The sequence below is a fragment of the Lampetra planeri genome, chromosome 4, assembly GCF_965212315.1.
Source record: "Lampetra planeri chromosome 4, kcLamPlan1.2.h2, whole genome shotgun sequence".
In the NCBI taxonomy this organism is placed as follows: domain Eukaryota; kingdom Metazoa; phylum Chordata; class Hyperoartia; order Petromyzontiformes; family Petromyzontidae; genus Lampetra; species Lampetra planeri.
The window spans coordinates 3273239-3395134 of NC_136110.1; the positions used below are offsets into that span (position 1 = coordinate 3273239).

Consider the following 121896-nt stretch of genomic DNA (forward strand, 5'->3'; position numbering starts at 1 on the left):
TAGCCTGAAGATTTTCAAGTGTTTGTGACTATTATTTATGCACTTGCATTTCGGTGTACATGGTTCCCGCACACCTGCGTTTTTCATCCATGCACCTGAAAAACATGTAAGGGGCCGTCCATAAATGACGTCACGCGATTTTGTACTATTTTTGACCCCCCCCCCCCCCTAGTCACACGGCGTCACAAAAAGTCAGACACCCCCTCAAATATGACGTCACAAAGCTCTGCCCCCCCCAATTTGTTTTTAAACATGCTTCAAATCGCTTTAAACTATTGTCATTGTAGTGCGTATTTAATGTGGCGCTGCACTCTGATGTTGTAGGATAAACATTTCTTAAAAAGTCTATTTAATTTAGTAGAACGTGTTGTCTATATTTATTTAAAGTTGTGCATTTTGATGTGACATCACATTTCTTACCCCCCCCCCCCTCGTCACACATCGTCACAAATGTCTGACCCCCCACCCCCCCTAGGTGTGCGTGACGTCATTTATGGACGGCACCTAAGGGATTACTTTGGAGTCACAGGAGTGTGGCAAATTGTAATTGATAAGAATACGCATCTGACCCCGCAATAAAAAAAAACACTCCCTTTTTAAAAATAAAATCTCAATCTAGTTCTGGTCAATGCAAGTCAAGAACCTTAAATTTAAATGGGGCAAATGACAGCAAATATGCGTGGAGTGGAATATCTAATTTCCATTATGGAGCACTTGAAAATGGAATTTGAATGCCACTGGTTAGTTGTAATCTTTGTTACAATATTTCTGAAATGTGTGTTTCTGGCCCCAATGGAATAGAGCTAAAATAAAGCGACCTTGCCATTAGCTCGTTTGACATGCCCTATGCGTGTAAATGCCTTTGGAAAGAAATGATATGATCTCGACAACTTTCGAGTTAATTCTACGTGTCTACTTTTAAAGGCGTGGAAACTGTTCAAAGTGCACGTCGTGATTAAATATTACGTTCGTAGATTTGTTTTGATGTTGTTTTTCTCTTTTTCCAACGAATCCTGAAAGATTAATTTTTTGAGCGTTTCATTTCTCTTAATATTGGTCAAACGTTGGCAGGGTTAGCAGTGAAATTGTAAGAATGCTGTTGGTAATTTTCACCTCTGACCTTTCAAGCGAGTGACTGCAGATTTTTAACACCGTTTATGATGTTTGGGTCGTTTTTGAGTATCACATTTCATGCGTGCCCTCAATTAATGTTTTTGGACTTTCGTAACCTTGTTGGAATGCGCAGAAGAGTTTTCCATTTTGCAGAGAGACTTTCTACGGCTTTTGATGCACACATTTTGCTCTCATTTCAGTTGACGCGATCCAGCTCCACTGCCAAGCGTTGCCTCACCACAGTTGGAGTATGCTTTCACGTTGCATGCTTCGTGAACGGTACATTATTATTCCCCCACCCTACCCCCAACGCCGCTCAGCCATCGGGGGCTCAGCTTGCAGACCACCAAGGCTCGGAGGACCACGTGGTCCTCAGCGTTAGAACTCCACCCACCTCCTCGCGCGCGCTCTCGCAACCTCATGCTAATGATGATGCGAGCCTTAACAATGAGACGGAGAGACGGGACTGGGGCGGGTGATGGGGATCCGTCTGTTGGTGTGAGATTTGACCCGCCGCCACCGCCGCCGCCGCCGCGGTGTGAATGGGCTTTGTGCCACCGGTTCGTGGCCAGGGGTGGGAAGGGTCGGTGGTGGCACAGCGTTCTCACCCTCTCCGTGCCCTAAATCACTGCCCGTCGGTGACTCTGAGAGGCTTCATGGTCAGGGGCCACCCCCCCCCATCCCCCAAACCCCCGCCCATCCTCGCCCTTCAACGCCCATGATCAGGGTTCGGTAAATTCAGAGATCCCAGTGGATTGTAAATTAACGGGACTTGAGTTTTCGCAATTTAAATTTGGTGAGGCTGCTCTCTGTACCGCTGAGGATTCCCACCATTGTCCCCACCAGAGGCCATTTGAATTAAGGTCGGCGATGACCGCAACTGCTTATTGCTTCACCGTGGGTTTTGATTGTGAAATGGTTCTGAATATGTCATTGTTTGTATAAATTAATAACGACGTTAAGAAAAATAATCTCATGCTATTTGTTTGATCTATTTGGGAAAAAAATGTATATAAATGTGTTTGCGCTCCATTGATTTAAGTTAATATTTAAATTCCATCGCGAAAAGCTGTATTCATGTGCCAGATACTTTAAGACTTGACAATCTGAAATCCAGCCGTTGAAATGATATCGAAGAATGATTTATATCACTGTTAAAGCATAATCATGATTGCTTCTGATGGTGCGGCGTCTTGGAGCGCTTTGTATCTCATGATTGTTGCAACCTATGATTAGAAAGTAAAAAAATATACAAATCCCACATTTTTTTTTGGAGTTGCAGAGGTTTTTCTTTTCATCATGAATAACTTATATCATCAAAGCTGCACATATGTGTACATAACTGGAACCTAATACGTACCCAATATGGAGATGAATTGCTCCGCAAAAGAGAATACGACTTTATTTGACACTGTGCTCAATCTTCTTCCCATGAGCCTGTGCAAACGTGCGTGCATGTGTATGTGTGCACAAGCCCGCCTCTGTATACGGCTATCACCCAGTGAAGATTATTCAAACTGGTCCAGGGCATCCCCAAGATCGACTCAGCCTCAACTGATTACCTGGCGCAGTGTGTAAACATCGCCACTGGGGAGAAAAAGGCGGCCACGCGTGGTGCTGACCACCCACTCCCTCGTGTACCGTGCCAGCCTCTTTGTAGATGCTTTCTAACAGCACTTGTCCCAACAGTATGTTAAGGCTATACCGGTGATCTTTGTCTGTTTCTGTGTGTACACACGTACACGTGCTTGCATGACTACGTGTGGGCGTGCCGTTGAATACGCAATCGGAACATTTCCTCTTACTTTTAGTTTTTGATGCATCTCATGAAAGACGACGGGTTCTGCGTGTGAGCCATCAGTGTTAACACTTAGCAGCTGAGTTGAGCATCTCAGCGCGACGCTGCCCCCTGCATTCACTCGGCAGTCGGGGGTCGCCGGCGTTTTCGAGATTATAAACTCGTCGATCAGTCAAGAGGGCAACAAATCAAATTGTCAGGAGCATTCCATTTTGATAACAAGCAATTCGAGATCATTATGGATTTGCGTTATTCCCGAAGTACATTAAACGTCTTTGATTTAGTCCCCTGCGGTCTAACGGCACAGTCACCGCATTCATTATAATGAATGCGGTGGATCAGGACGCTGGGTGTTGCCGTTGTAAATTTACCATCGACGTAAGTTCGGGGTTAAAAATGAGGCTGTCGGGTGAATTTATGAACCGTAAATACATTTTGCAATAAGTCCACAGTATAAAGCTTCTCCATGGACATTTTACAGGTCAGAGCGCAGCTGTAAATAGTGGTAACTTTAAACCGCGGCTGAAATCCGCATTGTGTAACTCACTCAGATTGTTAAGTCGGAGATAATTTACAATACGAGCGGCTTTGTAAAATAGAGACCCCAGTTTTGTACCCGCAACAAAAATAAAATAGCCCTCCCCAAAATATTTACACGGCATTCGGTTGCTTATATTTTGAGGAGCGCTGCTGCTGCTGCTGCTTTGGGGATGGGGGGAGAGATCCAAGCATCTCCCTCGTGGGTTAAAAAAATTCGGCTGGAGAAGAAAGCAGGAGGGCTTGACTGATGGGGCTTGCGAGGTTTATCTGTGATAGCGGCCCTCGTTCAAGAATCAGCGGCTACGAGCTCAGGGGCAGTTGCCTCAATTAGTCGACCCATGCACCATTGACCTGGCGTGCTCACCCACGGAGAGGTGCTGTCCTAGTTTGGGGCAAATATTCCACCACTGTTGAGTCATCGATACCCGGCAGGCAGAACGTTGCAATTCGAACCACGATAATAACTTCATCATCGACACCGTGGCTTGCCGTACTGTCAATTATCGCACCGTCAGATCGTCTCCGCAATGCTTTGCAACGCTCCGCCAAACCGCACCGATCAGAAGTCGAACCCATCTTCTTGGTTCTTTCGGTAAAGTTTACGTAGAAGAGAAGTAATAAAATAATAAAAATAAAACATAATAAAATAATTCTCATGATGTTTCGGCCACAACGCAAGGAGCCGTCCTCAGGTGAAGAATCGAAATTTAAGTCGAACCCAATCGTGAACTTTCGAGTGGCAGTGTGAGGGTCGGGCTGGCAATTCAGTGTCAGGGGCGAGCGTTGTGCGTTTAGTGGCGCGGTGCGGGGACAAAAATTGAGACGGGGGTGGGGGAGGAGTTGTGTCGAGGTGATGGTAGGAACGTCGGGTTGCTCGGTCAATGGCCAGGGTCAACGGCGGCGTGGTGTATTCCGCAAATATGGCCGACTGCGAGGGCGGGCACAAGCCGGCGTGAGTTGGTTAAACGTTGAGTTTTATAAGGACTCAACGGGGTGACCAGCCCCTCCCCACCCAGCCCCACCCCTCCCACCCCCAACCCAGCCCCACCCTCTCCACTCAGCCCCTCCCCACCCTCCCCTCTTCACCCAGCCCCACCCCTCCCATTTTTGGAAACACGACGGACGGACAGACACAATAATCCCCTATGGGCTCGTGGAACCAGGTGGTTCCTACCAGTATAAAGAGTGTACGCACACACACATGAAACGGAGAGAAACGTAGAATCCTTTAGTACAATAACAAGGGCAAAAATAATTCCGAAATAGTTAAACAGGAACACAACCTCATTTTCTCAATAAGACCAATTTATTATCAAACGTGGTTTAACACAACACGGCATTTTCCAGGAACGTAACTGCCGCGTTTGGCGAGGTCTGCCTGTATATGTACACGGTCCTGTAAGTTAGTTTGAGAATATATAATATATAGTCGAGGAGATTTAAACATTGTGTCACTGTTATTTGTGCCCTTTCAAAATAGACTGGGTCTTAGTTTCATGCTGTTGACGGTTGACGTATAAATTATACATGGAATGTTGACATCTTAGTCCAAGCATAGAATACTTTTTTTTTTAAATCCCCAGATGTTGGAAGATGGTCACTTGGGAAACTGAAATACTCCATTAAAGGCCATGGTCGAATGCACACTTGTAGCCAAGGATTTTCAAACCTGTACCCCAGCAATATACCAAGTGGAAATATTTCCCGCACAACATGGAGCAATGTTTTATGATCGTCTATGCACAGTGCTTAAATCCACAGCACAACAAAGGTGGGCAGATAATAAATAAATGCACGAGTTTACCCTTTGCCGCGGAGTCAGATTAATGTGTTATTTCTGGAGGTGAATTTCCAAGGTCCGTTGTGCCAAGCACAACCGTGAGATTGAGTCGCGTGTTATGAGCAGTCGTGGTGTGCATGCAAGGCCAGGATGCAGCTCAGCTGGGCAATGCAGCATCATAGCTCGCGGCTACCTTTGTTTTGTTAGGTGAGGACCAAATGAGACTTTGAGTTTCAATTGGTAAGCATAACCGGGGTTTCATAAGGGGCCGTCCATAAATGACGTCACGCACCTGGGGGGGGGGGAGGGGGGTTGAGAAATGTGACGTCACATAAAAATGCGCAACTTTAAATAAATATAGACAACACGTTCTACTTAATTAAATAGACTTTTTAATAAATATTTTCTCCTACAACATCAGAGTGAAGCGCCACATTAAATACGCACTACAATGACAATAGTTTAAAGCGATTTGAAGCATGTTTTATTTTCAAAATGGAAATATGGTTTTGGGGGGGGGGGGAGCAGAGCTTTGTGACGTCATATTTGAGGGGGGGGTCTGACTATTTGTGACGCCGTGTGACGAGGGGGGGGTCAAAAATCGTCCAAAACGCGTGATGTCATTTATGGACGGCCCCTAAGTGACCATAAAGCCCATGGCGTTATATATGGGACCAGGGAAGCTACCTATAACAGAGCATGGGCTCAAATCCTAGAAAGGGGTCAATTCAAGCCATCGGCGCCCATCAGCGCCACATAAGAAGGCTGCTTTGCTTGATCAGAAAGCCATTGGGGGTTGCCCCATGGGAATATTGATCCATGTGTAGTGACGTGGAATGAGTCACTGGAGCGCATGCCGCTGGGAGATTGGTAGACAATTGCATTGGGGCTAACAGCCCGTTCTACCAGTTGCACCTGTGGGCAAGGCACGGGGCCATCTGGGGGATCCAGAGGGGTGAGGGGGCTGGGCCACGCTGGGCAGGATAAAAGGCGAGCTCCGACTCACAGTTGGGGCCGCTGCGATCTGGAATGGAACTCGTGGTGCCGTCATCGTGATCTTCACCATCTTCAAGCTGTGGGTCTGGCGGCGTGTTGGCTGCCCCCTAAGGCTGTGAAGGAATGAGTAAAAGAGAATACTTCCTCCATGGTGTCTGTGACTTAACACACTATGGATGTGGAATTTCCATGACCAATGCTCACTTGATTAAGGGTATACTTTGACTTGACATTAACAATGTGTATGCGTGTACACTGCATATAGATTTAGCATTTTGTTTAGTGTTAATGTTTTTTTTAAAATCTACAACCCTTTATCAATTCACTGGTGGATGAAGACATTCCCAATGTCATATCAGTAATGGGGGCTGCTTGACCATACTTCCCCACTGGTCATTGTGGGTTGCTAAGGAAGGAGGCAAAGTCCAGAACTTTTTCAGACCTCGCTTGCCACTGTTGCTTGCTGTGGCCTGGAATCGAACGCAGGTCACCGAGTTCAAACCCCCTGTGTCGCCGCAATATGAACATGGAGAAATTCAATATATATAAGAGCGCTAAACGACTGGAAGGAAAAAGTTGAGTTCTAGTAAATGGGATGGGGCCCTCTTGGAATATAAGCAAAGTTCAGGAAAACATGCTTTTATTCAATCGCAGCCGTAATTATTATACCAGGATGAATAATACATTGGCTGTATTCGGTAGGCTTTGCAAACGACTTTGCGTTGACACTTTTTGTATGTTCCCAGTTGCAAATCCCCACGCAATGCCACTTGCATGGGGCAACGGTGTATTTCACTGCGTTTGAAACACATTCTGGGGAGTTCATTGATTGCACCGCTGTTGAGCAAAAGCGAGAGTTTGGGGCAGGGCGCATCTCTGGATGGGATAACAATCCACAAAAAAACGTTTGTTGACAATACTAATGAAAGAATAACAGCCCGGGAACTCGACATGAGAGGGGGCATTAGAGGAGGTGATAACCAACCAAAGGAGAGAACGAGTGACGAGAATGAGGGTACGTGTGCGAGTGTGAAATGCATTCCAGCTGCATGGGATGGCATCAGGAGTGTTTATTTTGTTCACAATTGAACGCTATATTAAAGGTAGCCGGTCATGGCAATGGCACATAGCATATGTTTTATTGTATGCCAAAAGCGTGCGTAATTAATTGCATGTTACATGTGCACAGAAACGAGTCAGTTTTCCAGGTAAAACAAAAGAGCAGTGTTCATGGTCTCTCCTGTGAGCTGTAAACCTTTAAAGGCTCCCAATTTTTTTTGTTATAGCTTGCTGTGGTTGACCAGCCTTGGGGAGCATTTCAGATAATGACGCACCCCCCCCCCTTCGCACGATTGACTATTATATATATATTTGAGCATTTTTTTCTTTTTCGTTATAAAATTCTGGGCGAGGGTAATTTTTGCCCCGCGTTTGTTTGAAGTGGCACGGAGAGTCTGGATGGTGACCAGAGGCATGGTGGTTGGTGGTGGTGGTGGTTACGGCGGTACATCAACAGCAGCAGCAGCAGCGCCGCTTGTGAACACAGTGAGTCAGCCTCGCGCTCGTCTGCACGGCGCGTGTTCGTACTCACGATGCAGAGACGGAGCGTGAGGTTGGGGGGGCATGGGGGGGGGGGAGAGAGACGTGAGCGAGTGGCGGTACGCACACTCGCTCCTCACCGACACATTCTGTGCGTCTTCTTGGTTCTTTCGGTAAAGTCACGTAGAAGCGAAATAATAAAATAAAATAAATAATAAAAAAATTAAACCTAATAAAATACAATTCTCACGACGTTCTGTGCGCTTCTTAACAACAACGAAACCCCGGCACCGTCTCCACCTCGTCTCTCAATCTTTAAATGATCCCTTCTCAAAACCCCGACTCGACGCGCGCTTTGGCGTTGAGTGACATCGTTGTCTCTTGGCTCCCCGAAGCCCCCTTTCGCTTTGTGTGTTGCACTCCAAACCCCGTGAACTCTCAACAAGAGCGCTCTGTGGGGGTACATTTTTTTTGTTCCTGCTGGGGGGAGGAGAGCGAGTTGAAAACAGCGAGAGGAACCCACCCTTCCAAGCCTCCACCGACCGCTCCTCCCTCCTCCTCCTCCTCCCCCCACGGGGAGCCGGCGAGGTGCCACAGCTGCCGCTCAAAAAAAAAGTTCTCGTGCCCCTGACGGATGGCGCTGCGTGCGCGTTTGTGTGGCGGCGGCGGCGGCGGCAGGGCGCAGCTTGAGAGCTGAAGAGCCCTTTACCTTGCTTGCAAGGGGGTCGGGGGGCTCCTTGTTGAGACAACACAGAGCCGCCTTGTTTCCCCGATGTCGCTCGTCAAATACGCGGGGGGGGGGGGGCGGATAAAAAGGAGAGCAAAGCACGGACGGCCCCGCTTGCAAAGGGAGTCGTCGTCGTTGTCGTCGGTCGGAAATTGCGGTGTGGGAGTCGAGATTTTGGGCACTTGCATCGTTCTTGTTCGAAAGGACATTGCAGCAACAAGGGTGTAGATCTTTTTTTGGCGGGGAGGGGGGGAGTGGGTTGTCATTTTGGTGGTTTACATTTTGTGGAGGTATGTATTGTTGGGTGCATCCAATACAGTCAGATTGGATGTGGCTGAAGTTTGGAGTGATATACAATATTGAAACGTATTTACCCTGATATTTATGGAATACGATTCTGCAGTGAGCTATTTAGCTATCATCATCATCAACCTTGATCTATCCACCGTGGGATGAAGGCGTTCCCAAGCCGTCACCATCTCTGAGTGGAGATTCGGCAGGACAGTTCACTTGTTGGGATGATGGCTGGTGGTCGAGACATCGGATGGAGTGGCAGACAAAGGAGGGAAATACACCCAAGAGGACATCCACAGCAGGATTCAAGCATCAAGTCAAGCCCAAGTGCAGCGGCTAAGATGTATTTATTGCATCACGAGATTATTGGTTTTATGCTCTGCATTAAATTACCGTGTTGTTTTAATTATTTCAAATTTTTCACTGAAAGGTATGTTCAAATGCGTAATACATGTTTACGAATTGGATCATAATCCTTGAAGACCAGAGATGTGGATATTGACATTGACATTAATCAATGCAACTGATAAGTAAATCTTTATGTAGTGTATACAGTCACATGTAATCTTCTTGAACTGGCACATTTCCAATTTAGGCAAACAAATATTAGACACACAATATGATTGTTATCTCAAAGATAACTCGCAGTGCTCTGTCAATCGACTGTTGGATGAAGGCAACCTTCCCCACACCGTGTTGGTCATGGGTGTTGTTTGACCATACTTCACCACCATGCTCAGCATGGGTTGGGAAAGAGGGTCGTTCAGTACAAATTCAGACAACACTTGCCACTGACGTTAATCACGTCCCCGAATCAAACTCGGGTCAACACGTGTGCGCGAACTAAACAGAACTTTTTTTTTTTTACCAGGTAAGGCCCACTGAGCTATACGACTCTTACAGACGCGACTTGGCCACAAATGATAGCTCAACGAAGTGGCTTATCATCACGTGGACATTTATAGCGGCCAAATACTCTAACCACTGCTCCACCTCATGATATCATGAAGTCTTCAATATTTTTCCACGCGTGTTGTGTATTTTTCCTGCAAGTGTTGATGACGAAGGTGAGGCTGATGATGATGCAGCTGCTTACGATGATCACGATGATGACTATGCTGCCGATGACGACAATTATGATGATGTCGCATATGCGTTTCTGTGGCGGAGCACATTCACATTTACCTTACAAGCAGATTCTGCATCGGCGCAGGTTAACATTTGCGTGGTGAGTTTATTTTGTTCAAACCGGATCTCAAGCTGTAAGGATAGTCTCATTTGCAAGCGTCACCCGGGTAAACTAAATGACAAAAGCTAAACAAATTGACGAAGCCAATAGAATGCAGCCGTAATGCAACTGCATCACATGAGAAATGAAAAATATTGCAACAAGCATAAATCAATGTTAACATTATGAATTCCCTTCAGCGTAGTACAATAAAAAAATAAGTTACGGAGACATTTAATCGAAACACACAGCAACGTCAAATGTTGGTGGGAATCATTGTACTTGGCATTGTGTTCTATACTGGTGCCTTTTCCCATACATGCCCTCTGTGTGTAGCTGAATCGTTTGTTCAAGAACATACTTTTGGGGGGGAAAAAGTTACAGAAACATGAAGCAGATTTAAGCTCCCACTATTGCACTAGTATATAAACATACGAGGATATACATATATATATATATCAAATGCAGATGAGTTACCCAGCTGATGTTTGTGATGGAAGGCACAGGCAGTGAAGGAGTGGGCAGTGCCTGCGTTGGAGGCTTTCACTCCTGGTGCTCAGAAAGAAAGAATGGGGCAGAGGGCAGCGGTCATTGTCTGCAGTAGGATGGAGTGACTTCCAGTGATATTCGAGGAATCTCCCAAATGAAGACCAGTTTCTTGAATTATTAACCCTTTTGTTCCACGGGTCCATTGTGAAGTCAATCAGTGGACCCCAAGCAGAGGGTGACCTGGGGGTCTTCAAGAATTGACTTCTCGTCTTGGTTCTTTCGGTCACGTAGAAGGAAAATAATAAAATAATAAAAATAAAACATAATAAAATAATTTTCACGACGTTTCGGCCACAACGCAAGCAGCCGTCTTCAGGTGGAGGACAGATCTGTCAAGTAGACAGAGTCTGAATCCACCTGAAGACGGCTGCTTGCGTTGTGGCCGAAAAGTCGTGAGAATTATTTTATTATGTTTTATTTTAATTATTTTATTATTTTCCTTCTACGTGACTTTACCGAAAGAACCAAGACGATGAATCCCTGCAGTCACGAAAGCTTTAAATTGGAATTGACTTCTGTTGCAAGAACGCTGTGCGATCCGTTGGCAGTGCAGTCCACTTTGTGCCCAATTTTCTAAAATATCCTGGACGTTCCTTCGAATAGCGTATTCACTTTTGTAAACGTGTGTGTGTGTAAGAGAGAGTCCTTTATTGAGTTCGTTTGCAATCCGAACCTTTAGCATAACATTTATATAGCCATAACAAAGATGGCAAACTACATTATTTCCGTGAATTTATTCTACGGATGGTAAGTCGCTCTGGAAAAGTAAGAGACACCGCAAACGTGGGCCCGATGTCAATACACTTATACAGTACACGTTTGTTCATAAACACACACCCAACGGTTATAAGATTCACCCTGAACTTTTGTTTAAAAGTATAGCGGAAAAAGCATGTCTTATAATGGGGCGATTATGGTAATTCTCAATTAGGGGCATGGTCCAGAAGATGCATAAAAAAGAAAAAATTCAAATGGAAGAAATGACCTTTTCACATACTGTATGGTATAATATACAAAGCACGCGCGCCAATTTTGGTCCAATTTTATCCAATGCAGTTATGACGAGAAAATATTTGTTGCCCCCCTCTAGCCTCTCTCTTCAACAATCGCAACCTTCTCCTCCCAAAATGAAATAAATAAATAAACCCCAGCGCGGCGTGTCGATGTGCAGGGCAGCGTCAATGGCTTCGGGCAGCGCGATATTGAGATAGCATCGGCTGAGGTCAAATATCAGAAATTTCAATTCGACCTAAGCCCTCTCCTTAAGCCGCGCGCCCCTCACCGTCTCATGTCCCGGCGTCCTGCCTGGTGCTGGGCCCATCTGCGTCGGTGGTCAGAAGACGTTTGTCTTTCTAGGGTTGGGATTAAGCGGCTGCAGTGGGCAGTGGGAGGGCAAGGAGGAGGGGGGGGGTTGGGGTGCATGTGTTTTTTTTCTTCGAGGGCTAGTGTAAACAGCCTTGCCTGGTTGAAGATAACGGATGTTTGGATTCTCTGATCTGGGACTTGTATTCCTGCACATGTGGTGGTGGGGTGTGCGCGTGTGAAAGGCGCTGCTGGCGAGAGCTGATGGGGGTGGGGGGGGGAATGGTTTTATTTTTATTAAAAAATGTCATCGGAAAGTATCCTGGCGCCACTCATTCTCTCACCATGGGTGGTGAAAGAATCCTGATTTGAGTCGGCGTGTCTCGTGTGAGTGCATTTGCAAGTTGTCTCCGTCGTAGCCGCCATCATAACGTATTATTTGAAAACGGCCTCCACGTGTCATTGCAATTCAAAATTCACCCAAGACATCTTAACCACGTGAAGCAAATGCCCACTATCTTCAAACACAACAACAGCGACAACCAATGAATGTACAAAAAATCGTACAAACAACTTCAATATAATGAAATACATATTCAGTATCTTATCTGATTCCTCGTACATTGCACATAACCAAATTATTCATGAGCTAATTTGAAAACACTTTGTCTCCAGGTGTCTGCTCTTGGATTCATACACGCTCGTCAATGCAGGGATACGCTCAGGCACACCGCTCCATAACTTCTGCTCCATCATAGCAAAGGCACCATGTTCCACAGATCTCGCCTGGTACACAGGAGGTCATGGGTTCGATCCTGACCCTGACGCCTGCTGTATATTAGGAGTTTACGTGTCTCTCTCCCCGTGGTCGCGTGGATTTTTCTCGGGGGTCCTCCGGGTTTTCCCTCCACACCTAGAAACACGCTTTTTAGAGTTATTTGAATCCTGTACATTTCCACGTGACGACAAGCCACTTTGTTGAGCTATCATTTGTGGCCAGATCGCTTCTGAAACAGCTATACGGCTCAGTGGGCCTTATCTGGTGAAACACAAAAGAGTTGTGATGTTCGCACGAGGTACCCCAATAAGTCGAGCAATGCGTTACGGCTCCAAAAGCTGCCGTCTGCCATCGTTCCCTATCGTCAGCAGGACGAGTGGCACTGTCCAAATAGTAGAAAACATGGTTAAAGGAAGCTATCGGGCCGCACGCCGCGGAGCGTACGGCGATCCCGTTTGTTTACGGCCCTCGAGACTGTCGTCCAGACTTTCCTGACAAGTGGCAGCAAGTGCGCCTTGTCGCCTGCCTGTGTACCCCGCCGCATCGTGGAGAGTGCCTGTCTGTCCGCGTTGGCTACAAGCGAGTGTGTGCTTGCGCATGCGTTTTACATCCTCCGCCACCACACGGCTGAGTAATTAGTGGGGGGCGGAGGACTAATCTGGTTTGTCCGGCAAAGCTGAGCCCGGCCGAACCCCCGACGGCTCTTGGGAATCTGGGTTGTCGTTTGCCACGAGGCGTTCGACACCCGTCCGTAGCTCGTCACTGCCGGCGACAGCCAGGCTGGCCCGACAATTAAAAGTCTCCAGTGTGGAAGGAGGCCGGGTGGCTCAGAGATCATCAGAGCGTTGAGCTGCTGAGCGATCGTGGGTTTTGAAATCTGGGCAGGCCACCCGTGATTCACCAATGTTCGCAAGTGTAGCGAGTTAATGGTCTCAGGCTGGCTGTACCAAAAAACCCCCCAAAGCATTCAATTTCATTGTGCACTCAATATCACAAATGGAAATTAAAACTATCGGTTTGACTGCGATGCCATGGACATTATTTGCAGCAGGGCGGCTGAAAAAGCACTGCCCCTTGCTTCGGGACAAAGGGTCACTTGAAAATATTTCAGAAGCAGTTCTGCGATGTCTCCTTCCGCGGACCATGTTCTATCACGGGGAGTTGCACTTCTTTGCGTGCGAGAGTTCCGAGCGGAGTATCTCTCTCGTGGCACGGCGCCGATTGGCAGAGTTGGGAAAACATCATGGGATCAGTTGAGGAGTTTCCGACGCTTCAGCCGGTGAAATTAACGTGGGCGTTGTTTTGTGCATTTCTACGCATAAAAAAAAAACTTCAATCACGTACTTTTCGCAGCTGGCGGGATAACCCATTAGCCACTGAGATGCCGAGAAGAGACATTCTAAATGACAATGCAGTACTGTAGACTCAAACGAGGTGCTTTAGACAACAATGCATGTTTTGCATGTGAAGATGACATCGCCGTTCCTGCATTGATAACGCACGCAACCCGTGATAAGACACCTACTCAGAAAAGAGGACAAATTGGACCACTCCATTTTGGGCAATAGCAGGACAAGTTAAGTTTCACGTTCATTAGCGTTATTATATGTACGTTGAACTTCTTTCGCACCGTACGTAGCCAACTGTGCTAAGCGGAGTTGCGGGGGAAGGACAACACACGATTGACGAGTCCCAGTAAGCATGAAGCGAGAGCAAATGTTGGAAATAAAACATCACTTAACTCATGGCAGCAGTGGCAACAGCATGCACGTGATGGCTCCGCTTTACTGCTGATGCCTAAAACAAAACACCACGTGTTACGCTCTCTGGAGCTGGCAGTTATCCTAGACCTAATCACCATAAGCCTTGATTAAACCGCTGCTAGATGAAGGCTTCCTCAAGCCGTCGCCATCTCCCTGCGATGTGATAATCCACCGAGCACTTGCATGCCAGCGGATTTCATCGCTCCATCTCCGCGGCGGACGACTGTTGGGCATATATTCTCCCCTTGGCTGCCACTCATTTATTCTTGACTTTCAGCACACCCAGCATGGGCACTGTGCAGGAATGCAGGATTTGTGATGTGAGCTGGACGTGCAAAGCATTCTGGGATTTCCTGTTATGATTTTGCACCTCTTTGCAGCAAGGGTACTTATTGTCGCAGAAGGTTGTGACGACGCTTGTCGCAAGGATTACTCCCTGCCAAAAGTGGCGTCTTAACCTTCGAACCGAGTTACTGTTTTTGCATTTCAAGGTCATCTTGCGCAGCAGGGAGAGAACACTGCGCTGAGAGTTGAGTAACCGAAATTTCGCAGCTCTGGTTTATTATTGCCCACTGCTATTAAAAATGTGGTCGCCGTTGCAAATTTAACTTTCTTTTGTTTCTGTTGCCAAATTGCAGCTTCAACAGTAATGCGCGAAATGTGCTGATGCAAAAACAAAAATAATAATACGTGTGCGGATAACGTGGCAAAGTCAGAGTCTTCTGCTAAACACTCTGCTTGTCCAGCTTATTTGGCATTAAACAAATTAGAATGTGGTGATGCTGCGTTGGCAGTGGCTTTTGAAAATTGTGTTGAGCTGTTTGTTTATTTTGCATTAAATCATCGGTGCCCTTCACTGTGAGATATTCGTTGGCCTTTGGCGAAATCACCCTGAACGCCCCCGGTCTCTATACTCTTTGGTTCTTTCGGAGTATGGATTCCTGCAGTCACGAAAGCTTCAAATCAAGATTGGCTCTCAGAAACTGAGCTTCCTTGAGCGTGGCCAGTGCTTGCATGGAATACTGCCTGCCAATACCCAAGGCGTCGTAGGTTCGGACTGTGAGGTGGCCAGAGGATCGCAGGGCAGCAGTAGATGCTTAAATCAGTGTTACCCTCCTCGCCGATGTGGGTGTTCTCCGGGCACTCGGGTTTCTACCCGCAAGCCAAACGCTCATTAGCGTGGACTTGGACAAGCAATAGCCACGCAGCAACCTCCCGAAGAAAGAGTCTTGAGCCCAAGCGAGGCTTTTCAGGGTAAATATAGAGCACACTCTTTTACGCAATCTGTCTTTAAAAAAGAAAAAAAAAACACGTACATTACTTTATGTATGTAGGTTACGAAAATAAAATTAAAATGTGAAGCGGCCAATTCAAACAAATACTGTAACATATTTGTCTGAATTCCATCGGTTGAAAAAAAAATCGTTCCTCTTCATTTTATATTTATGAATAATATTGAATCCTTATTTATTTTTCTCTCTCCCATTGCTTATTTTGTCGAGTATCGCCCAATTGTGTTGTTCTTGTTGTAAATTCTCGCCCGATTTCACACAGACTGAGAGGTTCGGTCAGTTTCTCCCCCCTCCGCAACGTCCGATCACGAGTGCCGCTCGTGCAAGCAAGGACAGCACAAGCGCGCAGCGATCGGCGTGCGTGGCGGTACAGGTGCGGGCGTTTCAATTTCACGGCCGCGCCTCTTTTCCTTTTTAAATCCTTTATATTAAGTTCACTTGCTTGCTTGCTTGCGCGCTTACGACCGTGCAAATCTTTCGGTCGTTTTTTAACCCACTTCCCGTGATCCAATCGAGCTGACATTTTGCACACAGACTCGTTGTGCGTGACAATGTATTTTCGTGAAAAAAAATCCAAAATTTTACACCTTTTAGGAATTTTTTAAAATTATATTTAATTACCAATTGATTAATGGTGGCAGACAATCATTTGACCCATAGGGGGCAGCCATCTCAAGCCAAAGGACGAGAGGACTCTAGCCGCCCGTTTCAAAAACCAATGTGGGCTGGGTTGTGGCCCATTGAACACGCATATAAAGGATTTATAGTGAAAAACTTTGTTTTTACGGGTTAAATTTTTCCTTGTCGTGCGGCGGAGGACACAATGAGGAGGAGGGGGGAGGCTGTCCGGTGCCCTCTCGCACGCTCGCTTGAGAGTTTTTTGGTTTGGCCATGTTTGTTTGTTGTAGTACAGAGTTAGACTGATGGCCTTAATGTAAGTTGTCTTGTGGTTGTTGTTGTTGTTTGACTTGCATCCCACTGGGATATTTGCACAGGGTTGGTGTACGGTGCTTTTTCTGCAATATTTTGCTGTCTTTTCTTGGATTTTCTATTTGCACATAGTCACATAGTCACTTTAAGATGTTTTCTTGTTCATGTTTGTTTTGTTTGTTGCGGCTGCACCCGATTCAAGAGCCGAATGGCTCACAGGGCTATACCTAATAAATTAACTTTGAACTTTGAGTCGGAGACGTCACGTGGCTCCCAGACACCGAGCCGCGTCTGAATGGTCCCCGCACGCCGCTCGAGAAGGCGAGACGCGTCGCCTTTGCTGACGTGCGCCTCACGTTGCCCCACGGACAGTTTTATTAGACGTCGCCAGGAACAAAAACAACATTTAAACTGGCTTGTTGCTCTTCTTCTTGGTTCTTTCGGTAAAGTCACGTAGAATGGAAATTATAAAATAATAAAAATAAAACATAATAAAATAATTCTCACGACGTTTCGGCCACAACGCAAGCAGGTGAAGACCAGGTCTGTCGGGGAAACAGCGTCTGTCTCCCCGACAGACCTGGTCTTCACCTGACAGACGCTGTCTCCCCGACAGACCTGGTCTTCACCTGAGGACGGCTGCTTGCGTTGTGGCCGAAACGTCGTGAGAATTATTTTATCATGTTTTATTTTAATTATTGTATTATTTCCATTCTACGTGACTTTACCGAAAGAACCAAGAAGATGAATCCCTGCAGTCACGAAAGCTTTAAATCGAAATTTGGCTTGTTGCTTTCAAATTGTCATTCGTGGACGCAGACGAGATGGTTGGTCCTCATTAACGAGACGTGGGTTCTGCTCGGTCTCTATTTGGAATATCCTGCGAAAGTGACAGCGAGGGTAGAGGCGATGGCGATTGTACATTTGAGTGGTTTTTTTTTTGGGGGGGGGGGTCACATTTCGCAACTAAATCGTGGAGGAAAAATCCCATTTGCACGGTCGCTTAGACGCCAAAAAAAGTGTCGTCCTCTTAGCATGATACACTGATATCGGGAGGCTGCGCATGCGCACTAATTTCCCCATGTACAGCAAATGCCACGTTATGTGCAAGAGCGGAGTAGCAGTGTCTTCAAGGTCAGAGCTGAAACGGAGCGCGCGGAGGATGCACCTGAAACGCTGCGCGACTGAGAGTCGAGTAATTTGACCGAAGCTATCGGATACGGAGCGCTAATTAGCCAACGCAAACATAGGAGTTTAAGGTGTAATGCCTTACTCCATTACGCAACCTGACCTTTGATTAAAATAATAATCTATCACGCTTGGTGCACATACGAGCGCGTGTCCGAGCGCACACGCGAATATGCACAACCACCCCGCTCCTTTCCAGCGTCAATGCCAAACGTGTTTGGCAGCACGGTGCCCTGGATGTCGAGAGACACGTTGTAGGGTTTGTGCAACCGCAGATGTGGGGAGAGGTGCAATAGAATCGTAAGAAAACTTAAATAACTGTATTGGTACCGAGGCTCCCGCAAAGCCATGCGGGAGGGTGGGCGCGTCGCTACAGTTCTCTGCGGTGAGCACAAAACCCTTAAAAACGACGGCGCTATGCCCCTGCTAATACATTTAACGCTGAACCGCTTGCGCGTTCCCAGATTGAGCGTTTACCCTGCCACTTGCAGTCGTCTCGGAACGGGAAAGGGTTACATTGTATTAGCTACGGTGAGTTAGGAGATTGAGCTGCTGCTGCTGTATAGCGGTTAGCACACTGGACTGGAAATTACAGAGGTCGCCGGTTCGATTTAATGTTCTGGCACGGCAGGTGAAACGATGCTGTAAGTATTTTAAACTCCCCCGGTTTTGTTCACCCATGTGTGTTGAACTTCTTTCGCACCGTACGCAGCCGATCGTGCTAATCGGAGGTGCGTGGGAATGACAACAAACTGAACACAAGGCAGTTCTAAAGAGATGAATTCGCCAAAGTTAAGTAGATCGGCTGGTCCGGTGTGGTGGGCCAAAGTGTGTGGGAACACCCACCTCTTATTCAATGGCGGACCAGCTTGGAACGTAGACAAAATTACCCTCTTCTAGAGGGGCTCTATAGGGCTCCGTCTAGTGGAGGCTCTGCCACCCTTATGGCAAGTTATGAGATGCGTAATGCTATTGTCGACTGGGATGGAGGTTGACGGAGGGAGATCGGGGCGTGACATCGCAATTTGCCTGCAGAAATCGACACTAGCGACTCACTTGCGCGCGTTTAATCGCACCGTAAATTTTCCTCTAATTCGGGACGCAAATATGAACTCGATGTTTACATCACGAGAGACCGTTGTGTGTGTTTTTTTTAATTTGCGTCGCATTTCCACGTATCGTTACCCACGTGATGCGGGCCGCGGTCAGGTGCCTGTACGGACGATGCAATTTCACCCCCTCCACCCACCCAGTTTGACAGACAGAAAAAAAATGAAGAAAACAAGGCTGGATTTCAACCTTCAATTTTCGGAAGATTTCAATTTTCACGGTGGCGCAACCACATTAGGACAAAAGTCAACCTGGCGGCGAGACACCGGCGTCTGCCTTGCAGGACGGAACCGTGAGCGTCGGACGACAGATGCAGCGTTCAGCACTTTTGTGCGTCATGTTCACGACGCCGCTCATTAAATGTGGGGGAGGCGGAGGGGGGGGGAGGAGAAGGAGGTAGCGGGGGGAGGGGATGACAGGAGGGGGGGGTCGAGCAATTTCCACTCCGTCTCTTAGCGCGCGGTTCGCGCAACGTTGAAGCGTTTCTCTGCGTGCCTTGAAGAGGCCGTCTAAGCATTGTGCGCGGTAAATAAAAAAAAAAGACTATATTTTTTCGTACAGTTTTAAAGTTTTGAATGGAATGTTCAACTCTTGCACTGTGCGGACTTTTCGCACCCCCCCCCCAAAAACCCACCCACCGCCAACTCCACTCTAATAAACTCAACCGGCTTTTATTTTCTTCCAGTGTTTTGTTGTGAATCAAAATAGTCGTTATTGGGGGCGTCGCGTAAGCGGGCGTTTTGTGTTTGCAGTTGAACAATATTTTAGAGACGTCAAGTGTGGCATTTAAAAATGTACCTCATATTGCAATAAATATCACGGAAAGCAGTAACTTCCCTTTACGGTTATTTTTGCACTTTCAACAGCTGTATATTTTAAACTTGCTGATATAGCATTGAGAAAAAATTTCTAAATGAGGCCAAGTGGTTTTAGGGTCACCCCAGCCCCCCCCCAAAAAAATAGTCGACCAATGATTTAGGTTACGGTTGATTGTACGTCTGAGGGAAAAAATATGGTCAATAAATGCGTGCTACGACTCAAAAAATTGCCCCAAAAATACCTTGCTTCTCAAAGAACGCAATGGATATGGAAGGGCCAATCACGGGCAGATTGTTGCTTACTATCTTCCTCCAGAATAAAATATACCTCTCCATAATAATATTTTTCTACAGTATATGATGAGCGCAATTATGGTGCTCGGTGGAGTCTGCTCTGTGCTTTCTTTGTCACCGATACCAGATGCCGCTGCCAATTTGGCGCCGCGGTGGCGAGATGTGAACTACCTCGCCTCGTATGCAGGAAGTCGTGGGGTTGATCCCGACCCTGAAGCCTGTATATTTGGAGTTTGCGTGTCTCTCCCTCGTGGTCGCGTGGATTCTTCTCCGCTTTAGAGTATTTGGCTGCGAGAAAATGTCGACATGAACGGGCCACTTCGTTGGGCGATCCCTTTGTCGTCAGGTCGCTTCTAAAAAAGAGCGATATGGCTCAGTGGGCCTTACCTGCTATGGGAAATGTGTGGTCTCCATCGCATTTCCATTCCAATGGCAGTAATAATCATTTACCAAACTCCATTTGCAACATTTGGAAAATGTATCGTGGACTTTACTCAAACATGGAACCTTGAATAACTGCACATCACAGACATTGCGTTTTCATTTTGGTTGTTGGTTAGAGCGACTCCCAAAGGTTGCTTGGACTCACTCTGGCACTTCGTGTTTCTAAAGACGCCCGTCGCTAGAGCCGTGAGATGTTAGCAAACGGCGATGTTGCCGATGGGATATTAAAAAAAAGTTAAATCGGTCAAATCGTTTCGCTCCATTATTTGTTTATGAAGTAATACGCATGTTGGAGAAATCGAGACGCTTAGTGGACAAATGCCAAGGGAAGCAACTGGCGCTTTTCATTTTGTCCCATAAAAAATTGTTGTTTTAATATTGGATTTTAATAAAAATGTGAGGTTGTATATGTCCTTGTGTGCTTCCATGTGAGCATTTACAACCACACGAAAATTTCCACAACTGCCACCACTGAGTACACTTGTGGAAATCTCACAAACGGCTCCGTTATTTAGCGAGTGGCCATGCCAAACGTGGCATAATATCGGCAACGAAACGAGAGAGAGGGCCCCTACTTGTCCTGCCGTGTTGCACCGCCATCGTCAGATGCCCTCTCACCCATGGCAGTGACCTGCAGGGACCAGGTTTAGAGGGCCTAACCCTGCAGTGGCATGTCAAATGTTTACTTTAGGCAGTTGAACTTAACAAAATGTCTAGCTTTGGTAATTATTTCCGTCCTGAAATTCATAATATGCACGCGCACTGATACCATTAGTGGGTTTCGAATACAATTAAAGTTCTGGTTATTTTTATTAAAAAACAAGTTGTTTATATGATCAATAGAGCAGATAATGGTTGGATATCCACCATTATGTATACGGTCAATGGTTAGAGAAACCTATGCTGGACCCAACTTGCTCATATCGTTGGCTGGCCTGTAAATATTCTGATATTTTGTTCTCAATAATCGACGCGACCAATTTATATGTGTAGCCAAAGGAAGGAGTATACCCTGGAGGACATCTATCGCAGAGATGGAGCAATGAAATCAGCTCGCGTGCAGGAGCTAGATGGAGTGTTGCATCCCAACACCGTGATAGATGGCGACAGCTTGAGGAGGCCTTCATACAGCAGTGCGTAGGTCATGGCTGATGATTGCTATAGAATCATGAGCACAGACAAATTTGAATGTGTGCTTAAAACATGCCTACTAGCTGCAAATATGATACATCTGTAGGGACAGTACGTGCGATGTAAGGACAGTGCAGCTCCTCGTGGCCGTGGTTACTAATTGAAGTGACGGGCACTGACAGGGTCGCGTTAATGATAAGCACAGGGCATAATTGGTCGTAAATAACACTGGTCAACAAAAAAAAACATTTTTTCTGGCCTGGACTTTTGCAGCTGTTTTAGACTAATTTCAGGGTGCTGATTCCAAATCTGATCTCAGATTTGCTCTATCACATCATTTGTATGCTATCGGCATACCCCATTTTCATTTATTTTACCCGAAATTAACTCTGTCACTTATGATTGCAAGTTGTTGCGAGTCAGTGACTGCTTTAGTGTTAAAATATGGTGCTGTATTTATAGGAAAGTGTGTTTATAATATCATTTTATGTAGATATCCACATTTTTTAAATATTTTTCTGCAGTTTTTATTGAAAATGCAATATTTGATATCTCAAAAACCTGATGTGATAGACAGATTTGGAATCAGCACCCCAAAATTACCTTCAAACCGTTGGAATACCTTATGCCAGAAAAGTGTGTTGACCAGTGTAATCATTGATCTAGGGACAGACAGGCCCAGATGAGGTGAGAGAGTGTTCGGGGGAAAGGGGCCTTGTCCGGGTCGAGGGGTGGATAAAAGTCGGCGTGGAACAGGGTTTTGGGCTGCTGCTGCTGCTGCTCCTGTGGGGGGAACCAATGAGCTGTCATCGCCGCCATCGTCATCTTGGAGCGGGTCATCTTCATCATCTTGTCGTCTTGGAAGGCTCGAGTTACATATTGTCTCCGTGACGACTACGCGTCCGCTGCTGTGTAGCCAGCCAGCTACGTGGAAAGCGCCGCGTAGAGTCACAGAAGTTACCCAGCTCTATATAGGCAACTCGCGGTTACTCGTTAAATTATCAGTGGCGTCCGCGGACTTTATTCACAATAAATATACTTATAACTGAACAAGACGGTGTCTCTGAGCGCTACATTACACACGTTAGCATGCTTTATAGTTTGTCGACGGATATCTAATGACAGTTATAATCATAACATGTCTGTGAAATCAATGAATAAATCACAGCAGCACGCGACACAAGGAGTGTCTGCTGAAGAAAAACGATACCATTTAGTTTCTCGGCTTATATAGATAATTTTGGTTTGAAAAAACAAGATGTTTTCTCCCTCGTCTTAATATATATCCAGGGCATGTACATAGAGATTGGTTGCGTGGACGAGCGCTATGATTCATATTCTTCCCGTGCGTTTCATATCCACTAATTTAATCTTTTCCCAGTCGTGTAATTCGACAGACAGCACTGTCGAATGAATCCCCCCTCCCGACCCCCCACAGTCTACCGATGTGTCCAAACGTGAAATATTTCACACATGCATTTCGGCCAATTTTATTATTATTTTCTGTGCGTGTGCCAATTACGGCGCCGAAGCAGGTAATAAAGAGGCCGTGTTTTCCCAACACGGGGAGATCGTTTCACGATTTCGGGGACCACGCATTGCTGTGGGGGGTGGGGGAGGGGGTGCAACGACTTCTCTTGCGAGTGATTATAATGAGCCTTCATCGCGGAGGGAGGCTGTGCCTGCTGGGGTTTGTTGTGGGACCCCGTGCTAATCATCGCTAACAGACCTCCCCCCCCCGCCGCCCCACACGCGCACACACACAATGCCCTGGCGCACAAGCGGGCGGCAGTCAATTCAGGAAGTCAATCTCCCACCTTTTAGAACCCTTCACACTTGGGCGATGTCTGTGGGCACTGGAATTAATTGGATCGCGTGCGATTCGCTCAGTCATTGCTTCAGCATCATCATCATCGCCAGCTTTAAGGCGACGTAACAGCTCTCCGTTCGTTCTCGTGCAGCGCTGTAGCTCTTCATCATGGGACCTCCCTTGCCAATATCAAAATATAAGAATAAGTTCTACCCTTTCTGGCAATAAAACAGCTTTTAAATGTGTTAACCGGTCCCATGATGTAGCTGCTCAACCTGAGCTCTCAATATCCTAATAGTGGCGTTGTCTTTGTGCTGTTCGCCTTTTGGCGTCCTCTGGTCTAACACCGTTTGAGACGAGGCTCGAAAGAAAGCCGTCTCTGGTGTGGACCAATCAGTTTCAAAGGCAGAGCATGTTTTTTGTTTGCATGTTCACCACAGGCATATGTGGTTAATGCAGACGTGATTCGTTTCTTTTTTGGCATGACGTCCGATGGTGTCTCCCTGGGAGCTTCAGCTCCCGAAGCAGGAGCTCCCAGCGCGTGGGAAACGTCGGACATGGCGCTGAACAACACGCGAAAGCACAACGGAGAGCCGGACGGCACAACCGCGACAACCGTACAGCGACTTCACATTTGCATCGAGATAATGGCACGAAACAGCCAGCAGGAACAGCGCGATGTTCTATTCAAAGGTCATTGACCCAGCGCAGAGATGTGTTATGAGCTGGTGATGTGTTTTATGATGAGCGCTGCCAAATTAACTGTGTTAACAGTCCGAGCGATGTACTCAGGCGAGCAATTTGCGTTTGACGAGCAGCTTGTCGCCAGTGGCAGTGTGGGTCACCACCACCGAAGGTGTCTCTGTGCGGAGTGAACTCGGCGTCAAGCAGAGCTGAAGATTTGTGGAGGATTTTTTGTTGTTGTTGTAACGTACGGCTTCCACCTTCACAAATCGTGCACTCTTCATACGGTTAAGGGAACAAAAAACGACGTACAGTAGTCGTTAAGGGAAGTGTGTGCCAAGATTAATATTGGAAACGTTTTTTTTTATATATTTTTTTCTCTTTGGTGTTTTGTGATTAATTATAATTATAGCACGGTTGTGGAAACCACGTGATTTCTTTTTTTTTTAAATCTCATGGTAGACGCGGTGTGGAAAATAAAGGTCGGAAGCTCAATGCGTGCTCTTGAGAAGCCCTGCTGAAGGGCTGTCAGCCGAAACATTGACAGCCATTATGATATTTTTTTTCTCGTTTCACTCGCCTTTCCAACGTACCGTCCGCGTGCTATAACGGCGGTGTTGGCTGCCAAGTTGCCTTTCTTCTTCGTTGCGTCGCTCCTTCGCACGCACTGCGCCGCACCGCTGTGGGCATCCTGGCGCGCAGCGATCGTAGACGGGCGGCTCCACGGACGGAGCCGGTTTCGTTCGCGTGGTTACGCAGTCAACGTACGCGGGGGGTGAATAAAATAGCGCGGCCCCGTGGTCTCAGCGGCGCCAACGTTTTAAGGATTTTGGCCAGGTCGGTCCGCTCGTCGGTTCCTCTCGAGTGACAGTTCACGTCTCCCCCACCAGCCCGCCACGTGCGAGTCAAGCTCGCGAGCGGCAGTGGGCAAATTGGGCCACCAGCGCCCGATTGGGACGGAGGAGACGGCGGTGTGGTTCGTAACACAACACCCCACTCACTAGTTTACCGAGGCGCCATTGGCTCGACCCGCCACTGCCGTTGCGAGCTGAGCCAAATTTTATATTGGGGAGGGGGTCGGATGGAAGCTTGGCGTCGTGACTAAATTAAGGTAGAAATAAACACAAGTAAGTGGAATACATATTAAAGAATAAATAAAACAGGGAAGCTACTGTGACTCGGTTAATCATTTCGCTGTGCTCTCGGTCCACAGGGGGTGGGGGGACTCGTGGAAAGTTGGACCCGCAATAAATTTCGCCATTAACGAGAGACTTGCCTTTATTACAGCAGCCCCATAAAGCTGTCACTAAATCAAGCCGACTCCCTGCTGCCCCATCTACTCGTCGTCTGCTGCACTCTCTCTCGCTCCCCTCCCTCTCTGTCTCTCCACTCAGAGCTCCTGGAGGTTCTTTATTCTCCACATCTCTTTCCGTGAGCCAATGGTCAATGTCAGCCGTCCACTCCTGGCTTTTGTTTACACGAAGTGAGTAATGCTTCCTACAACAAGTTGGATTCATTATTACGCTTTGCAGTCTCGTCACATAAGACTGCACATTCATTTTGTGTTGTTGCTATGACAGTGCTGAAAATTAAACGGACTTGCTCAGAGCGGTGGCGCAGTGGTTAGCGCGCTGCGTTGCGAACACGGTGCCCTAAAGATTGATTCACGGCAGCGGCGAACATCAGTGGCGAGTGACGTCTTAATCTTGGCTCACGTCAACCACGCACGCACCCACCCCCCCTCCTCGCCGTTTGAACCAACACGCACTGATCAGTGGCATGAAGAATGGTCAAACAGACCTGGCACAACTGACACCACGGGTGCGTTACGACCAGCGGCAGATAGGCCAAAAAAAGGCCATGTAGTTATTAATGACACTGCATTATGGTACACGTCCAGCATAGGAAAAAAAAACACAACAGCAGCAGCTGATTTATTTGTTGAGGTCCGAGTGCAGCTAATTAAACGCGTTCATGTGCAACCGCAGATTAATTACAGTATACGAAGTTTAATGTAAACATTACGAGGCGTGTGAGTGCGCTACTCTCACGGGCCTGGTGATAGTCACGATGATTTGAACCACCCCGGAGCCTTGCACGGCTTATAACGTCTTCACCATAATGCAGGCGAGCCCCACTGGAAGAAAGAAAAAAGAGCCCTCTTCAGTTTAAGTGGGAATAACGTACTCTGGAAGTACAACGTTGAATTTTTTTTCTCCCTTCAAAATAGCGAGGCAATTAAAATTCCGCAGATGTCGAATTTCTCGGCAAAGTTTCGTGAATAATGCGTTGTATCTGCAGCAGCTAAAAATAATGGCAATTTGAAATGGGTCGAAGCACAGGTAGCGTTCACCTTACATTATTATCGCCAGCAGCGCAATCTCTTTGCACCGTGCACGGAGTATGCGAACGTGTCATTGTATCGCACAAATGTTCCGAACTGCAAAAAGAAACGGTTCGGTGAACTTTACACAACGCTCGTGTTCCTATAATAATTCGTGCGATCCAAACAGTCGCTGCAACACAAAAAAAAACGCACGCACGCACGCGCGCGGCGAGGGTTCAAGTACCGTGTGTCGTGGCTGTGATGCTTGGCGTGCGCCGTGCAGCGGTATTGGATTTTTGTGTTTTATTTGTTCAGGGTTTGAGCCATAACCGGGGGGCACTCTCCTCCCCTGCAGTCGGTACAATGGTCACACACCAGTGTGGCTGAGTAATGCCCCTCATTAAGCTGTAAAATACTTATTGTCCGCAAATGCTCACACTAAGTGGACTAAGTGACATCGGAGGCCCAAACACTCTCTCCTCGATCGCCCTTTCTCCCGTGCCCGCTTTTGTACCTTTCCCCAATTCGTCTCTTTAGAATCGTTCATTTTTTCCGCTCTCTCTTTCTCCCTCTCCTGGTTCCCAACTTCCTAAATCATTCATGTACCCGCGTCTCCCTTTCCCCTCTACTCCCACCCCCCCACACACTCCGTCCGTCTCTGCCGCCCAGCCCGCCCTTGTCTCTCTCTCTCTTATTCGCCCCCCCCCCTCCACCTTTCTCTTTCAGCCTCTCCACCTCACCCCTTGCCCCTCGCTTCTCCCCCTTCTCTCTCTCTCACTCTCTCTCTCTCCGAAGCGCCCACCATTTCCCCCATTCAGCGCGCACAAGGGAGGATTAACAAAAAAATCCGTGTGAGAAAAAAAAACCGATTGGCGATTTAGAGACCGAGCGGAGCGCGTGAAAAAGCCGCGCAGAGCGAGATATTCCGAAAGGAACTTCGGCATTCATCGTGGACGTCTTTAGTTTGGGGGAAGATTAAACCTCGAAGCGAAGCGACAGCCTCCGCCAATCGCTGATGGTATTGCAACGCGGGGGGGGGGTGAAGAGGCAGCCTCAACGTTTATGACAAAGGAGGATAGACGCGGATAGGTTCGCAGACGTCTGCATATGAGACCGCGGGCATTATATTAGCTGCGCCAAAAAAAACACACACACACTCCGAGCGCCGACAGTTATTATTGGACAATTTAAATGAAACTTTAATGACGTTGATGCGGCGGGGGTGATATAATGTCACCGTGGGACAAAGGATAACTGTTCGCGTGTTTGAAAGTGCGCAGAGTAATGAGCACTCCGGCGTTCATTGCTCACACATCAACCGAGGAATTGCCGACTGGGGATCGCATCTCTCCGAGCGAGGGACGGATGGCGCGATTGATTTTGCCAGTGAGCACCGCAACGCCGGCTGGTAGGCAAGCCCCAGTGGTTCAGAATCAGAGTGGTTTTTTTCTTACACTCTGGAGGAATCCGATGAGCTATGAAGCTCTTTTTCACACATGTCCAGTCGGTTACTCGTCGAGCGAGCAAGGAGACACGGAGAGACAGGGAGCGGCACCAGTCAAGTTTCAAGATTATTTCGTAAAAAATTAACCCGTAAAAACAAAGTTTTTCACTATAAATCCTTTATATGCGTGGCGGCTAGAGTCCTCTCGTCCTCTGGCTTGAGATGGCTGCCACCTACGGGTCAGATGATTGCCTGCCACCATTAAGCAATTGGTAATTAAATATAATTTATTTTTTCCTAAAAAGTGTAAAATTTTGGAAAAAAAATTCACGAAAATAAATTGTCACGCACAACGAGTCTGTGTGCAAAATGTCAGCTCGATTGGATCACGGGAAGTGGGTTAAAAAACGACCGAAATATTTGCACGGTCGTAAGCGTGCAGGCAAGCAAGTGAACTTAATATAAAGGATTTTTTAAAAACCCAGAATACGCTGTTCATTCGTCTCGTTTGCGAGAGTGACCCCCGGACACCAGTCTCTGCCTGCAAGTTGAAGGCGATGATTTGACACGTATCATCCAAATTGAGTAATTTGCGGGTCATATTTGAATTTGCGACAACATCGAAAACCCTGACGCCTGCACACAATTACTTCGCCTACTCTTGCCGATGACGTAATGGGGGTTTTTAACGCCCCCCCCCCTAGCCCCCCGTGAAGCTGACGGTGCTTATAACTGTGCTAGCTATTGCTCCTGCAATAATAATGCCAATAAACCAGGGCGGCCGCTGGAGTCGAACCGTGACCTTAATTCGACAACATGTTTCGGCTGCACCGTGCGCACTTGCATCTACAACACACGCAGCGCGTAGGCCTCGCTGAGTGTTCCCCCTACACACACACACCCCCACCCACCCCCCACCACGTTGGCTGCAGGTAAAGCCGATCGTAGATTGGTCAGAGGAAATGACTCTGAGCGGACGCTTGTCAAGAGGTGCCCGCTCACGATTGATTATCCGGCGATGATTCATCCACAACGTCGCGCTCGGTAGCCCAGCCGATGGGGCTCCGCGCTGCGCGTCCCGTCACATGGGTGGGCACGTTTTTTTTGCGCGTGTGCAGGCCTGGCATGTGCGCGTGAAAATACGGGAGGGGGGGGGGCGAGCCATTTATGAGCACCCCACTAAAATAAGAGGGAGAAGGGCATTTTGTAGTCTTATCGCAAAGGATCGATGTCTCTGCCACCAATCGTAAATCCACAAATTACGCTCTCTGAAACCCCCTTCTGGTACACGGTGTCCAGCGTGGCTGGTGCGACCTGCTTACAACGTTCAGTGATGCGCAAACTGAGGTCATTAGCATTAACAGGGTAATAAAACAAAATCAGTGGGGTGTCTATAAATGGATCACAGCGTTTCGTGATGAAAAAAAACCCTCTTCCTTTTACGGTACTCCGACCAGCTTTATGTACACACAATATAACATACGACGTCACAGTATTGCCACGCACATCAAATATAATATGTTAAACATTACCACTATAAAGCAAAACAAATGCGGGAGGGAGGGGGGGGGCAAGCACGATAATGAAATGCAGTCGGATCACGGTTTAACAAAAAATATAAAAGCGCACAGTGGTCGGAGGGCAGGCACGGGGACAGGGAGATGCGCGGTTTGTCTAAGTATGGGGTGCTGCTTTTAATTACGTCTTGTTGTAACAAAACGCCCCACTGCATCGCCCACAGCCAGAAGTCATCAGTCATTCATTACCACAACACAAAAAAAACACACACACAACTGGGGAAGGGCCTCCCTCATTGAATCCGCGCGGGCCGCAATTGGTCCGACTCGAGGTGATGTCGACAGTGGGCCGTGATTCGAGTCCGAGGCAGCAGCCAACCAGAGGGAATCGTGCCGATTGCGGGGGCGGGGATGGAGGCGGGTGCAAGCATGGGGGGGATTTTAGGCACGCCAAGTGATGGGTCCCTGCAGACTGCCGCGCAGGCGACGTGCGCGCACGTAGTGAGCGCACGTATCGCGGTCTTCGTCCACAGCGGCTCTCGCTCGCTCGATCGCTCTCTCTGCCCGGCGGGTGGAGGAGGAGGTGGTGGTGGTGGTGGTTGGTGGACGGGAGTTCGTTTTGCCGCACGCTCTTTTGTTTTTGTGCCAGCCGTGAATGAAGCGGGATCGCTGGAGAAGTTGACGAGCGTCAAGCCGGATCAGAATCTGCTGGACGCAATTTTTTTTTGCTCGATTTCGACTTCGACAGCGGGAACAGTTTGTTGCGGGGCTTGCAGCGAAAAAAGGAAAACCGGTGACATTTCGAAAGGGCGAAAAAGTTCGGCAGCTCCTCCGTCATTCCACCGTTGAAAAGTGAGCAGAAAACGCATCTCATCATCGAGGATCTTGCGTGGAAGTTGAGCAATTCTGGTAACGAACCGTCGCAGAGGACACAGGACAACTTTGGTTGTCGGGTACTTATCGGTGCATCGTATACACACACACATAGGCAAACACTCACTTGCTCACGCGCGCACGCACGTACACGTGTGTCCATTGTAGAGCACGGGAAGAACCCTTGAAGCCAGGGGCGCACCGACCTCAGAGGTTAAGCCCTGCTGGCCACCCGCTAGCTTCCCCCACCCACCTCTCCTCGTGGCTGAAAAGGCTGCTGCAAATTCCTAGCCCGAGCCAGCAAACACCCTGCGATTAACTGACCTTTTGTGTGGCTTCGAAGAGAGAAGTCCTGATTGGAGAAACCTGCCCTCGGGGTTAAGGACTGGACAATTCAAGACCTCTAATCTCAGGCTCGCCATCTCCTCCAACGCAGGGATTATTTGAGCCGGGGGTCACCTGGGCTTTCTCTTCCGCTGCGGCTGCAAAGTTGCCTTCCTCTGGGTTCTTCTGCGAGCAGTCAAGAAACTTCCAGGTAACAACACGACTGGAGCGAGTTTTTTCCTCCAGTGTTTTTTTCCTCTTCTTCTTCCCCTTGAGCTGTGCGCGACGGCGTAAATTTAGACGTTTAAACATGCCATAACATCGCGTGATTGCAGTTACAAACGTACGTTCCGTTGACGTCCGAAAAACAAAAATAGTTTGATGGAAATTTAAGAGCTGGGTGACCCCATCGCTGACTTTTACAAGTATGTTGGAATTTTCTTTTGGTGGGAAATGAGTGAAAGATTTTAAATCGTTTATTTACGACGTTTTTTTGTGTGTATTTGTATTCAATAAAATGCATCTTCTTCTGCCAGAGAAGTTTACACTTTTTACAGACACATCTTGCGAATTTGTCAGCAATCTGCCCAACCGTGGCTGTTGTTCTTTGTCAGAAAAAAGAGGGCACCATTCCTAAATGGATTACTGTTTTTATTTTTGTAAAAGCTTTCAAACGTATAACTACAAATTGAGTTCCCCCCCCACCTTCCCAAAAAATGCTGCAGTCATTGTTTTTTTTTGTGGTTCAACGTTGACGTCAACTGCACAGGCACAAGGTTGCAATGAGGACGGAACCCGTGTGGCTGCTGACTGGCCAGCCAAAAAAATGAAAATTGGGCGTCGGTTTTAATTGGTTTTGGGAAGGGTGGGATTTCTGCACGAGTGAGCGGGGCTGTTTGTGTGGAGGTAATGAGGCGGTGTGGCTACGCCGGGGCTGCTGCTGTTGTCCCGTCAGAGCTGGGCACGTTTTGTTTTCTCGGTCTCGTCTTGACTCATCTTTCACTCTTTCACTCTCTCTCTCTCGCTCCCTCGCTCTCCGTTTCGCGTCGCAAAACCGTCAGTGTAATGGACAGAGGTTACGCTAATGCATCGCGAGCTCAGGTATGTCGACGTATGGCCGGGATAACCCTGTAAGTGCTTATTAGGTGGCAGGAAATGATGGGTGTCAAATTTTGAGCTGAGAAATGGCCCATTTGGGTTAAGTAAAGTGTTCGTGTCAAAGCAACGCCCCGGGATCTCGCAACGCAGACGAGAACATTACTTCGTCGCTCACAATATATAGCGGTGAATAAATCATTTAATAGAGCCTCGCTGGCATGACGTAAGCTGGCACATGAATATTTAATCGATGTCAAGAAAACCCAAGGGGATGATGCACCTGAAGAGAACGAGCCAGGAAGAAGGGGGCACCCACAGTTAAACTATTTTGGACGCTCCACGGATTCTTTCTCTGCCTTTGTCTGTGAGACGCATAGCTACGTGCGTGCATGAATCATGTTTTCTGCTGGCTTGTGCGAGAATGTGTTATGCGAGATTCTCGGACGATTAGGCAGAGGCGAAATGTGTGCACAAAGCCAGAAAAGTAGATTCTCTTCGACTTCAAATTTAAGAAATTCTGTGATGCCGAACTGCAGTGTTTTCTCTCTATGGCTCTCATCTGTACGTACTAGGTAAATGTTTTTTCTCAAACATGATTCCACATAAATGTAAACGTAAATTGAGACCTAACAATACGTAAAAAAATAATCCGAATGACTTTTTTAACGGGAATATATAGATAAAAAAAATAAAACGCTAAGCCAGGCTTTTAAAGCATATATAGAGATTATATACCTGAATCTTTGGTGATCCACGAGGATGAGGACTTTTATATAAATTTCAGATCCAAATATATAAAAGCATGAGAATAAAAACTTCAAAATATACTATACTTGCACGTGTGTTTGGCGTGTGGCAGCAATTCAGCCAAAAACACATCGACGTCAGTCTCGCCTCTCCTCCGTTTGAATTGTAACTGGATCAATTTGTTTTGGGAACAGTGCTTGTGTATAGGAGGAGCACAATTGTTTTTGGGCTCGCTTGGATGAGGCTAATTTAGAGGAGGGGGAGGGGGGAGTTAATTTCCTTCAAAGAGCCGAGCTTTGCACGCATCCACGAGGTAGGTCACGTTGGCCCTACGCGGAGACACGGTCACCTGGGAGTCCCCACGTACGAAGCTTGGCCGCCGACTGAAATTGTGGCCCCTCTCGTGCACGCATGCACATGGGCGGCACGTGAAATGAATGGATGGGGGGTGGGGTGGGGTGGGTAGCTGAGATCTGGCAGGAGACGACCATCTATCAGCCGAGCCGGGTGAAAGGCTGTCACTTGCCCACGCTGGACAGATGGTCGGTCAGGTTCCAGCATACCCCGTGCCCCTATTAACCTTTATTGTTACAGCCAGATATGGAGGACAGTGGTGGGGGCAGGGGGGTGGGAGAGATTGTGGATGTGGAATATGGTGAGCAGGCGAGGAGACACCGGTGCAGCAGTGGATCGGGTAGAGCGAGAGAGACGGACATGGGAAAACGAGAAGGACACACACACACACAAAGAAAAAGTGGCATACGAGAGAGAGAGACGCGCACATGAACGCACGCACATGCACATAAGAATAGAGAGACAGAGAGACAGACAAAGGAGGAGACACACACACAAGATAGAGCCACGGACACGATGGAAGAGAGAGAGAGAGACACGCAAGGAGAGAGATAGAGAAAGATAGGCGCGTGCAGACATTCGGGGAGACAGACACACACACGCGAGGGGAAAGAGAGACGTCTACAAAGACATGGGGAGAGACAGGCACACAAAGAGAGATGCACACGAGAGAGAGAGACGCGGAGACGAGGAGAGAGCGACACACACACACACACACAAGTATAGAGAGACACACACACACGGGGAGACAGACACGCAGGCTCGCACGCACGAGGAAAGCGAGTCAAGACGCGAGCGGAGACAGAGACGGAGCATGACAGAGACGGAGAGTCTGCACCACTCCCACCCGTGACCCTTCGCTTCCCTCGAATCTCATTGTCGTGGCCCAGCGTGGCCAAGGCAGAGTTGCCATTGTCTTTCCAGAAGGCGGCTTTGCATCCCAAAGAGGGGCGCATGAGAAGGACCGCGCTTCGCCTTTGTGGCAGCGCCGATCACAAAGCGCGGCTTTGCGGTGGTATTCATGGGTGGTTGTCTCTCCGACAGTACAGCGCCAGCACTTTGAAATGCTGAGCGGTGTGGGGGAGTGATTACGTACTTTCTTTCAACCTCCGAAACGGGTTGAAAGTAAAACAAAAAAAATCGTGATTTCACGTTTCTTCTTCATGTGAGTGCGACTTAAAGGGAAAAGGAACGCGGTGGAGATTGTACAGAGGCATAATACAAGATGGCTTTTCGGGGGTTTGAAGCCCACGAAAATTTGAGCTGTTCTGCCCGGTTAGGGTTTGGCTCAAAGTGAATTTAAATGATGGGTCACTTAAAGTCCTGTCGTTTTTCAAGGCAACGATGCCTTGGCAATTCTAATATTAACGAAGCACTTAAGGGCAGACTTTGTTTGTGTCTTTAGCGGTGGCAACGAAAGACCAAGCTACCGGGATTCGGCAATTCATCTGAGCGGACACCAAAGTACGTGGATCCAAATTTGATAGACAGTCTCCTGTGTCGAGAGATGTGATTCCCGAGCCTTGCTCAGCGCATGGGTTTAGGGGATCACAGCCACGGCAGGTTTGGTGAGACCAACTTCTGCGAGGTCACCAGAAAGGGGGTGGCTGGGCAAACTTGGTCTGGCGGTGCCTAGGTTTACCAATGATGCCGTTAAAGCATCATTGGTGAACCTCAGCGTAAACTCCGGTCATTCTCGCAGTGGCTTTTTGGCTCACCATCGACCAAAGACGTCACCGCATCGCGCGCTTTCAGATGCGCCTATGCTGCCGCCTGGAACGATCTTCCTTCCGACATTAGGAAGCCACCGGAGCTTTGCACTTTGAAATCTAGATTGAAAACTATTTTGTTTTAGAACAGCTTTCTGTGTTTAGTCTGTTGTCCTGCCCCCGCACCTCCGATTATCACGGATGGCTACGTACGGTGCGAAAGAAGTTCAACATACATACGTGCAACCGACGAGAAATTGACTAAATGTACTGCAGAGCGGAGCCCGAGATCAGGCAGACGTGGCAGAGAGGGGAAGAGAGCGGCAGAAGGCGGTTAGATTAAATCAAAATATTTTTAGAGGGCACGATTGGACGAGGTTGCTGGAGACAGCGAAGGAATGGAGGGATATGGAGGAGGCCCAGCGGTGGGAAGTTAAAACAAGCTGATGACATCAAAGACAACAAGGGTCAAGTCTCTGGTGCGCGTTTGAGGTCTCGATGTGAGCGCTTGCGCTGACTGACACCGGCTGGCCCGAGACAGCTCGTGCAGATATGGGCGGAGTGAGAACGCTACGGGGCCCTTTGGCGATTGCAAGCTGGAAAAAAAACCACGCGCAACTTCCAACGAATGTGGGGTTTTTCAGCCAATTAAGCTTAGCGGCGAGCAATTAGGATTAGCGATGGTCAAAGATTTTGACGAAAAATGTTCTTCCACCGCAATCGGACGTGATCGCGCGGCGTATTGAGGTCTCGCCGCAAGGGCATCGGTGTTTTTTGTTGTTGTTAAATGACACGAAAGCATTAAACGAAAAATACACGATTGCTTAACGGTGATACGTTTTAGACGGTAGTGTTAGGGAATACAAGCGTCATGCTATAATGAGGGCCGGGGGGCGGGGGGTGTCGGTGCTTGCCAGGAGTATGTGACCTCTGGAGCGTGGCTTGTCGCAGTTTTATTTCCTGCTCAAGTGAGATCGGAGGGTGTTGGATCGAGCACAAAGCGGCGAGTGTGGAGGGGTGAATACAATTTCACTACCACCTCGACCCCCCTCGCTCGCCCTCCAAAAAACAACCTGGCAATCTGTGTCGGCCACGGTAGCGAGGAGACCTGGAGCACACGAATTCACAGTCGTGACGCCTCAACACTCACAGTACGTCTTCTTGGTTATTTCGGTAAAGTCATGTAGAAGGGAAGTAATAAAATAAAAAAAAACATTATAAAATAATTCTCACGACGTTTCGGCCACAACCAGGTCTGTCGGGGAGACCTGGTCTTCACCTGAGGACGGTTGCTTGCGTTGTGGCCGAAACGTCTTGAGAATTATTTTATTATGTTTAATTATTTTATAATTGTATTACTTCCCTTCTACGTGACTTTACCGAAAGAACCAAGAAGACGAATCCCTGCAGTCACGAAAGCTTTAAATAGAAACTCACAGTACGACCGAGAGCCCATCTGTACAGGACAAACCGTAGAAAGACCTATGCCAGAGAGCTGTACGTGTACGTGTGTTGTACTTCTTTCGCACCGTACGTAGCCAGGCGTGCACACACACGCAGAGAGACCCCACGCAGTCGAATGTGAGGACCCTCACTGATCGCCTTCCAAACGGGCGTGCGCTGCTCTGTGAACGATCCCAGAACTGGCTGTCTTTCAAAGAGGCGACGACTGGCACAGACATTGACGCTTACCAAGATGAGTCCGCTGTGGCTCCAGGTGCTTGGTCAAATTCGATGATTAATTATCCATCCTCCGATTAGCACGGTTGGCCACGTACGGTGCAAAAGAAGCTCAACATACATATATACATACATCATGATTTACGCGACATTAATAGTTTGTATGTTAATTATAATGCATTCTGTAGTCAATTTCGTCTGATACTTTCCTGTGTAAGATCAAAAACATGAACTTAGTTGTTTTTTACGAGTTAAATAATGAAATTCACGCACTATCTGCAGCTAATGAGAAAACCCACCAGCCTGTAAAAAAACATGTGCGCAGACTGGAAACAATTGGAATAATAATGGCATATCGATCCCAAGGTGTTTCAAAGAGAAAACGCACAATGCCTGTGATAGTCACCAAGCTCAAAAGGAGAGGAAAATCTGACATTCTTTTTGTAATTCGACAGCAGTCGAGACAATAGCACCCTCTACCCCCGCTTCATTATAGACAACAGGCATAGCAAGCTTTGCCTTTATTAGACATCAGCACGACAGTTGGCCATCGTGGCCCACTACTGCCGTGAGTTACATGATGTCGAATCGACACCACATGTCGAATGTCAACAAGGCGCAGCAGAGTCCTATTTGGAAGTGAGCAGGCCCTCGTTGGGCAGAGCCTGGCGCGTCAACTCGTGTGCCCTTGTTTAGAGAGCACCTATCTCTTGGCGCTCTTCCACATTTTCGCTCTTCTCCGCGCGCTCTCTCTCTGCATGACGATAATGTCTGGGGACTTGCGGTCAAGGCCACGTACATCGTGCATGGAAAAAAAATAAGCTACAATATTTTAATCGCACCGCCCCATGGCAAAAATAGCAATGGGAAACAGATGAGGGAAGAGCACGTGTAACAAAAAAAACATGTTGAAACGTAGGGTGTGATTTATTTGTATGTGTTGTCAGTAATTATAACAATACTTTATCTAATTGACGATCACTTTGTCATTCCACTGGTCGATTGAGAACACCACTCGCGCAGCTGCTCATGGGGATTGTTTGACTATGCTTCACTTTTCCCGTCAGTGCGGGTCGGTTGATGTTGAGGGGTGCTCGGCAATCGGTTTAGCTATTATTCGACGCTGATGTTAGCTGCGTCTGGGGATGACACGGCCACTCAGCTGCTGCTGCTCTACTGCTTCCCTGGTTTTTCGAACGTAGAGAATTACGCGTAAAGTTTGCAAACATTATTCTGGAGGCATTTGTTGTCATTGATTTTTGTTCTTAACAACATACCTTTGTGCATTAACCGACGATTCATTATTTGAAATCATCTGATGCTATCAGAACACCCACGTGCAAAATTGACTCGTGACGAGAATTGTATTAAAGGCACACCTTAGAAGTTAATAGGTGTATTTCGAACATGTGGCATCGGCTTGGGGAGTCCTTCAACCAGCGGTGGATTAATGATGGCTGACGATGATTGTTTAACCCTACCCTTGAACAAAACCCCTGTCCCCATCTCTACCCCCATCAAACAGCCATTAATCACCCTGTCGCTACTCCAGCCCCTTAGCCCTCACACCTACCTGACAAGGGACAGGAGGGCGGCTGCCCGGCAATGGATTATTGAATCTATTTGTGTGGAGCTTTGGAGTGAATCATCCCCTGGTACGCGTGATTGGATTTTCTCCGGATGATTTGCTTTTCGTTCCACACGAAGCCAAAATACTCATCAATGGAATGAGCCAAACGTCCCCACTGTAGCAACACCCTTCTGAAAAGATAGCCTAGAGACTCCGCGAGGCTCATCTGAATAAACAAACAGCAAATTTGCGTGTTCTTCGTAACCACCGAATCAACGCTGCACCTCTTTCCCTGAATAGAAGAATCACTTCTACAGCCACGGCTATAACCAAACCTCTCCCCGACCCAACCCTGTGTGACCAGCGTGTTCTTCATGCGGCAATCGGTCGATGTCTCAGAAGGCTCCGAGATCAAAACAAATCACAGAGCCTCTCGGAGTTCGGGTGGCATTAGGGGTGTAAAACTCATTCTCGATCCACGATTTGATTAAAGAATTTGTCCTAGCGTGTAGTTTTATTTTAACCGTCGCATTTGCATTGTTTCCCATGGTGGTGTTTGTGTCTCGTTCGTCCAGTCTTTTGTTATTGCGATTGATGCGGCAGCCTAAATTTCCATTTGCTGATAATGTAACTCAATGGGGAACAGAACGAGAAACAACACAAACACAAAGGACGCTGTCAAAAAAACGGGACGGAAAATGACCCATGGGTAAATCGACGATACGGCGTCGTCATTTTACGCACTCGTATCTGAAGAGGGCATCTTGTTGACGTGCTACGGGGCCGTAAGATAACTCTGTGGACGGGATTTGAAGGCAGGATGTAAAGTAGGGCAGGGTGAGTCTTACGGGTTATGCTTCTAGCCGCACCGAGCGTGAGCTCCGACAAGCCAGTGCTGCCACGCGCACACTGACGGCGTCTTGCGCGCTATGTCAGCGTGGTGTATAGAGAGTACTGTGTTTCTAGACTGTATGCGCGCAGTCCATTTTTCACTCCTCCGCTTTTCACCTGAGCTCTGTGTGTGTGTGATTGTGTCGGTGCGTTTGTGTGTGTGCGCGCGAGTGTGTCTGCGTGAGAGGGGAGCGGTGGTGTAGCGGTTAGCGCTACGAACCTGGCGTCTCGAGTTCGATCCCCGCTCACGGCTACCAACACCAGTGAGGATTATCAGAACTGGCCCTGGGCCTCCCCTAGGTCGACTCAGCCTCAAACAAGTACCGATTGCGATGTGTAAACATCGCCACTGGGGAGACAAAGGCGGCCGGGTGTGATGCTGGCAACCCACCCCCTTGTGTGCCGTGCCGGCCTTTCATAGGTGCTACTCGCTAACAGCACTTGCCCCAACAGTCTTACGTGTGAGAGTGGACATGAAGTGTTTGTACGAGTAGTGTGTACTGTGTGTATATGTGAGACGGTGTCTGGATTACTGTGCTGTGGGGGAGCGGTAAGTGCCGCCGTTAGCGCCCTGCGCGACGAACCCGGTCCTCCCGAGTTCGATTCCCACTAACGGCCAACAAAAGTGAACCGGCGTTGGGTCGCCCCTCGGTCCACTCAGCCTCAAATGAGTAGCTGGTGCGGTGTGTAAACATCGCCACTGGGGAGACAAAGGCGACCGGGCGTGGTTGCTGGCCGCCCACCCCCTCGTGTGCCTTTATAGGTGCTCGCTAACAGCACTTGCGCCAAACGTCTGTTAAAGGCTATATGCGGTATGAAAGTATGAATAATAGAGTATTTGAATTGTATAAGGGTATCTGTGTGTGTGTGTCTCTTGTTGAACGTGTCCCTACCGTCACCAAGATAGAGATCCCCCGTGTAGCCTTCAGCAGACTGTGGGGGCAAGTGCTGTTAGAGAGCACCTATCAATGTCCAGCCACGTGGCTACGAACACGGCCGTAGCGGCATCGGTGGCGAGCGACGTCTGAAGCGGTTCTGAGCCTCTCCTAGGTCGACTCGGCCTTAAACGAGTACCCGGTGCGGTGTGTAAACACGAGTACTTGGGAGACGAAGGTGGCCGGGCGTGAGTGCCCGTATGGGTCTGTGCAAAGTCTGTAGTTTTTCGTGTGTGGGTGGGGGAATGGGATAAGAATGACGCTTGGGATTTGACTGTTATGAGCAGTCCGGTATGTGTAAAAACAAAGCACTGTGCCGTGTCTGTAAGTAATGAAGGGGGCTTAGAGGACCCAAGAACATCTAAAGTCCAATTTTCACGCCTATCCCTCCGCAAATTGGGCATTTCCTTCAGGAAACGGCTGATGTTCCTGAGCGCATAACTCAAACGAGAAACATTAACCGCGGTGTCCAAAGGTGATGCAACCCACAATCATGATCATAATGCCCTTCATCTAATCTCCAGGGAAAGGCTCATTGAGTCTCAAGACTATATTTCAAGAGTTCCCTTCTTGTCCCCTTCTTGTTCCCTTCTTGTGAGGAAACCGGATTGCAAAAGATACCCACGACCATATAAGGGAATAAGACTCAAAGCTCCATGAAGATAGGTTCAAGACTCTATGGCTACACTACATTTCTAACCCACGCCTACAACTTTGTGGTATTCGCAAGTAGTCAATGAGTCAATAACTTTAAACAGGCTCAGAACTGCTTAGCTTCCGAGATCTGCAGAGGTCAAAGCTCGCGTTAAGGGAGGTTTGGCTCATAGACCACGGCGATGAAGGTTAAAGGTGCAGCCCTGCAAGTACGTGCTCGCTCCACTGCTGGGTATAGCATCTCTACGAGAGGGAGAGTTCTACGGGGTAAATTGACCTTCTTCGCCGACCAGACGTTTTTGAAGAGGAATAAGTACCCACACTTTACCCCATCATATGCTGGGTAAACAATGGCGGGCGGTGGTGGTGATTTGTATGTATGTAGGTTGCACTTCTTTCGCACCGTACGTAACCCGCCGTGCTAATTGGTTGTCTGCAGGAGAGATCGAACCTCTGGATTTGCAAGTCCAGTGCGATAACCGTTACGCCGCTGTGGCAGCGTCCCGATGATGGCGGTGGTGAGCCGTGGCTCTAATCGCTTCCCTCTCTCCTGTGCGCAGTCGGTGGAGGCGTCAGCGGCCGTGCCGGGAGCTCCCGTGGGATGCGCTGACTCGATGCCGCCCAAGATGTCTGTGTTGGGGCCGGGTTCGCTGCTGCTGGGAGCGATGCTGGCCCTGGTCGTGTCCGCGCGCCCGTCCCCCGTGGAGCAGAGGGGGCCCACGGACGCCAGCACCGACCGGCCGGACGGTAAGGGCGGGAGACGCGGAGATAGTGTTGCGTGAGAAGGACGGACGGGTGGAATTGGGGAGCACGTGACGTGTGCTTTTTTTTAAAAACACATATGCCAAGCACAGGCTCAAAGGCCCAACATTTTTGTTTTTTATTTTTTCCATGTAAGTGCCACTGAGCTATGTTTGTCTTCTTTAGAAGCGACCTTCCCACAAGTGATATCTCAACGAAGTGGCTCATCACCTGGAAAATTAAAGCAGCCGAATACTCTAAACGCATCTTTATAAATGTGGACGGAAAAACCGGAGGTCCCGGAGAAAAAAATCGACGCGATCACAGGGAGAGCACGTTAACTCCAAATACGCAGTAGGCATCGGGGTCGGGATCGAATCCACGACCTCCTGCATACCAGGCGAGGTAGTTAACAGACTGCATGGCAGAATACTGTGAGAAACTCTGTCCCTCTTCTTGTACAGCTGAGAAGCCACCGAGCAAAGAGCCGTTCAGAACAGCGTGTTGCCCGTGCAGTTCATCTGAAAGCGTGAAAACACAACTGCGTACGCTCGGTGCTATGACGAGCAAATAATACTCCGTGTACCTACCTATGCACTGTACATGTAAAGCGCCTGTTGTGGTGTAAAACTTCGCAAAGACAACTCCGACATAGCGATAATTTACTGCAGACTCGGGGACTTGCTGCACAATATCTATTGGGTTACTTTTTATATTATTATTGTTATTGTTAATACTACGCTTGTTTAGCCAGGAACGCCTCGCCGAGTTTCAATCCTCTACTTTAGGAGCATCTTGACAACTTTTTTGCAGTCGTGGCTGACGGTGGCATGCTCTACTTCGAATTGTGTGGCAGGATATTTTAACATCTGCTGTGAAGGAAACGGCACGTGTATATGTGTCGTGGCTAACGCACCCGCGGCATTAACCAGGGGCAGCCTGCCGGATTCTAACCGCAAACCTCTGCGAGAAGTGGCGAACGCACTCCCGCTGGGGGCCGTGTCACCTCCGCAGCTTTGATTTTAAAAAGGCGCCAAGAAGTTTTTTTTTTATATATAACGTACCACTTTGACATCGTCATATTTGCTAAAAAGTGCCGGGTGAGAATAACACCCGCAAGTTTTAAAGTGTCTCAGGACATGCAAAACTCTCGTAAAACTGCAATTCATTGAATCGCAGTCGACAAATGAACGTTTTATTTCCCTCCAAAAAAGTTGCACATGGCACTGTTGGGTTTTAACAAAAAGCTGCATTTTTTTCGCCCCCTCCTCCACACTCCTCTTTGCCCCCATTGTCGCTTCAATTTTCTGGCGTGTGTGGCCACTCTCTTGAGAAGCGGATGGGCCCATCTTGCGCTTACTCTTTGGCCGCAGCCGCCTGTAAAGCCGCCGTATAAAGCGTATCGGCTTCGGAGCTCTGAGCGTGGCATTGTGAGCACTGCTTCCGTTGGGGAGATCACCCGACGGATTAAGCCATAGACTGCACATCGCTCGAGTATCCTTGGAGACCGGCGAAGCACATTTGCAAGAAACTTTACCAACTTGAAAAGAGAAATAGAGAGAGAGAGAGACGGTACGTTTTTTTAAACGAAGTTAGAATTTTGCGGCATGGTGGCCGATATTTTGATACGCGAACGGGTTAAGCTGGAGGTGTTCCCAGAAGTTTCAAGTGCAACGATTTTCAGCTTCCGCTGAGATCTCGTGCAGGCAAGTGATGTGAGCCTTTTTTTTTAAAAAGCACAGTGGCTGCGAGGCAAAAACAGCAAGCAACTTTACAATATGATTGGCGGTCCAGCGTGAATGGTGGCAGAATGAAATGGTTTCTCTCCAATGCGTTTTCTTCTTGGCTTGTACCGCCTGTTGTTCGGCACGATGTCCGACGTTTCGCTCCACGTGCCGGGAGCTTCTCCGGGCGCTGAATTTGGAACATGCCGAACGACACGCGGTACATACCCTAAAAAACCACATCGCGGAGCTATGCAGCACAGTCGCATAACCGTACACGGCCAGCACGATGAAACGGTGTTCAGCAGGCGGCCGTGTTGTTGGCGATCCCCTGAACTGGCCTTCGCATCCGCCTCTTACGCACATGAAATATGGTGCGTGGGTGGACGTGTGTGCGGACGTGTGTGCGGACGTGCGCGCCATAGCCGCTCGCCGTTTGTGCACGAGCGTGCGTGCGTGCCTGCAAGCGCACTAATACAGGTATTCACATCCAAGTCTGTGCCCCATGTGTGAAATGGTCGAGAGTAAACACGGCTTCCTGGCAAGGTCCTGATTGATCGCACCGGGCAGGGAACTATTTATTTTGTGTGTTGGTCTCTCTTTCTGCTGCTGCTTTGTACCTCAACAAGTCTCGATTTTAGGGGCAAAAAAAAAAGAATAATCTTCCTTGCGCTCTTGTTTATTTTTCCGACCCTGCGCGTTTCAGACTTTACAAAACTTAAATTGACATACGTACAACTATTTTTGGAGCTTCCCAAAGAGTTTAAGGATTTTATTTTTCGTCTCCGGGTTGGCTGTCTAGCCGAGGAAAGTGGGATGTTTTTTGTTGCTATCTCAACACAGGTGCGACTTACGAAAGTGCGTGCGAGCGAGCGAGCGCTGAGGACCTCGTGCGAGCGTGAATGGCCGCGTAGAGGGCCTGCGCATACGGGGACGATGCTCGTTTCCTGCTGGCCCACAGGATGTTAATTAATCACAGCTGTAAAATAATCCGCGAGAGGCAAATAACCTTCATGCATTAAAGAGCTTGGCACCCGACGTGCTGGTAATGTGCATTAGCGATCTGCCGCAGAGCAGACAGATTTATATCTGCAGTTAATTTAATAAGACTCGAAAAAAATAATCTGATTATTTTAATCATGCCCTGCAAAAATACGTGCTTATTTATTTGTTCGTGAGGCATACTGTACATGTGTATATACGGTGAATTCGTTCAGTTTTGTACCCATACAGGTATTTACGTGGAAAGTTCATGCACATACGTGGTCAGTTCTTTATGCACGGGGTGACAGAATGTAACACGGAGGCTGATAATGTCAATATTCGCAGCATGAGCATCAATTGGGCTTTTGTAGTTTGTGAATTTTCTTACGTAGCTGGTTAGCGCGATACACAATGCCACCCATCTCACCGCTGCATCTGATTCTCTTGCAGCTCGCTTGCAATTTATTTGCCATGGAATCGCCAACATACGTATTTCATGCCCACATCTTTGAACCGGTAGTTTATGCTCACACGCGCGCGTGTAATATATGTGCGAATTTTTTTTCCATTTTCAAACAACAACGGCAACGACCCCGGGATTGCAAGTTGCGTTGGATAAGCACAAACTGCCGACTTTCGCGGACGGCTGCTGGTCCAAAACTTCCGCTTGGTCGGTATCTGTACGGACATCTGTCTCTTCTCAGGGTTGCTCCATTGGAGAGTGGATTTGGTGCAGTGGCTCGAGGGGTGAGTGGGGGAGGGGAGGGAGGAGGAGGTGGTTGGGGGGGGGAGGGTGCTGTCGATTAGAGGTCAGGGGTTAGAGGGTAGGATCGCTAAAGGGGATGGAATTTTGGCATGTGACCTGCTTAAACTGTGACACCTATGATCCAATGGGACACCTCAGCCACTGCTCGCTGCTCACGGATACTGGAAGTGCAGATATTTGCTGCTCTGCCACGTTTTAGGTTTTAAAACCCTGGAACCTCTTCAGGTTCAAGGCTGCAATTGTGCAGTGCGTTTAAAGTACCGCCGTCACAGCTCGGTTATAATATACATCGAGGCAATTGTAGGCACATGTATTTCCAATGCATTCCTTTTGTAATGGAGATATATGTTTAAAATTGTGTTCTACTTTGTATTTAATTATGTTGGCATGGTCGTGCACCCCTAACACTCGTGCCTCACAACAAGAAGGGTTTGAACCCTGCGGTGGGTGTCTTTCTGGGTGGAGTTGGATCGTTTCCCCCTGCTCTGCATAGGTTCTCTCTGGGTTTTCTGGTTTCGTCCCAAAGCTTTACAACAAAAGTCAAGCCGAACCGCTATTGGCCAAACATCCCAATGTAGAAAAATTACCTGCAAATGAACCAATTGAAAACGAGTAATGGCACTTACCTTGGTAAACAAGTATAATAATAACAATTAAAGGCATGTTTTTTGTTACGAAGTCATCTTTGTGCCATCAAAAAAAATTACGTTACCTAATGTAAACACATGTTGGAGATGTCCAATTATTTTTTATAAAAACACAAGTGAGCTTACGCAGGATGAATCGCAAGTGTGGGATGATGGCCGGTGGGGTGAGACTGGTGATGGAATGGAAGCCAAGGGGAGAGAAGATGCCCAAGGGAACGTCCGCCACGGAGATGGAACGATGAGAATAAATTAAAATGCAGAAGCGACGTTGGTTTGTGGGATCACGAAGCTGTTGCCGGACGATAAATTGCATGGGAAGGCCTTCATTCAGCAGTGGATAGATAATGGCAGGATAATAATGATACATATTTTTTTTTATCCTAACACGTTCGGTGCTTGCTGTCATGAACGGGGTGGGGCGGCGGGGGGGGGGTATAAAACACTTCATGGAATTTATGGCCAATCTGTTGTGAACAGTGATTCCCCTCCGCGCATTTGCCTCCCATTAGCTTCTCCCATATGGCAGCCAGGCCCGGTACTGTGTGCGCTCGGAGGCAAGGTTTTTGTGAATGGGCTCTTGTGGACACCTATTTACATTAAGCCCCCCCCCCCGCCACCCCCGGCTTGTTTAGGAAAACCGCGGAAAGCCTCGCTGGATTCATGACAGGGGATGATGGAATATTTGAACGCTGTCTGTCGAAATCCTCGGCGAGCTTTGGTCTGCACCAGCAACCCTGCTGCTGCTGCTGCTATCCTTCATGGAGCGCTCCTAAGACGCCGTGACTTCACCCAATATTGCCACAATAGTTAATGACAATGCAGCTCTGTGTGGTGGATACGTAATCATCCCCGGCAGATGCATATGTTGTTAAAATGTACACTCTCTCACACACACACACACGCGCGTATGTATGCATGTATAGCAGTGTGTATGTTGGACTAGTGGGGAGAGGTAGTGTAGCGGTTAGCGCTACGCTGCGCTATGAACCTGGCGACCTGGGTTCGATTCCCGCTCACGGCCAACACCCAGTGACGATTATCTGAACCGGTCCTGGGCTTCCCCTAGGTCGACTCAGCCTCAAATGAGTACCTGGTGCGCGGTGTGTAAACATCGCCACTGGGGAGACAAAGGCGGTCCGGCGTGGTGCTGGCCACCCACCCCCTCGTGTGCCGTTCTGGCCTTCATAGGTGCTCGCTAACAGCACTTGCCCCTACAGTCTGTTACAGGCTATACGGGGGATCTTTGATGTTGAACTCCTTCCGCACCGTAAGGGAGCCAACCCTGCTAATCGGAGCAGTAGGTTTAATAAAATACTTGGGAAGGAGGAGCAGTGGTTCACGCACTGTGCTGTGAACTTGGCGACCTAAGTTGGAGTCTCAGCCATGGGTAACATCATTAGTAAGTGATACATGAAGCGGTCCTGGGCTCTCCATTCACTCGTATGCCCTGGCGAGTGTGAAGTATCACCAAGCACAACTTCTAAGATCAACCCCAGTGCGAGGAGTCCTTCGTCCAACAGTGCATTTGGCACACGAAATAATAATAATGATGAGTAGTATTATCCTCCGCTATTTCCGCTGATCACATTGCTACACTGATCCACTTTGGGTTAAACAAAACAACAACTTCTTGCGCAGGAAGCGTTGATGAATATAACGTCAATACTACTTCTCCGAATCCGCAATGGAATCCTTCTCGCATTCTCCTTCCACCCCTCGTACTGTTGCCTATCCCCATAGTCAAATTAAAGAATAAGACGAGAGTGCTGATTTCACTGCTCCTTCTGCTTTTCCTCCACCCCCCCACTCTCACCCCCCACTCTCACCCCCCCCACTCTCTCACCCCCACTCTTACCCCCCCCCACTCTCACCCCCCCCCCACTCTCTCACCCCCACTCTTACCCCCCCCCACTCTCACCCCCCCCCCACTCTCTCACCCCCACTCTTACCCCCCCCCACTCTCACCCCCACTCTCACCCCCCCCCCCCCCACTCACCCACCCCCACTCTCACCCCCACTCTCACCCCCCCACTCTCACCCCCACTCTCACCCCCCCACTCTCACCCCCCCCCCCCCCACTTTCACCCCCCCCCCACTCTCACCCCCTCGCCCCCACCATGGCCACCGACCATTTACTCCCAGTCCGCACAGCCGCGATGTGTATGTCTGGAGTTGATTGGCCGATTGCCCGTGGTTCCTTCCTCCTCGTTCTCGAATCCTTTTAATAACCCCCCGCCGACCGAGGGCCCCCTTGGCTGTCAGCTGCCGTGCGTAGCCGCAGCTGATCAGCAGCCACCGCGAGCGATGACGACGACGCTGATGCTTTTTCGCAGTGGGCGTGGGGTTGGTGTGCGGGAGGTGGTGGGGTGTTAATTTTCTTTCTGCCTTAATTAACGGCGCATTTATTTGGGTTCCAGCCGGCGCATGTGGCATACATTGAAGAGCGTTAGTCAACGCCTTGCAACAACATGTTTAATTCCTTTCGTGTTTTTTTTTCCCCTCTCGGCATCTCGTTTTTCACGCTACGGAAAGAAAAAAAAGCTCCTCGGTGATTTACAGTGAGTGCTCGCCATCTCAAGGTGTATGGCATCGTGGGAGCAGCAGCAACAACAACAGCAACAACACAAGCGATAACCTTGTGGAAACAAATCTAAGCCAAAATGCAGGCTTCCTCTCTCACGGAGCTTGGAGCGTTGTTGTCTACAGCTGTCGACGTGTCTCAATTTTTAATTTTCTAATTTAAAACAAAAATCGGTGACTCAACTCCAATTGGAAAATTTACCCCCCACCCAAAGGAGTTAAGATGGAGTGGTGGCGCAGCGGTTAGCGCCATGAGTCCGCCAATTAGGATTCCTAGCCGCGACTAATACACCCCTATTCATCAACTCGTACCAACCAGCGTAGTGAATTCGTCAAACAACACCGTGACCGCGATGATGTAGGGAGGCCATCATCCAGCAGTGGATTGACAAAAGACTGCGGTTTATATTGTGCAGGTTTATTTTGTAAACTTGCGTGCTTGTGCCAGAAGTGCGGTTGAGGAACCGTCAATACTTTGCCCGGGTTGTTGACATTCAGAATAAAATTGCTCATAAAACCAAATGTTACGGAGGAAAACCGCTGCAGCAAGTGCCAGCACGCCTTGTACATCATGATGACGGCACTTTTTTTTTGCATGTATTCCACAAACACGGCCCACGTGCACAACATACATAAGGGCCCGTGATGTCGGCAAAAGCACAAGCATTTTAGTTTTCACTAAACATTATCGTCGTGTTGTGCCTGGCCCCGTGTACACACTTGTTGTTATTATTTTTCTTCTTCTTATGGGCATTCTAAACAGCTGCAGAAGTCTGCTTTTGAATAAAACGAATAGCTGCATTTTTTGGCGTGCGGTCAACAACAGCGTCAGAGGAAGCTCAGTGTCGGGCCGGCTTCCATTCAGCGCCTAACAATACGTGGTGTGCAGATTGCTTTTTTTTCATGTCCACCCATTAGTTGGCATGCTAAATCATGATAGTGCACGTTTTCTACGGTCCGATGGAACATTAACTCGTTTGAAGAAAAAAAAAAGCCATTTAACAATTGCCATTAATTAAAATAACACTTGCGTGCCGTTATAACCGGCGCTTGTTGCTGTAGTATTGTTTGTACAGATGTAGCGCAATGTTCTTTGCGTTAGAAAGTGCCAAACATAATTAACATGGGCGGATTAAACGCGACAATATGCGGCAAGCAGTGGGGGCACACTTTGCTTTTGAGCCACTCTAAATAGGAGCGTTTTGCATGCATGATGTCATCTGTGGTCGGACTGCATATGATTAGCCGTCCTTTTTTTAGTGCGGCTCTTCAGATCTTCCGCAGATTATGAAACCAAGTACAATCGCACTGCCGTGATCTAACTGATCGATTCTAACACAAATCCGCATGAAGTAATGGTCGACCAAATAGATTGTTTTTTCTTTTGTTTAAACGTGGTCGTGCAATTTAACGTGGATCCATATTTTGGTTCACGTATGTAAAAAATCTAATAAAATAAAGGAAAACAACTAAATTAAATCACGACGTTTCGGGCGCAACACAAGTGCCCGCATACACCAGCGAACTCTCGCTGGTGTATGCCCCCCCCCAGGTATATAATCCCTCGTCACAACCATCCCTTCGGCATACATAGTTCTCTCGCTGTGGTTGTCCCCACCTGATGACGGACGCTTGTGTTGCGCCCGAAACGTCGTGATTTAATTGAGTTGTTTTCACTTATTTTATTAGATTTTTTTACCTACGTGACTTTACCGAAAGAACCAAAGAGTGTGAATCCTTGCAGTCACGAACACTTCAAATCTAGAATTAACGTGGATCTTTACGGTGTGCCGAGATGCGGCACAAGCACGCGACTTAGAAAAAAAACCCAGCGGCAGCTCCTTCTGGCAAACGCTTGAACATTCGAGCGAATTTTCTCAAGACAAGTGTGCCCTCTGTAAGGAGCACCGGAGACGCGAGTGGGGGGGGGGGAAATGTCACGAGGGCAGGTGCCATCCACCGCACAACGCGCGGGGCCCCGTGGCGTGGCATCACAGGCAACGGTGCCGGCCTCGTGTGGAAATGTGGCGACCATCTGTGCAGGTCCGCGCATATCTTCCCATATTTTACCCCGCCCCCCGACCCCCACCTTGAGCTACGTTGGGTGCTGACAGGCCGATGTAAATACCTGACAAATGCGTCTGGTCTTGTTTAATTTAATGGGACGTCCCATCTGTGTAACGCGACCGACCAGATTTTTTATCTCGCTGAGCCACACCGTGACGCGCTCGGAAGTGACGCGCCACCCTGATGCCACAGGCCTCCTGCCCACGCGGTGCTTTTGATTGCTTGTGTTTTAATCGGACTCGTTCGTTATTCCGCATTATATTTATATCCTAAAGGAAGTCGTGAAGGCCTTTATGAGGGGTTTTTTATGGTACACAAGCTACAGACATTTCCTGCGCAATATATTTTTTTATGCGTAATTAACTTATCGTGTGTGTGTAATGTGCACTTATTTATTTTGATGTGCGCTCCTTAAAACCGTATTTTACTTGAACGCCTTCAAATAAAAACTATGGCTGAAATATATATATTTTTTCCGTGCAAATCAAGCTGCTGCTCACACAATGAAAATTACATACCTTTGTTAATCGACAGCTCCTTACTGCACATTTTTTGGCTTTGCGTGCCCATTTTAAAGATAATTAACGTGGATCACACACAGATTTGCACAACGCCCTCACTTCCGAGGCAGCGAGGTGACCAGGAAATAACAGTACAGCAAATAGGCAAGTGAACCATTTGCGTGGACATTTGAATGTTATTTTCCACAGATGTATTTGGGTTTTATCTGGGTATTCCACTTGTCCTTCCGCACACAAAACACGGTGGAATTCGTCAAACTTGCCAATGTAGGAATTGGTCACGTCTCAGGAAAATGAGTGTTTGTACTTCACGTGGGGCATTCCTGTTGAGATGAATGACATTAAAATGCAGATATCTTTTAGTTTACTATTATTCCTTTTTTGGCTTTGTGCACACATTCTATCGACAAGGACATATTCTCATTTTCATTGTAAATGAGATCATGGTGTAGACACTTAATATGCATGTTCCTTTGTAAACAGCACACAATATTCTCCAACTTGCATTTCCCGCACGCGATATCCTGCGCAAAACACTCAGATGCGATTAATACTGAGATCGTTAATTTTTTTAAAGCATTTCGACGGTTGTCACGTTAACTCTGTTAATGGTGGCAACAGTCATTCATTTCCCGTAAACAGACGCTGCTCGTCGCATGCATTTCAAGAGTCCATATACAACCTATAAGTGAATATTGATACAAAGTTGTTCCCAAGGCATGCAAGAGTGGCCGGGGATAGATCTGCGAGCAGCAAATAGCTCTGTCCACTTAACCGAGAATTGCCCACAAATGCATTGATCGGCTTTTTTTACAAAACGCATCGCCGCCGCTTGCAGGCAATGTCTGGGATGATGGAGAGCCCCCTGCTTGAACCATGTGCTGCGCATTATGGCTTTTTAGCTCTTAAAATATACAGTTGTGTGTGTGTGCATAATCATAATAATAATAAACGCCGGTCTAAGCCTTGACACGACACAATTTAGCCTGAAGGCAGTGAAAAGGAGTCGCGATATTTAGCCCCCCCGTTTTACAAACGTCATCATGGGAGTGGGCAGCTGAGCTCCCGGTCCTGATGATAACCCCCAACCCTCAACCACGAGCACACGAAATGTAATGTCGTGCCCTTCCATCCATCCATCCACCCATCACGACGCCACCAAACTCGCCGCGCGGTCCCATGGGCGGCAGCACAACGAACGCACACGAGGCCACGCTTTGCTTTCTCGGGTTTAGGTCGTTGAGACGTGCATAGGACCGACTAAAACCCGTGCGCTAGAACATCGAGAATTCGCCCAATTCGAGAGCGTGCGGATCTCGCGCTGACTGACGTCTGCTCGTCGCCTGCCGATCCTTCATCTATGCTGGCGAGACTCGTCCGCTAATTCATATTTACAATCCAGACATTCGCCAGCCGGTGCGCCAATTAAACACGCAAATCCGAAATTGGTACTGTAATTGCCCGGAGCATTTCGTTCGGATCAAGGACAACATTTTTTTTTAAGCAAGCGAAATTGACTTCCTTTGTGTTGCAGACAGCCCTAACTACAGTAATAGGCCTTCTGATAATACCCTAAATGAGATGGTAATCTGCGCAGCTAGACGGAGGCTGATAACAATAGCAGCACCACTTGGCCGGGGAAAACAACAGAAGGAGGGAGGAGTTGAGAGTGGTGCTTGTATTTGCCAGCGGGGAGCGGTGGTGCAGCGGTCAGCGCTACGCTGCACTCCGAATCTGGCCATCCCGAGTTCAATTCCCGCTCACGGCCACCAACATCAGTGACGATGATCTCGACCGTTCCTGGGCTTCCCCGAGCTCGAATCGGCCTCAAATGAGTACCTGGTGCCGTGGTGTGTAAACATCGGCACTGGGGAGACAAAGACGGCCGGGCGTGGTGTTGGGCACCCCCACCGTGTGCCGTGGCGGCCTTGATAGGTGCTCGCTAACAGCACATTTATTTGGACATTCCGCATACATGATGTGTATATTTGAGAAATAATAAAATAATAAAAATAAAACAATAAAATAATTCTCACGACGCTGTCTCCCCGACAGACCTGTTCTTCACCTGAGGACGGCTGCTTGCGTTGTGGCCGAAACGTCGTGAGAATTATTTTATTATGTTTTATTTTTATTATTTTATTATTTCCCTTCTACGTGACTTTACCGAAAGAACCAAGATGATGAATCCCTGCAGTCACGAAAGCTTTAAATCAAAATTTAGTGTATATTTGAGTTGCGTTCGCAAGTCGGTTGCATTTTTCGCAAGTACTGTACACATACGGTACATTTCCAACCGTATGATCAACTTCACAAACAGTCGTGTTGTAGAATAAGCGGCGCTTATTAGAACGAGGGCGCAAGTGGATCGGAAAACCCAGAAACTCTGTCCATTCCGTCTACGTTTCCCCTCCTCCCCTCCCTCCCTCCTTCTCTCAACTCTTGTACCTCAAGCCAACAGTCCTCATCCTGCAACCCCACCCAACTCGTTCGCCTGCCTGCCTGCCTGCCCGCTCTGCCGCTATTTCCCATGATGCTGGCATCAGAATGCGGTGCTTTTTGCCAGCGAGCGTACAGCAGGCACCCAACAAAATTATGAATGAGCTCAGCCCGCTAAGCGGCACGATGAGTTGCCGAAAAGCATCCCGTGCTCAGCCGATTATCAGGACATGTGTGGGTTTTTTTTTGTGTGAGAGCGTACTTAGTGTTTTTTTTGTGTTATGGTCACTTGGCTCAGCTTGCTCGCTGGCGTGCGCTTGCGTGTAAAAATATGTTTTTACGTAATGAACGGTGCACAAGCCTACCGTTTAAGCTGTCAATCTCCCGTCTGCCTGTCCGCTCGTCGGTTCGTTCGTCCGTTCTTTGACCTCGCTGAGCACAGAGGGACGTTATTTTGCACAGACTTTCATTCCGAAAGAAGTCCCCGTTTGTGTATGTGCGTGTGTGAAAAAAAGAAAGCTATTGTAGGTCGGTAATGAGTAACAGGCTTGTGTTATGCAGTGATTGTCGTATTGCGTGCGATGAATTTAGGGTCGCGGGACGTCAACAAAAAATTTAAACGGAGAATAAAAAAAAGCCATGGAAAAAGAAAACCCACAAAAAACCTCACGTGCTTTGAAAGGTGGCTTTGTTGTTTTACAAAACAGAACGGTGCTTTGATGTTGGGCGATCATTTCTTTTGAGGATCGCGTTCAAGAGAACGCCAGTGATGTGCATTTCAAGTTTGATTCCGTTTTGCGACTGGCGGTTACAGTTATGGGTAGTGAATTTGCTCGCGAGGTCAAATTGTGCGGTGTAAGTGTGCACGATGTAAGGGCACGCTTTTGATCAATTGCAATGGGGTAGTGATTTTCGTGGTTCAATTCCCCAAAATTGTCGTGCACAATTGAAACTGGATTAGCTGTATAGAAAAGAAAACAAGCAAAAATAATGATTCCCATTCAAAGTTCGGGAAAACCTACATATCAAACAATCGTAATTATAGACCATCCAGGTATATACACAGTTGTGTGGTTATGTGTAGAACAGAATGGACAAGTATTGGACGCGTAGTGGACAGTGAAAAGTGCACAAAGAAACGCGGAGAGATGCACGCTTGGAATGATACTGAGAGATGGGAACCGGAACACGTGGAGACATCGCATTGACGGTTAATAAAACCAAGTGGGCCCCCGGCCAGGAAATGTCATTCGAAGGTTGAGACTGATAACCCAGTGGCAGCCAAAGGAGAGAACACGCCCAAGAATATGTCCACCGTGGAGATGGAACGACGAGTTGAGCTCATGCACAGGAGAAAGATGGATTGGCGGCATCCTGGGATCACAAGGGGATGGCAACGTGCTAAATGCTCTTAAAAAAACAACGAGAAGCTGGATTCAACACAGGACACCTGCCATTGTTCAGGCGTCCGTTTTTGGGGCCAATTTTAGAAAAGTGACGCCACAAGGCAAACTTTTCCTGCCGATTTTTTTTTATCGGGGGGGGGGGGGGGGGGGCAGGAATAAATTGTTACTGCTGCTCAGTCACCAAATTGCTTACAGCTGAGCCCAATAGCAACCTTCAGGGCCGCACAACAATTGTTGACGACCATTTCACGACAGAACTCCTGCGTCGGTGGCTCCGAGGAAACAATAGGATGACGTCACTTACAGGCAGAACCTCCTCCTATTGTCTCCACGTGCAGAGACAAACATTGTTTAGCCCATCAGCCCAAATTCACTTTCCCGACCAATGTTATCAAGCAGCAGTGAACGCTGGACCGGTTTCGACCTTCTAGGTTTTCATCAGTCATGCTTGGTTAAACAAATTCCGCTTGATAATATTGTCATGGAGTGCCAGTCGGGTGATGGACTAAAGTCAACGTTATTTCTACGTGGAAAAACACAATAGAGTTACGCTATTATATTAATTTCGCAATAATCGCTTGCAATGCGCAGTGCGATTTCAATAAAGTTGCTGTTGTTGATGTTCTCAGCATGTAATTTCCCACCGCTGGGCAACGGAATCCCCAAATGTGTCTTCCATTCCCTCCTCTCCCCAGCTGCTTCTTGTCCAGCTGTGGCCCCCCAAGCACTTGGATGTTGTCTCAATGCTACCATCTCTCCCGCTCTCTTCTTCCCCTGCTTCTTTAGCCTTTCTCTCCGCATCCACTCCGCAGTCCATCATGTCTTTCGTCTCTTTCTCTCTCCGTCTCTCTCTCTCTCTCATAATCAACGTTTTTGGGTTTAAATCGCGTTATTTATAAATGTGTCGTAACCCTCCACCACCCGACACGGCCAATCATATAAGAACGGGAGACACAGCAGAGCCTCACCATTCTGGTGAATTGCCCGATGATGCTGGTTGCAATTACCAGCGAAACGTCGTACTCAAATTGTAAATGTTGTGGTTTCACGCTTCAACACACCGGTGGGCTAAAGCAGTGAACTATTTGTCTTTTGTCAACGTGACACTTTTTACTGATTGGCCGTGTCGGGTGGTGGAGGGTTACGACACATTTATAAATAACGCGATCTAAACCCATTAACGTTGATTATGAATAATATTGGTCACGAAAGCCTACGTGTTAAATCTCTCTCTCTCATCCGTCGCTCACAAAGTTTCTTGGCCACCTCCGGTTCGCAAGGTAGGCTCCATGCGGTGTGAAAGAAGGTCGACATACGTACACTCAGTTTGGCGAGGCACCAGACGTAAGGTCACGGTCGCGTGTTCCCCACCGCGTAACGTTGACACACCGTGGGCTCGGGCTCGCCACGGTCCCATCGGTTTTCCGTCGGGATCAACGTTCGTTTACCGCGTCCATCCGCGCTGACCGAGCGAAGCAAGAGTGGGAACGTTGCGAGCAGGAAAAGTGACCTTGAGGGCGCGAAGGTTTCGAGGTGGCATCGTGGTTGAGTCACTGCGGTGTACGGCGGCGGTTGTCAGGGTGGAGGTCACCCGGTGCCTCCGGCGTGGTCGGTGAGGCTCCTTCCTCGTGGTCCGGGGGGACTGCCATGCAGACGCAGGCTGATCCGGACAATACTGACTACGTTTGTACCTTTTTGTTTAGGGTATTCATTAACATTTTACTTTTGATATATAATGAAAAAAATGTAAGTTTGGTAAACTAACCTGATTAAACTATCACAAACCTAAGATCTAAATGCCCCCCCCACCCATCCCCTCGCCTAAAAAACAACTTTATAGCCGCGTAATTTGTATTCAGGGATTATAAAGAATTTTTATTTCCTGGTATTTAGAGATATGCGGTTTGTTACAGGGGGGTGGGGGGGGGGCTGGGTGGTCCGCGGAAATGTTTGCATCGGGCCGAGGTGTCCGCAGGCCAAAAAAAGTTTGAGAGACACCGCAAGTCCAGTTAAACAACACGTAAACAATTTATCTCTGGTGAACTCTTCACAAACCGCAAACGTTTACTTCTAACTCCTCCCACCACCACCCAATGTCCCCCATTCCCCGCCTGCCCCCCTCCCCACCACCTTTTGCAAAACATGCAAAAATGCTCCCATGCAGAGAGGCCACTTTTGGCAGCTATTTTTAGTCGTGTATGGAGACGTGCCATCTAAGCCGCCGCGTCGCAGTTTTGTGTTCGCTCGTAAAATACTGCTGGGGGGCGGAGGGGGAGGGACGGCGGATTTGGTGAGTCGAGTGCCTTTAATGAGACCTTGGTAGCATTAGAACACATGGGCAGTATTTCAACGTGCTAATTGTTTGTTTGGAGAGAGAGAAAAAAACCCAGCACAATTGTGCGCGCGTGCCGGACGACTCAGCCTCAAATGAGTGTCTGGTGCGATGTGTAAACATCGCCGCTAGGGAGACAAAGGCGGTCGGGCGTGGTGTTGGCCACCCACCCCCTCGTTTGCCGTGTCGGCCTTTCATAGGTGCTCGCTAGCAGCACTTGCCCCGACAGTCTGCTAAGGCTACACGGGGGATCTTTGTCTTCGTGCAAGGTAAAGGTGCAGCTCTGAAATTTCTCTCTCGTACCACTGCTATCAGAGGAGTGCTTCCCCTGGAGTGGAGGCCCCTCTGCCACCGCTGACTCGAGAACGCTCAACAGAGCGCTCCCCCCCCCCCCCTTACAGCGGTCACTTGGCCTACTCTTCCTCGCTGGCCTTGGAAGAGATGGAAGTAAAGCACACCTCACACCGCCACACATGACCTGCCGATCGAACAGAGCTGGGTGGGCTCTTACCCGTGTATGCCTGCAGAGGTTGCCGGGACTTCAAGGAAACCTGCAACAATTTTGTTTCGCGTGCCTCGCCGGGAGATCGAACCGGCGGCGTCTGGACATATAGTATAGAATTGTAACTACATTTCTATTTACATTTCTTCACCGTTATTACAGTATTATTGGAAAATGGTTGCGGGGGTGGGGGGGTGTTTCGAAAGCAATAACAATTGTGATTTGAAAATTAAATAAAAACATCTGACAGCGTGGAATTATAAAAAAAGATATTCCTCTCCCTCCCTCTCTCTCTCTTCCGTTACTTGGCCTCTCCACATTCTGTGTCCGACGGTTACCGTCGAGTGACCTCGCTCCAGCAGCTGCGGCCTCAGTGGCAAGCAGCTTCGATGGGGTGGGCGTCCCATGTGATGCCTCATCATCATCTTTTTCTTTTTCTTCCCTACGAATTACTGCGAGTTACAATTGTTCCCCCCAACCCCCCGCCCCAGCGCCGACACCACCACCACCACCCCCGTACGGTTTTTTCTGTGTGTGTTTGCGTGTGTGCGTGCATACGTTTAAATGTTGATGTAAAAGGGAGGCAATAAAAACATTTACCCGTAAAAACAAAGTTTTTCACTATAAATCCTTTATATGCGTGGCGGCTAGAGTCCTCTCGTCCTCTGGCTTGAGATGGCTGCCACCTATGGGTCAGATGATTGCCTGCCACCATTAAGCAATTGGTAATTAAATATAATTAATTTTCTCCTAAAAAGTGTAACATTTTTGAAAAATTTTTTCACGAAAATAAATTGTCACGCACAACGAGTCTGTGTGCAAAATGTCAGCTCGATTGGATCACGGGAAGTGGGTTAAAAAACGACCGAAAGTTTTGCACGGTCGTAAGCGCGCAAGCAAGCAAGCAAGTGAACTCAATATAAAGGATTTTAAAACACGAACCCTCCGCGCGATGGGTTTTCTGAGACCACTAAGTGCAGAATGGTAGAGTCCGTGATTCGTGCTGCACACACACACACACACAAGTTGCTGCTGTACCAGCGCTGACGTGCCCTTCCCGACTCAGCTGCCACTGGGTTAGCCACAGCGGAATTTCAATCTAGAGGGCCGCCCGTTTGGGTTGACGTCTCCGCGTCACAGTTTTAACTTTGCGGCAGAGTTTGTTAAAATCCCCACGTCCTCTTTCTGTCGATCGGTAGGTCAAGTGTGGTGGAGTAAAGTGTGGGCACTCACAGCTCTTACATTACATCTGGCCAGTGTAGCGGTGTGGGCAGTGGCGGCTCCTGCAAAATCTCTCAGGGGGGGCAAATGTCTGGATGATTGATAAGGATTAGGTCCACCCATGCAATGGATAAATTAACAGCTTAAGCATATAAAGGCAACTTCACTTCTTTAATATTAATGAAAAATAAAGTGACTCTTACAATACATCTTGTTTGTTTCTATACTCACTATTATTACAATCCACTCAGTTTCTTTTATTAAAGATTCCACTAGGTGGCGACAAATTATATTGTTGGATGAAACATGCTTGCGTATGATGACGTAAGCACGTTAGTGCGAGCCCTCCCGGAAGCCATAGAGAATGCATTGCAGCGCCCGCCCTTCGAAAAAAAACATCTTTGAATGTAAGTCTATGGGGCCACTCGGGGCGATTCTCAGCCAGAGTGAAATCGCCCAAAAAGATGCGGTACTCCACAGAACGTGACATGACGCTGATTGGACTATATCCAGAGGCACAGTAACGGCTAGCATAGCTCTGTGGTTGAGATTGGTGGTGCGTCGCCCAATCGCCCTAATGAATAAACCGCCCCTGGGTGTGGGTCGTAATCCCCTCTACAGGGACTTTCTGTAGCTCCCTCTATTTTGAGGCACTTCTGCCAGCAGTGACTTGAGCAGGAAGTTTCATAGCTGCTCCTTGAGCTAAACAACTGTAAGATATTTACAGGCGGTCCTTGGCGCTCGGTCAAGGAGGAGGTTGATGTTTTCGGACAACTCTGCATCGAATGGATCAGGGCGGAATATGTCCCCATGGGCGAATGGTCCATGCTTATTGCATTCGCAAATAAATACATTCTTGGTCCATCAGCCTATGAGCATCCTCAAGCAATATTATCCAGCAGCATTTGTTTACGCAAGGAAACTCTGGACCGGTGTAAGACATTGTGGGTCTCATCAGCAAGAGTGAGGCTCGTTATACGAATGTTGCTGGGTTGCCAGATGTTATTGGCAAGAGCACTCCATATAAGCTATGCCTCCCCCCCACCCCACCACCCTGTTCGACGCATTATTTGTGGTCTACGTGATTGTATTTAGTCCCTGACCTGAGCCCTGGACCCGAACCTAGGTCAGCGACAGTCCTCGCGCATGCCCCCTACAGCAGCAGGTGGCTGCAATGCCTCTGCAGGGGAAAAGCTCTGTGCCCTCGCGTGGCTGTCGGTGTCCGGTTCGCCGCGTGCGTCCGTGTCCGCCCGTAGCGCCCCCCCCGCCCCCCCCGCCCCCCCAGTAGCGGCGAGGGCCTCCAGGAACATGAGCTCTGCGAAAAATATTCCCCGCCACATGTTAGGGGAGGACGCGTTACGTAATTCCTTCACGTAACCGTCGCGATGTGCGTGCGGAATGGCGAGCGAGCGAGCGCACGCTGGCGGCATTACCGCATCGCGGGAGGACGTAACGGATGTAATGTTTCAGTTGTGTTCACCCGTGAATAATTAAAGGTAGTGTTTGTGTCGGTTAGAGCTGGTTAGATGGACGGGTGCAGCATGTGTGCGGAGTTGTACGACAAGAGACATGCGGAGGCAATGAAGAAACTGAGAAAAGTCCAAAATATTCTCCCTCCGCTGGCCACCGTTGTTTGGAACTTCCCTATTCCCCCGGCCTTCTATCCTGTTGACTCCCTGTCCCTGTTAAAGCTATTTATTTATTCCCCTCTGTTTGACTCTTACGATAAAAACGCTCACTGCTTATTTGCATCAGCACGCATAAATGTGGTCAAATTCAGACGTGATATGAATCCCAGTTGTGTTCCATTCCGTTGTGAGTTTCACATTTGAGTAAAACACACTATGGCTGTAGCATTTGACTAATACATTAAATGCTATGAGCATGCGTTGCATTTCAAACAAAAACATGCAAAGCGTATTATTATTATTTCAGTCTCATTTGCAAAAAACAAAATCCCTCTGCATATTAACTATCATGGGTATGCATGAAACCTTTGTGCTGATATAAAGCAGTTATGGAAATGTGCTAAATACATGCATGGACGATGAGCGCCGTCGCGTGTATTTGGGGTGCCACGGTTGAGAGGTGTTAACTATCTTGCCTGCTTTGCAGGAGGTCGTGGGTTTGATCCCAACCCCGACGCCTGTTTTATTTGGAGTTTGCGTGTTCTCTCCGTGGCCGTGTGGATTTTTCACCCGGGTCCTCCGGGTTTTCTCGCCACATTTAAAAACGTGCGTTGCTGTGAATTAACACACGGTAATTACATTTCGTTGAGCTATCATTTGCGGCCTGGTCGCTTCTGGTAAAATTATAAAAACTGTTTTTTTTTTTTGGTGGAGAGAAAATTTAACTGTGGAGGTTGAATAGTTCAGTTAGGGCATTGACCTGCATCTAAACCGTGAGCGTCAGTGCAACACAACACGCAGTGCTGACTTAAGAATCGACATTTGTTGTTCACGTGTGTGGGTTTTTTGGTGTGCAGTGTGAATATTTTCAGGAAAGATGCATTTCCCAACGAATGGCACATCTCACATTTCCGTAGTGAGCTGTAGAAGCACAAAAGTCCCAAACACCTCAAGCAGCCAGCAACAAATGTCGCCATTGAAGGTGTGATAGGTAGGTTACGGTTCCCATTACCGTTTCTACGTGACCATGGAACATATTCTCCGGGACATTTCTGAAGCGTCAATGTTTTGCACCTTCATGACATGGGTTCAATACCCCGCGTTTGGGACCTCCAGTGGAGGCTTCTTCACCAGCATTGGCACGAACAAGCATTGGGCAGGGCTTTACCTCTTTTCTGGCATAACGTGCAAAGGAGCGGTGATCTGGCCTTTCGGTAGGAATGTTTCCGAGGAAATCCTTCCTTTATTGAACCGAGTGTTCTCTTTTTCATTCGCTTCATTTATGGGGGGTTCCCCCCCCCCCCTTTCCCAAAGTAGTTCAATTTACAACAACAAAAATAAAAAAGCTAATTACGTTTAATTAACGTACAGCTCACCCTTCGCATCTGTAATTATTTTTGCTAAGTAAACCGTTTTGACTGCTGTGTTTACGGCGCTATGTAGGCGGGCCATGAAGAGATGCAATCACTGACATCATACTTGCCCGTCGTTATCTTATTGGCCATTCACTTGCATTTCCCGCGATAAGCCTCTTTCCTTTATCAAGACTTGCGGGGCAGGGAGGGTGGGCAATCTACGAAACAATCCCACATCGGTGAATTCTAAAAGCAAAACGCTGCGTTTATCAAGTTAAGCGGTGCCCAGCGATACGAGGTTCTCGCCGCCCGTGGGACAATGGTTCGTCTGAGAACGGACATTAAACAACAGTCTGTTTACAGCACACAGCACTAATAGACGTATAACGTTTCACTTTCAAATCCAAGAGCAAACTGGAGCTTTTGTGGTTTAATTGAGCAGGTTTCCTTTCACTCCCCACCCCCCTCCCCCCCAGCTTTCCCTCTCCTCCAAAATAATATTTCTTTTCTGCTTTTTTATTATAATTTCGGCATCCGCTGGGCACAGCGAACGTAGGAGTCTCTGGTTTAAATTATCCCCTTTCCTTCCTGTCTCCGAACGCTTTTTTTTTGTGTGCCGGGTTGCATTCCACCGCGTTTGCACCGTACAAGAGCACCCCATTCCCGGGTGCAAATTCCGCCGTTCGGCAAAGCTGTTACGAGCCCGGCGACGCAAAATAACCTTTCTGTTGCTCGCACACCACACGCACACACACAGAGAGAGCGAGCGAGCGAGAGAGCGAGCGAGACTTGGCAGCCTCTGAGCGTGATTCCACCACTTGGCTATCGCCGTGAGCGCTCGCTGCTCGTTTCCTGCCTAGGTGAATGCACAGCCCCTGAGCGCTCGCACATGCACACGCGGTCTCGCCACAACAATAACAGCCTTTGTTGGGTACCGGTGAAAATAACACAGAGCCGCGATTCAAACATTACTCTGTGCATTGTCCGCATGCTTTTGATTCAGGTGTTTCTTTCGGCGGTGGCTAAGAAGACGGGCATTGTTTATATACTAAAACGTGAACAATTGTTCAGCCTATTTGTCAATTCACTTCTGATACGAAGGTCTTCCCCCCCACACGGATTCGGTCATCGTTGGTTGTTTGAGCATACTTCACCACGCTGGTCATTGCGGATTTAAGGCACAATCGGAATGATATCCCGTCTCTCGGTGTTATCGTTCACGCTGCGCCTTTGTCGCAGTATTCTCAAAACGTGTCAGAGGCCACACCGCACGTTCTCATGACCATTCTCACATTCGCTTCAGTACCCATTCGTGTGTCTCAGGCCTCGCTGGGCATCACAGCGTCGACGCAACGCAAAGCGACGGGGAGGATGAACGGGGGGGGGGGGGGGGGTGTGCCGGCAGAATTCCAATTCAAGAAGCACGTCGATGTCCGGCGCAGGGTGTCGGATGAACCGGTGGGACGGGCGGGCGAGCGAACGAACGTGTTGCCTGATGCGTCGTCGCGTGAGTGGACTCGGGTTACTAACGTCACGGGCTGGGTTCCGTGGCTTGTAATGCACGGGGAGCCTCCGGAGTGCATGCGCGGCTTAGGCGGCCTCACTCTAAAAGCTGTGCTCTGCGAATGCTTCGTCGGATGGTAGGCGCAGACTTAAGTCTTGTCGTGGAATGTTTGCTCGAGTAATCCTTATTCCAGACACGTCGGACATCTTTGCCTCTGCTGCTCGATACCCAGTTGGGGTCGCCGTTGCGCCGGGGGTGATTCCACTATCGGTGGTGATGGTCACCGTGATTAAAATGTGTACGGTGTGAACCCCGTGCCGCACGCCGTGCTCGATATTCACGTGAGTGACGCGTCGCAGAAAATCGACGACTCGTGTTCAACGAAACGCGGCGGACGGTGAGAGCGCACGCCAATGAACAGTAACGGCCACGCGCCGGTGTAGTTTTTTGTTGGTTTGGAAGAAAAAAATGCCGCCGTTCAAATTTGCGAGCTGTGTGTTTGATCGCGATGGATTGTTTGCGCGCAAATGTTGCTCTCTTGTTTTGGCTCCGATGCACCAACCCCGGCAGTTCGAGCTATTTTGTTGTTATGCCGTTAAGCAAGGGGCACGTCAGAATATACGTCAACAACGGGTGCGTTTGAACGATACAAATTGAGGATGAAGCAGGTGGACTTCATGTGAATGCTTGTGCACTAGTCGTACAGAATATAAGTTAGAACTGTTTAACTATGCTGCAGATTTATAACAATACAACGCATGCCAATTCATCAGGTTCCTATTCCTTTTCATGCAAATACAAAACAGCAATTACATACATGTCAACCCATACGGTTTAAAAACTGGGACCTTTTTGCCAGTACTTTGAGTCAAAAATTCCTTGAAAAAGGTTTCTGTTTGGTGTTTTAGCATCTTAACACAACTGCGTTATTGCCAGAAAAGGTAAAACCTATTCTTATTTTTCCATACGGTTTACCCCATATTCTTGTACAGGAAAATTGAGTTTTGAGGTCCATACGGCATGAAGCCGTTTCAATTCGGGTAAACATTGACTTTTTTCGATTTGTTTGTGTTTCTACCTCGTGATGTGACTTTGTAGGATGAACGTTGAGATTTATAAGGGCACGGGGTGGCCAATAAGGTCTGAATTGGTCGGTAATAAGGTGGGCAGTGACAAGGGGTTGATATGTATGCAAATATTATATAAAGAGGGCCTTGTGAGATGTAATGTCTGTGGCTTGGAGCTGCATTTTAAACCATAACACAGGCTCCCAAACAGACACACATTAATTAATACAATTAAAAAAGGAATTTTTCAAACTCCTTCCGTTGCGTTTGTGTTATTAGATTTTTTTGTGCGTGTCCCTCTTATTAATTATTTAAAAGCACTGTGTGGATATTTGGACGACGATGCTGCTGCTGCGGCTCCATGCTGGGCTGCAAACTTCCTCCAGAAGTCAGCCCCCCCCGTCTCCTCACCCTGATGGAATATGGCAGTGCTGCTCTGTTGCGATGGCCCTCTGACACCGCCGCCTCCTCGCTCCATCGAGAGCCATAGCCACCGAGTAGCGAAGGGCAACAGTCTGCCCGACTATTGATTTCGCGTTGCCCCCTTGGTTTTTTTTCGTTAAAAGAAAGTAACATTTGTTTCTTTCAAGAAACCCACGGACATCGCAGAGGGACGTACAAATGATGAACATGCGGTCTCAAATAGGGGGGGGTGGGGGGGGGGGAGGTTGGTGTCTGGAGGCACTTGGGCTCTCACTACCCTACCCACGGTAGGATGCAACGATCGGAAAGCAGCAGATTAACGGGGAAGCGAAAGAAGAAGAAGAGGGGGAGAGTGGAAGGAAGGGGACTAATGTAACCAAACGAATCAGGAAACAGAGTAACACAGGGGGCCGTGTCGGGGTTTATATCCCCTCTTGTTTTGCTCCCCCCGGAGCGATGGTCGTCAGGTGCTCACTGCAGAGTTTCGGTGTCCAGGACTCCGTCCCCCTCTCCCCGGGCCCCCTCCTCCCCCTCCCCGCTGCTCCGGGTTGTTCACGCCCAGGTTCAGTAGAAACGGGGAAGCGTTGTACACCTGCGTAACGAGCGGCGCGCGCCTCGCCGCCTATCCCGTCGGCATCGTCTCCGACGGCCGCAGCAGGTGTCGAGAGGAGCCTTGAGAGAGCGCGAAAGCGGCTACCGTTGCTCCGATACACGCGCATTTTAAAACGGGCGCTCCTGCTATCAATTCGTTCTATATATGTATAGATTATTTGAAAACTGATCTTCAATCGTCTCAACGAATTTAAGCTAACGTAATATGTGATCTAATGTTTGAATGCAATGTGGGGGTTTGGGTGTGAATGGGCAGTTGTTGGGACGCTGAGCTATCAACCCGGTGATCTGATTACAATTCCCGGTTACGGTTGACATGAACGGTAAGCCAGTCCTGGGCCTCTCCTCCTTCACCAACCTGCACTGACCAGCGTGGTGAAATAAGGTCACAATCTCCACGACTGGGATGGCATGGAGAGGTCCTTCGTCCAGCAGTGGATTCGTCAAAGGCTCTAAATTATTATGAAACATCAAGTAGTTGTGCAAAGGAAGATAAAAAAAAAACCATGGCTATTGAACAACGGTGAACTCGTGCATGTGAGTTCAGTGTGCTGTGCCAAGGGGTGCGCTACACTTTGTGAGAACATTCAGGACCGCAGGCCACGCATCACTCTGTGGCTTTGTGGGGACTCCGGTGTTATTACTCTGCTGGTCTCGTCCTCTGGTGGATGTGGCTTGCAGCTGCATTTGCGTGGGCCCACGGCACTCGTCAGCTCTGCTGACTGCTACCCATGTCGCCTGGTGTGGTGGAGACTCAATGCCTCAGGAGCTGGTGGTCTAGCCACATGGTTGGTGGTTGTGTTGGTGGTGAGAGTGGCAGTGACGGCGGTGGGTTTGTCGGAGAGGAAGTATGAAGCCATCAACCTGGGTGGCATTTCTGGCCATAGCTAAGATCAGTGGTAATTGATATCTGAACTGGTCTTGAGCCTCCTCTGTGTTGACGCAGTCTCAAATGAGTACTGCACCTGGTTTGGCGTGTAAATAGAAGCACTGGTGCTGACCTCACTGCGCCCTCGTGTGCCGTGTCGACCTTCATAGGTGCTCGCTAACAGCACACCCTGTCTCGGCTACATGGGGGAAGATGTTACACGTAGTAGGCTTTCGCGACCAATATTATTCATAATAAAGGTTTTTGGGTTAGATCGCGTTATTTTTCAATGTGTCGTAACACTCCACCACCCGACAACGGCCAAACAGTACAAAATGTGTCACGTTTAGAAAGGACAAAATAAAAATAATTTTTTGTCCTTTGTAAACGTGACAAATTTTTTACTGTTTGGCCGTGTTGCGTGGTGGAGGGTTACGACACATTTATAAATAACGCGATCTAACCCAAAAACCTTTATTATGGGGGAATATTGTCCGGTGGTGATGATGGTGGTGGCCCCTCACTTGGTGTGGTGGTGTCGATCAAAGCTGCTCACTCGGCAGCGGTGCTGGCCTCTCGCTTGGTGGCGGCGGCATTGGTGATGGTGGTGCCGTGTTTGTTGGGATGCAGGAGGCTCCGTGCACGCGCCGAGAATAAGTAACCCCCCCCCCCCCACCGGCAGCCTCTTGTCGTTTTGTAGATTCTGTGTCGTCTGGAGAGAGTGGCGGGTCGGGAGAGACCCTCCGTGACCCCGAGCAGTGCAAGTCCCGACAAACGTTGGCGAAGGAAAATAGCAGTGTGCGATCGCCCCCCCCCCCTCTCCCCCCCCCCCCTCCCGTGAAATTGTTCGTGGTCAGGGTTATAAAAGAAATAATTTACGGAGAAGATTTGCACTTGAATAGTTTAGCATTACTTTAAAAAATCGTAATAATTATAAATGTCTGCCGAGTTTGCTTAATTTCCCTCCGCATATCTAAAGGGTTGACCAGGATCATTCTTCGTAATGTGTTCAAATACAAAAGGGAATGAGTGAGTTTCCACTTGGCTCGTGACATCTAATAAGGAACAACATTTTGACATCCCGCTATTGCATTCGGATCATTTGAAGCTATTCGTGTATTTGGAAAACGAGCCAATTTAAATAATGCGTTTTCCTTTAGAACGAGAGATGATGGAACCTCATAAAACGATCATCTTTTATTAAATTTTATCATCATGGTACCAGGCATTTTCACTACTATGCAATCATACACGTATCCTTATTAAACTCTCGCTTTTTTTCTTTCTCCTGGATCTGTACGCATCCTGCCGTCTGCAATAGTGAGCGATATCTTTGTTTGCAATGAAAAGCGATTGCTTGTAAGAATCTTCTTAGGTTTTTTTTCGGTAAAGTCACGTAGAAAGTAAAATAAAATAAAAACAAAAATCACGACGTTTCGGAGGCAACACAAGTCTCCGTCATCAGGTGGGACCGTCACAGCCAGATTAGCTGTATCAAGTGAGGCAATGATTCAAGATGTAATCCCTTAAAAGCGAGTTGAGGGGGGAGGGAGAGGGAGGGGGGAGCTCATCAGACTATGGTAGCCAATGAAAGGAACGTATCGGGAGGGAGGGGGGGCGAGGCCAAAAGGGTGGGCGATGGACGTGGAAGCGCTGATGACGGAGACTTGTGTTGCGATGGACGTGGAAGCGCTGATGACGGAGACTTGTGTTGCCTCTGAAACGTCGTGATTTTTGTTTTTATTTTATTTTACTTTCTACGTGACTTTACCGAAAAAACCTAAGAAGATGATTCCTTGCAGTCACGAAAGCTTCAAATCTAGAATTGCTTGTAAGAACTCAACCCCTACGATCAAATCGTTCTGCCCGCAAAGGCGGCAGGGTGGCACGTTTGTTAACACCCGCTCCTCAAAGCAAGACGAACTTGTGTTCGATTCCCGACTTTCTGTGTGGAGTTTGTATGTTCTCCCTCCGTTCTGCATGCATTTCCTCTGGGTTCTCCAGTTTCCTCCCGTAGTTGATAATAAATAAGTATAACCCGTAAAAACTAAGTTTTTCACTATAAATCCTTTATATGCGTGGCAGCGAACTTAATATAAAGGATTTAAATATATATTCGCCTGTGGAGGACGCGGGGATCGATCCCGCGACCTTTGGCATGGGAAGCGAGGGCGCTACCAACTGCGCTACTCCGCCACGGCCTGTGGAGGGGTTACGCTCTGGGCTCTTATACTGTGACGTTCAGCCAAAGCCATGAATGCGTTCTATTTGAATATATGTAAAATAATTTTTTTTTGCCTAAAAAGTGTAAAATTTTGGGAATTTTTTTCACGAACAATAATTGTCTGGCACAACGAGTCTGTGTGGAAAATGTCAGCTCGATTGGATCACGGGAAGTGGGTTAAAAAACGACCGAAAGATTTGCACGGTCCTAAGCAAGCAAGCAAGCACGCAAGCAAGTACGCGAACTTAATATAAAGGATTTAAAAAGCACACCGACGCGTAACTGGTGTTGGCCAAAAACATCCCAATGGTGAAAACAATGACCTGCAAATGACTCGGTTGGGATTAAACGTGGCAACGTCAACCCCCCCCCCCACCAAACTGAAAGAATAAAACATAAACCTGACAGGACCCTCCTGTAGAAGGGTCTCGAGACTCGGTGTGACACTGCTGGGTAGACGAAGCGTCATTTAGTACAATGCATCCGATCTTCTTGATTCTTTCGGTAAAGTCACCACGTAGAAGGGAAGTAATAAAATAATAAAAATAAAAAATAATAAAATAGTGAGAATTATTTTATTATGTTTTATTTTTATATTATTACGTCCCTTCTACGTGGTGACTTTACCGAAAGAATCAAGAAGATGAATCCCTGCAATCACGAAAGCTTTAAATCGAAATTTAATGCATCCCATAGCAATAACTTTCAGAAGCTAAGCGGGCTTGAGCTTGTTCAGCACTTGGATGGGAGATCTGCCTGGCAATACTGCTCCCAGGTGGTGTGTGTGTAGGCTCAGGTTGCAATGTGGGCCAGGACATTGCAGTACAGCATTTGGATTCTTGAATTTAACTGCGTGGAACGTTGCGCGCGTCACCCTCCTCGTATGTCCGTGGGTTTTCTCCAGCTTCTCCAATTTCTTCGCACGTGAAGCCGCATACTTCTCCTTCGTAACACAACGGAGCAAACGTCGCATTGTCGCAGGCCCCCCCCACTTCCCCCCAAAAACATAGAATCTTGAAGCACAGCGATGGTTCTCCTGGGAAAATAATGTTCATTTCTTGAAAATTATTTAAACCTAGGAATTTATGAGCATAGGTCCTCATGGAGAATTCGAACGTCGCATTGATTGGAGCCGTGCACGAACTCGTGCTGCACTTTATCTGTGTTGGAGGATCGCAGTCTGAACGACCTGCTCCGTGGAATATCTCGCGTTGGTTGAGGTACAATGAAGGCGTCTGCATTCCTTTGATTTTCTGTCAGCGGATGATTCATGGCTGGGTTACAAAGTCACCTATCACCGCTATGGGCGTACACGCGCACACACACACAAAGACCTCCCGTATAGCCTTAAATAGACTGTTGGGGTAAGTGCTGTTAGCGAGCACCTGTGAAAGCTGGCACGGCACACGAGGGGGGTGGGTGACCAGCACCACGCCCGACCGCCTTTGTCTCCCCAGTAGCGATATTTACACATCGCACCAGATACTCAATTGAGGCTGAGTCGACCTAGGGGAGGCTCAGGACCGGTTCAGATAACCGTCACTGGTGTTGGCCATGAGCAGGAATCGAACTCGGGTCGCCGGGTTCGTAGCTCAGTGCGCTAACCACTACACTCCCGCTCCACACACACGCACGCACGCACACACACACACAAACACACGCACACAAACACACGCACACAGGCATGTGCGCCATCATTTACTGATGGCATGGGACAATCACATGCTATGACTCTGATATAAATGGGCACAATGTACAACCTAAACCCAGCTGTATATCCTGTTATCATGTCTCGTTGAGTCAGCTTGGCTTTAAAAAAATGTATAAAATAAGACATTTCCCAGGCATATCTTATAACTGGTCTGATATTCATAACCTCAAAAAAATCATAAGAATGTACATCTGGGCGAGGTTAAGTGGCACGCGTTGCCAGCCTCGTTTGGCTCGGAGAATTAAGTCGTCAAAATGATAACGAGTTGTGCCCACGACCAAATATCACCGGGAACGCACCCATAGCTTGGATATGGCTCTGACGGCCGACCACCATGCATAACGGGTCATTGGATGATGCGGGGTTATGTGGTGGGCAGCTTCGGGCAATGTAGCAAAATCCATTGTTGCGCTGTACTTCTATGTTTCCCGCCTTCACCACACCACCAACCCGTCCTGAGCAGCATAATCCAATACCTGCCACCATCTACATGGCATGGGGAGGCCCTCAATCCAGCAGTCCAGCAGTAGATTAACAAAACAATGGGCCGTAGATGTACGTGTATAACATGCATGTGTGTGACACGTGATGACTGTGGAACTCTGTCATTGACGGCTGCCACCCACCCACCCACCCACCTCACCCTCTCCTCCACTAGCAGGCCCTCCCTTCTGGACCCACCCTGAGAAAATGGACAAGCGTCTTCATGCCGTGCCCGCCGCGAACACCGTCAAGTTCCGCTGCCCGGCCGCAGGGAACCCCCCTCCTGTCATCCGCTGGCTCAAGAACGGCCGGGAATTCCGCAGCGAGCACCGCATGGGCGGCATCAAGGTGAGAGGCGTCGCGACGGGAAACGAGGTGGGGGCACGGCGCTCGCTGGGGGGGGGGGGGTCCAAATTCTAATTTTCGGTTTTTAGGGTGGGGATTTACGCCGCATCAGGGATGCGGCCGCACGTCAAGACCATCGTTGCGGGAACGCCGGGCGTGTTTGTTTTACATCGAGAGAGGCGGTCTGTCGTCGGAACAAGGAGGAAGAAAAGAGGAAGAGTCTTGACTTTACCGAAAGAACCAAGAAGATGATTCCCTGCAGTCACGAAAGCTTTAAATCGAAATTTAGTCTTGAGCCTCTGAACGGGGAACGGTCTTGAGCGTGGGAAGGGCATCGATGGCATGGATGGCCGGAGTTGCAGCTTACGTGAGCAGCAGAGAAGAACGATTGACCGCTCGCCAAGCAGACGTTGACCTGGGGGGTTGGGTGCTCGAGCAGAAAGTGCACTGAGCTTCTTGAAGGGCGATCTTGAAAAGAATCTGGCTTTGAATCGGGAGCCAGCTGAGGGACTGGAGGAGTGGGGTGATGTCATCTTGTTTGCTGATGAAATCCGATGTTGCTTTTCTGTGTGTTTGGGAGTGGTGGCGTAGTAGTTGGTGCTACAAATCCAAAGGCTCTCTGGTTCAATTCCTAGCCAATGACGCTCATTCTAAATTAGTATCCAATCCATTCATTCCTACATTTTTTTGCTTTGTATAGTGTGTTCATTGTCAGAACCGGGGTGGCAAATGGAAGTGATACCTGCCAAATTGCCCCCTTGTCCCATGCTCTCTTTAATAGGGGCTCGAACTTGTCCCTGCAGTCGTTAAAGATGAATAGGGGATTCTCCGTCTCGTCTCAGTGTGCTCACGCTTATTTTCGGCCAATAAAACGGAGCTGAAAACGATGACTAGTTGGCACACAATGGTGAGCAAAATACGCCTTCACCCTCGCATAATTAAACAAAACATTAACATTCAGTACGTGGCACGCCGGCTTTATTTTTTTTTTACTGGGCCAGCTGCCGTCAGGCGAGCCAGGCTGATAGCAGTTACCGAGTGGCATTGTGTCTCCGCGCGCACGCGGGCTGTCTGGCTTCGGACATAGCAAGGTAACCGGGAGGACACGAGACAACCGGCGATGACGGGAGGCAGCCGAGGACAGAACCACGCCCTGTGTGGCGGCGATGACAAACGTCTGGCAAACCGCCGACATCTGCTCGTCTCGGCATTAATGCGGCTGTCCCATTACACGAGCAAACAAACATGGGGCCGGCCGTCCGCGGCGACATTGACCCGCCCGCGAGGTGACCACGAGGCCCTGTGATGGATGGCCTGTCGCGAGCGACCAAATCAATCGCGGTTCGTCTCATTGCTCGCGCCGCCGGCCTCGGGCGTCTCGGAGATCCGCGGCGCTGCGAGAAACGTCGTCGCTTCGATACCCTCTGCGGTTGGCGAGATGTTAACTGCCTCGCCTGGTATGCTGGAGATTGCGGGTTCGATCCCGACCCTGACGCCTGCTGTATATTTGGAGTTTGCGTGTCTCTCTCTCCCCCCGTGGATTTTTTCCGGGTCCTCTGGCTTTTTCTCTCCATTTTTAGAATCATGCGTTTAGAGTATTTAGCTGCTATACATTTCCACGTGATGTGCCACTTCGTTGAGCTATCATTTGTGGCCAGATCGCTTATGAACAAGAGCTACAAAGCTCAGTGGGCCTCACCTGGTAAAATAAAAAATGCGTTTGAATAGCTAAGTAGGTTGTGAAGAGGCTCCCGAATGCCGTCCCATTGTTGTGCGAAAGCGGGGAGGCACCTGCAAGTTGGGCAGGTAACGCTACACCATCGTTAGTCTTGCTTTGGGTGCGGCGGTGCTCAGGTGTAAGATTTCCCCTGTGTTTCAAGCCCAAACACAAAAAAAAGATAGATATAATTGAGTGAAAGGCTCGAATGTTTTTTTTTAAATAACCGTCTGTTATATTGCTCCCTTTGTCCCATGCTTAATTTACCCAATTTATCTCCCACTGCCCCAGGCACTTTCGGTCACGTGTGCGCAATCACACAAGGCGGCTGTGAACTCGACGGTCAATGAATAGTTTCAATATACTAGTGATGGTCCTCGCCGTGCGATTTAAAAAAATTATATTTTTGTATTATGCGAGACGACGGTGCGGGTTGGTGGTGCGCCGCGCTCTGAACCCAGCGACCCTCACAGCCACGGCTTACACCTCCGATGAGCACGGTTTCTACGTACAGTGCAAAAGAAGTTCGACATACATGCATGGGTAGCGAGCGATAGCTGAACTGGCCCTGACCACCATTGCCTCCATTCACCAAGCCGCACTGAATTATCTTGGTGGAGTTTGGTGAAACAAATCCCTATGACCGACGTGGAGTGGAGAGGCTTTCATCCAGCAGTAGAGATGGTAAATAGTAACAAGTCGTGAACTTTGGTTGACAAACGTGGGTCGTACAATTTAACACGTCGTAGGCTTTCGCGACCAATATTATTCATAATAAAGGTTGTTTGGGTTAGATCGCGTATAAATGTGTCGTAACCCTCGACCACCCGACACAGCCAATTATAAAGGGATTTGTCATGTAAACAACGCGCCAGTTAGTTACTACTTCAGCCGACCGGTGTGTTGGAGAGTAAATCCACAATATTTATAATTTGAGTAGTACCGTGACGTTTCGCTGGTAATTACATCCAGCATCATCGGGCGATTTGCCAGAATAGTGAAGGTTCGCACGTCCGCGTATACAAACCTCGACTGACGCGCCGCCCTTGCTGTTGCCGTGTGTTTCATCATCGCAGCTGAGGCAGCAGCACTGGAGCCTCATCATGGAGAGCGTCGTGCCCTCGGATCGCGGCAACTACACGTGCATGGTGGAGAACCGCTACGGCTCCATCAACCACACCTACCAGCTGGACGTCGTGGGTGAGAGCCCGTCACCACGCCAGGCCACCACGGCACCCCACCTTCCGCCGTTGAAGGCGGCGGTAGGTGGGGTGCCACGGTGGATAGATGTTAAACCCCTCCTCGCCTGGTATGCAGGAGGTCGTGGGTTCGATCCCGACCCTGACACCTGCTGCTGCTGTATATTTGGAGTTTGCGTGTTTTCTCTCCCCGCGGTCGTGTGGATTATTCTCCGCATCCTCCATGTTTTTCCCTCCGCTTTTAGAATCGGCATTCGTTTCGAGTATTTTGCTGTTATAAATTTCCACGAGTTGATAAGCCACGTTGTTGAGCTATCGTTTGTGGGCAGGTTAGTTTCTGAAAAAGTGCTACATGGCTCAGTGGGTCTTACCTGGTAGGATAAAAATTGTTCGTTTTAGGCCAAGACGAATTCTCTTTCCGTCAGTTTGTTTTTTCCTCCGGTCGTTTTGTTTCCGGCGTCTGCGTGACCCTTGGCCCAGGCCCGTGTTTTATTTTAATTTGTAATGTTTGTTTACTACCCGCTCAGAGCGCTCGCCGCACCGGCCCATCCTGCAGGCCGGACTGCCGGCTAACAAGACGGCGGTGAAGGGCAGCGACGTGGAGTTCCACTGCAAAGTGTACAGCGACGCGCAGCCCCACATCCAGTGGCTCAAGCACGTGGAGGTGAACGGCAGCAAGTTCGGCCCCGACGGCTCGCCCTACGTGCAGGTCCTCAAGGTGAAGTGCCACCTCCTTCGTCGTCGTGCGATCGTCGAGTGACGTCGTCGCGTTAAGTGACATCCTCTGACTTTATTTTGATTAATCCCTCGCTACTTTGTTGATGTGTGAGATTTTGGTTTGCTCCGAATGAGATTTCCGTATCACAGGTCTCTGTCGCAAAAGCAAGATTTGTCTCAATGTGCTCACGTGCTACGTCTCAAGTGTCACGCGCATCCCTTTTTCAATCCACTGCTGGATGAGGGCTTCCACACCCTCGTTGCAGTATGTAGGGTTCGTTGTCTGTCCGCACATCTGCCCGTGTGTCTCTGCCGTGCGTGTGCGCGCCTACTCGTATGTTTTTTTTTCTCCATTTCTCGTTAGGAAAACTAACATGACGCAATGTTTACACGTTCGTGGTTTCTCGTCAGTGAGATGGCTTAATCGGAGTTGGCGTTTCTGCGCCGTTGTTTGGAGTAGTGGCGGTAATTTTGTTCAGAAGTGATGCAAATTCCTCGTCGTCCCGAGTTAATACAAATATCCTTTTAGTCGTCCAAAGTTTTGAGCTATCTTCGCAGATAAACAAAGAAAAATCCAGAAATGTAAAAATACCTCTCGTTTCCCCATTAATGGCATAGCCTAAAATAAGCAGCCAGTTCCATCATAAATTAAAAATAAACTAATTAATAGATTGTTAATTATTAATTAAACATTACATTCATCGAACAGGTGAAAAATAGATGTAAAAACAGATGTATCAATAACACTGACTTAAAAGTAAAATATATATCAAATTAATAATATTTTGACCTGTGGCCCTTCTTCGTATGTGCTATGCAGAAGGCCCATTGCCTGAAACGTCAGGGATCAATATAAATATACCGAGTGTTTTTAGCAATAAGTGTAGTCCGGTTTTTGCCGTGCAAGGCCCCTTTGTGTTGGGGTAACGCTATTCCTTCCGATATTAGGAAGCCACTGGAGCTATACACGTTTAAATCATCTCGATTGATAACCCATTTATTTTTTAGAACTGCTTTTCGTGTTCAGCTTGTTGTCATTCCCCCGCACCTCCGATTAGCGCGGTTGGCTTCGTGCGGTGTGAGCGAAGTTCGACACACACACACACACACATCTTGAGGGAGGCTTGAGCGCGGACGACGGGGAGTAGAGGGTTTGGCGAGGGCTGTGGACGTGCGTTCCCGCTCACGTGCCCCACGCTGACGCCGCCCCCCCCTCCCCGACTCCCTCACGTTCGTCTCTCCCCGTTTCCACCAGAGCTCGGGGTTAAGTAGCCCCAACGTGCAGGCGCTGCACCTGCACAATGTGTCGATGGGCGACGGTGGCCAGTACGCCCGTAAGGTCTCCAATTATGTAGGCGAGGCTCACGGTCCTCGGCTTGTCGCCAGGTAACGGCTTGGGCCTTCTGCCCCTTCTGCCCTCCGCTGGCCCAACAGCTGTCCCTGCTGATCCCTTGGGACCGCAGGGCTTTCTTCAATTGGTGTTTGCTGCTGCAGGGATGCTCGCTGGGACTTCTGTGCTTTTTGTCGTCGTCGTCGTTGTTGTCGTCGTTGTTGTTTTGTGCCCGCTCGAAACGAGGCCGAAATGAGCCGGCCTGTTTTCGGCCTTGTGCCACGCAGGGGCCTTGTGCCACGCAGGGGCTTGCGGGAGGTTGCCAGGTGGCTTGCTGCAAGCGCAGGTGGCTTGTGGGAAAAATGCTTTGGCTCTTGTGTGACTTGCGGAGGAAGGCTTGGACGCAGGCAGATGGAGAAGTGAGACGATGAGCAAGCAGCTGCGCAGGATGCAATGCCGCGAGTGCGAGGCGGCCGCTCGAATGAGATGCACGGAATCAGCCGGAACGGCATTAGTGGCATTGATTTAATCGATTCTTTTCAACGAGTGCATAAATATGCACACACATGTCCGAGGGGGGCGGCGCAAGCTAAGCTTCGTGTAAATCGTTTAGTGCATTTCCAAGCAATCAACCGGGTAGTGTTTTTTTTGGGGGGGGTTTTGTGGCGATCTCACAGCTATTGAGCAAGAGTGATGAGCAGTCTGTAGTGAAGAATCAGTTCGTTCATCAATTAATAATTAGCCTTCAAAAGAAAATGCCAAAAGGGAGCCGATGCGTGTGCGAGCTCTTGGCCACCGCTCGCTTGCCCTGCTCGTATTCGTATGCGGCGCTGGATCCTGGCTGCGGGGCTGTTTGCAGTTCCCTTTGTGCTTCTGAGCAACTGCCACGAGATCTCATGACCTCTTGCCCGGCAAGACCAAACAAAGGATTATCTTCCATCTGCAGGATATATCCTCACTTTCATGCCACTAACAGGGCCTCTTAATGGTCACTTAAAAGACCAATTATAATGTTAATCGTTGTTTTTGTGTGTGTGTGTGTTAATGTGTGGCACTCGTGGTTTGACCATATGGCAACGTTAGTGGCTGTTAATATGATCCCCAGACAGAGCATTTACACTGTCCCTTTACTTGTTTAATTAATTCACTTTTCCGCCCTCGGCCATTTGTTCACGAGCGGCACATTTCCACACATGGTCTCGTCTCGCACGTGATCGCGTGGCGCACAGGTGAGTGTGTTGCCAGGCTGTGAATCTGCTGTGAGCACAGCGCCGCAGCCGATTGAAGCTTCGGACCTTTTTGCTCTCTTGGGAGTGGTTGAGCGAATCGGGGTTGACGCTGAGACCCACTGCGCTAAGACGAGTTGGACATTGACCAGTCGCCATAGTTCCTTTGCAAAAGTAACATCCCCAAATTTTTGTAATGCGCATATCTGAGCCAGCCCCATCGTTCATTGATACATTCTAAACTTGCAGATTATAAACGTAAACGTCAAGCCACTGCTGGATGAAATCAAACAACCCCCATAACTGTAAAAGTGTCAGTTATGGGGGGTTGTTTGACCATACTTCACTGCACTTATTAGTGTGCATTGGCAATGGACCACTTCAGATATCCCTCTCCACTGACCATGGGTAACCGTGGCCAGGGATTGAACCCAGCTCGCCGGCTGCGCAGCGCGACGCGTCAAATTCCGCGCCAAAGCGTCCATCGGCCGATCGTGGCCAAATCTTCCATTACAGTTTCATTTGATGTTGTCGCTCAAGCGACGAGCACATTAATTGAACTAATAAAAACACGCGTAATGAGCGCGACGAGCACGGACCGCGCGGATGGATCTCCGGAATGCAATCGCCGCTGCGGTTTCGTTAGACGCTCGAAGCCCCCCCCCCCCCCCACGGCGCTGCGCAGTGTCCCCCTCCCCGAAGCGGAACCGCGTCTCGGCGTGCCCGCCCTGCTGCGCCGTGCCCGTGGGTGTCGTCCACTCGTGACTGGCGGGCAGCAGCTCCGTCATTAATCTCGCCCTCTGTTCTTCCTTGATTTCGTTTCTTAATTTTTGCCTCCGACTCCGCCCCCCCCCCCTTGCCCACCCCGTCACCCCACCCCCCCCCCCACATTGTAGACGGCCGGAGTGAACACGACAGACAAAGAGATCGAGGTGCTGTACTTGTGGAATGTCACCTTCGAGGATTCTGGAGAGTACACCTGCTTGGCTGGGAATTCTATCGGGTTCGCCTATCATACTGCTTGGCTAAATGTCGTGCCAGGTACTTTCCGAGCTATTCTCCTCGTGCACCTCGACCCCCCCACCCACCCACCGCGTGTGTGTTTTTGGGGTCCTTGCGTTGACTCCAGGGTTCCCCAAAGTCCATTTCCTCGCGAACCACAATGGGTTACGTCATTCCGAGCTTTTGTCGATGTGCCTTCTATTAAACGAAAACGTTGCGGCGGATGTGCACGTCCGCTCGCACGCGCGTCCGACGATTGCTAAATTGCGTCCCGCGATTTAGCAATCGTCGGATTCAAATTGAAGTGGAGAACTTTGTGCCGTGTGTACGTGTGTGTTTCACGTGGTGGTGTAACGGTTGAAATTGATCAGCTCCTCGCTAATTCACATGGGACGCGTTTGGAAATCATCAGATACGTGCGGCGCGTAACAATTACATTTGTCATTAAAAGGGGATAATTTGTTGAACTGGTCCGTAGCAAGGCATGGACTTTAGAACCACCCTGGCTTCGTCTCGTGTGTTACTTCTGCGTGACTGTGTCTTGCCTCGGTGTCTGAGTCTGCCACCCAACTACGTTATAATCGCACGACTTTGCCACGTCGTTTGCCAATTTGAAACGTTGCCAACACTGCTGCTGCTGCTGTTCATCACGGTTGTGATGTTGCTTTTGTTGTGATCGGCTCACTTCATTCGTTAAGTTATCAACAGTTAAAGGTTCGCAAACGGTGAAGGTTCCGAAAATACGCATAGGCGGTCACGACCCTGATTTATATTTGCGTTTGCAAATTCAAACGGCAAATGAAAACTCCAAAATAATAACATAAAGGGTATCATAAAAAAAACACATGCACTCACACACATGACACGACACGAAGCTCAACGTCTACTATGTTCATTTACATTTTTGTTGGTTTGTTTCGAGTGGTAAATTACCGCCGCAATGCTATCTACTTGATTATGAGAACATCTCTTGCCACTACACATGCGGTGAGAAGCGATTGTTCAGGCCCTGCTGCTTCAATCTCAGCCATCACAATTGTTTTGACAAGGCATCATTTGATCCGCAATGATTCACTAAACCAACTGCCGTGCTGGCAGGATGCTCATTAATAATTAACGCATTTTAACCACATTCAAACACTCGAGCGGCTCGGTAGCACGGGGAAAGTGATTTGCCACATTCTTTGGGTCTGTCGGTAGAGTCACGTAGATAGTTTCAAAGAAAATAACAAAAAAATACTTTTTTGTTATTTTAAAAAACTACTTTTTTCTTATTTTCTTTCAACCTATCTACGTGACTTTACCGAAAGACCCAAAGAATATGAATTCCTGCAGTTACGAAAGCTTTAAGGCAAGATTTGATTCGCCACACTTGATAAATATTAGTGGTGCACATGATTCTACCAGCACAGCAATAATTAACTTAGTGGGGGAGAGGAAGAAACAACTGCTTATTCCATCTTCTGTGCCTTCCAGTTTCTGACCCGTTTCTCTCGTGCCAGCCTTGACAAATCGACAGCACAATCGGCCAATCGCATTGCTCCAAACCTGGAATCTGCCGCAAAATAAGAGGCGATCTGCCGGGGATACTTCAGAAGTTATGCAGGAGCTCTGTGATTAAAATTGACAGCACGACGGGAAGCTAGCGCCTGGAGCCGGAGCGATGAATGGACAAATAGCGTCGGGTGTGCACGGAGCGTGCCGGCACGGATTTCCATCTGCACTGGCCCGGAATGAAGCCTCAACAGTTTCCAAATTCCTCGCTCAGCAAGCCGCCCCTAGGCCACTGATTTTCAAAGAGCTTAAACGGCCAATAGGCAGCTTTTAAAGCCACAGTTTACCGGGCACATTTAGCGCATTGTTGCACACGAGACCCCGGGTCGTGCTCGCCTGGATTCAGAAGCTTTTAAAAACAGCGTGACTGCAGTGTGACTAACGGTGCAAGAGTTTAACAGATTTGTGTTTGGCTGAAAGGAATACGTTTTGTTTACGTTTGTTTAATTTGTAGGCAGGTAATGATTTAGCCCTACTGCTGACTTCCCGAATGGACACGATTCTTGGCGGTTCTGATTCGGGGCCACGATTCAAACTCTTTATTTAAGTAGAGGTTGCGAGTGAATGCACGGTTTGCACGAACCAATTAAATTCAACCTGAGAGATCAAAAGTAATCGGTTCTGATGCACGTGCTTGGATGAATTTATCTGGAGCATCGAAATACATTTTAGTCAATGAAGCAACGCATCGTTAAATGTTTTTTTAATATATAAATGACACAATACAAGCTGAAAGTGGAGCTCAACATTGCAGTCTCAAACCACAACTCACGTGTCAGTAATAGTCCTAGATTGCCGCTGATGCTACATAAAGCACCGTCATAGCCCACACAACCTCATTTCTTTGGTTTTTACAACAGCGAAGTTCATCTGTTCTTTGCTGCCATGGACAAACATTTGCAATTGACAACAAGGTGCACAATTGTTGCTCGCACATGTAAGCGGATGCCATCTTCCTGTGCTCGCTGTGTCGTTTATCCTCTTGCGATTGCTTCACGAGTTAAACGTACTCGCGGTGTGCAACCGCTTGCTTGCTTAAAAATGTAATAAGCTCGCTTGGAGTTTATGTAATGAAACAAATAATAAGAATAATGATGTTAAAGAGCATTGGCTTCATGTCAATCGAAATGCGATTGACGTCGATGGTCAACGCGTCCGCGTCTCGTCCATGTGCTGAGCGGCGGCGCTGTGGCTCGCGCGAGCGCTTTGGAAGCCGACTTGCGGTCGTTCCGCGTCGCCCTGCGACGTCTTCCTGGGCTGTCCCCCCGATTATTCTTCGGCAAGATGCCCGACGTTTCGCTCAATTTTGTTAGCCTTTTAAATGCCAATTATTATTAGCACGAGGAGCTAAGCGTCGGCCATCATGCCGAACGGCACGTGGTACAACCAGAAACACACATCGGAGAGCTACTGTCCGATGTGTTTTGGGAAAGCTGCCTCTTTGGCTTGGTGGAGTGCAGACGTACACAGCAGCACTGACCCTTCTGTGTCCGTGGCCTCACAAGCATCCACCTTGCCTGAGCCATGGCATGGCTGGAGTCTGCGATTGAATCGTGATGTTGCCACTGCAAACTCTACATAGACCCGCGGTCTCTCCTGACCCAGCCACCGATTCCAAAGCTGTCTATACAACGAAAGCCTCTGAAACTCTGCACGAAACTGAATAACCAGATGGCCTTGTTGTGGTGACCTTGGGCATCCAAACACACATTTGTGCTGCAAGCGGCTGTGAATACTTACACATTAAAATGCGATCATATATATATTAAACAAGAATCTCCCATCCGCTCCCTTCCCTACACAAGCCACGGTGAAGGAGCTGAGGGACAGCAGCTCGCTGGACCCCATGTACACGGAGATCGGCATCTACTGCACCGGCGCGCTGCTGCTGTGCCTCATGCTCGCCGTGATGCTGCTCTACCGCTGGAGGCACGCGGCCACCAAGAGCCTCCCCGAGCCCAAACTCTGCAAGCTCTCCAAGGGCGTTCCACTCAAGCAGCAGGTGTGTACAGGCCCAGACTTGGGTCACCACGGGGGCCTTCTGGTGTGCACGGGCGACAGGGCCGGGTCGTTGCAGGGAGACTTCTGGGGCTGCGACCGGTGGTCTCGGAGATTGGGAGGGAGAGGGCGGCCCTCTCCCCCAAAAATATCAATGCTGCTTTATAATCAGGGGGAGGGGAGTGGGAGGTGGGGCAGGCTGGGACCCGTAGGTTCCGCTCCGCGCGTGCACGCCATCTCGGGCCTCGCGCGACCGCGTGTCCGTCGTGTGCGCTCCGCCGCAGGTGTCCATCGACTCGAGCTCGTCGCTCACGTCGCACACGCCGCTCGTGCGCATCACGCGCTGCTCCTCCAGCGACGGCGGCGGGCTGCCCGGGGTCTCCGAGTACGAGCTGCCCGAGGACCCCCGCTGGGAGTTTCCGCGCGACAGGTGTTTTTGCCATTTCACAGCAACATCAACAACGCTGGGCAGGTTGTGTAGCCGCGAAGCAGAGGTCGGCGCGCCGTGCTACTGCGCACGTCGGTGACGCGGCTCAGCCGTAGCGCATTCGCCGCCGGTTGCAGAGGTTCACGGCTCGCATTGAAGTGGCCGCCCCGGTTAATACTGCGTAAGCATAAAAAATACGCTCCGTCTGCTTTGCAGTGGATGTTTATGATCCCGTCGATGTCGCTCGAAAGAGTAGGCTATTGTGTGCCGGGCGTCAACGTCCAAATTTTTACAGACTCTCAGCAAAATACTCAGCTGGAATATAGACGTAGCAATCATCAGCTCCGACTCGCGCCATATGCTGGGAGCTTCTTCAGAAACTGTTGGAGCTCAGGACCTGAATATTCAGTTCCTGGAGAAGCTCGTGAAGTAAAATGTCGGACGTCACGCCAAGCAACAGACAATACCTACGCGGAGACCTGCGCGGCAGTATAAGTGGTCCTTGAACCCTCCTATGTCATTCGACTTGTATAGAATGCAGTGCATTGAAGAATTAACTTACAGGGTGCTTCAAAAAAATGTTACCACGTTGGAGAATTTGCAACAATTCCACAAAAATGTGCTGCTTTCGGGACCACCTGGAGAAGATTCCAGGCACGCGTTGACAATGATGGCGAACAAGTGGAGACTCTTTGACTTTCTGAAGCTGTTAACATACTTTTGTTATCATGTTATACAGTGTTAATATCCGTTCTTTTTCAATTAAAAACGATAGTCCCATATAAGTGTTAACATTTATTTGAAGCCCCCTTTGTATGAAAAAATCAATGCTCCCCCGTATAGCCTGGATAGATTGTTGGGGCAAGTACTGTTAGCGAGCACCTTTCAAGGCCAGCACGGCACACGAGGGGGTTGGTGGCCAACACCACGCCCGGCCTCCTTTGTCTCCCCAGTGGCATGTTTTACACACCGCACCAGGTGCTCATTTTGAGGCTGAGTCGACCTAGGGGAGGCCCATGACCGGTTCAGATAATCGTCACTGGTATTGGCCGTGAGCACGAATCGAACCCAGGTCGCTAGGTTCATAGTGCAGCGCGCTAACCACTAAACTACCGCTCCCCACTACACACACACACACATGAATTGCAAACAGATCAATTGCTGAACGTATTAAATGTGCAGAAGGTTGTTACTAATACGCGTCTTGCTATTCCGCCCACCCACCCGCCCACCTTCTGCTGCTCTCCCTGCTATCCCACGCCCTGACCACGGCTGCGTCGGTGCTCAGGCTGACTCTGGGAAAGCCCCTGGGCGAAGGTTGCTTCGGACAGGTGGTGATGGCCGATGGGCTCGGAGTTGACAAGGAGAAGCCAAACAAGACGGCCACTGTGGCCGTCAAGATGCTCAAGGGTGGGTGCCTTGTGGTGTGAGTGCGGTGTGGCGGAGTGGGTGTGTGATGCGGTGTGGTTGGGGCGGGTGGGTTGGGGCGTACGGGGCAGCGAGTCTGTAAATGTCGCTGTGCCCTCGCGTGCGATCGGGCTGGCGCCGAGATGCTCTGTTGGCTTTCCCGATCGATCAGCGGCGAGTCTGATGGACGGATGTTCTAAAGTGCAGGTGTGTTTATTGTAGCTATTGGCAAGTAGTTGATATTCAAAACCTCGCTTGTGTTCATACAATCCAGCCAGCATTAATCCATAGCTCGTTTTGGAAACGGATCTGATCTGCTGGCAAGCGTGGTGTGTTCACACAGTAGGTTTTTTTTTGGTACAAATTAAGTAAACCTTTAGACGGCATCGCGTATAATTTACAAGTAGCGTATCGGAGTGGACCAGTGCATCGCAGGAGAGTCACTCTTAAACATATCGTGGGGTTTTTGGGATCGCGGAACGTATCGTTTGGGGGGGTGGCAAGGGGTAGTTGCTCGTGGGTCGCAGCAGCACCCTCGGATCCGGACTCGGGTTCGCAGAATGTTCCGCGTGAACCCAGCCCCAATCGAGGTACGAAAGCAGACTCGCAAGAAGAAACACTGTGCGCACAGCCTCGAGCTGGCAAAACACAGGGCAACGGCAGGGCGCGGAGGGATGGACAGAAGGCAGGAAAAAAAAACCATACGGTGGGGATTTAGGGTTTGTTCCGTCTGGACACAGCCCCGGGCAGCGGCATTGTTGGTGGTAGCAGCGCAAGAGGTAATGAGCTGAAAATTAGGGGGTTTTTTTTCCTTCCCCGGGTGTGCGGAGAAGAGAGGCCGGCAGAGAGAGAGGGTAATTATGGGTAATGAGGGGTTGCGGGGGCGGTGGACCCGCCAGTGAAAATCGCATTTGTCCCTTTTGTCTACCCATAGGGCGGCGGTGTAATGCTGTAATTTCCTAAAGCCTCTTCGGCAACAGAGCCCGATTAGCAATCGTGTAATGACCTCTGATTAAACGTTTTCTTCTGGAGCGATGAGAGTGCCACTATTTTGGGTGCAGCGGCGGGGTTCAGGCCGGGTGATGGCGGTTTATGGACTCGTTGTCCAATTTGCCGTCACGTTTCTGTTTTTAGTAATCGACTCCCATCCCGTCAGGGTGAACGGGGAGCGATCTCGTTGGCTTCGCCCGCTGTTTTGCCGCACGTAAAATTTTCCCCAAACATTTAGCACCGCAGTGCAGCTTGCCTTTTTAAGAAAGCGCGGCCGTAAGTCAAGCTGAATTGGACATTTGATTTTACAGGAAAAAGCATACTTAAGCATTCCGTGTCTGTGTTTAGCAATGAAATCCTCAACACGAAAATGAGCAATGCATTATTCTCAGTATAATTATGCAATTTAATAACAAAAAAGACGTAATACATAGAGAATGTCATTACAAATATTTTTCGACAAGGAGTTAAAAACAATCCCTAATATATTGTTGGTAGTTTTGTGCTCGTTGTCAAGCACAGTTATAGATGATAGTAAGTAATTGTTGGATGTGATTTCATCTTAATTGAACAACAGCTCTGTATTCTTATGCACGTTATATAGTGCATGTGTTGTTGGCAAAACAGTTGACTTTAATCGATTAAGCTATGCATCGTTGAATACCGAACCCACGAGGCCTTGCCTAGATTTCTCTCTGTGCCACACTTGGGCATATTTACCGTGAGGCTTCGGCCTGTAGTGACGGCGTCATTAAAATGAGAAAAGTTGTTGATCCCTGTGTGGCTGCAAGTTTTTTACGAGAATGTGGGCGCTGCGTTTCAGACGATGCCACGGACAAGGAGCTCTCGGATCTGGTGTCCGAGATGGAGGTGATGAAGATGATAGGAAAGCACAAAAACATCATCAACCTTCTGGGAGCCTGCACCCAGGATGGTGCGTGGTGGCGTCATCGCGGGCAACTTGCCAACAATAATTCAAAGCAGCAATGCGCTGCTGTCAGTTTTGTGGTCGTAGCAAGGCCAATGCATTTGTTGAAGTGGTTTGTTACATGTGGCTAAAGCTCTCCTCTGTTAATTATATCTTATCTGCTGGCATAGCAAGAAAACTAATCCCAGGACCCGTGTTGTCTGCTATCAATGAACATGGATAGCAGGAAATGGTAAACGATAAAAGAGCGAGTTTTTATGAAGGATAAAGGGCTCAAAGTTAAGAGCTGGCCACGCAGCACATTTGTTAAGAGCACACAGCTCAATTGTAACATCCTCTTCGGACATTGGGTCAGCCCCACCATCCATTTGTGGATCAATACAATGAGTACCTGTGGGAGTCAGCAGTGGCTGTTCTATGCTATGACTCACTCCCACTATAAGCATGCGGAATTCATACCCACGGGCTCTTGACCTTGTAATAACTCGGTTTATTTCTGGTTATTTTTATACCAGTAATTAGTAAATGATGCTGCGGCGGTGAAATGGTTAACGCAATGGACTTGCAATCTCGAGATCGATTGATCTATTCCAGTGTTCTTCATTGCAAGGCCAGCGTGAACCACTGGCGGCCACTGGCAGCCTTTAATGCGGCCCCCGAAAATACACAAATGTGAAAACAGCCCCCATCATGCTGTCAAACCCAATGGCTTCAAATGTGTGGCGGCCCTCACACTGATGTCTTATCGGCGAAAGTGCCCCCCCCCCCCCCCCCCCCGCTGATCTATTCGATCTCCTGGCGGCGAGAGAATTAAAGCAACGGTGCGGGTTTCTAAAATCCTCCCGCCCCTCTGCACTCCAGCGGTATAAACGAAATACACCACAGTCAGCCGATGGGCAGGTCGCGTGTGATGGGGTGGCCACCTCTTTCAAGATGTCCGGCCAGCTTGAAAGTGGCGAGCCCTTCCGCCAGTAGTGATGTGAGCGAGCAATTGCAGGGCTGCACCTTTTACCATTTAACAAGTAGGGGACCGAGAGTGACACGAACTTTCCCCCCCACCCCCGCTCGTTTTCTGCGTGCCGCTAGGTCCCCTGTACGTGATCGTGGAGTACGCTTCCAAAGGCAACCTGCGAGAGTACCTGCGGGCACGGCGCCCCCCGGGCGTCGGCTACTCGTTCGACCCGATCGGCTCCAGCGATCCGAGCGAGCAGCTCACCTTCAAGGACCTCGTGTCGTGCGCGTACCAGGTGGCGCGCGGCATGGAGTACCTCGCCTCCAAGAAGGTGCCCCCCCTCACTCCGCACTGCCCCTCCCCCCGCTGCCGCCGCCTTCGCTCTGCCCCTCTCGACGCCGTGCACCACATCGTCCGTTGTAGTCACGTTTCCCACGTGTTGACTTGCTGTGCCTTTTGATTAAGGGGGGGGGGGGTGTGACGCAGTGGCACGATGCTCTATATTTAGAAACATGCGTTTAGGGTATTTGGCTGCTTTCAATTTTCCACATGAGCGCCAGGTCACTTCTGATAAAGAGCTACATAGCTCGGTGGGCCATACCTCGTAAAAAATAATAATAATCAACACTGGATGAGGGCCTCGGCCGTGCCATGTGGGCATCGGGGTGAGTCTATTGTAGTTCAGCTCTGGTCAGTATGGGTTGGTGACGGTGAGGAACGTTGACGTTGGAGTGTTCAAGCACAGTACAGCAAATGTATTTTGTTTGCGCCGCCCTTCCGATGCCCACAAATGTAGCACAGCGCGGCAGATACCCGTGACAACGTAACGTGCATGGCGGTCGCCCATCCAAGTACTATCCAGGCTCAACTCTGCCGAGTTTCCGAAATCTAAGGAGGTTTAGGTGCATTCTGGGTGTCTTTTGCTCTAGGCACAGAGCAAACGAACACGTGGAAAAAATACATTACGACTCCCATCACGTACAAACACTGCCTAGTAAAATTTGGCATGGCCAAGGAACATTACTCACTCAGTGGCAGCAGAGCGGGGGTGCAAATTCGCTGCCCCTACTGTTTGATGCAGAGACAACTCTGTGATCTCCGCTTCTGTGAGCCGTTTCGCTTACACCAAGGATTGCAACCGCTCTGCCGCAGATTTCAATTGATGCTTCGTCTCGCGACATAATGCCGCGAGCACAATCTGGATAAAATTTTGTGAAATGTAAAAAAAAAATAGCCAAGAAGGAAAACAATGTTTCGCGTGGTATTGCCCGAAGTCAGTGTTTCCTCAAACTCAGACATTTGATATGGTGCACCTTTTTCCATTCATATGCAAATTAACCGGCTATACACTGTGGAGACCTGATGGTAATCGAGAAAACATGTGGACTGGGGTTAGAGACACACTTCCCGAAATTATCTGAACTCCACTGTCTGCCTGTGTTGTCCCACAGCAGAATGTGTGTTTAGAAGCCACTGAATTTCTCTACATCCCATGGGCATGCACATTAAATAGGGAAAAATGGTTTTGTAGCTCAGTGTTTGTGGATTATTCTTCCCTTGGAACTGAAAAAAGAAAACGACTCCTTTTCTGCCTTTTGAAAGGGCCCGGCCAAAATGTCAAATGAATTGCTCTCTGAGGCCTCTTCCCCTGGCTCTTTCTAAGGCACCATTGGATCTAAAGCACAGGAAAAATTGTGCCACCTGCCCTACGCCACCCACCCCCCTTCCATATACGGCCCTGCAGAGTACAGTCGCATGACACTTGCGAGAGCAGGAGAGGGCACACCGTTGCCTTGCTGGCAAGTGCACAGTTGCCTTGCTCGCAAGCGCATGGTTCTCTTGCGCCCGGGCGCCTCCCCGAGACTAAAACTCCGTCTCCTCGTGTCCGCCAGTGCATCCACCGCGATTTGGCGGCACGCAACGTCCTGGTCACCGAGGACAACGTCATGAAGATCGCAGACTTCGGTCTGGCCCGCGACGTGCACAACATCGACTACTACAAGAAGACCACCAACGTGAGTGGAGCCAACACTCGGTTAAACGTCACTTGAATTCGGACGATGGCTGTACAGCCACGGGTTATTGAATCCATCTGTGTGTGGGGGGAGCTTCGATATTTTAATTCCACGCTACGTATTGGTTTTCTTTGGGTACTCTGCTTATCGTCAGTATGACAAAGACAGAGTATTCATGGAATTGGCAAATAATCCTGATGCTGGACCTTTCTGGAAACGAGTGTTGAAATTCGGCGAGGCTTTACTGGATAAATAGTGAGTTTGTTTTTGTTTTTGTATTCCCAAAATACATGTCTAATTTATCAAAGATGATGTGCAGATTCACTCCATTGAATGGAGGTCTGAGGGCAAAAAGTAAAAGATTTTTCAAAGTACATGACAAATATTGTGTAAGGTTAATGAAACCAAACAAATTGAGGGTATTAATTTTGGCTACACTCACTCGCTCTGTTGGCTCTGGATCTTGTCTTTGGAGTGCTGTGTATTTAAAAATTCAAAGTACCAAAACATTTAATTAAATCACCACATTTTATATACACTTACAAATGAGAGATCAAACGGTGTGACATTTCTTACAAATATGTGGAGCTTTCTTTTTTTAGTTAAACAAATAAACCCCCCCACCCCCCCTTCGGAATTAATGAATACCCAACACTGCAAGCAAAAACTGTTGAATTTCAATTTAAAGCGCCCCGGTGTTGTATTTTTGTAGGTTTTCTTTCGACAACCCCTCCTCCCACGTCTTTTGAATTAACGTACGTGCGGATTCCAGAGGAATAATATGCCTTCTGTTTCCCGGTGCTGGCAGGGTCGACTGCCCGTCAAGTGGATGGCGCCTGAAGCGCTGTTTGACAGGGTGTACACCCACCAGTGCGACGTGTAAGTTACCGCACGCGCGTGCGCGCGACCGCAAGCGCCAGCCGGCCGGCTGGCTGGCCGCCCCCCCTGACACGCACGCTCACGCGGCCCGCCAACGCAGAGCCAGTCGATGCGCACTCACAGCCACAATTACAGACCTGACGGAGGCCACCTGCACCGACGATGCATCTCGGCTAAAGGAGACCGAGAACCAGCCTTTTTGTATTAAGCAATTAACCAATTACTTTTACAATATTTTGAAACAAAATAAAGAAGCAGACACGATGCCTACTCCCCCATATTTGTCTTTCCACGTGTAATTTTACACATCGCATAGGCCGCATGGCCTTTTGGGAGTGCACATTTTCAAAAGTATACAATAAAAACTCTGGACCGGGTTCAACACTCAGTGTGCCACTCTTTGGTCTGTATGATAAAACAGCTTTTTGTTAGGGCCAAGTTTTCACTGAATAATTTTCGGGTCACTGGTGAACCAGGAGGTCGCACGTGATGATTAGCCGCAGCCATAGCGGGAACTTTGTCAGGGTCAAGGACAGGTCAGAGATAAAATAATGTATTTTTACTTCAGGGATCAAATTCACTCCGGTTAACTTAGTAAGAGTAGACTGATCTCAACTTCTTAGCCGACTAATCTCATTCATGGCCATCGTATAAAACACCGCAGAAAACCAGTCGGCCGGCAACTGATCTTTCTCTAACGTTATTCATTTTATTATTTGACCGAATAATTTAATGCAACAAAATGCTTTCCAGCGCATGAAAAAAAAAAGAATCAATGGAATGCGGGGGGTGGATGACTGTTTGTTGGGGGAAAGGACGGTGGTGCAGGAACGGAGGGCCAGAGCAGTGTAGGCTTTGGGGGAAAATGTGAGAGTGAGCTCTGCGTGTAGGGAGGATCTGGTTCGAATTCTCCTGCAACAGCAGCAGCTGTATCCTTGGAGAGGGATTGCATGACAATGCTCTGGATTTTTTTTTTTATAAAGATAGATTGTAATTTAATCGCCACTCAAATCCCACTCTGCTGAAACTGCAGGACTCAATTGTATGTTTTCTAGCTCATCATGCGAGGATTGGAATGGTTTTATATAAAACTGGTGCCCACGGGTGAACAACGCACCTTGATATGATATTCTTCATGTTAGACTGCATGGTACTAAGTCTATAACAATTAACTCTCCTTTGCGATTTGATAAATTATCACAAATTTAGGTCATGATTTGATTCAAGAATCTAAGGGTTGTTTTCTGCCTCTAGTGGCAAGAGAGGTAAAGCCAAGTGAACCAATTATATGGAAGACAATATAAAATAATAGATTCCTATACACACAATTGGATGTGCGTACCATGAGCATAAGAATGAACAGTAATGAACCTACACAATTTACCAGCAATGTGATAAACATGCAAATTTTGATGGCACCTCAAATATACACCAAGCTGATCACAACTGATGGTGGAGTTTAGAATGGACGTTGACCCTGGCCAAGGTCGATGTTGAGATAGGGCCCAGGACGAGCGGCTGTTTGGCCATGTTGCGGGGGTGGCACATCGATGGTGCTCTCACGTGGGTGCTTGCAGATGGTCGTTTGGAGTTCTTCTGTGGGAGATCTTCACTCTGGGTGGCTCCCCGTACCCCGGCATCCCAGTGGAAGAGCTCTTCAAGCTCCTCAAGGAAGGACACCGCATGGACAAACCCAGCAACTGCCCCAACGAGCTGTACGTTGACGCTTGCACAGGCGGACGAATGAGTGGGAGTGCGCGGTAGTGTAGCAGTTAGCGCGCTGCGCTATGAACCCGGCAACCCGAGTTCGATTCCCGCTCACGGCCAACACCAGTGACGGTTATCTGAACCGGTCATGGGCCTCCCCTAGGTCGACTCAGCCTCAAATGAGTACCGGGTGCGGTGTGTAAACATCGCCACTGGGGAGACAAAGGCGGTCGGGCGTGGTGCTGGCCACCCATCCCCACAGTTGCGGCCTCCATAGGTGCTCGCTAACAGCACTTGCCCCTACAGTCTGTTAAGGCTATACGGGGGGTCTTTGTCTTTGTATGCAACAAAATGCAATAATACAACATGCAACATGTGACCAAATCCTCGGGTCTGGTTGAAATCTCCGTGACAACTGATTATAATCTCAGTGCAGGGGGAATATTTGCCCGTTCATCTACAGGGAGCTCGATTGTACACCATGAAACAAGCTTCAGCGTGCGTGCGTGTCTGCTGCAGGTATATGATCATGCAGATGTGCTGGGCAGCCTCCCCATCGCAGAGGCCCACCTTCAAGCAGCTGGTGGCGAGCATGGACAGGATCCTCACACTCAGCTCGCAGGAGGTACTTGGGATTATGCAATCCTGTGCGGTGGGATGCAGTCACACAATGCTGTTGCAGTGACAGCACTGCCCGTGGTTAGCATTGAATAAGGATTAAGAGATAGGCCAAGGCTCCAGTGCCTTGTAAGCCACAGCACAATTGAAATGTAGAAGCTACCATTATCAACCACGATCCACTTACCTTACTCCAACCGGGGGATTGATCATGGCTGATGATGACAGTGTCTAAATTTCACCGCATCTCAAGGTGCTGTCCAGAAACAGTGGGCCCTTTTATTTTTTAGAGGCAGTCAGTCATAGGCAGAGAAAAAAGAAAGAAAGCGTCGCGTCTGCACTTGAACAGGGGCCACGGGCAACAGAGGAGAACGAGGGGCACCTCAATGCGCGATGGTTGACTGGGGGCTTTGATAAAAAGTATTGGTTTTGCTGGATTGGAAAGTGCGTGCTGGGTAGTGGAGCGTTGACACGTAAGGTGGACAGGTTGACAGGCGCGATTCCATGGAGAACCTTGTGGATGGTCACCGCGATCTTAAAACTGGTTGGATCAGGTGCCGGTGCAGCGATCGGAGTATCGGAGTGACGTGGTCCCGTTTACGGGCGGCGGGTGAGATGTCAGGCAGCGGCCATTTCGCGATCATCCGCAGCTTGGAGATGAGGCATTTGGCGAGGCTGCAGAACAGAGAGTTGTGATTGTCAGGCCACGATTGTGACAAATACATGGACGAGGATCCCAGGAGTTAGTTGGGGTTCAGGCAAACAATGGGCGCGAGAGACGTGTCCCAGGTGGACGCCGCTAAAACATCGCGTTGTCTCCGCTGCCACCTCGTGACAGGAGTACCTGGACCTGTGCGCCCCACTGGAGCAGTACTCCCCCAGCTTCGCGGACTCCAACAGCACGTGCTCCTCCGGGGACGACTCGGTGTTCGGCCACGAGTCCGTTCCGCCCGTGCTCATCGGCCCTTCGCTTCCGCCCCCGAAACCGGCGCAGCCCGAGGAGGGCTTCACTCAGGAGCTGCCGCTCGCCGAGCCAAACCCGCCGCGTCAGCCGCCCCAGCGGACGTAACTCCGCCAGGCGGGGAGGTGCGCTGGCGGTGCTGCCTGGGTCCGGTTTGGTCGTGCGACCTCGTTTGCCCTGAGTGCCCACGTGCACCAACATGGGCCCAAAACGCCCCCACTGGGGCTGGTAGATTCACGAGGGCCCTGTGGACCGTGTGCCACGTTGCCTCCGTGTAGGCCCTGTGTCTCACCCACTCTGATCCGGTCCTGATGAATTGTGTCCAGCAGCTGTAAGCTTAACTGTACTTTCTAACCGATGATGGTGATTTACCCTCGGTTGAACGTTTCATCTGGATTTTATAGACTTAAACCACGCTTCTTACGTCTCGTGTAAATTTGGATTTAGATCTTCTAAATTGTGCGCGTTTGACAACTTTCCAACATACTTTCGTATAATTGAGTAATGCTACCTTGAAGCTTAAACGTTAATACGTAATACGTACCTTTCTTTAAGCCTATGAATTATTTTGCTGCTACTGCAGATGGTGATATATGCTGGTGTATTGTTTGTTTGGTAAGCAATCATGGACGAGGACTGTGGGAGTGCCACTTCTTTTTAAGTTATGTTGTGAAGACATTGGCGCCATTTGAAGATGCCTCCTACTGCTCGAAACGGTCGCGTCTTGGACTTGAATGAAGACATTGCAGATGGGCGTCAAAAGTCACCTCTTCACACTTGAGCGTGGGCTGCCCGTGCCCACTAGGACAAGAGAACGATACCCGTGAGACCTTGGAGGAAATGATGATGGACCGTGTATACAATGGCACCTGCTTTGGGACCGTCTTTCCTCACACATCGGGAAATTTTTCTCCCGTCCGAAAAAGATGTTTGTGTGTGACCTACTGAAAACTGTTGGTACAGCACATTTTGAAGCTGGGGATAGCGGATTTTTTTTTTAATGCGGTCTACATGGTACAAATAGGAATCGCCTTTCATGTAAATGTATAAATAGTTATATGTATATTTTATAATATTAATAATAATATTGATAATACTGTAATAATAGTAATTTTGTACTAAACAGTAATTACAGGTGCATTTTAGCATGTATATTAATAAAAAATATATATAGATTATTTTAATACAGAGGGCCTGAAAGCCATTTCTGTTTTTTGTTTTTGTTTTCAGGAGTACAACAACAGATAAGAATGTACGCAGTGCTGTAATGCATCAGACTGGTCTGGCAGCTTAGAAAGATGAACGATAGAAAAACGGTTGTTTAGCCAGTAACACTTATTCTCTCCTTTATTCATTAAAAAAAAGAAAAACATCAGGGGACTTTCTGAAGAAGGAAAACAAAGTTTAATATATGCCATTGTTTATAGACAAAACCTGAGAAAGCTACACTTTGCTGTACGGTTTTATATAAACGTTGAAAAAAAATATTAAGAATCGACACTAACAGTATTGTTTTCTTTTACTAATGTTTATACTTATTGTGTATGTACATTCCAAGCATTTCGCATGCGTCGTAAAAACAAAAGCAAGTTAAATGTCATAAGATTGTGCCTAAGACAGTGGCGGCTCCTCAATAGGGATTGCAGTGTTCAGACAAATCTCCAGTCGCGCCCTCTGCTCCCACGACTCATCATCTTTTCGCAGGGAGGGTCATATATGATCAGTATGTACGTATGTTGAACTTCTTTCGCACCGCACGTAGCCAACCGTGCCAGTCGGCCAGGTGCGAGGGAAGGACAACAAAACGAAAACACAAAAAGCGGTTCTAACGAAGTGAGTTTTAAATCGAGATTTTAAAGCTCCCAGCGGCTTCCCAATATCTCACTCGATGTGTCGATTGATGTCCCAAGTAAGCAAACCTGGGAGGCACTGGTGCCCCCCCCTTGCCCCACGACAACCGGTGCACGGCAGCCAATAGATTGGCAGCCTTGGGTGGAGGCCTCGCCCAAAACCGTTCTAGCCCCACCCATAACCGCTGTAGCCCCACCCACAATCGTTCTAGCCCCACCCACAATCGTTCTAGCCCCACCCATAACCGTTCTAGCCCCACCCATAACCGTTCCAGCCCCACTCATAGCTCATGTTTGCACCGTCTCCCCTAAAGACACGTAATGACAGCGACAGTAGTGGTCAACGGTGGTTAATGATGAGTGATGATTGGCACATCATGAGTGATGATGGAAAATTATTGTTGATAACGATAGTCGTGATGATGGTGGTTATGATTAAGATTAATGAGGATTGGGGATGAGAGGAAGGCATGATGGCATGCTTCCAGGCCCCCAGACATTCCCTCTAACCCTGTGTCAAATGATGAACACCCCCAAAACATTTGAGCACAAGCCGCCACTGGCCTGACATCTAATTTATTGATAGTTTTTAATAAAATGTTATAAATAACAATTGTGCGCGCGTCTGTTTTTTGTTGCTGTTGTTGAAGGACACACTGAATATTGTTTCGCAACAAATGTGCTTGCGATCAGAGCTCCCTGCCACATTCACCACATCGGCATCACCGACTGGACGACGAAGCATTAGAAAAGCAGCATCTTAAGGATGCGAACTTTGCTTAAATTAACTTTTCTGCACGTAGCGGTGGGTGACGATTGCATCGGCTTGGCGGATATTACATTCTCTGAAATGAGATTCGCACCCACTCGGTGTTGGAATCCCACCCGTCTAACGCAATCTGACATTTCGATTTAAAGCTTTCGTGACTGCAGGGATTCATCTTCTTGGTTCTTTCGGTAAAGTCACGTAGAAGGGAAGTAATAAAATAATAAAAATGAAACATAATAAAATAATTCTCACGACGTTTCGGCCACAACGCAAGCAGCCGTCCTCAGGTTAAGAACAGCTCTGTCTCCTTGACAGCCCTGTTTTTCACCTGAGGACGGCTGCTTGTGTTGTGGCCGAAACGTCGTGAGAATTATTTTATTATGTTTTATTTTTATTATTTCCATTCTACGTGGCAATCTGACATCTTCACTTTGCCGGCCCACTCGTGGCTCTGCTTTAATCCTCGCAAGCGAGTATCCGTGGGGACGTCGCATCACAGAAGCTGTTTTTGGAAATCCTCCAGCTTCTGCCATTCGACGTCGATGCCGCGAACACCAACGTTGGTTCGGCTCGCTTTTACCAAGAAAGCCACGTGTTTCTCCGCTGCGTTGATCGTACAGTCGTCCTTCTCCAGCTGCGAGGACACCACTGCTCGCTCATGCTGTTCTTGAAAGCAGATTTTTTTTTCAAGCGGGAAGTGTGGCTTGTTTTTTTTTTAAAACAATAACCCCTTTTATCGCGAGGGCCATAGCATTTTTTGTGTTTATTTAGCCACGGCGCAGGGTTTGTTAATATTGGCCGATGCTGGAATGCATGCGGAGGAAGTATTTAAAGAGATGCCTTTACCAACACTCCCTCATCCCCCCACCCTCCCTCCTAAGCCAGTCACAGATTTCCTGAATCTGATATCCATTCTTTCCTCCACCCCATGACCTCTCAATAGTTTTTTTTGTTTTCTTTTCCTCAACAGCCTCTGTAATGTCACCGAAACGTGCAGATCGTGTCAACAGAGAAGGTGACATCCTACATCCTGCTGCTGCTGCAGTGTTTACATAAACAAATTAAATTATTATTTACCCAGGGAATTCTCATTGAGTCTCAAGACCTTTTTTCAAAAGGGTCATGCATTGAGACAGTTGGCCAATTCCATTGATGAGCCCATTGATGAGCAACTTCATGTGGGAGGGAACCAGAGTATTGAAAAGGAAAATAACCACACGCAAAGGAGTAAATAAAACACAAATCTCCGTACGGATAGATTCAAACCACAAGACGGACCAAATACATGCAATGTGTGAACTGAGCCTATGGATGGTATGCCATCTCCTGACCACCTCGCAACCCCCAGCCTCGTGCCTACAACATCAGGAAGTTCCAGGTAGTCTCCCAAGCAATAATACTCAGGCTCAGCTCTGCTTATCTTGTGATGTCTGTTCAAATCTGGCACCTTTATGATGATTTGGTCTTAAGCAAATGAGCATTATAGCCGAACTCAATCTTCAGGGCTAGGCTAGGCCCAAGGGGAGGCTGGAAACTTTCTTATCCCGAGAGGCTTAAAAGTGCTCATGGCCCATAGTTGTGAAACTAACATTATTTGTTTTCATTCGTTCATTCAAATGCCAATCAATATACACAAACGTTAAGTACGTATGTATCAGGGCAATACAGAAGTACAGGAAATTTGCTACCAATATAATAATGCACCTCAATTATAGATTAACAGACACGCTCACACTTACTTTTTGGTTATTTCGATAAATTCAAGTATAACGAGAACATTATAAATTAAATAATAGCATATGGCGTTTCGGTTGCAACACAAGCAATCATCATCAGGTATAAATGAAGTAGAAAACAAACCTAGTATACTTAGAAATGTAATGTAATACAACACAGAGAGTCGGCTAACATAACAGTCCACACCCTACCTGGTTGATTACGTTCTTCCAGAGAATGCTAAATTTGAGAGAGAGATAAAACACAGAACCGGAGACATTTAGACATACATATAAGCAGAGAGAGATAACACAGAGACACATAGAGAGAGACACATACATAGGCACACAGAGAAACCACGCCTCTGTGTCGAGGCCTTAAATATAGAGAGAGGGGGGGGGGCGGAGAGATGATATACTTTACAGCACTTTGTCAATCTACTGCTAGATGAAGGCCTTCCCACGTCGTGTTAGTCATGGGAATTGTGCGATCATACTTCAGCACACTGGTCAGTAGTTCGAGTTGGTGAAGAGGCGGTACCCAGAACTGTTTCCGATACCATTCCTCGCTAATTTAGTTCTCGCCCGGGAATCGAAATCTGGTCGGCAGGTTCCTAGCGCAGTGCGCTCACCGCCGTTACACCACTCGAACACATTTCTATATTTCCTCATGTACGTGTACTTTTTAATACACTGTTTTAACAAAATGTTCACCTCTCCCTAAATGTTTGTTAGCAGTGCCTTAATCCACTGGGCCACAGCACCCACCCCGAGATTTAATCGCGCAGGTGTAAAGCGCCCGTGTGTTGAGGCAAGTGTTAAAAGTGGCCTTTTTGAAACAACTTCAAAGCAGCAGAACGAAGGAGAGAGAACCACAGAGGGCAGCTCGCACACGCGAAGTGACGAAAACAAATATTTAATTCTTTAACTGAAGACAAATATGAATAGGAGCCGGTTACTTGAGACCAAAAAGCGGCCTACGAAGGTGGAACTGCTATATAAATCATATGTGGAATGCTTTAAGAAAATAATAATATGAAGTTTTGGGCCAACTTTATGGCGTTTAAATGTTACCTATTAGACCATTCAGACACTGGCCATGCCTGTCTGACATGGCAGCCTGGAGCAGTCAGAGTAGGCCATTATGTACCCGAAAAATTGGCAACATTCATATGGAAATTTGCGTGCAATTATTCAACTTTTCCCCATTAAAGAGAGCACAGTGTCGCCTTTCATGAGACCTGCACGTAGCTCAAAGGCGTTCCCCTGTTTAACAAAGACAGGTACGTTTCATCCAAAGAAATGAACGCATGGAATTATAATTGAAAACACCGTAAATAATGTAATAATAGATTAGCAGTGTAGAATTATGCCCCGGAGGTTGCACACACGAGACCGACGAGAGCGTGCCCTATATACTTGTCTTCCGCGGTTTCTCAATGGGGAGCATGAACGGCTGCGCGATTCTGCACGCGATATCACTTGTGGAGTTATCGCACTTTTCTTAACAGAGTAATGCCATGCAGCGCACACCGGTTCGCCTGCCTTGCTTGGCCTGTCTGCTGGCCTAGGGTTACAGGCTCCCTGGCTGGCTTGACCTTGCCCAAGCCCTGAACAGCTGCACTACAGGAAATGCACAATCACTCATCCAGATGAGCATGTGTATCTTGACAAATGCACACTTTCAAAAATTGCCTCACTTTGCCATGAAGCATTTGTTTTTTTGGCAAAGTGCTGCTGGGTAATTAAAGTTTAGCAAAAAAACAACGTTTTGGTCACTTGTAAAGGAACCTTGGTTGATGTGGCCGTTCAACTTTTTAGCTTCTACTAATTATGTTTCATCACTTTTAATGCGTCAACATTATCACTTTAAGGATGTACTTTATTGTTCCATCTGATTCCACATGACGAGCTCATTTGTTGATTAAAAAATTCCCCGCTCCAGCTGTGGCTCAAGTAGTGCTGTGGTACCGTGAGATATGATACAGCACATCAACCGGCAGTAACATTATTACGGCATTTCTAAGAAGTTGTAAGGAAATGGCCATAAATTTTGTTGAGGGGGATTTCGATTTTTTTTTTACCAGTCACGTTGACTGCCAAGCAGGCGCAGGCAGCCGTGAAAATCAATTCAAGTGCGTTGAAAAATTAATTAAGCAAAATGATTTGTTCTGCTGCACAGAATGCAGTACTTTCTGGAGACTGGTGACTGTAAAATCTGGAAAACGCTCACTTGTGAAGTATGGTCGACAACTGAACTGGCAAATGGCTGTAAATGACAATACAGTTTTGATACAAAATAAAATAATATTTTTTAAAGTATTGATCAGGGAGATATATAGCCGTGGTATATTGTTTATGCCTAAAAATGAAGTGAATTTTATTTTATAACGTTTTGCAAAGTGGCTGGCTTTTTAATGTTTGTTTGAACGGACTCTTCCAAAGGCAGGTCTGTTTGTAAGAAACGCACTGGAACTTCATCATGGCTATTTTAAAGGCCCCTTGCAAACATCTGTGTAATGCTGGGCACGCTCCAGCATTTTGTTTCGGTTTACTCCAAGTTAGTTTGGTTTGAATGCCTTTCAGCCCTTAAATAAAAAGCAGAATATTTATACATACCGCCGCTTGAAGCAAATAAATAAATAACTCCGTTTGCAAGTGCCTTGGATTCTTGCCATTAATGCACAGTTTAAAATACACCGGGCCAACCTAGTGCGCTGTGCTTTATAATAATAATATGATACTGGCCGCTTAAAAACGTTCTTCATGCTCAGTCCACGCACGGTCTGGCAATCCACCAACCCAAACCCCATTTTGCCCATGCTCAGACTCAATGTCTTACCAACCTCCTGGGCCCTGGCCATGCATGCCAGATCGTCACTCGTTATGCGAGGCACGGTGAGTAACAGTAGTTTATGTACCTGTATGGCTCTTGGCGCCAACGTCCACACCTGCAGCTGTTCCAGCGTACACACACAAATGTGTGTGTGTGTACACAAGGGGAAGCGGTAGTGTAGTGCGCTACAAACCTGACCACCCGTGTTCGATTCCCGATCACGGCCAACATCAGTGACGATTATCTGAACTGGTCCTGGGACTCCCCTTGGTCGACTCAGCATCAAATGAGTACCTGGTATGGTGTGTACAAACATTGCAACTAGCGAGGCAAAGGCAGCTGGCCACCCACCCCCTCGTGTGCCGTTCTGGCCTTCATAGGTGCTCACTAACAGCACTTGCCCCAACAGTCTGTTAGGGCTATACGGGGGATCTTTGTACGTGTCTTTGTTTTGCACAAGAGCACATGCCAGCAATACTCCTTCATGCATTAGATACGAAATGTGGAGCTACACACAGAAGGCACTCGAGTGAGTTTATTGTTTGTGAATTTTTTTGGCTAATTAGTGTCATTTAGCTGGCAAGTAACATGGCATTGCTTTGCATTGTCATGTTAATTGTCATGTAACCATCTGGGAGACCACCAGTGATGGGTGTGCAACTTTTGTGCAAATTATAAGCTCAAATTTTGTGCAGATATATACTGTATATAGTTAGTGCACATATGCTTCCATAACCAATTGGCTCTGCCTAGGTCTTGCCATGTGCCGTTCAATTAATTAACAGACCTTTTAATGCAACACTTTTTGGATTGATGAACATTCCACATGCGACCTCATGTGCAAAAACTCTGCACAAATGCAGGGACATGCACATCGAAAAAATGCAAATATATATTATTGGAGGGAACTAAGACGGTTCGCCAGTAGGAAAGGAAAGCAACAAGTACAGTGAAGATAGAAATTTAAGAAATTCACTGCTGGAGGCTTGGCTGCAGGAGTGAATTGCCAAACGGATGTAAGTGGTTTTTTTATATTCATGAGCATCATGGCTCAAAGGCGATGTTCTCAGACTGATGTATGCCTTGCATGAAGACTCATCTCTTATAATGGGGGGGGGGTGGGGGGGAACATCAGAAATTGATAACCACTATCCACATTCTGCTCAGCTACCATTACGAGATCCTGCTGGTTGGACCACCAGCAGCTTCCACCGGTTGCAACATTTATAGAAAATACGAAGCCAATCTTCCACAACAAATTTGAAAGAAAAAAAAACCCCACGAAGGTAAGAAATTGTGTATGCATATAAATTCAGACTCGTGACAGACATGACATCCGTGAAATGATAGCTTGAAGCACGGCTGCCAGCCTTCCCACCTCTGGTTCTGAAATAAAATAAAATACCTCTTTATTCCTGGTGTATCAGCCTGCCAAGTTGCATTTCCCAGAATCATATCTGTGAAATTGTATTCTGAAAAATCTATCATTTGTACATTTTATCTGAGCAATTGTCTGGTGCAAGAGCCTACACGGCATTGTTGCGTATGAATAATACTGGCGGTGGGGGGAAAGCCATTACGATCACATCGGGAGCGCTTGGAATTATGCGTCACTGATTAATTTTAATATAAACAGTTGAAAATAAAGAAAGCTGTCTCTGGTGTGGACCAATCAGTTTCAAGGACAATGCATATATTATCAGAGTATGTTTTTTTTTGTTTGCATTCTGACCACAAGCATTGTGGTTAATGCAGACATGATTCCTTGTAAAAAGCTTCAGTTTGGCGTTTTAACATCTTAACACCTGTTTTGTTGCCATAAAAAAGGGGACAAACCTATTATCAGTTGAAATTCTATTCACGAATATATTTTCTAACATCTCGCTTGGTTATAAATGAAGTTCGTGCTGGTTTGAAATACAATTAGCGGCTGTCGTATGCAGCAGGGGGCACTGCATCACATCCATGTTTGTCGTGTACTAGGCTCCATCTGTGCTCCATGCCTTAACTCAACCCACACTGACCAGCGTGGGGAAGTATGGTCAAATAACACCAACGGCCCGCACGTGGAGGCCCTCGTATAGCAGTGGACCAAGGAAATTGCTGCATATGTACATGCATGTCTTAAATGTATGTGCAGCACTTCCTTGCATGCACAAACGGTAATTGTGGAAAAAGTGTGCAATTTCTGTACAGTACTGTATCATAACAAACATACTCTATTGGCACAAGTCACACACATTAATCACCATCATATCGGCAATGTCAATGAATGGTGGGTAGTTGAACATTATGGCGGTACCCTGGTGAACCATAGTACCCCGGCTCTCGCACAATGTTCTTGATGCAGTCATTTTTATTCTGTTGATGGTCGGCGATGCGGCAATCGACTCATCTCGACGAGCTGTGCACGATGCACCACTACGGTGCGTACCGCGAGCCTTCAGGGTTTCAGCGCAATCTTCCTCGCTGCGTTTCGACATCGCGGAGTGGCACTGATTTAGGATTGATTGGTACCCCAGTCGCGGAGTTAAGTACACCCCTGGAACAAAAAAGTGTCCCTGAAATAAAGTCTTTAATTGCCTTGACCATGTTGTATTATTTGGTACCCCGGGGTACCGCCATAAGGATCAGTTGTTGTAGTTTATATATGCAATTCTTAACTGTCACATTTTAGCATTATACAGCTCAGATTGAATAAAGGATGTACGGTACTGCTTTACGTCAAATGTTATATTGTAGTTTCAAATAAGGGACAGCAGGCGGCGTACAAGAATTGAGAGCTGACATCAATCCCTCTAACTTAAATCTTTCGTGACTGCAGGAATTCATAATCTTGGGTCTTTCGGTAAAGTCACGTAGATAGGTTAGTTTTTGTTATTTTCTTTGAACCTATCTACGTGACTTTACCGAAAGACCTAATAATATTAATCCCTCTAATTGGCATTCTCACCACCCCATCTTTCCTTCCTTAATAATCATCTCCTCGTGTTCTAGATAATCTCCCACGCCCATTACACACGTTTTTATATGCTGGTTCGCCACTTTAAAGCGCCTCTTTGTTTCCCAAATGCATTCCAATGTATTCAATTGCCGTCAAGTCATTAAGAATGTTCCATTTGGAAATCTGGCTGAAAGCGGCGTAGGATTCACCCCGTGTGAGCAGATGGGTTCTGCAAGATTATTTCGCAGAACTTCAGTTAATGGGGGGCTGATGTTGTGGTACAGTGGTTAGCACGCTGGACTTTCAGGCCAGATGTTGCCGGTTAATTTTCCTGGCGTGGCCGTTGAAACAAAGGTGCAAGTTTTTTTTATTTAAAAAAAATCGCCGTGCCTCTGTCCATCCAGTAGTATAAATAGACCAGTTAATCCATCTACATGTCACGTGTGGTGAGGTAAAATGTGGGTACTCCACACCTCTTCAATATGTTTAGCTCTTCCGGAAGAGTAGGCCAAATTTACATTAAAATAAGCTCTCTATAGCTTCAGATAGTGGAGGCTCATTCATTAGCAGTGGCTTTAGAGAGTAATTGCAGGGCTGCACCTTTACATTTTACAGGTATTTGAGATACTGCACCTTCAATTGCCTCTTACTAACTCTAATAATAGTTCAATTTGTTTAACCATGAAGCCCCATTGAGTCTTATAACATCTCGTTTGGGTCCTTCTTTAAATGTTTTGTCGCAAGGCAATGAACCACAATATTTTAATCCTCAGAGGTAGAACAAATAATAAAACCCGAATAAAAACCGGAAAAATCTAGAGAATGGAAAATAAAATTTTAATATGAAATTTAACACGATCTGTGTTTACGTGCGCAGTGTGAGTCATTGGTGAAAATCAAAGGTGACTACGGCTACCACCCACCAGAGACTACATTTACGAGCCTGACTAAAAACGTACGTTTAAAGAAATTTTACCGATGAGACAACAGTCAATTGAGGAAAACCTTAACATTGTATTTGGCTGGATTGTATCCACATAAAACATCTCAATAACACCGCCATGAAAGGAAATATGTCTACCACAATGGGCAGCGTTTTGTGTAATGGCCCTTCTTCATAGCATATGACTGATTTCTTCATAACACATACGAAGAAGGAACATTTTCCAAAACATGACCCATTATATACTTGTTTCCTTTTAAGGTAGTGTTATTGACAAATATATTGCGTTTTTTTTTAGCTGACCAATCACCAAAAAACTAAAATGACAATGTTCACTTTAAATCATCGCTGTTCTTGTCGAACTTGAGCAGCTGGCCTGTTCGATCGCCGAGATGTGGATGAGTGTCGCGGTTGTGAGATGCCTTAATAACACCGTCGCCTGGTATGTAAGGAGGCCGTGGTTCGATCCCGAACCCTGACGCCTGTATAATTAATAATAATTAAAAAAGGGGCCTGTCCTGGCTCCTCCCCCCTCAACCAGTATATATACGGGGTCGGATCTCTTGGAATTTCTCATTTACTTGTTACAGCAAGCGTGCTGTGACGGTTCCACCTGAAGACGGAAGCTTGTGTTGCCTCCGAAACGTCGTGATTTTATTTTTATTTGACTTTTATAAAAAAAAAAAATTTACCTACGTGACTTTACCGAAAAAACCCAAGAATATGAATCCTTGCAGTCACGAAAGCTTCAAATCTAGAATGTATAATTGGAGTTGGTGTGTTCTCTCTCCCCGTGGTCGTATAGATTCTTCTCCATGTCCTCCGTTTTTTTTTCCCTGCGCGTTTAGAGTGTTTTGGCTGCTGCTGCTGCTGTAATTTTCCACGTGGCAAGCCACTTCGTTGAGCTAACATTTGTGACCAGGTCGCTTCTGAAAAAAGAGCGATGTAGCTCAGTGGGATTTTTCTGCTCAAATGAAAACAAACAGTTTCATAGCTTCCCTTTGCCTCCGTAAACTTGTCCTGTGCTGCCCCCTGGTGGCTCATGCCGTGAAATAAACTCACCCCCAATTGCATGGCTCGTGTGATGATTGGTGGGGGAGGTAGGAAGGAAACTACGACAGGAAGGAAGGAAGGCTTGACAGTGCTGGAGAGAGAGGGGGGGTCAGTGTTCGGTGTGTGTGTCTGTGGCTGGCCGATTGCTCAGTGAACACAAATCCGCCGTCTCGCCATGGCCGCGCAGAACGACGAAGTGCAGAGGCAAATCCACCAGGACTGGGCCAACAGGGAGTACATCGAGGTGATCACCAGCAGCATTAAGAAGATCGCCGACTTCTTGAATTCATTCGGTGAGCGAATCGCGTCCACACTACCGGAATGGTTCGTGACGGTGTGGTGGTGCTGGAGGAGGAGGGAGGGGGAGGTGTAACGCGAATCGAACGAGGGGAGACAAAGGCGGCCGGGCGTGGTTACTGCTGGCCACCCACACCCCCCCTCCCTCGTGTGCTTTGCCTACCACCTTCATGGGTGCTGCTACTGGCCACGAACAGCACTTGCCCCAGTACAGGCTACACGGGGGATCTTTGTCTTGCTAACGGGCGTGGCTCCTCTGACCACTTCCCTGCCCGTGATCGGTGCTCGCCAATGTCGCTTGAAGCCCCTTGAAGCCCCAACAATGAGCGCTAGAAAGGCTTCAGAGTTCACGGTTGGCTGGGTTGGGGGTGTGAATGTTGACCGGTGGTGCTTTTACCGTCGTCGCGACGAATACGTTGACGCCGCCGCTCTCTGCGCACATGAGAAATGGTGAGGTTCGTGACTTGGGCTCGTGTAGAACCAGCGGGGAGATCTTGTTGTTGTCCTTGCTGTGGATGAATACAGCCGCTAGAGTCAGGCCCTCGTCGGCACAACACGGTGTGGCCTCCCGCTGCTATCATCTTGGCTTGGACGTGGGAGCGGTTGTGAGGAAGCTCCGACGTCAATTAAAACAAAACAATTCTCATTTCGCACCTGTCAATCATCCCATGCGGATTGCGCCCCGAATTCTTGTACAGGGAAATTGAGTTTTCAGGCCCATCGGCCCATCCCTTGTGATGGGACTTTGTAGGATGAACGTTGAGATGTATAAGGGGCACGTGGGTGACCAATAATGTCTGCATTGGTCAGTAATGAGGTAGGGCACTGATGAGGGGTTGACAGGTTTGCCATTTGTGGGTTTCGGGGGGGCACATTGAACATGTGACCACATGCGTACAGTTGTACCACCGTGTCAACCCCCATCCCTGTGTCTCTCTGCGTGCGTGTGGATCAGAGGTCGCAAACGGGTTTTGATTCCTTACCCGCCGTACCGGCCGCACCAGGGTCGCAAATGGTTACCCAGGTACCCGTTCCCTACCCGTACCCTACCCAAAATGAGTGACAAACGGTGACTCACCAGTGACTCACGGCCTACCCGTACCCATGCCGCACCAGGGTCGCAAACGGCTACCCGTACCCGACCGGGTACGGGTAGCCGGGTATCGGGTAGGGTACGGGTATCGGGTACCCGGTTGCGACCTCTGGTGTGGATGCAGAGATCTCGTAAGGGGAAGAAGGTCGTCTGTTTTGTTGTGGTTGCCCAGCGGCTCTTGGGGACGACCCTAGAATTCATGGAGCGGTGACCCATCCGTGCCTGTCCAACAGCGAATTCGTCTGCCCGAGTCAGGCCCTTGACAAGCCCAGACCAGACCAAGCAGCTCCTCATATCTGGCCAACAACACCTAACCAGAATAATAAAAGGAATACTTGACCTGGTCAATTGTGACTGACGTATCATTAACTCCAACCTGAGTGAAGCGAACCAAACATCAGGCCCTTTTTGCCCATGACCTGCTTTGCTAAACCAGCTCTAACGAAACTTCGGTTTATCCCCATAAACACAGCCATTTGGAGCAAGCCCAGGTGTGCTAATATCCAAAGTGGAGTGAGCTTAAATTACCAGTGTAATTGAAGCACGTGTTGCTTATAGTATAGCTGTACTTATATAAGCTGTGCCGATAGCCATATTCTATTGTAAATGATGACCCACTTTTTTTAAATAGCATCCGAACTTTTTCGATTTAAAGCTTTCGTGACTGCAGGGATTCATCTTCTCGGTTCTTTCGTGACTTTACCGAAAGAACCAAGAAGAAGCATCCGAACTGTATGCCCAAAATCATGCAACTGACAAGTTACAGCAATGTGTGTATGTTGAACTTCTTTCGCACCGTTCGTAGCCAATTGTCTAGAATTTCACGTGAGATTGGGAAGTTTACTGTTGTGTTTGTAGACATGTCATGCCGATCGCGGTTGGCAACCCTCAACGAGAAGCTCACCGCGTTGGAACGCAGGATCGAGTACATCGAAGCTAGGGTGAGTACTTATCCGTAATTTTTCATTGGACTCACTTCGCTGGGATTATCTGATTTGTGTAGTTGCTCTGGAGACCGGGAGATCGATAACTCGATGTTTGGTCGCCGCGTTTATAGCATTCGTCGCGATTTCTCACTTAGAGTGGGCCGCGTGAAGGCTGCCGACATCCACGAAAGAATAAAAATCTGATTGTGGTCTTTTGGAGCCATGCTTTTCGTTTGAACTCGGTTCGTTTGTGCAGGTGACCAAAGGGGAAACTCTGACATGAGAGGCTTGCTGGGCCCTGGTCAAGGCTTACTCCTGCTGCCCCGCGGGACGTCGGCCTCATCGTCATCATCAGATGGGAAAGTTGAACTGTTTCCACTTGACTTGCTTTTGCAATGTTTGCGTGTATAGCTGTATTCCAAGCAACCTTTTCGTCATGGTGATGTGATTTTTACTTGCAGTGTATGCCAAAAAAAGTGTGCCATTTTACTGTCTGTGTTTTGTGTGCGCTTGTGTAAAGAAATGCTTTACGTTGCAGAATGTTAAGCTGCTTAACTGGAATTTGCATGAATTGCCTCTCATGTGTTCTTGGCATAGAGAGAATACCCGTACATTTGTTACTGCAGCCAAATTTACTGTACATGAGAGGTAATGAGAATGAACTTTGAGGGCACATACCAATACTCTACTTGAATTATGCACAGGAAGTGAGGATGGAGCTAGTCTTTCCAGGACCAAAAATACCACTGTGGAAGGTTGCTCACATGTACGGTAAATTTAAACATGTTAGATATCTCCATAGGCGATGCTTCATTGTGGACAGTTTTAGTCATTGTTATCTTAAATACCCACGTACCATCCTCGGTCTACAGCTTGTCCTTCAATGCCAAGGTTGCTGCTACTGCCCAATTTTACATTCACTGCACCGTAGGGAAATTGAATTGAAAGCACAAGAAATTATAAATGTTTACTGATCGAATCGATGGTGGTGCTTCTTTAGCTTTCTTATTAACATTTACAATGTAAGCTCAGATTATGCAATGGTTTCAATTGAAATAATATAGCATATAAAAAAATGTGAGTACAGTAAAGATGTGTGTTTGGTTAAAATATATAAATACTAAATTTTATGGCAATATTTTTATATACTGCAAATTAACAGTATATCTCAATATGTAAGTGGCACTTGCTGTTACATACACCATATATATATTTCCTGTTGCACAAGTATTTGGTGCCATAAACACATTTTCAGAGTTTATATTTTATTTTTCAACTGGAAAATATTTGAAAAATATTTCAGTCTTGGAAAAAAGTGAAATGATGAATTCAGGGTCAATTTAGAAAAATCTTAAATTGACAGAATTAGTTTTCTTATTATGCAAAGAGAACAGTATTATATTTATTTGATGGAGTTAAAGGTTGTACTTGGGCTCTTAGTGCTTGATGGCAACACCATTAAAAAAGAAACAATATTGATTCTTGGCACATGTTCCACAGTTGTGACAACTGAATTATGTTTGAAACCTTTACATTGTTACAATCTACACGGTGTCTTTATTTCACTCCAGTATATTTCATTGTGTTTGGCTTGCGTGTATTTGGCCAGCATTTTCGATCTCAGGTTGATTTTCTACACTCACTGTTGCTTTGTTTTGCATAATAAATGTTTACGTTCACAATCATTGTGGTCTTTGTGCGCTGTGTTTTTTGTTGACAAGCGATATGTGATGCAAAACAATAAAACATTTGTGACGGTGCAGAGGTGGTATAAATGTGTGAACGTCATCAAGCCCACTTGATGGCAGGTTACCTGATCACCAAATGTTCCAGGTACGGAATCACTTGTGCTTCACGTTATATTAACTGTTAGATTAAACAAAAAAAAGAATATAAAAAAATATCAATTAATAGCCCTTTGTTAATCCGTGGCTGGATGAAATCCTCCCCATTCTGTGTCGGTCAGGGGGATTGATTGACCATACTTCACGCTCGTCTGTAAGAGTTCGTCACGAGGGTGGGGTGCCCCGGACCATCTCTCGCCACTGATGTTCGTCACGGTCAGGAATATAACTCACGCCGTTGGATTTAGGCCGCCGTGTGTGAGCCACTGCACCACCACACTCTACCCCATTAGAAAAATAACCGTGTAAAAAAAACAATTACAGTATATAAAGATAGGCTTAATAATTTTTCCAGCGTTAATCCAAATCACGGTGGGAAGTGACGTGTGAAACGTCTATGTTGATTATTGGCAGATGCCGCTTGGATTTTAATTGAGGACGGATTCTGCAGTGGTGGATGCGGATGACTGGCGTCCCTTTTCCGCAGTCTGGCGCTTCCTGGGCTTGCCAGCAGAGGTCTGCTCTCTCCCATCCTCCTCAGAGAGCTCCATGGACACCTGCTCCAGGAACTGAAACCAGAAAAGTAACAGTGAGCCCAACCCCTGCAAACCATTCGGCCGGAAACCTTGTTCTGGACATACTTGCTGCTATTTGTGAAAAAATGGTTTAAATATTGCATTGTCTGCATTGTAAAAACACCGTTTTGCAGGGTTGTGGGTGTCTTGTAAATTTAAAATACAAATTCCGATTTAAACGTGGAGGTAAAAGAGGTTTGATTGATCATTGGTGTATACTTGGATCGTGATGTTTGTAGAAAATTACATTTTAAAGTATTCCAGAATAACGGACACAATTACAAAGTTAACCAAGTACCTGGCGCACAATATTTTGCCCGAAGTAGCATTGTGGCTTGGTGAGACTTGGATTGTGACATCCCAGCCCCGCTTCACCCCCAAGGAATAAACCACCAGGTGTGCTCATGAATATACTGCAATGTGTGGATTTAAACAGCGTTTTAATGTGGCCGCATTTCAAAACACTCGACAGAAATGGAGGGCATATTTGATTTACAGATAGGTGGTCAGAGACAAAGGAAAAAATTAACCCGTAAAAACAAAGTTTTTTACTATAAATCCTTCATATGCGTGGCGGCTAGAGTCCTCTCGTCCTCTGGCTTGAGATGGCTGCCACCTATGGGTCAGATGATTGCCTGCCACCATTAAGCAATTTGTAATTAAATATAATTTATCTTTTCCTAAAAAGTGTAACATTTTGGAAAAAAATTTTCACGAAAATAAATTGTCACGCACGAGTCTGTGTGCAAAATGTCAGCTCGATTGGATCACGGGAAGTAGGTTAAAAAACGACCAAAAGATTTGCACGGTCGTAAGCGCGCAAGCAAGCAAGCAAGTGAACTTAATATGAAGGATTTAAAAAGGAAGGTCTTCAGCATGGACTTTAATAGGCAGGGAGTCCACAGCATGGACAGCTGGTTGTAGGGAATTTCTGCAGACATTCATTAAAACTGAATTCTCATGCCTCCCTCAATTTAATTTTTACGTCAGTCTAATGGGTATATTTGGGTATTATCAGTGCATACAACATTGTTGGGGTGGAGTGGCGGCGCAGTGGCTAGCACACTGCCCTGACCTCTGTAACCTGCGTTTGATTTCCAGACACGGCTTGCACCAACCAGTACTGACCAGCGTGGTGAAGTATAGTCAAACAAACCCCATAACCGGCATGGTGTAAGGGAGGCCTTCATCTAGCGGTGGATTGACAAAGGGCTGTACTATGGACACGCATACCCAAAATTAAATCTTACGTTATTGAGTACTTTATGAAAATTCTCACCTGTGGCCGGCGAGCTCCCTTTTCGTCCACAAACTTGCGGAATGCTAGAGCCCCGTGCAAGTGCAGCAGCTGCGTGTCCTGTAAAGACAAGCGAGTGAGCTGTTACTGGCAGCTTTCACAGCGCTTTAGGTCAATGCGTGGCTGCTCTGCTTTAGTGGTGCCGCGCGTTTTGATGCAACGTGCGCGACAAATACCTCTCCAAAGTTACGCAGCTTTGAATTTGGGCTGTGACCGCTGCATTGCAATGGTATGAATGTATAAATAGTTGCTTTGAGATAAGGATCGATGGGGTAAATTGAAGGAAAACGTTAGAAGGCATTAACTGTCGCTGGTATGAAAAATGGCACAAGTAATTTTCATGAAATTAAAGTTCTCAGAATTAAATATTTAAAGTGATATTCGTTTTTACAATTTTTTCTAGGAACCCACACAATTATGTCATAGCCGGTTTTCTCAGATGGACACGAAGACTAGAATATGTTCGCGATTCAAAGTCTTACAATGGCAGTAGCTCTCTTTTTGGCTTCAGAAGCTTCCCTCTCTTGGACAACGTTCGGGTCCTCCAGAGGCTCATTTTGAGGCTTTTTCTTCCAAGTGGCAGGTGGCAGATACCAGGCCCCGTAGCACATCCTCCCACTCTGTGGCTGATGGTGAAGTCCAGGCCACACAAAACGGTACATATATTATTTGGTGATACTTTGGTTGGCCGTGGTGCACAAGCACAAATAACAAAAACTGAACTGGTCAGCTATAGTGTTTTTTTATATATATAGGAGACTTTTCAGCCAATGGCCTTTCCATCATAGCCTATTATGTTTTTCCTTTTAAGGTAGTGTTATTGACAAAGGTGTTGAGGTTGTTGATACATAATATTGTACCATTCTTAATTCTCTGTAAAGTGCCTTGGTTAAAGCGTCTTGGCTAAGGCGCGATATAAATTACGTTAAGATAAGATAATCAACTCTTCATGGCAAATCGACATTTACCGGTTCAGTCTGTAATGGGTTACTCATTATGTACTATGTGAGGTGCGTTAGCGTTGGAAAGCATCAGTTAAGACAGCTCGTCAACTATGTTGTGTCATCACAAGTCGACAACGTTTAAATACAATTGTAACAGATTTGTCAACATGTGAGGAAGTATGACTTTACTGGTGTAAATACAAAACATGCCAAATGCGCATATGTACTTACTCGGAATTGTAATAATGCATTAATTCATCACTTGCAATACATGCATGAAAATGTGTATATACAAATCTGCTTTCCTTAATTTGTATATGGTGAATTTGATTGGCTAATGTAAATATGCAACCACGATACATTCATCACAATGACAAAAGTATGCATTTTTGCATTGTTACTTGTAAATCGGTCGTGGTTTTACATCTCGGACAAGCTGAAATTAAGTCGACTCCGATAACTCGGACATGTCGCAAGAACAAGGGGAAACCACGTGACGATTAACATGGAAGCACCAGGGTGGAGAGAGCTGGTTTGAAGTGGTGAGCCAGGTTATTAACGATTGCTATGTGGATGTAGAGATGATGGCCTTGGACAGGAGTGATTGCATAAGGGAAGAGGACCAGGAAGGCAGACCCCACAGGAGTGGGGGGAAAAAGGAAGAAAGAAAAATAAGAAGTAGTCACAAGCAAGCGTGCATCTCTCGTTGCTGCACTACCGCGCAACGGCTCCGCGCATCTCGTACGCAATGGCATGCCAAGGTGGGTGCTTCGATTCAAAGCTTTCGTGACTGCAGGGATTCATCTTCTTGGTTCTTTCGGTAAAGTCACGTAGAAGGGAAGTAATAAAATAATAAAAATAAAACATAATAAAATAATTCTCACGACGTCTCGGCCACAACGCAAGCAGCCGTCCTCACCTGAGGACGGCTGCTTGCGTTGCGTTGTGGCCGAATTATTTTATTATGTTTTATTTTTATTATTTTATTACTTCCCTTCTACGTGACTTTACCGAAAGAACCAATAAGAGAAAAAAAAAAGGTGGGTGCTGTCGATCGCTTACCCGCGGCCCTGCACCGGTCTTGTCGGCGAAGGTGCCGTTGGCATTGGCGGAGGAAGCGCTGTCCGGGGTGGCTCCAGCCGCTGAGCGCAGCTCAGGGGGCACGTTGGCGAGCTCCACCACGTGGATGGGCACGGTGAGCGGGGGCTTGGTCTCGTAGCCACTCGCAAAGAGGCTCATCAGGGTGGACTCTTCGATCACGTCGTTCTCCCCACCCTGGCCTCGGCACAAACACAAACACGATGGGTGCCTCCGGTTGGCATGGTTGGCAACGTGCGGTGCGAAAGAAGTTCCGACGCGCGTGCATTGGTTGGTGCTTTTAGAGTGCACGCACACGGAGATAAGATCCCCCCTGTGGTCGAGGTAGAGTGTAGGGGAAAGTGCTGTTGGTGAGCACCTGTTCGAGCCAGAGGGGCATACATGGGGGTGTAGTTTTTCCACACGCCACCACTGATCCTCGGGGATACCCAGGACCGGTTTAAATATTTGCCAACGTTGTTGTCTGTGCCCGGAATCAAACTTTGGTTACTGGGTTCAGAGAGCAGTGCGCCGTCGCTCCAAATATAAACTTTTCTTTATACAGTAGAGCCTTTAACAAACTGTAAAGGCAAATGCTGTTAGTGAGCACTTGTGAAGCACAGCATGGCACACCTACATGGTTGGATGTCCAGCAACACGCCTGGCCACCTTTGTATCCCCAGTGGTCATGTTTACACACCGCACCAGGTAATCATTTAAGGCTGAGTCGACCTAGGGGAGGCCCAGGACCGGTTCAGATAATCGTCACTGGGTGTTGGCCGTGAGCGGGAATCGAACTCGGGTTGCCGGGTTCGTAGCGTAGCGTAGCGCTGACCACTACGTACACACACAATTGCACACACGCAGAGATGAACAAAATATGCCTGTAAACAACACTGACTCTTAATACACACCCCCCGTGTCACCCTACTTCCACCTGAGCCTGGCAAATGCTATTTTGCACACTATCTGGAAACCAGCTTTCTGGAATGTGCTGATCGTCGTGCCGGCTGTAATTTGAGCTGTATACATAAATATCCATCCCATTCCCCCCTTTCCTCCGTGGGTTCTGCTCCGACTTCAGCCTACTACAGTGGTGGGGACATTTTATGATGATGATTATTATTGAGAATGTCTTGCTGTAGTCAAAATGTGCGCCTTGTTGCATGGCGAGCGTGTTGCCATAAGTATTCATATTCTAAGCCACCCTCTGTGTATTCATATTCTCCTTTGAAGTTAGGCATTGCATAATATTTTTCCACAGCGTTGAATTAATGAATATTCTCTATTTTCTTCGATCAGGTTGGTACAGTGCTCTTCACTAATTTGCAGAGGGGAGTCACTTTCGCCGATAAGACATCATCAGTGTGAGGGGCCGCCACACATTTGAAACCATTGGATTTGACAGCACCGCGTAATGGGGTGTTTTTACATATCTATATTGTCGGAGGCCCCACTAAAGGCCACGAGGGGCCGCCAGTGGCCCGCGGGCCTTGCAACGAAGAGCACTGGGTTAGTGCGTCAATGAAAATAACCAGGCCCTCACCAGTGAGGCGACCCAGTCGCAGAAGTCGTGGGTGACGCGCTTGAGGTCCTCGTCTTGCGAGGAGCCACTCGGAAGTTTCCGTCGGCCTCTCCTGTCCTCCTTGCTGCTGCCCTCCACCTTGGGAAGCCAGCGGTATGGGTTCTGGTGCCTGCCCTCTCGACTAACAACAGCACCACAAACATTGACTACCAAAGCAGACTATGTCATATTCTTGGTTCTTTCGGTAAAGTCACGTAGAAGGGAAGTAATAAAATAATAAAAATAAAGCATAATAAAATAAAATTCTCACCACGCTGTCTTTCCGACAGCTCTGCTTCTTCACCTGAGGACGGCTGCGTTGTGGCCTAAACGTGGTGAGAATTTTATTTTATTGTTTTATTTTTATTATTTTATTATTTCCCTTCTACGTGACTTTACCGAAAGAACCAAGAATATGAATCCCTGCAGTCACGAAAGCTTTGAATCGAAATTCAGACTATATCACCCTCATACACCAGTCTCTCCATTGGCTCCCAATCTAGTCCCAGACAAATGTCAAGAAATCCATCACCGAAGTCATGAACCCTACATGAACCCACCTCTGCCTACCCTCTCCTCTCTCATCTCACTCTACTCACCTCCAAGTACTCTCTGATCGAACAACCAAGGCCTTCTGTTGACCTCCACTCTATGGGTGGTATTTCATTCGCCACTGCTGCCCCAAGGTCTGGAAGGCCCTTTCCTCCAGCCATGTATGCTGCTGGCTCCCTGCTCGTTCAGGTCCAGATTTAAGACGTTTCCTGTTTCCTCTGCCGATGATCGACTGCCTCTGTGTGGTCGTGAACACTTCTTGTCCTCGTTAAAATTCCACCATTAATGACCTTGGGTTAGAAATCGATAGTAAATGAGCATTTACGTTTGTGAGTTATCAGTTTGTGTACTCACGTGGATGAGATGGTGGTTGGCCGACCCTCTATTGGATAGGGTTCGGGTTCGGTGGCCTCTCCATTTACAGTATCCATGTCTTCCTCATCCTCCTGCTCGACAGGGGGTGGCTCCACATCCTCCTGCAGAGATGCCTCAAAGCGCCGCATCTCTGGGTCCAGCAAATTCACCACCTCTTCAAACATCTACATGGTCACGATAAAACGAACACATTACCATGATGCTCATCAATATGGGCCCTTATACACAAACATGCACAGAGATGGAACGACGAAATCAGGTCACGTGCGGCTGCTAGGTGGTTTGTTACATAGCAGGGCCGTGAGCGATGGTGACAGCATGGGGAGGCCTTCAGCCAGCAGTGGATTGATCATGGCTGATGATGATCATGATGATAAACTCGGGCAATCATAGGGCAATCGTCGCTGGGTATCGTCACCGGCGATGGTTGCCACTCAATTGCCTATTGAGGGAAATTAGTGGAAACAAATCATATTGCTGCTTTCAGAGGTGGGACAAAGTCATTGTTATGCAAGTCCAAGTCGAGTCGCAAGTCATCAAATTCATGACTCGAGTCTGACTCGAGTCCAAGTCACATGACTCGAGTCCACATCTCATAGGTGGGACAAAGTCATTGTTATGCAAGTCCAAGTCGAGTCGCAAGTCATCAAATTCATGACTCGAGTCTGACTCGAGTCCAAGTCACATGACTCGAGTCCACATCTCATAGGTGGGACAAAGTCATTGTTATGCAAGTCCAAGTCGAGTCGCAAGTCATCAAATTCATGACTCGAGTCTGACTCGAGTCCAAGTCACATGACTCGAGTCCACACCTCTGGCTGCTTTCCATTGTAGGTGATTGGGATGGCAACTACAAGGAATGTTGCGCGCTTGTTCATAAAACACACGTCAACATTCTCCGTTCACATTGTTGCATGGGAACGTCACCGTGCCAATTCCGTTTCAAGTTGCCGTAGTTGCTCATTAGTAAATGCAAGAGTACTAACAATTGCTGACAACAATTCCCTACATTGCCCCAGTGTGTCAGGGCTTCAGGAATCCGAAGTGGAGTGAATGTTGCAGTACATATGCTGTTAGGTGGCGAAACATAGAGGAGATGCAGGGAAGCATCAGCAGAAGGCCCAAGCTGACTTTGGACAGATATTGCACATACAGGATGAGTGAATGATGATACGACTTCGCTAAAAGATACATTTTTTTTTGTTTTAACGGTGATGCGAGCGTTACTGCACCTCCGGATCGAGGCTCTGCTGGAGGTGTGGGTAGAGGGCGAGTGGGTGCTCAAGCAAGCCCCACTCCGTCTCCTCCACGAGCGCCCGGCGCGCTTGCTGCAGCGGAGTGAGCCGGGACAGGTATCGCCGCTGATCCACGAAGCCGGACGACTTGTTTGGCCGGCGTCCTTGCCCCGTCTTCTTGGAATTGAATAGCACTGGTTCAGCCCGCGGACTCCCAACGCGAACCAGCAAACCATCCAACGATGCGGCGTCGGCATCGATAGCCGGTAGCCTCAAACGCTCCTTTTTATCAGCCGATCCCCGCTTGTCGGAATCGTTCACCTTCGCAGGAGGCTCCAGGGGTTCCTGTGATTCTTGGGCGGTGGTCACATCGCGATGTTCGTGCATCTGGTGAGGCTCGAGGTCGTCTGCAGAGTTGGCCGAGCGGGTGGATGATGACGCCGCGTGTTGTGTTGCGGCGTTGCACGCGAGGAGGCTTGCGGTGGTCAAGACCGGGGGGAGGCCCTGCCAGTCCGCGTCCAGGTTGGGACGGAGGAATCGCCACTGTCGGCAGTCGTAGGAGCCCGCAAGTTCGCTCTTCTTACCCCGCTTGATTTGCTTTGCCAGCAAGCGCTCCTTGTACCTGCAGCAGAAGAAGAACATTTGCAATCTTGAAGAACATTTGCAATCTTGATTTGAAGCTTTCGTGACTGCACGTAAGTACCTACGTGGCTTTACCGAAAGAACCAAAGAGTAAGAAACATTCGCCTTTCGTGATATCCATTAGAAGTGTTGTAATCTAAAAGTGTACGTACATATATAAATGATAACAGTGTTTGGTGCTTGAGTGGTGGCACAGTGGTATGCGGACTGTGCTATGAACCAGACGATGTAAGATCGATTCTCGGTCACGGCTAACATAGGTGGCAAGTGATATCCGAACCGGTCTTGAGTTACCCTTCACCAACCTGCAGTGACCAGTGTCGTTAGTGTGGTAAAACAATCCACACGGCAGGCAGGGTAAGGCCTTCATCCAGCAGTAGATAAACACACATTACAATTATTATTGTTGCGAAGATTTTCTTCTTAAATCAAATAATTGTTTTTATTGAATCTCTAGACTTTCTTCAGGACCCAAACGCTTTGATGTCCAGCTTTTATTAAAAAATAAATGCATTGTGTTTACTTGCTATTGATCATTACTTTTTTCATTAAATTGTCGTGTTTTTTTGTAAAAGATTAGGCACTCATTCGTAAAATAAATTATTTACGCTCACGGACAACGTAGGTGATGCATTTCTGAAGCGCTCATGGGCCTCCCCCTAGATCGTCTCAGCCTCAAACGAGTATCTGGTGCGATGTGTAAACATCGGCACTGCCGAGACAAAGTCGACGGATGGTGGTGCTGCTGGCCAACACACCCCCTCGTGTGCCGCGTTGGCCTGCCAAAGGCTCTGTTAAGGCTATGACGGGGACTCTTTTTATCTGTGTTCAAGAGCTGGTGAGAATTAAACCTCCCCCCCGCCCTCCCGAAAGATGAGTGAATGCTTTGAAAGGGGCTCTGTAGCCGTCACTCACACAGCTCACCCACTCACCCACCCACTCACTCACTCACCCACCACCCACTCACTCACTCACCCACCCAACCACCCACTCACTCACTCACCCACCCAACCACCCACTCACTCACCCACTCACTCACCCACCCACTCACTCACCCACTCTCCCACTCACTCACCCACTCACTCACCCACTCACTCACCCACTCACCCACTCACTCACCCACTCTCTCACCCACTCACTCACCCACTCACTCACTCACCCACTCACACACTCACTCACCCACTCACCCACCCACTCACCCACCCACTCACTCACCCACTCACTCACCCACCCACTCACTCACCCACTCACCCACCCACTCACTCACCCACTCACTCTCCCACTCACTACTCACCAGAGGTGGGACAAAGTCATTGTTATGCAAGTCCAAGTCGAGTCGCAAGTCATCAAATTCATGACTCGAGTCTGACTCGAGTCCAAGTCACATGACTCGAGTCCACATCTCATAGGTGGGACAAAGTCATTGTTATGCAAGTCCAAGTCGAGTCGCAAGTCATCAAATTCATGACTCGAGTCTGACTCGAGTCCAAGTCACATGACTCGAGTCCACACCTCTGCTACTCACCCACTCACTCACTCACCCACTCACTCACTCACTCACCCACTCACTCACCCACTCACTCACCCACTTACTCACCCACCCACTCACTCACACACTCACTCACCATGGGTGGCGACCCACTTTGTTTTCCATCTTCCAGACGCTCTTCCAACTTGGCAGTAGCAGAAAGCTTCTATCTAGTACAGCTGCCGATCGTTCCGCTACTACTGATACGAACTACAGCCGGTTTATGCCACTACACCTGATTGCAGACATGCCGTCAATGCAGTAGTTGTACTGCTGCTGCTACTGATGATGATTCCACCGCTTTTTATTATTTCTACCGCTTGTATCGCAGTTCGCCGTAGCCGTCATTTACGTGGGGGTGGGGGGTCCATTTGCGTGTTCAATTTAAGCCTCGCTCTTGGTAAACGTTTCTGTTCTTTTCTTCAAAATCGACTCGTCCTGTCGTGCGGTTGAGCACGACGATGTCGAATTGTGGAAGTGGCAATTGCTTCGCTTTGTTGTTGTGCGGACGTTGCCCTGGTAACCGTTGCACAGTGACACGCGGGATTCATGGGTGGCCGTGCGTTCTGTGAGAAGGGGGCATTTGAATTCAGCCGCAATGGCGACCACACTTTCACCACGATCACCACACTCAAACGAACAACTTTGGGCCAGTGTTGGCACGTGGTTGGAATCAGTTGGACCAACGTCCATTGTTTGTTGGATAGCAGAGCTGTCAACCCGTACGGTTTAGTCCGGTAGTCTTGTGCAGGGAAATTACGTTTTCAGGTCCATACGGCGTACAGCCGTTTCAATACGGGCAATTTTAAAATATATATTTGTTTGTGTTTCTCTCTTGTGATTGGACTCTGTAGGATGAACGTTGAGGTGACCAATACGGTCTGAATTTGTCTGTAATGAGGTAGGCACTGACTGATAGGGGGTTGACAGTTATGGGATAGCATCGAGGTGCGAAGCCTCGAAACAAGCCGACAGTGTAACATATTCTTCCACACTGCCCTCTGCTGTCTGCCACACAGCCCCGCAGCCTTTAGCAATCTGTAAAGCATGATCCTCGCCGATACACAACATAATATGTTAGTTATAAACATCTGTCAGTTCACTAGATTTGATTCAAGCAAGCTTGATTCTGCTGAGGAGACACTGGATGTCGAAACGGGTCCAGACTTTTGATTGTGTTCAGAATCAGAATATTTATTTATACTGGAGGAATCATATTAGCTCTAAAAACTCTTCTTCACAAATGTCCCGTGGGGGCGGGTCAGAACCTTGCAATGGTGTTGTTAATATACATTCGCCAATTGCTGCGTGGCTGATGAAATGTGTTAAAGTTACTTGGTGTGTTTTTTATGTGAAGAGACAGACTTATAAAGATGGCTATCTTTATTTTGCCATACATGTGATGGTCGTTCATCCAAGCAAAGCTCTGATGAGATAGGGTGCATTGTGGGTGATTCGGTTCTCGGCTGAGTGGCATAATTATTTGTTGAAAAAGTATGATAGCTGACCTAATACACTTAATCATGAAAAACAACATGCCAGTGTCTAATTAAGTTTCTAATTAGTGCATATTTACCTGCTATGAGATGGATAAGAAAACGGACATGTACTAAGAATGTGGAACAAACGCTGAAAAGTACGCAAAGTCGCACGGAGAGATGCAAGCTCAGAACGACACCTATAGACATTAAGTGCACTGTAATGTGTAATTCCACATTATATTTCGTCCACACAATCTTGAATCATTATCCAATCTGACCCTCAATTTGTTCGTACGCGTAAACCATGAACTTGAAGTGCCCGTAACACGACCGTCTGAAAAAAATAACCTTTTTTTATGGGAATTATTTTTTTGAGTTGCTTTTGGAAACTTGGAAGCAGCCAGGACCACAGGGTAGGGAGGGTGTGGGCCCACTTGGACCTCGGTAAATCACTCCCTGCGTTCCAGCGGATCATCCAACGTGGCATTCACCAGCGCGCTACAAAACATCGGTTGTTGATTTATCTGCAATCGCAAGATGTCCCACGTGCATGTGTCTTAAAAACACGCAAGCCACCCGTAGTGTCAGATTTATTCCGCATATTCAATCCTGTATACAGAGGCGAATCAAAGTGGGTGTATTGTAGGAAGCTTTTAAAGCGGCTGGGTGTCCATCTTATCATCTCGTAGGTGTGTGTGTGTAACCAGATTTTTCTAACTATTTTAAACGAACACAAGTTTGGGGTGTGTCTTTCGAGACCATCTCATAATTCGATGAAAATAAATGGTACAGTGATTGAAAAAAGGTCCCATCGCTAAGATGAGAGACTACATAATCATGAGAGGTGGGTGTGTGGGGGGTGCTTTTATTTTTGGCACTCACTTTACGACGCTCGCAGGAGACGATGGCAGTTTTATAAAAAAAAAATATCAAAGGGGTGACACAGGGGAGCAAATGAGTCATGGATGGTGGCCAACGTGTAGGTGTGAACTCAGCAGAGACACGTCCGTGTGTGTCAACAAGCTGACGGCACACTGCGCTGTGAACCTGCTGCAACTTCCACCTGATTTAAAATCTCGGCTACGGATAAAAATCCTGTGGCGAGTGTTATCTGCAACACCCCCATCCCACCCCACCGCACTCCCCAATTCATCAACCGGCACTCGTGCAGGACCAGCATGGTGAAGTATGGCCAACCCTCGAGCACAGAAATTGCAGGGCTGCACCTATAACTAGGACATATATGAGCTTGTGCTTAGAGACATTTTCCATCCGGCAAACGTGCACCGTTTAAATAAAGTATCGCCCCTATCGCTTATGGCTGAAAGCGCTCTCTGTGGGGGGATAATATCCTTGGCACAAGTCACGCTCGCACGCGGGGAATGCGGGAGCTTGCCTTACACAGACCCCAACCCTCGTAACGCGACACGCGCGGCTGGCAGTTTAACCGTGTTTGTAAACACTTTATATATATACACTACCGCTGGGCTTGCACTCGTCCCGACGCATAATTATATATCGCGGTACATAAGGAGACCTTAAAGTGTTCCCCCTCGTCCCCTTCATCCCCATCTTACAATCACCGCCCCCCCCACCATCACCACCACCGTGTCTGGCCGTAATAGCGTGGGTTGCGTGATGCCACCACGATGAAGAATCCGCGTGTTGCGTGCTCAGAGACAGAGGGGAGGCAGTCGGCAGGGTTCTTGGTCAAGAATAAGAATTCCGCGGCAGCTCAACGTTCAAATCAAACCCAGTGTGGATGTGTGAACCATGCGGGAATGGCCATTTTTTGTTGCAGTCGTAGGGGCTGTGAGGTGGCCAGGAGATGGAAGTACTGCAATGGGTTGAATGTGTCAGTGGATTGAAACTACCTGTGCGGAGCTTTTGACCGGTATCTCCTCGTTGATGTAGATTTCCTCGGTGCGCTTGGGTTTCTTCCCACGTGCCAAATGCTCACGAATGGCATTGGCCAAACATCCCAGGACCCTTACGAGAATCAGTTTTTTCTGGTAAAGTCATTCCTAGCATGACACTACCACTGATACAATGAAATGCGCGAGCGCATTCATATTGATAGGTTTGTGTGTGTAAGCCCTTTATCAATCCTCTACTGGATGAAGACCACCCCACCACACCTTTCACTCACGGGGGTTGTTCGAACTTACTTCACCACGCCGGTGAGTTGCGGCTTGTTGAAGGGGTTGCCCAGAACAGGCTCACTCGCCACAGCAATGGCTGGGATTCACACTCAGGTCGTCGGTGAACCATACGCTAGCCGATGCTCCATCGCTCGACTCCATTTCTATCGCCACTGTTTGATTTAAGGACTTTCCGTCTTGCCGTTTT

The 121896-nt window shown here is 47.9% G+C and overlaps 3 protein-coding genes across 4 annotated transcripts; 2 read left to right on the forward strand and 1 right to left on the reverse strand.

Moving 5' to 3' along the window:
• The first annotated feature begins 29874 nt into the window (after positions 1 to 29874).
• FGFR2 (fibroblast growth factor receptor 2) lies at positions 29875 to 93193 on the forward strand. Of its 2 annotated transcripts, none has more exons than XM_078593052.1 (16): positions 29875 to 30803; positions 40791 to 40977; positions 70214 to 70383; positions 73174 to 73297; positions 73824 to 74014; positions 77466 to 77610; positions 80931 to 81127; positions 81408 to 81553; positions 82839 to 82960; positions 84771 to 84881; positions 85962 to 86158; positions 87720 to 87842; positions 88651 to 88721; positions 90299 to 90436; positions 90948 to 91053; positions 91885 to 93193. In XM_078593052.1, the coding sequence occupies exons 2-16, from the start codon at positions 40845 to 40847 to the stop codon at positions 92113 to 92115; spliced, it is 2205 nt and encodes a 734-aa protein (XP_078449178.1). In that variant the 5' UTR covers positions 29875 to 30803; positions 40791 to 40844; the 3' UTR covers positions 92116 to 93193. The 2 variants fall into 2 exon arrangements, with proteins under 2 accessions (XP_078449178.1, XP_078449177.1); XM_078593051.1 differs by having other exon boundaries at positions 30696 to 30803; positions 70211 to 70383.
• A 10978-nt stretch (positions 93194 to 104171) lies between these two features.
• Positions 104172 to 108118, forward strand: LOC144717585 (putative protein BRICK1-A). Its single transcript, XM_078593054.1, has 3 exons — positions 104172 to 104410; positions 106366 to 106448; positions 106690 to 108118. Exons 1-3 carry the CDS (start codon positions 104293 to 104295, stop codon positions 106714 to 106716), a joined length of 228 nt encoding a protein of 75 aa, XP_078449180.1. The 5' UTR covers positions 104172 to 104292; the 3' UTR covers positions 106717 to 108118.
• LOC144717584 (putative protein FAM47D) lies at positions 107682 to 118570 on the reverse strand. The gene is made up of 8 exons (XM_078593053.1): positions 118164 to 118570; positions 115894 to 116518; positions 114641 to 114825; positions 113717 to 113876; positions 112156 to 112368; positions 110632 to 110775; positions 110132 to 110209; positions 107682 to 108846 (listed from the first exon to the last, which is right to left on the reverse strand). The coding sequence occupies exons 1-8, from the start codon at positions 118190 to 118192 to the stop codon at positions 108706 to 108708; spliced, it is 1575 nt and encodes a 524-aa protein (XP_078449179.1). The 5' UTR covers positions 118193 to 118570; the 3' UTR covers positions 107682 to 108705.
• Between the last annotated feature and the right edge of the window lie 3326 nt (positions 118571 to 121896).

What these genes read in the sequence shown, in the direction of transcription:
- FGFR2 (XM_078593051.1), top strand. Translation starts at nt 40,845, where the DNA reads ATGCCGCCCAAGATGTCTGTGTTGGGGCCGGGTTCGCTGCTGCTGGGA. An exon ending in ACCGCATGGGCGGCATCAAG is followed by an intron (nt 70,384 to 73,173) that starts GTGAGAGGCGTC and finishes TCATCATCGCAG; the next exon opens with CTGAGGCAGCAGCACTGGAG. An exon ending in ACTACAAGAAGACCACCAAC is followed by an intron (nt 87,843 to 88,650) that starts GTGAGTGGAGCC and finishes CGGTGCTGGCAG; the next exon opens with GGTCGACTGCCCGTCAAGTG.
- LOC144717585 (XM_078593054.1), top strand. Translation starts at nt 104,293, where the DNA reads ATGGCCGCGCAGAACGACGAAGTGCAGAGGCAAATCCACCAGGACTGG. An exon ending in CGACTTCTTGAATTCATTCG is followed by an intron (nt 104,411 to 106,365) that starts GTGAGCGAATCG and finishes TTGTGTTTGTAG; the next exon opens with ACATGTCATGCCGATCGCGG. An exon ending in TCGAGTACATCGAAGCTAGG is followed by an intron (nt 106,449 to 106,689) that starts GTGAGTACTTAT and finishes TCGTTTGTGCAG; the next exon opens with GTGACCAAAGGGGAAACTCT.
- LOC144717584 (XM_078593053.1), bottom strand. Translation starts at nt 118,192, where the DNA reads ATGGAAAACAAAGTGGGTCGCCACCCATG. An exon ending in AGCAGAGCCTCGATCCGGAG is followed by an intron (nt 114,826 to 115,893) that starts GTGCAGTAACGC and finishes GTGACCATGTAG; the next exon opens with ATGTTTGAAGAGGTGGTGAA. An exon ending in GCGACTGGGTCGCCTCACTG is followed by an intron (nt 112,369 to 113,716) that starts GTGAGGGCCTGG and finishes TGCCGAGGCCAG; the next exon opens with GGTGGGGAGAACGACGTGAT.